We start from the raw sequence: 121,896 nt of genomic DNA, 5'->3' as shown, positions 1-121,896 counted from the left end.
AAGTTGGAAGGGAATGTGATCTGACTGGGAGTTTGACTTTATGGTCTACTGCTTTACTTTGCTTTCTTTAGTTTGTGTTTTGCTGTTTTTTTCCTGAAGGAACTCTTCTGAGACCCAGAGACATCTTTACATGTACTGTTTGGCCCACACAAGAGGATAACCATTGTCTAAAGTGCATGATAATCAAAATTTAATTGATAAAGCATTTTCTAAGATGGAAGCACACAGTGTTTTTCAAAGGTCTCTTAAGCCTTTTTGTTGCAAAATTTATTTCACAGACACATAAAGGGTCCTATCTTACACCTGGTGCAAAGCGGTACAAAGTGAAACCAAAGTGTCCTTGCAAGTATCAGACCAACACAGTTGTAATTTTATTGCTGAGCACCTACGTTGTTAGCAAATACAACCCTGTGAGCTCCCATGGGCATGTTGGTCTTAAAATGAGGTATGGTCATTGCTATCTTGATGCAGCAGAAACTGTTATCACTGTTATTTTAAGGGCGTATTATAACCTGCCGTGTACATTTGCTGGGACTATGTTCACTGGTCAGTAGAAATATTCATCAACTCATCAGGAGTATACTCTAAGTCTGTGTGAAACACTGCACCATTATAAAAGCAATCTGCCCAGGTGCAAGGGCACCTGGCTTTCAATGGGAATGGGGGATGACACTCTGATTGGCTTATTGCCATGTTATGCCCTAAACAACAAAATAGCAAAAGTGGATACGGACACACCCTAAATGCATTTGCACCATGCGCTTTAGACCATTTGCTTTGGACTGTAAAAATAGAGCCCAATATCTTTTTGACTTGCTGCATTGGTGCACTGAAGGACAATCCCACATCTAGAATCTGCAAGTCATCTCCCAAAAAACCCTGCTTTGACAATTTTGTGTAGCTATATGGTTAGAAATTCAAGCCCAGGAGAGGGACAATAACCAAAAATGCAAAAAGAATCATCAGTTTTGTTACTTCTTCCATTACAAATATTGATATTTTCCATATCACACAGCATCTACACTAAAATGTTTTCAACTCGTTTTTCAGTCACCCACCAGATGTCCACTTGACTTTTCCACTTAGGTATACGCACTCCATTTAAATCCTCTGGACATAGCCTCTCTGCTTGAAAAGCAGCATTTAAAACATATAATTGGTTGACCTCAGTCTTCCATTACTGTCCTGGAATACATTTTATTTTCCACACATGCCATTAACTTCCAAGAAAGAGCGAAAAGCTGCTGACCAAGAGACCTTTTTCTTTCCAACCCCCTTTACACCCGTCTCAAAATATACATTTTGATCAGTTGAGGCTTGGTGCTAAATAGTTGTACTTTGTTGAGCCTGCTGCCTATCAATATGTACTCAGGGATCACGAATGAGGAGGAGGTTTGTAGAAGGCTTTGTACACTTGTGAAAACAAAATCCATCTGAATGTGCAGATAAACTTTCATATCTAGTGTAGAAACTTTACACTCAACAACACAGCAATTTCAAAACAATAATCAGAAACAATGTTAAATACGATGGGATTATCTCCCTTTATCAAGTTTCATGTTTTGACAAGTTGATTTAAGTAGAATATGAGGAGAAACGGCTGCCTGGAAGGCAGAAGGTCATTTGAAAATGTTCACAGTTATTATGTTTGTCAGTACTGTGAAATAAATGCAACCATAGCAAACCAAAGTAATTTGTTCTCATACACCTCTCATGCAGTCATGTCTGACAGCTCATGTCATGTTGTCCTCTTGCTCTGCAGGAAATGCCTTCGTGGTGAGCCTGGCCCTTGCTGACTTGGTGGTCGCCATTTATCCCTACCCGCTGGTCCTGACCGCTATCTTCCACGATGGCTGGATCGCCGGCTACATCCACTGTCAGATCAGCGGCTTCCTGATGGGCCTCAGCGTCATTGGCTCCATCTTCAACATCACAGGCATCGCCATCAACCGCTACTGCTACATATGCCACAGCCTCAAATACGACAAACTCTTCTCCAACAGCAACACCATGTGCTACGTCGTGCTCGTGTGGGCACTCACCATCCTCGCCATCGTGCCAAACTGGTTCGTGGAGTCACTGCAGTATGACCCTCGAGTGTACTCATGCACCTTCGCCCAGTCAGTCAGCTCGCTGTACACCATCACAGTGGTTGTGGTGCATTTCATCCTGCCAATCGGCATCGTCACCTACTGCTACCTGCGAATCTGGATCCTCGTCATCCAGGTGAGGCGGAGGGTCAAGCCGGACTCGCGACCCAAAATCAAGCCGCATGACCTCCGCAACTTCCTCACCATGTTCGTGGTGTTCGTGCTCTTCGCTGTGTGTTGGGCTCCGCTGAACCTGATCGGCCTGGCGGTGGCACTGGACTCCAGGCTGAGCCGGGCCATACCGGAATGGTTGTTCACTGCCAGCTACTTCATGGCGTACTTCAACAGCTGCCTCAACGCCGTCGTTTATGGTGTCCTGAACCACAACTTCAGGAAGGAATACAAGAGGATCGTCCTGATCATCTTCAAATTTCACTGCTGAGACAATTCACCTAGGGGAGAGGCAACGAGCGGGGGCTATTTTTAACTTTTATGACAAGGCTATTAAAAAGCCATGAAAGAAAGAAAAAGAACTTGACCTTGAAAGAGAGAGGAAAACAGTAGTGATGAAAGGGAAACAAATGAAGGTAGGAAGAAGTAAGAAAAACACTTTGTATAAGAGAGAGAAACAGAAGAACTTTAATAGCTGGAGGAGGAGGGGTCGAGACAAAGTGAAATAAATGATCTGAGAGTTATCAGAGATGCCCTCAGGGAAAAGGAGAGACTTATAAAATACAGAGAGAGGGAAGCAGAGACCAGAGTTTGGGAGTATCTCTCAACTTAGTAATGTGTTTTCTCATGACTTTCATTGTTAATGAAGTCATGAATGACCATTTGAATTAAAATATGAGTTCTTAGTCATGTTTTTCTAACTTTAGTTTGATGTTGGATTATCCAAACACTTCTTCCCCCGATTAATTCTGATGCATGAAACACCTCTATAGTTTCATAATAGAAACTCTCCAATGCTGTAATTTGAAGGACAGAAGATTTAACACTGTTGCTGTCTCATGATTGGTCACAGAAAAGAAAGCTGGACTCATTTCAGAATGAGGAGAGGGGTTTTTACAAAAGTTATTTGTTGTTTAGAATACCAAACTGGTGCTCTTTTGGAATATTAAGTAGTGTAATGAACTTTTGAGCAGCACATGAATATTTAACATGAGCTCTGATAGAGGCTAATTAAGTAATTATTGTGGTATTTTAAATTTCACATTAATGGTGTTTGGAGGAATGAGCAAAACTCTTAATAGAGCAAAGGAAGAGAAAGAGCAAAGGATGGATGAATGGCAAGACATAGAGAGTCTTTGACTTGACTTTGACTTGACTTAGACTTAAGCCCTTTGTACTTGAAATGACTTGAGCCCAAGCCCCTGCCCGGTGATCTGAGAGGTTTTTGTTGACAATTTAATACTTTTTTTTCCCATTGAAAACTTGTCTTTCAATCCAAAAACTGATCTTAAAGAGTAACTTAACATCAGGCTGAAATGCATTGGTTTGCTGTTCCCTCTGGTTAAAAGCTTCAAGCCTGTTTCATTAAAGCTGGGGGTGGCTGGGTGTGGTCAGAAAATGTGCTCTGGTGCACCTGTAGCCACACCCTACAGTGATGTCATGAAGTCCTGTACTACACCTGTACATCACTACAGACAGGTGAGAAGTTAAAGCACTGGAGGTCAGTAAAGAGAAGATTTTCAGGGGGTGTTAAATTGGTCTTTAAAGGTGAAATAAATGAGCTCTCCATACACTACAAGATTTGGCAGCCTAGGCCTCTTGCCACTATAGCTAAATGCACTAATCCCTGCACTAAGGCTGCATTCAGACCAGCATTAGAACTGTCTCAGACAAATGCAGCCTTTTCTCAACGTCTCTTTATGATAGCAGTGTGTGGAAAGTCCCTTTTGGACCACAGGGGATTTTTTTTGTTGCAGCGCCTCCTCAAGGGCACATTGGCAGCAAAGTTGAGCCACCATGCCACATTCATATCTATTAGTAATTGATGCAGAAGCTTGGGCAAAAAAAAACAAACAAACAAACAAAAACAACAACATTGTAAATATGTGCAAATGCATATTTTCAGTAAATTACCTCTAATATGAATGATGCAGCATCTACCTTATAATCATCAAGACTGTGTAAACTTGTGTCTTACAGTCTGCTGCACCTCTTTGGTGTCTGTTACGGAGTCACCATTTTCTCAAGAAACATGGTAAAAGTAAAAGAAAAGAAGACAGACACATTTGACAGCTGGACAGTTGAAGAATTAAAAAGCTGGTGAAGAAAACAGCATCTGTTAGACTGTGATATTCCCATCACAGACCCATCATATCACACTGTCAAGCAGATGTACAGTACATCCTGAGAGCATAAGCACCAACAAAAAAATCTAAACTCAAAATGAACTACTTTCCACACAAAAGTCTATGATCTCAGTGTGCACCTCGTACACCTAAGCTGTACTGTAGAACCTGTCTAAATATAATACTATGAAGTGGTTAATTAATTATATTATTGGAATTACTTTATATTTATATTCATTTATAATATATTTACTGTATGATGAATCATTTTAAATTCTATTCTTGTAATTTAGAATTATTAATAACGAATAAATGAATTAATTAATACCTGTACAGATGGTCCTGGACACTCTTTTTGGTTGTAAGGTGATAAAAAATAGTTTTAATCTATTTTAGAAAACAGAAATAAACAATGGGATTTGGTAAGTTGTATGTCAGATCATGTCAACCTTATGTTTCAAACATGATACACTGTTGCAGCTGATCTCATCTCAAGTTTCGCGTTATTTCTCTTTAATACATCCATGGTTATGATGTGACCAAGTCGTCTGATGTGATGTGAAAATCACGGTCTGCTAGTCATTGTTTTCTTCACCACTTTTTTAATTTCTTAACCGTCCAACTGTCCTTGTCCTTGTCTCTCCGTTAGTCTCACTGTATCAGACGGCCAACTTTTGCTGTAATGTTCCTAAGTATCCTACAAATCATCCTGCAACCTACATAAAAATTGATGATGGCGACATTTGTGAAACACTTCACGGATACTACCGTATTGGCCTGACTACAAGACAATTTATTCTGGGAATAAGGTTTAAAAAAGTGTAGGGAATCTTCTATTAGAGGACTAGACTAATTACATCTTCACAACTTCAGAGTCCGTCAGTCCTAAAATTGTTATGTTAGCAGTCTTATCATCAAGGTCAACCTAAATTCGGGCCAATATGGTAATTATTTGTTTCCTGAAGACAATTCACTACTAAAGTCCCAGTGTCGGTTTCTCAGAGTCTGATGTGATACATTACTCTAACAGTTATAGTCTCTTCCTTTCAGGGAGGATAGAAGAGGATATGACTTGTTGACTTGCTAAGGACTAGAGAGTCACAAATAAGTTTAGGACTTGGATTCGACTTTTAATGTTAATATTTTGAGACTGAGACTTGTGGCTCGCAAAGCCTTTGTCTCGCCTCTGGGGCTTTTCCTCTGATGAAAGCTGTATTGGTGGTGTTGCTTTTCCCTGCTGACTGACTGTCTCACCTATTGACATTATCAGTTTCTACTACCAGGGACAGGAACTGTACAGGTGGGAGGCAATCTGCTCCTCCTGTGATAATCCACTCAGACAATATGAAGGTGTTTCCTCACACTCATGGGCCAAACATATTAAGACTAAAATGAACAAAACCAGAAGAAAAAACAAGACAAAAACACGGTGTCTCTGCGACTCAGAAGCAATACTGTGTGCACTTTTATGTCGAACTTGTCTAACTTATGTTGCACTTCTATTCCCTTGGACTGGAGCGTAACAGTCACTCATTAAAACTGTTCATTTCAGTTCACAAAACACACAAAAACACATTGGTGTTTCCACATCACACACCCTCCCATCAGTGAGTCAAAAAAAAAACAAAAACAAAAAAAAAGACGTAGAAATTAGTAATGAAGTTGTGGTTGTAATGAACAGTTCTGACCACATCACTGTGTTTCACACTCCTGGAAAGTGGAAGATGAATGTTGCATATGTATGAAGAAGCAGTTTGCTGCTGTGATAATCCATCTCTGCACCAGTCCCATTTTAAAGACCTCGATGTGTGTGTGTGCATGTGTGTTTGGATCACACTGTTCTGGGACCAGTTTTTTTCACAATTCAAAGGTCAAACAAGGACATTTAAATTGTGTCCAGCATGGGCCTTTAAATTGGCAACAGGGCCAGCTGTTGGAGGGAGAGTGTGTGTATGTGTGTATGTCTTTGTTTCATTTTTGTGCCAAAATGTTCTGGTTGCAAACACAGGGAAGGTCTTTAAGGGTAAATTCATAGCGAAATGCTTTTTTTAATTCCTCTGTACCAGTAGACTTGAACTGGATAATTTGCAGGGCAAGCAACTTCTCAACAACCAGTTACTTTTGGACATAACCAGGCCAGCTGTTTCCCCCTGTTTCCAGTCTTTATGCTAAACTGAGCTAACCAAACCAGCTGCTGGCTCCAGCTTCATGTACAACCATGAGAGTGGCATCAACTTTCCCATTTAATGCTTGATAGGAAAGTGAATAAGTACATTTCCCAAAATGTCAGACTGTTCCTTTATCTGATGGAGTAAGTGACTAATTAACATGGAAATTCAAACAAACTGGCAGGTGTGACATTACTTTAAATTAAAAGAATAGTTTTAAATTTTGAGAAAAAGTTTTTTTTCCATGGATCAAGACCACTTTCATGTCAGTACAGTATATATGAAATTACAGCCAGCATCAGGTTAGCTTAGCTTAGCATGCAGACTGAAAACAGAGATTAAAGAAAAAAAAAAAAAAAAAACACACATTCACAAACAGAAATGTAAAAATGTCAATTCGTGATTTGAGGAGGAGGTTTAGGAGTCAGGTGCAGCGGGGACGCTTGCTATCACAATAAAGCTGCTGGACAACCACTGGTTACAGCGCTGGTTTTTACATAGCTGACTGTACACGTTTGTTTACATGATATATAAAGTGATAATTGATGAGCTTTAGAGGTGCTGTTGAGTAACTCTGGACAGAGCCAGGCTAGCACATTTGCTTGCTTACATCTGCTTCCACTCTTTATGCAAAGCTTGGCTAACGGAGGTAGGCTAATGGACCTAGAATAACGAAGTCATGGCTCTAACTGAAAATAGAACTAAACTTTAAAAAAAGGAAACAAGTAAATATATTTCCCAAGTTTGTTTTTTTTTTGCTTTCTTTCGTTAAGTCATCTATTTCCTTATTTTTACATTAACCTTTCAATCTTTTTTGGGTAATAGTTCAATATACACAGTAGAGTTTGCTTTGCTTTTAACATATTCTGTATGTGATGATTTCAAATGCTTTCTATTTAAATAAGAGCACTCTACAGCACTCTTTGTCTGTAATGTATGCAACCTAGATGTCAAAAACATCCAAAACCTGCCCAGTTTTCACCTAGAAGAATTCCACCTGCAAATTACCCAAACCATGCCTACTGTGTAATGACAGTGCGATTCCACAGTTCCCAGAAGAAAATGGTGATACGGGTGGAAAATATGTTGAGGTTTTTTTTTTTTCAAACCAATTTTCCAGCTCAGTTTGCCCCAGTCCCAGTGCAGATAGATGTGAATTCACATTCATAGAAGGTTCAGTTAGTGAATAGACGCCAGGTGTGGGCTGGTTACAACAGCCTGGTGAGGACAGTAACAAATATAAGGCCCACTGAGAATTTAAAAAAAAAAACAAAAAAAAGAAACAGAACCTGACTTTTACCTGGAGTAGTGTAAACTGAAACATCTTTTCCTTTATTCTTCTTTTTAGCGCTAAAAAAAAATCAATGCAACTAACTGAGCTTGTTGTTGTTAGTGTTTTTGGAACAGTTAAAAAAAAAAAAAAAGAAAATATAAAAACAAAGCCATCCAGTCACATTGGAAGCCAACAGTAAATGAGAATGTACCTGCTTTCCTTTCATACACTGTTTTGCACATCGCCGTGGAGAATGTTTCCTCTGAATGTCTGTAATATTGATGAGGCAAAAGAAACCAACCGAGCCCTGGTAAACATGTCTTAATAAAGGAACGTACACTGTGAGCCGCCGCTCCTGTCTGTCACTTTATTTCACACACAATCACACTTTAATGGCGAGGCGTGACAGGAGAAAAACATGCTTTTACATGATCAATATTTAATGTGATATGGTGGAAAAGGGCAGAAACACATTTTTTTTCAGGCTCATTGTCAACATAGTGCAGACACTTTTCCTTGTAGTTGTTAAAGATACACTCACACATCTGGGTTTGCAAATCCCAGAAGACCTCTTCCTCACGGTGGGTGTTATTAAAGTCAACTCCAGTGAGTTTTATAACACCAACAGTCAGGTGGGAGACAATTTTGGGATTGTGTGGCAAATCGGATGCTACAGAGCTAAATCTGCAAATGCATGTGCACTCAGTTGGCAGTTCATGAGGTACACCTGGATAAAACTAATGCAGTCCTGCAGTCGGTCGTCCTTCATGAAGATTATAATATTCAGATTGTGTTGAAATTGTTTTGGAGCGGTGCTGATTCAACTTTATGATTACTGTTTTTACAAGATCCTTTTCACACTAAGATAAGATCATTTTCACGTTATTATGACATATGGAGATATTTGGACTCAAGCATGAACCGATTAGATTTTGGTGGTCAAAGTTCAAACGTCAGGGTGATCTCACACAACATGTTTTTGACCATAACTCACAAATTCATACGCTTATTATGACACAATTTAACTCAAATGTTTATAAGGATTCTCTTAAAAGTATGTAAGTCCAGATCATTGTGTTATGTATTTATCAATTGTGTTATATTATTGCTTTAGGCTACAGTGTTTCTTCAGGCAGTGATGGACCGTGTTCTTGTTATTACAACATACTAACTTATCATGTTAGAGTGAGAAAAGTTCGTTTTAATGATATAAACTGTGATCTAACCTATTCTAAGCTCACCTCATATGAAACTCATCTCCAAGCTCTTTCTCTGTCTCATTCCGTCTCAAATACACAAATCACTTCACTGTCCATCCACTGACAGAAACTCGAGTAAATCATCATATTTGATCCAATCAAAGCACCAGAGAAGGGCTCCATGAAAGCCGCCTCTCTCAGCACCACAAAGACGACAAGGAGCCAGAGAAAGACGCTGTTAATTTCAGTAATAACAGTCACTACACTTCATTGCTGATAGAGACGGAGAGAGGCCACATCAAATTTGCATAGGTATCAACACCAAACACTACAGTATACGGCCAACTAAAGCAGGGTATAGTATACTACATCCTAAGCTTTCACTCCAATCTTATCTAACAGCCATGTGTTTGGGGTCTGCCATTCTCTCCACTGCTGCCTGGTCCAGTTAGCCAGGAGGTGTGTGTGTGTGTGTGTGTGTGTGTGTGTGTGTGTGTGTGATGGGGGGCTGGGTTTGGGGGTTAGCAGCATCATCATCTGCCTCTTTCTCTGTTGAGCTGTTACCCCCATCCCCAACTTCCTCTGCTGGCTTGTCCTGTGTTGTCACGCCAGGCACTGGCACATTCATGGTAGAAGATGCCTCTGGGTCCAGAAACAACAATAATAATAATAATAATATAACTTTATTTATATAGCCCTTTTCTTAACAAACAAACAGAGTCAATGTGGGGCTGGAGCCAGTCCCAGCCGACACTGGGCAACGTCGGCTGGGTTTGGCCCCACAGAGTCAAGGAGAATCTCCTGAGGACAATCTCCTCAGAGATTTCTCCTCAGAGGCAATTGTCTTAGATTTTTTTGGTAATTCCAAAATTTCTGAATAAGCTTTCCGTTTAGTCATATCTGTATGCTCACTACAAAACAGAGAAACGAATGATGGCAATTCAGCGCGCAGGCTGAGTGGAAAAGTTTGTTGTTGTTCTTTTTTTTTTTTTCTTCTGATCTTTGAATTAAAGTCAGAGAAGTTTATCATATTGCCCCGCCACGCTTCGATGGTGATGGCAAGATAGTATGCATGTATCTGTGAAGTGAAGTTAGTTATGAATCACCCTCATTCATGAATCTTACATCAGTAATAGCCTCCTGGTAATTTTCCACATGATATAAGATGATGAAGATTCAGAAAAATAGAAATGCATGGCAAACTAAAAGAGAATTCAGAAAGAGCAGACCCCTGCCAAGGCTAATGCGTAACAACATAAAAGTCAGATTTCTGTTCACTGCCACAGTCTTAAACAAAGCTTAGTGCCACCGAAAAGCCTTTTTAAGGCAAATAAAGGACTTTGCTGCTGCAGCCAGCAGTGTGAGATGAAACACACAGCAGTGAAGACGTGAAAGCACAGAAGAAATGCAACCAAAACAGAAAACAAATACGAGCCGAGAGGAGTGATGAGGAGAGAGAAGATGGGCTGAGGAAATGAAAGAGGCAACTCCAACAGGAGAGAAGGCAGCAAGAGATACTGGGTGAGTAGAAAGGGAGGATGAAGTGTGTGAGACTGGAGGAGGAGAGGAGAAGAAGATGAATGAAATAAGAGAAGAGGAAAGAAACAGTGAGGTGTGGACTAATGTTGGGAAGTTCCAGTGTTATGCTGCTTTGGTATAAACTGGGTCTGGACTTAAGATGTTGTCTTCATTTTAGGTAACAAGAGCACCAGGGACACACATTAATATTGAGTCAACACTTTCTTCCTCGTTATCCTACCAAAATACATAGTTGCAGGCTACATTAATGTAACCTTACTAAGGGCTAAATGTAGTACAGGAACGTATATGGACTACAGTGTAATAGTTGATATCAATTAAGACTAATCTAAATGTATGAGCAGTATCTATTGGTAATGATGATGTTAGGTACACTCAGGGGGGATCAAAAAAACAAGGGAGAGGTTTATAACGACTCACCTTTCTTCGGAATCAATGCCTTCCATTCAATATAAATTGAATTTTACTCAACAGGAACGGTAAATATGTACACTTTAAAATCAAGAGTACTTGTATAGATGTGTCTGTGTTCAGTCAGTGTCGACCCGGGTAGTGTGATTTTGTTTTGCAAAGATCTTAGCTGAGTAGAAGAAGAGATGAGTGTCCACCTTTACCTGGACACAGGAAAGAGCAAAAGCTGCGACCTCACAACCGCCACACCTGCTGGCCTGCGCTCTACTGCTGGAGGCTCATAGGTTTTGGTTCTGGGTGGCCATATTGGAAAAACCAACCTGCATACAGCAGTAGTTGTGGCTGAATTAATATTTAAACCTCACTGTACAGTATGATAGCCTACTATTTATCTCTGCTTATGAAAATATGAATTCAATGACACCATAACAGAATGCATAAAGCTGGATAGATAGACACAGTAACTTTAGGCTCCATCTTATGGCTTTCAAGTACAACATTGCAACAATAGTTACTATATTTTCAAGAATAAATCATGAACTCACATATAATCACATACATTCAACCTGTCTCCAATTGTTTTTTAGAGTCTCTAACATACATACAAGGATGCATAATTCTGCAAAGATCCACAGAATATAAGTGTACTACAGAGTGACGTTAGCTAGTATCTAAGCTAGCATGAACAACATTTTATGAATGTAGGTATGAAACTCAGCGGAGATCTGCTCGATAAAATACAATGGAAGGGACGACGCTCGCAGGTCAAACTTCAGCCTTCAAGGGTAGGAGTGTTCTTAGTGCAAAATCCCAAAAATACTATTTGTTCATGAAGCACAGAGAAAGTTATAAACGCAGTAAAATCCCACAACGGATTATCTTTGCTCTTGTGTCCAGCATACATTAAGAGAGCGACCTGCAGCGCATATGCACACTCTGCTGGTGAGAACAGGGAACTACATGGAGTTTACACTAAGCTGGTATTCACTTAGCGCAACTAATGAGGGTCACATTAAGATGGTAAGTTAATGGAATAATGGAGTAGTTTTAACATTTTGAGTTTTTCCAGTTTTGGGTGCTGTACACATTTTCTGGCTGCAAGAGGAGCACACCAACATGAATTAAAACAACATGTCTCCGAAGCATTAAGCTGTAGACTGATGAAATCAAGAATTACTTTTACTTCATTTAATTTCTGTATACATAGAAAGAAATAAGGGAAGACCTGGGGACAATAAACATTTTTAAATCAAAATATAAAACCACTATTTACAGGAACAGAAACTAAAAGTTGTGTAATGTGGCTGAACTGCAGCAGTGAGTCTCCCCAAGGTGAACCTGCAGCAGCAACCAGGAGTAATATCCGCAGGTTAATGAGGACTGTCCACTGTGACTCTGATAAATGAATGAATCCGACAAGCCCTGAGGCTCCCGGGCGGTCTCTTTGGCATTCCTCTGCAGTGTCAGTGTAAACTGGATATGTATCAAACTCAAAAAATGCCAGTAGAAAATATTTCTTTGTTCATTTTTTTTTTTTTTTTTTTTTTTTAATTTAAACTGTAAAAAGTAAAGATTTGGTTGTGTAGTTTTTTCCAGCACTAATGTGGACAGAGGAGGACTATAAAAAAGAATTATTACTGTAAGAGTGGAGGTTTATGTGGAGGGGAGAGGGCAGGAGGGAAGAAGATGGGAAAGAAGATGGCAGTAATGAAAAGAAGAGGTTATGATGGAAAAAAGAGAAGAGACAAAGGATAAGAAATGAAAGAAAGAAAGGTAGAAAAGGGAAAGCAGAGTAGGTGATAGAAGATTAAAGGGGAAGAGGTGAGGCGTTATGGAGTGACAGGAAGGACGCAAAAATTCTCTGCCATTGAACAGAAGTTGAAATTCATTCATTTATTAAATTGAAAATAGATGGAACACGAGATACAGAAGATTACATCTGGCTTCTCTCCCTCTTTTTCTATGAATTCATCTCCTCAGTTTTCCTCCCACTTTCATCTCCTTTATGTCACTTCTCTCTCCCTCTGTATAAACAAGTATAAATCATCCAAGCTGCACTTTGCAAAGCAGTTGCTTTTTATACGTCAAAACAAGTTCAAAAATGCATGAAAAAAAATCCATTTCACTGCAATAAAATGAAAACAGCCTCTGTGCATGTTACATCTTTCAGGTGAACTTCTGCTCATATTATGATTATGCTGTCAGCCATGAGCTTCAATTTCAGTGTGGTCAAGGGTGAGAGATGACCCCTGGATGAAGAAAGCCCTGTTTAGGTCAGATCATTAATGGACTCATGTGAGACATCCATTGATTATTCCACACACGTGCAGCTTGAGAACCCTCCAACAAGAACTGAAGGGCCCTCAGATGATGTAAACGCTTACAAGAAAGTATGGATGCAATTATGGATGCCCAATTCCTAATAGCTATGCACCATTAGATGAACTGACAACTACCAATGAATTATGGTTTTCTGAGGAAAGTTCTGGAGTTTTTGATACAAATCGCAACTGATCATGCAGGGTTTCAAAGTTGCCTTAATTGCTTCAAGTGAACTCAGATATAATGCATTATTCTCAACTCACCATCTCTTCGACAGAAATTATTTCAGTTGGAACAATTACGTGTTAGCAAGGTGTTTATTAGTAAAAATAGTTTTAGGGGTTGAAGGTGGGTGAGGGTGGAGGTGAGATGGCTTCCAGCTGAAGACTGAGGTCTTAGGAAATGAGGAGGCAGCGTGGGCTAGAGTTGTGGTCTGGCATAAGAAATAACTGAGACACAGGAGAGAATCGGGTTAGCAAACAGCTGGAGGGAAAACTGAAGAGATATTCTCAAGTAAACACTGTTGTCTCAGTACATTCAATATAATGTCCATTTCCAAAGCAGGAATTCATCGGTACAGCAAGCAAACTATGCCATGGCTTTCGAGGGCTCTTTTTCTTTCTTTCCTTTTTTTTTTTCTGTCTTTTTCATGGTCAAAAACAACATACAACATTTATGAAGCACTTGATGTAGTCTTTATTCCTATGACTGAGAATATGACTAATAACAGACAAAAAGTAGCTGCTGCTGCTGCCTGCTCTGCGTCTTTCAGCAGCACAGAGGTGTGGCGAGGGAGACGCTGTTTATTTCAGTAACAGTTGTACACGTAATTGCTGATATATACAGAGCATTTTGCTAATGGCCGACACACTTCAATGGTGATGGCAAAAGAATATGCATGCTGGTATCTTTATTACAGTGAATCAGTGATGAATCACAATCATGCATGAATCATACATCAATAACAGCCTAATTTTCCACATGATCCATGATCATGGAGATAAAGAAAATAGAAATGCAAGGCAAATTTAAGATTTCGTCAATATTTGAGAGACATCCAAATATTTCACCAATCATGTTTTCAGGGGAGCTCAGGCTTGAAGTTTGTTGATGGTAGCTTCAGTATTTGCAATTATTTCACAGTTTGGAGTCTTCACATTCCCCCAAACAACTGCAGAAAGGTTCCCAGCTCTGGATTCAAGTGTTTTGGTCAGGCGTGAGAACAGCTTTAGTCACGGTTCAGAGTCAGAGCTATGTTCCAGCTCGGCTGAGAGGTCAAAGCTCACAATGCTGACAGGCAGGATTTCAGAGTAACTGTAAAAATATGGGTGATGAAAAAAAAAGTAGTGTGAAAAATGATGAGTCCATGTTCAGACTTTTGTATCTATCAAGGTCCCGAGTCAGGTCTGATTTAGATTGCAGGTCACTGGTCTGTGCCAAAATATTGACTGGACCCAACAGGACTTTTGGATTTGGACAAGGTCTGACTTGAACAAGTCTTGTTCATTTATTATTGCCTTTCCTACACAGATCTGATCAGCCATGCAAAGAATAAATATTGGATAAGTTCGGGTGACTAAAACTACTTGTGAAAGGCCCAGGATTGAGCCTCCAGGCCTTCAGCTTAAGGCCTCATTTCAAGTGTCCTATATTTGGATAAACTCTAGATGAGATTTAAGACACTTTTGTCTACATTTGCCACATTCATGTGTCTCTGTTGACAAGATCACAAATCTGATTGCAGTTCGTCTTTGTTTTCCAGGCTACATGTAAATCAAGGTCAGTCTTTAGTTCAGAAGGCGGTGGTGATACACCTGAAGCTGTAGCAGTTTAGTTACAACAATAACAGTTTCACTAATCAATAACCAGACATAAACACATAAATTCATCATATGGACGAACTACAAAGGAGACAAAATTTGTAAAGTGTATTTATTGTATTTGATGTTACACTATGGGAGGAGAAAATATTATCTACTTAAGTTTCTTGGAGACACAGATGCATTTATATTTTTTCAACATCTGGATGGAGAGTGTCTAAATGTCATCCAGTGGCGGTTTGAAAAATCAGATCTCAGTCCACCTTGAATGCTTCTCAGATACATTCACACTTGGATGTCTAACTGATTTGTCCACGATGCATGAAGTGACCAAGTGTGAAAAGTGTCTAAATGGCAAATCAGTCTCTCATTGCCATCCAAAACAACCAATAACAGTGTTTTCTGATGTGATGCTCCTATGAGTATTTTTCTGATCCACCACCTCTGTGATAAAACTGCCAAGAGCTGAATGCTTTGTACGCTTTGATGACATGAGCAATGCCTGCTGCATCTTTAGCCAACCAATCAAAAGAAATATTTGAATTTTGCTTTATTGTGCTAGTGTTAATCCCTTTTGCTTCATGGGTGCTGTATTTGAACCAGCAGGAAACCATCCAGGCAAATCTTTCTCCATTGAGTCAGTTTCACCATGGGCCTTTTAGATATTTGAGTTCAGTTTATGTGTGCCAGTACAACCAAAGGACACTAATATAGCACAGCACCAAAACAGAAATTCTGTACACTGAAGTTAAATGGGTAATGGATGTTTTTTCTGTTTTTCAAGAGTCCATTAAGTCCTGGGTCCAGCTGCTAATGGTTGTGTTCAGGTTCATAAGGGTCCATTTCAGGGTTCATACAAATTTAGGATTTGGACCCACGGAGCCAAAATGTCCAGTAGCAACTCAGTAGAAAAGAGACTAGTTCCACTGGGTAGTTTCAAGTATAGATATGTAGAATTTCATAAAGTATTTCTTGTAGTTTTACAAAATTAAAGGATTCAAGTAATCATTCAACCAGCAATTCATTATGGAAGCCATCACATTAAGAAATGCATTTTTTACATTAATCATCTTGCAACAGCAGTGAAATCATCAGCGCGTGGCTGCTGCTTTTCAATTAGAGCCATTTGCCATACTGCTCACAGCAAGACCTGATCATGTTCTTAAACAGAAAATACACATTATTCTCCTCTCAGCTCGCTCAGTTTTAAAATGGAAAACAGCTTTCCAATGATGTGAAGTAAGAGCAGAGTGTCCTTTAAGATGAGTCTCTACAGGGAAGCTTTTCCTTATCTCCCAGTTCTCATCGAAAGGTGGTGCAGCTGCATGTTCCTGACAGAGCTGAGAGAGTCGCCCAACCCCAAAACAAGACTTTAACAACAGTCTAAAGGAAACCGCAGGATCCACAATAAGCCCTTCACGCAAGCATCTGCTCAAATTTCTAAAAGCTTGAGGTACAGTGTCTGGTGAAACACCATGGCTTTGGTTGGACACGTCAGCGTTGCAGGATGATATTTTACATTTATTACAATTTCTGTCATTTCATAAAATATTCCTTGAAAACTATTTCTATAAATTAAGGTGAGTCAGTGAGCGAGTCAAGGAGTCATGGTTAGTTCAGACATGTTGGCTTGGCATCAGTGGGCAGAAATTCCATAATTGTCTGCACTTCCTTTCAGGCTTTAGAAAATCTGGCTGATGACGAGAGACTTTGGCCAATCACCGGTCTTCTCAGAGAGAGAGAGAGTTCCTATTGGCTGTTCTACAAATGCAGACACACGTGCACGTCCTTTCAGATGGATGTGTGTCAATATCAGTGACGTGTTTCAGAGATGGAGAGAACTTGCTGTTGTTCTCCTGGACAGGTAACAGGCTGCTATGCATTTTCCTGTGTTGTAGGGGTTGGTTGTGTAGGTAGATTTACCATGAAAGCAGGTGAAGCGTGGCTGTGTTGAATGTTGCCAATAGTTTAGCCTTCTGCTAACTGTAGCCAAAGGCTCACACCTGCAGCTGTGTTGCCTGCGTCCATAAATGGCATGCGTCCATGCCCATGCTCGTCAGGTTGGAGGGGTGGGAAGAGCTGCAGTTTTTTTCTGATTTACACCTACACCACCTTTAACTTTGTTGAACTATGGAAAGTAAACTCCAAAAAAGATATTTTAAATGACCTATTATTGACTATTATTCCTCACCTCTGACCTTATGTAAAATGACTTTGTAAACTTTATATGATTTGGTTCTATATTTTTAAATTTGTTAGCCCAGCCATCTATTTATTTTTTGCTGCTTATGTCTTGAAAAGTATTGAATTGAACTGGCAGAAACCCTGGTATTGTGCATTCTGTTAATTCACTCACCTGCAGATAAATCCACTGATGGTCTGTTTTGAGTGTGAAATACTCGCCTCATGTAGTCTTAGAAGTTTTTTATTTTGTTCCTTCCTTAAAAATAAAAGCTGTTATTAGTCTTGATAAGTACATGCTGTCTTTCTGACATGGGTCAAGCAAAACCCTTGACACAGATGAGAGGACAGTAAGAGGTGTGCACAAAAACATCAACTGACAGGTCAGGGTAAAAGCAAAGAAGTCCCCATCACTAATCACCTGCTGCACAAGGTAAGAGCAAACCAACGCTCTCATGCTGGTTACTATGTTCATAACATTAACATGTATGAAAATCCTGCTCTTTCCTCACAATATACTCTAATACCCTAATGCCAACACTCTCATTAGAGATGACTGCAGTGTAAACAGACAGAGCGTCCATCATGGCAAATTGTCAATACAGGATATAATCAGTGTTATTGATCAGCCACATAGGATCATGAAAACAGACTCGCCTTTATGCCTGTTTCATTTTTCCTCATAACAACAAGAGACAGTCTGCTCCTCCACTGTGGTGAAGACCCAGTTCCACCCCATTCATTTTCTCTGGGACGTGAGACATTGTTCACGTGGTGGAGGAATAGACGTTTGCCAAAAAACCCCACAACAACAAAGTACTGCAGCAGGGAGTCAGTAGGTTTACTGTGTACCAGCTGTGAATACATGTCTGTGGAGGAGAGGATCTTTGTACTTTCTGGGATCCCTCTTTTACTGTGCAAGTATGTTGTGCTCCTGAGGCCTTTGCGGTAGCTTAATGCTTAACATATGCCTCCATGATTTCAAGGAAAAAACAAAAACAAAGTGCCGCTCAGCACAGCGTCACATGAATTGTTGGAGAATGTGCGGGTTGCTCATTTACACTCATAGCTTCAGGAATATTCATTCAACAGTCTTGAACACACAGTAATAATGTTAGCGGCACCTCAAAACTGTCTCTTCCTGCAGTTAGTGTTGGTCTTTTTCTGCCTCCTCCCTTCGCTGCGTCTCACCGATGACGTCGTTCAGCCCCTGTCTATGGTGAGACACATTTCACTGCAGGGAAAAAAAGAGTAAAGGTAAATAAATGAATAATTAAATGAACACTTTCATAAAAACCGTTAAACCACCACTGCAGAACTGCCCTCAGTTTGTCCAGTTTGTGCAGTTTTATGGCCTCTGTGGTCCCAGATGGAGCGACAGGACATAGCTTTGCTATATCCACCATCGATGGAAAGCAAGTACATTTAATCAAATGCTGCACTTGAGCTCAATTTTAAATACTTTTTCATTTTTCACTCTACCCTACATCCTGCTTCTACTACACTACATTTATTTAATAGCTCATTGCTAATTTCTTTTCAGATTAACATTTTTTGACCAAATTCAAAAATAACTAAAAATATCTAATAATACAATTTACTATTAATGACTGTAAGATGGACCACAATTAGGGTTGGACAATACAGCGATAAAATGACTCACAGGCAGGTTTGGCATGTGTAACGGATGAGGCCTTTTATTCATCCATCTTCAGGAGCAAGCATCACCCAGCATCAGACCAGCAACACACAAGTTGTTAAAATGGTGCCTTTTGATACTGTGTATCAGCTAATGACCTCAGGAGACTCCACTCACAGGGATCCACTGCCTGCTCACCTTTTTTTCTTATAACTATACACACACACACACACACATCCTCACACCCTTATATACATATTCATTTCTTCACTACCAAATGAAACAAAACCTCACTAAACCACATTACATTTACCACAATAAAATACACATCTCTCAACCACCCCACACCAATTTACACTTGGTTACCCCCGGAACTATAAAACATGGGGTCCGTTGTCTGGGGAAGACTTTTGCCCAAACACCCTGAAGACAAAGAGACTGGTGAGTAGTTAACACACTTTATGCTCTCCCTCATTGCACCTTCATACACTTATCGAACACACACACATAACATCAACCATTACATCCTTTTGGCTTAACTCTAAGCTCATTGTTTTATCCCTTAAAACATGGCTGCACATTTACTCCCATGTCCCTCTCTTTCAGGTGGAGCTGCGTGGCCTACACAGCACCTGCCAGCCAATCAAAATTAAAAGGACAATAACTATGGAGACAAATATTTCATCCATCAATAGTGCAAAGTCTAACCATACAAATGTGCAAAATGGAATGTAATCAAATGGATTGTGCCAATCTTCAATAAAGTGCTGTTGCTCCTATTAAAGTGCTTGTGCAATTATTGAAGTGCATGTGTTTCCCTACCCTTACAGTCAAAAGTGCATGGTGCCATATTTACGAAGCGCTCTTCGTCACAATGACATAACACATAAAAATGACTGTTTCTGCATAATGATTCATTTTATTTTAAATTACATTTTGCACTTTTACTTGGAGGAGCTATTTGTAAGTTTTGCTATTGCTACATAGCTAATGTTAGCATTAACAGGTGTTTACTTACCCGTCCTAAAGAAACATTCAACATCAAACATCATTCCTTTACTCACCAAGTATCCAGTGGTAGAAAGAAATCTTGCTTCTGTTTCTGTCACCTCTTTTCTTTGACTTAAGTTAGCATGCTAACCAGGTAGCCCTGGCCCAGTTAGACTATCTCATCACTTTACAATACAGAGTCACTGTGGGGTTCCGGCTGCTCTGAAGACGTACCGCTGCTCAGAGGACATATTATAACCTCTCGTATTGTAAAGGCAACAATGGCTGAAGCTTTTGACAAGATTGATAAGTAAACAGAGGCCTGTGGTTTTTGCTGTGTAGCAATAGCAAAACTTACAAAAAGCTCCTTTAAATTTCTGCAAATACATCTTCCAAGACTGACATCCATTGTGGCAAAGCTGAAGGGATGGATGGATTAATTACCTTATAATACTACAGCTAACATGGTTCTACTACTACTGTAACTACCAATACTAGAATTATTAATATTAATATTAGAACAATAAATTGCTGCTGCTGCTGGATAAATGGGATCAAAATGTGACCTTTTTGATTCAACACAGGAACACAATTACACAAACTGAGTCTTTCAATGTCACGTGTCAGGTCTGTGTGTTTTTCACAGTGAATTGGGCTTAGTTTACAGCGATTTTGGAAGTGCTGAATAGGTGTAATCAAAGAGCGTTCTCTGTCCTCTTCAGGCAGACGGTAATAAGCGAAAAAGAGAAGTCATTTCAGCAGGAAGAAGAGGAGGAGAGCCGAGGAACTATTTGTCCTCACAGCAGGGGGCGACAGATGAAGAAAGGGGGGGGTCCAGAAGAAAGTGAGATTTAACGCTGACAAATGTAAAACTGTCAGTTATAAACTGAAAAACTCATGCAGCAAGAACTCAGAATTCAGCAAGAACGCAGGCATGTGTACAGTCTATAATGACCAGCTCATCTAAAATGTATGGTGCTGTTGTCTGAATACATCGGCCTACATTAAAGACTCCCCTGCTCCCACACGGGTTAATGAAATTCCATCTCTGGCTGACCGTAAGTGCAGCTTTGCGAAGGAAAATTAACCCCAACAGACATTTTTCTGTCCTTCCCAATCCAATCGACCTCACTCTCATTTGTATCATTTAGGCGGTGAGCGAGATTACCCCGACTGCTTATGCGGCGAATGTCGAAAAGCGTTTATACTTCAGGGATCGGGAGAAGAAGAACACAAACCAAGGAGACATGGTCAAAAAAACAGCACTCAGCCCTCAGAGCTCCAAGGTCCTTTATCTTTTGCTTGGATTTACATTTTGCAGAGCGCTGACACAAAGATTACATCCACATTTTCATTTAAAATGCATCCCCTGTGCTACTCCAGAGTTTTCGAGCCCCTAAAACAAAGACTTTTGAAAATGCTGGCCCCGTTTTAATTTGAAAACTCTGAGACTGTGTTTTAGTCTGGACAGGGAGAAATGCAGACTTTTGTAAAGTCTCATTTCGGTTTGGCCGTCTTTGTCTACAATGGCTACGTGGGGGCAATACTTCCGTAGACTGCGTTCTCCGAAGGATGCGGCCCCTGAATTGGACCACAGTTTATATCAGGAGTAGTAACTGATTTCAGTCACAGCCTGGAAGTATCCTTCCCTGATTTGAATGCTCCTATCACGTGACCCTGCCCAAATGAAAGCAACAATCCCCAGTCTATGTTTTCCGCCACCATGACCACCTTGTACTCCACCTCATTGTCAGTCTGAGCAAGGAAAACTCTGCTCTTACATCTCAGCCATTGCTGGTCCTCATTTGTAGTATTTTCTGTAACTGCAGAGTAGAGAACCTGCTTCCTGTTTACACTGGGATGCACAAGCCCAATGTACGTGAATGGTCATGTGAAATGTTTACAGGAATGTTAATATGTACAGAGATTATTTCTGATACTTTTTCATTTTAAAACGCCGTTTAAAAATGAAAATGTAGTAGTGTGAACGTACCCAAAGACTAAAAACACTGACAGCAAGGGCTGATAATAGTTTGCCCTTTTGTGGTCACAGCAATACAAATATATAAGTACACAACAAAACTGAGCACACCCCTGTTAAATGTACGGCTGTGTGTACAACCTCAATGCAACAAGCGACTATAGTGCGCTGTGAGTGGAAGCTCAAGGCTGAAATCATATAGTGTGAACTTAACATGGAGACACGGAATGAGATGTGGAGGGAGTGTCAGGTTGCTGTGGCAGTTGTGACAGACTATACACCGCTGATACAGGGCTGCATTGGAGCAAAAGGTGTGTGTGTGTGTGTGTGTGTGTGTGTGTGTGTGTGTGTGTGTGTGTGTGTGTGTGGGGGGGGGGGGGGGGGGGGGGGGGGGGGGGGGTGATTATAGACGGCACGACAAATGCAAGTGTGTACCCAACACTGAATGAAAAGATGTCTCCCAGTCTCAAGACGCCCAAACACACTGTCAAAACCACACAAAAGAGTAAGTGAAGAAACAAAAAGTGAAAACTGTCCCCTGACTTGAAGCCAATAGAACGACTTCAGAGTATTTTAAAGTAGAAGGTAGAGCAACAGGCCCCCCTCTAGCAAAGAGCAGCTGAAAAGAATCATCTCTGAAGACTGACACAACATCTCTGCACAGGTTTGTGTAAGACTGACATCATCCCTGCCCGGGAGGATCCAATCTGTCACCTGAAATAAAAGCAGACATATAAAATATTACAAAAATAAAAGAATGAAAGAATAGAAAGGAGAACTGACAATAGCCGCAGTTCTTTAAATATGGATCATTTTAGATGAATCAAACATTTCTGTTTTTGAAATGTCTTCATTCTTCTCAGATATATTTGTATCACATGAATCACCATTTTTAACATTGATACACTGACCAGGAGTGTACACAGTTGTGTTGTATACCGTACATACACATGTCTGATATTTATACAAGTAATTAAATAACAATCAAACCACCAAAGTTGCATTTACAGATTTACAAATTTCATCAACATGTGAAAGTTTGGTAACATTTTATAATACAGCCTGTGCTTGTTTTCCTATTTCTTGTAAAACTCGGGCTGCATTATAAACTCTTACCTTGAAGTTTTGTCAATAACATTCATAACACACACTTGTGAGCATGTTCTGTAAACAAAGACATCAAGTCTGGAATGATCAGTGGTTTTCTGAAAGAAAATCAATTACATGTCTGCGACTGGTTAAAATGATTAGAAAAAAAAATGAAGTCAGCAACAACCATTTAAGTCACAGTGGCCTTCCTCCAGTCTATTAACAAGTGTATTAACCTCTGAGATATGATTGTGCGGCCACTGCCATGAGAGTGTCCTCATGCATTTATGCTGCTGCATTAGGACTGGAAACATCTCAGTGAATGACAGGGTGTTTATTAAAACATGAATCTAGTTTTCAACAAACTGTCTGACAGACGGTTGTTTCACTTTCACCAGGTATAAAACAACTCATACTGCGTGTGTTTGTGTCCATTTTTCACTCAAGTCAAGGAGGAGTGTTTTTTTTTTTCTTTTTCACCTTCGAATTACCGTCATTTCTGGAAAATCCTTTAATTACCAAAATAAAGGGATAATAAGTCAATACAAAACCGGGTAAGATGCATGTAAAATCTGGTGTTGTAAACTGATTTCAGGAGCACATCAGTGCTGTTTTTAATATTTAAATGCTGCTACATCAGAGTTCAGAGAATTTGTAGGAATAAAAAGTTTGATTTGATTTGAAAATGCGTAAAATACCTACAGCTGTGGGAAATTTCAATCACCATTTTCCACTATTTAATGGACAAAACAATGAATTAATCGAGAAAATATTTGGCAGAATAAATGAAAATGAAAATAATCATTAATCTGCAGTATGTTTCAAGGTAATCATACCACCATGTTAATGAAATCTAATTCAGGTCAGTGACCTTAAGATGTGAAATTTTCATTCTTTTATTTATTCATTTTTTTGTCAAACTTTGTGAAAGGGTAGCTGTTTTATAATTAGCATTTTATTATGGAAGAGACATCGTTCTGCTCTTCCAAAGTTTTCTTGAATGACTCGATCGTAAAATACAATCTGTTTTATATTTCCTGCCATTGTTACCATCAAACCAAACTGAAGGCATGAACAACTGCGAGAGGAGTAAGCTCAGCTGTTGAGCTGTAACGATGAACAACTGTCTGTTTTGTCTGTTTTGAACTCCCTTTAAATTGAATTTGTGGACAGTTTCAACTCTGGTCTTCTGTTTCATCGGTACAATCAAAATCACAGTTACAATAAAGAAAAAATACAAAAGAAGTCTTTGGATGATGTTACTCTCACAAGATCAGATATAAGCTGTTTGCACATCTTTTATCCTAAAGCTGACAAAGTGGAATACTTTCATCTCAGGTATAATAAACTCAAATGACATTTGGTTTTGATGGTGATCAGTTATCAGCCTTTGTATGTTAAGCCGAGCTACTGGACTCAGTGCTCTGTTGATCTCAATCATATAAAGAGAGGAGGTATATGTTTATTGGAATACAGCTGAACGATTTGTTGGTGGCACCTGAAAAGTGGTGCAAATTAAAAGAGCTGGCCCAAAACAATAAAGACTGTCCAGTATGGCTACACTGTTTCTGGGTATATTTCTGTTGATAGTTGTGACCTCTGATGTGTAAAAAAAGAAATAAAAGAATTTGTTATTGCTGAGTGTGGAGAAAAAGCTCTGCACAGTCCAGTGACTTGAAGGAAATTGTGCAGCCAGCGCTGAGATGAATGAATGTTTCTTGTGTTTCACTTTAACCCTCAGAGGAACCAATAATAATTGTTTTGGTATATGCCTGAAAAAGACAGTAAAACACATGAGGACACTTTGAATGTTATTTATTCTGAGCAGGGAATAAAGAAAGCAAAGAGTGCTTAGTTCTTAGTTTTTTGTTTTTTTTGATGAACTAAATGGTTGTTTAATTGGAATAATGAACTAAATTAGTCTTCTTTGGGCAGCTGCACATCATCATCATCAATATCATCACCATCATCATCATCATCATCATCATCAACTTAAAAGTGTCCAGTTACAAATTTTGAGAAAATCTCATTAAAACAGTTTTAGCACATGAATCCACCCACAGGTGACGGAGAATAATTATTTAAAATAAGATGAAACATTTTGAGGCTGTTTCCATGTGCAACACAAAAACAAGTTCGGCTGTGGTGATGCAAAGCAACAGCTGTTACAAATCCTTTACACATAAGGCTCCGACTGTCACATCAACACTGGAGACATTGAACAGTACAGAAGCTTCATGATGAACTTACAGTACATGTGTTAACCTGTGTCTGGGTTTATCGTACAAATCTCATAATACCTACAGCTTAGTACTTCAATCATGTTTTATTTTACATACATATTACATGCAGAGTCTCTCTGTAATTAAACTGAAATAAAAGTTAGTGAGAGTTAGTTGTAACTCTTCAAATGCATGCTGTCTTAATTAAAAAAAAAAAATATTCAAAAAATACAGAATCATTAATTTAGTAAATACATTAAAACATAAAAACACATAAAAAAAAAAAAGTTTTAAAGACAGGAACAAACAGAAGAGGTCCCACATAAACACTGAAGAACTAAGTTTGTAAAAATCTTGTGTATGTTTGTTTTGCTCAGAAAATGGTTTGGGTATCAGTTAAGATTTGATTGATTCTCATTGTGCCTCTCAATTTGGGTTTTTTATCAAAGCCAGTTTCTTGTTTGAAACCAAAACGTGCAACAGTAAAAAAAAAGAACACTTTTATAACTTAATAATATCAAAATAAAATGTTCTTCATCGTGTCATGAATAAGTTAAATGTTGTTTATTTTCCTTTTGATTTTACTTGAGTTGTTTGAGAAATAGATAAGACAACAAAAACTCCTCCCTTTTGTTTTGTTATTTCGTTGCTTAGTTTGTACGAGTTCACGAGTAAAATTTAATTAATCAGAATGATCTCGCTGAGTATCTCATAATTACAAGGTCCATCGCTCATAATTATGAGAAATCTGGATCTCAAAAAGAAAAGGAACAGCTCTGGTTTGTGAGTCAGTGTTAGACTAATAAGGTAAAAATGAAGTGACAGGCCAGTCTGATTATCAGGCTGCTCAGGCTTCCTAAACTGTTGGTAATGTTCAGGCACAAACAAACATACGAAGCACATCTGATCTACTTTATGTCTGATGTTTTTAGTCCACCTGTCCAGAACTGATCAAGTTTGTTAAACAGACGCCTTAACTTTATAAATTGTTGTTTCCACGTTTTCTGGCAGCAAGAAATGTTGGACTCAAGCTGTTTCCATAGTAATCCAATCCAAGAAAACTGCAGTATTATGATTGGTCACTTCATGTTAATAAAGATAAAGACGCTGTGTTCCCTTTTTTCATATAAGCTGCTAATTCTGCAGCTAAAGTGACAGTAATGTAACGATAAAGTAATAAGATTTGTGTATTTGTGATTCTAAGATGAAGCTCTCGTTGTTGTGAAATACATGATAGAGGCTCTTCTGTATTAGATGCTCCGACACATGTAACTGCTGATGTAGACAGGGGGGCAGCAGGTGCTGACCTCACTGTCGGGATTTGATAAAGCGAAATCGAAAAGCACAAAGTGGCTCTCATTCGTTTGGAACTGGTTCCAAGGCTGAACCAATGTGATACCCAACCCTGTTTAAAAAAAAAAAAAAATCTCTGTTGTCTTTTGCAACATTGATTTTTAAGTTACTGTTACTTGATATAACGTTAATAAGTTGTCTAAAACTACTGTCAAAGTAGTGTGCTGTCTCACGGAATAAGGCATAAATCAAAGTGCAACAAAATATGTATATTTTTTTTCTTTTTTTTTTTTAAATGAGGTGATGAAGAAGTCTAAAAGAACTGTTGTTTGGGCTGAGGGTTAGAAGTCTGCACAATTTCTGAATCAGTGTCTAATCTGGATGTTAGAAAAGTTTTAAAAGACCAAATTGATACCAGGTTGTGAGGTAGTTTGATTTCTTCGACAGAAACATTAAAATCATTAATATATTCAGGCTGTCAATATGAATACAGACCTCTGAAAACCCTTGATTCTGAAAATCATTTAAAGGCGTCTCCTACTTGAAAGAATTATTCAGCTTTTACCATAACTATGTTATCGTTCGATTGCAAGTGGCTGGATTTGATCAGATGTGAGTACTACAGGACGTAGTGACATAATGAAACACAACATCAAGCACCACCAATCCTTACACCCTCATACTGCTTCAGCAATTTTATAGATTATCCCTAAAATGGCTGCCATGTCCAACAGCAGCGAATCAAAGAAGACAAAATTCAAATGTGCCCTAAAATGGTTTCTAGATGTCCTGGGTGGGTTACCTCCACCTGCCAAGAGTCACTTCACTCCCTCACTGGACCATGTAAGAGGAGAACGTCTCTTCGTGTTTCTGTGCGTTACGCCCGATGATTTCCTCAATGGCGATGTAAGTTCCTGTGAGGAAGCCGACCAGCCCCACCAGGCTGATGACGACGTTCTTGACGGCCACCAGTGGCGACAGGCCCTCCGTGTGAAAAGCTATGATCTGGAGGATGGGAGGGAAGATCAGAGCCAGGAAGCTGCTGCTGACCGAGCCGACCAGCGAGATGACGAGGTCCAGCTCTGGGATCAGGATGGCAAGAGCACCTGGAGGAGGACAGACAGAGGGACAGGATGAGGAGGAGCTTCTTCCAGACCTCAGCTGAGAGGCAAAGAATGAGAGGTTGGCAAAAGCACAGAATAAAATTAATATATCATACATTAATATATATTATATGTAACCTTGTTGTATTTATTATTATGGGTTCATTATGAGATAGTGCAAATGATTGGCATAAAGGAAATGAATATTAGTTTCAGATCTGAACAACCATAAACTGCAGAAATGTCTTTTATTTTGGAGGGAACACAAACAGTCCAAAGTCCAAAGGTACCATATGCCTGACTATGATTAGTGCAATTTTAATATTATACACACCTTGTAAAGCCCTTTATAGACTTAGACTTTAGAATTAAAATGAAGAACAACACTTGTATTTGGTCTATTAAACGTAAATACCAAGTCCCTAAACGTTGTTCGTCATAAATGATTTTCAGATTTTGTATCACATTGCCAACTGCTCTTGAGGATTTACTGCACTGTAAATTGTCCAGTTCTTTTTGATATGAGCTTCCAGCATAAGGAGGCACATCGTGGTAAGTAAGTCTGAATCAGCTTGTGAGACTCCACTGGCTCTTCACATTTTGTTTTCTTATGAGGAGTGAAAGAATCGTTACTTAAAATCTAAGGCATTTTATTTTGTAGGGGAAGACTTCCGCCAAAAATAAACAAAAAAAAAAAACGCAATCTCACAGGAAACATTACAGTCTCAGTGTTAAGTGTGTACCAAGCAGACTTTGTTCCTTAACACAGTGAGCTTTGGCCTCTTTATGTTGGCGAAGTAGGAATTCAATCATATTCTACCATTTCTCCATATCCCTGTTATACAAGAATCATCATGTGTCATAGAAGAGCCTAGTGAGGAAATGAGTCCACTGTAAAAGAGACAGAAAGGACAATTTCTTCATTTTCATCTTCTCTGCTGTGCAAGTGTGGTAGATAACAGGGCAGAGAAGGTTTAAAAGACAGGAAAGAAAAAAAGGGCTGGATGAGAAATGAGGTGTAGCATACTTGGGAATAGAGAGAAGATGAGAGAAGAGGGGTCAAAATGATGGATGAAGCCGGAAAGACGACAACACGATGGGAAGAGGGGCGAGAAAACGAGAAATTGTGACAGAGAGGGTAGAGAGTCCGGCTGTGAGGAAACAAAGCTACGATTGTTTTTCACGTGTTGGATTGTGGTGACCATGCTGCTATAGTGACAGGGGACCCGAGTCACCTTCGCCCGTTGTCGTGGAGACAGGCATAAACAGTGCCGGGCAGGCATGATCCAACAAAACAAGTGCCCGCTCTAATGCCGCGACGCATTGTCGCAACCGAGGTGTGTGTTTTCCTTCCTGCTGACACACAAGCTTACATCTTGAAATGCCTGCACGTGGGCAATTGTTACACGCATGGACACACCTGAAATGAAAGCGGCTTGCTTTGCTGCACACACACAAACACACACCCTTCATCTCTCGCTCTGTCCGTTACCATCTTCTCCCACAGTGAATGGAGAGGACGAGTCAGGTGCTGTTGTTCTCCCTGTACGTTGGATGCCCATTACCAGCGGCTGATAAAAGACTCTTTGAACCATAATCAATGGCTTGCTGCTGCGTGTTCACAAAGTCTGTCAAATTAACCTACGGGGCGACGGCAAGGTCGAGCTTTCATGTGACAAGTAGGGCGAAAGCACCTCGCCGCCACATGCTCCCGGGGAGTAAACCTGTCACTTCCAGGGAGAGGCCGTTGCCGTTGAAGGGTGCTCTTCAAACCACATTTGAAGCTTTCCGAGCCATCAAACGAGGCAGGCGAGGCCGTGAAGGAGGATGGAGATGGAGGAAGAGCAGGGCCTTCAGAGCAAATAAAGGCTATAGCTAAAAAGCCTGGCTGCTGTCCTCTGAGAGAGAGAGGCAGAATGTGGATCATCAGGCAGCTTCAAAGGGCTGAAGAGGGAACGCTTCAAGCACACTAATTTGGCCTAACAATCTCTGATATTACAGAAACAAAGAAAATACTCCACTTTCTTCCCTTCAGCCTGCGGGGCTTTGGCATGCCAGAGAGCACTCCACACAGTGAGAACCTCCTTCAGAGAATGACAAAGGCGTCGCAGAGGGACAAAACGTGATGGTGATGTTGATGGTTTTATGTTCTTGGGTAATGTTTAAAGTGTTTGATGAATGAACGCTGTGCTGTAAAGGTCGGGCGTCACATCTGCCGAGTTTAAAGAGTTTGTGAGGTGACAAACGCCATGAAAACAAACTCATTTAAATCAAATTATCAGCGACTGGTCTTTTTAATAACTGCTTGACTGCAGATGAACAATAATTAAAGAAGTAAATTGAATCAAAATGAAAAGTTGCACAAACTACACACTTAAACCAGATAGAAATTACAACATCTCCTCTCTCAGCTTCTCTCTGGAGCTCTAGTAACAACTGGTTGACTGTCTTCCGAGTGATCGAATAAAAACAGCACAGATTTCAGGAAAACACTCAAACAAACCAAATTCTCCAAAGATGGATGGTGTGTTCAGATGGGCTTTGAATATTTGTGCCAAAGACAACCTGAAAACATAATGCCTCCAGCCCTGGTTGTCGCTGGAGTGGAGGCATAAAAATGGAGCATTTTCTTCTTCTCCATTGGCACATTTTCAAATTCAGAGAACACAATGGACTACACAATATCAAGGCTTAACACAATCCCAGTTCAGCAATGATGATTGATTCAAGAGTAGTGCAGCTTCTGAATGAATGCATAATTGAAATAATTCAGTAAACACTTGAATATGTGCTCTACACTGACTGAGCCATTAGTAACTTGGATCAATAAAAAAAAAAGAAAAGAAAAAGTGCATCTGAGCTCCTGCAGGCTACAACCAATGTGGCAGGTGTTGTTCATTTGTGACAGAGGGAGTAATACAAATCTGCAGGGCATCAGACACAATGTCCTGTCACCCAAAGAAGTCTGAGTTAGGAATACAACTCATTAGCGCTGATATGGAAATTTACAAGCCACAAGACATCATAAACCTCTACGTCTTTTAAAGACTAGAGGTCCCTTTCATCCAAAATGGATCTGTGAAAAACCAACCCAAACCCGATGAGTTTTCTAATCAAAAGAGACCCGATCCAAAGAGACCCCTGAAAAATCAGACCCGATTCAAAATGCATCCCCAGACCTGATCTGTCTTGCATCAAAACATCTTTCTCTTAAGATGATTATAATACAATACATAATCAGAGCTCGTACAGAGTCAGTAAAACCAAGATCAACAGCAATATAACAGGACCCTATCTGACTCAGTTAGACTGGCTTGGGTCTTGGATACTCTAGTCTACACATCTAGGATAAAGTTTTAAGTCTTAAGTTAAGCCATTTCCATATAACTATCTTCAACAGCATGTTAATGACATTTCTGTATTGAGTAGCAGTTACCTACATTCTGATATACAGTAATTGAAATGCAGCTGAAGCAATGGTTATGTCCAAAAAAAGCTTCCATTTTTAGGTAGAAAAAGCCATGAGCCAGTCGTGGAGTGCTCAACAGGAACTAAAATGCTTGGAGCCTCACTGAGTCAAAACAGCCAGAGTCCCAGACAGAATGCAGGGTTTGGTATAAATACAATATCTAGTATGTATATGTATTTAAACTGCAATTTAGTCATTTTAATTTTATTTCCCGGGTCACAAACAGCGACCAAATGCGAATCAGTGCAGAAATATGTTAATTAAAATCCAGAACGTCTGCACTATGCAGGAGTTGTTGTTATCATTTAGGATAACATGCCATCGAACAACTACAAACTCTTTTATCTTTGCACCAACCAACATCAGCAGAGAGAGCAGGGGGGTGGGCAGGCCAGTTCAAATAAGCAGCCGAAAGAAAAAAATAAAGGATGGACTCAGAGGGTATGAGGAAAGTGGGGGTCTGGCTGCCATCAAACTGTCAGCAGGCAGTTTCTCACCCGAGCCCACAACTCTCAAATCCACTAGAAGAAACAGCTCCTCAGCCAGGTGGAGTCAATTACCTCCAGAGCTATGACATGCAGTAGGGGATGCTCCAAAGTGAGATCAAAGATTGGTAGGGAGGGTCTTACTTTCCCTTTCTCCACAGTCAACCAAGATGTACGAGATGACGTCCTACTGTCTCATTTATTCACCTTGCCAGCAGCAAACACCACACAGGAAGGCTGCCTCCAGCTCAGGCAGCCAGGAGCCCACTTTCATCTGCTACACCCAGAGCTGGCTGATGTGCTGCTCAGTGGACTGTAGCTCATTAAAGATGGAGGGGAGCTCAGTCTCCCCAGCAGCCTCACAGGGCATTTTCACTGAGACCAACAGCAAGGGAACAGTCAAGGCCTACAAATATGCTGAAGTTAATGAGCTAGGAGTGGATCTGCTCAGCATGGAGCCACGAGCAGCAGCGGACGGACTAAACTTCTTTGACACTCCGGAAAAAAAACAAATCTCAAATCAAATCAAAGTAAAAACAGCAGCCAGTAATGAATTAATATCTAATTTCTCCTCAATTCTCCAGTCACAGTGGAGCAAGTGCTCGAACAACTCCAGACACCTTCCCTTAAGGAGATGGAGCCTCAATGCCTCAACATGGAGGTGGTCAGCCTCCTGGAGCCCAATGTAACATGTCTCATTTAATAAATAAGGGTTTTAATTTCAGCAGATGCTAGACTGATGTGATCTCAAGCTCAACACAGGGACTAACTGTCCGTTTTAGAGGTTGGTTGACTATGACATAATACAAGAAGGTATCATGATACGATACAAGAAGGTTGTTGTGAGCAATGGTTAATGGTTTTAGGGCCTAAATACATTCATGATCTGCTGCTCCAATACGGACCATCCAGACTTCTGAGTTGGTCTGGGACAGGTCTGCTTACTGTCCCAAGTCAGCATTCAGTTTTCATGCTTCATATATCTGAACAAACTCACAGAAAAACTTAAAATGTGTTCCGTCTTTGTTCTTTTAAATCAGAGCTTTAGACTTTTCTTCTTGCCACTGCCATTTATGAAATTTAATTTGTTGACAGTCATTTATTCTTATCTTGCACTGCAGCTGCACTATAAGGACAGGAACACACTGGATGCATGGTGTGTGCATGGCAGCTGTAATTGTTGATCCAGCGTTGAACCTATTGTATTTGGTTATTCTTATCTTCTGTTATGTCTTTTTATGTTGCTTTGTGCTTCTTTTATATCTCGTCTTAATGCTTTTTATGTCTTACATAAAGCACTTTTTATTGCTTTGTTGTTGAAACCTGCTGCACCTTACAGCTTTTAATAGCTGTGATGGAAGATGGCAATAACTAACTAAAAGCAACGTTAATCTATGTTATCATCCTCTGACTGAATGCATACAGAGCTGCTTCCTGTTTTTTTATACAGCAGCATTACTTTACCTTAAGATAACTTTCTACAGCGTTGCAAATTGCAAGATGCTCTGCAGAATGGTTGGTGACATGTTACTTTAACTAGGTGGGAGGGAGCTTAGGAATGGTCAACTGGAGCCTGCGATTTTCTCACCCCTGGACAGTTTATTTGTCAGACTGACCCAGTCAATGACAAATCTATAAAGCATGATGCCGTAAAGCAGAAGACAAAGTAATAAACCTCTTAAATAAGCTGATTTGCATTTTAACTGACAGTGTCATCATTGCCAGCAAAGTATATCATTTAGCTAAACAGCCCTGAACCCTAATGATCATTAAGTTGGCATCAAACACATCTCCTCTGCCAGTTTGTCTGAGTAATTCCTCTCCCTCCATCCCTCCTTATTGCCCTCCATTTCTCTATCAACATAACCTCTGGCTCACTTCCCTTTCTCCCACCACTTCATCACCACGTCGAGTCAGCAATCAGGGTTTCTCTACGCCCTGATGAGCCGACAGAGGTAGAAAAACTCAACTCACTTCAAGCAGACACTGCTCTGGATTCATCACTTTCTGTAATGTTGTTGCTTTAAATAGCGATGTTTCAGATGCACTCTGCCATCTTCTGTCCCACGAAATGACAATAAGGATGAAACTCTACTTATTCTGTTGACTGATGGGAAATTAACTGCCAATTTAGATTAAATGTTTAATTATCGTGATTTATCAAAAGATCAGCTTCTGTCTGCAGTATGCCCATGGATGTACAGACAGCCGTCACGGGATTACTGTGATACTGAGGAAAACTTAAAACCCTGATGATTCTCAATCAAATTCTGAAGTGACTTTTTTTAGAACTTCTAAGTGGATTTGTGTACAGCGGCCCTGAGAGCCAGGTTCATCACTTTTTTGTGTCCTTGTGAACACTTCTGTTGTCGGCTGTGTTACTTGCAGTGCATGTGTGTATTTGGTTGAGTTGTAAGCAATTGCAGCACATGTGTTGTACAACTGATGGCGTTTTGCTTATTTGCATTTTGCGTGTTTTGCTTATTTGCATGTGTTTTCTTAGGTTGTAGTGCATTGAGCTCTCAGGGCCACCGTATTTAAAAATATGTATCCCTGATGAACATCACAGATAATGACATCCTCAGAGTTATGACTAAATTTCACCTTTGCCTCAAATCTCTCCCTCTGATAAATGGAGTATAACATATTGTGATGTAGTTATTAGCAGATATTAGGATGCTTTAAGTGTTCATTAATATACAGTATTTTTTCTAACTTCTCCTATGAAGGTGAATGTTTAAAGGTTTGATTACAATGCATAAAACTGGTCATACATAATTTGCATGTTTCCAATAATAAGAAAGGCAGAAAAATGTGCTTGAAAATAATACAAGCTAGAACTGACAAACTCTTGTCCAATATTCCCAAGTATGATAAGGAAGGAGGACAACTATGGAGGCAGTTCGACAAAGTGTATTTGTATTTAGCTGTTACAGAGGAAAGTGGTGCTGTGGAATGTGCCTTAATTTTTAGACCAGTCCTTTGTATGTACCTCCAGCCAATATGAGTCACTGTGGCACAAAATAAAAAGTATTTTCACTTGACTAAGAAACATTATATATGGGCCAGAGGAAGGGGTCTATCTGCTAGGGGCTTGTAAAAAAAAGTACAAACATATCCCTGCTATGCAATTACAAACTTTTGTTGGAGGGGGTGTCTGTCCTCACTACACTCATCCTTCTAGATCCTTTACAAATGGCCAGAATTTCTTGGAAAATTAAATTGATTATTCCAGCCCCTGGGATACATTGTGAGAGTAATCAAAACCTTTGGCCAAGTGGAAACAAGATGTACACTAATCAAAGTTGCCAATTCAATTTATAGTGGCTCGTGGTTGTTTAAAATTACAAAAAAGTGCGAGGTAGCAGAAGCTGTCATTATAACACTTCCCTACAAGTGTGCATGAGGATTCATTTAATCAGGAGGTGACAGTATGCTGGAGGGGATGTAATCAATTTAGACTGTGATGATTAGCTTTTTAATTTTCATGTGACCTTTATTTAACCAGGAAAGACTCAATGAGATCTAAAATCTGTTGTTAAGCAGCAACATCACTGAGTTACAAAAAATACACACAGATAATACACTTCTGTGTATTAATATATATTTGTGATTAGTTATTGTAGTATTGTAGTAATTGTAGTATTGTAGTGATTTTGATTCAAAATCGATTCTTGATTCAAAAACAATGGTAATAGGTCATATAGTATATGATGCTATATATTTCATCTGTATATACAGTTGAAACCAGAAGTTTACATACACTATATAAAAAGGCACATAACCTTTCTTTTCTCACCGTCTAACATTAAATCAGATTAAACTTTTCCTGTTTTTGGTCAATTAGGATTACCAAAATTATTTCTATTTGCTAAATGCCAGAATAATGACAGAGATAATTTTTTAGACAATTTTCTATTACTTTCTTGAGAGTCAGAAGTTTACATACATTTCATTAGTATTTGGTAGCATTGCCTTTAAACTGTATGACTTGGGTCAAACGTTTTGGATATGCTTCCACAAGCTTCTCACAATAGTTTGCAGGAATTTTGGCCCATTCCTCCTGACAGAACTGGTGTAACTGAGCCAAGTTTGTAGGCCGCCTTGCTCGCACATGCCTTTTCAGCTCTGCCCATAAATTTTCAATAGGATTGAGATCAGGGCTTTGTGATGGCCACTCCAAAACATTGACTTTGTTATACTTAAGCCACTTTGTAACCAGTTTGGCAGTATGCTAAGGGTCATGGTCCATTTGGAAAACCCATTTGCGCCCAAGCTTTAACTTCCTGGCTGATGTCTTGAGATGTCGCTTCAGTATTTCCACATAATGTTCTTTCCTCATGATGCCATCTATTTTGTGAAGTGCACCAGTCCCTCCTGCAGCGAAACAACCCCACAACATGACGCTGCCACCCCCATATTTCACAGTTGGGATGGTGTTCTCAGGCTTGCAAGCTTCCCCCTTTTTCCTCCAAATGTAACAATGGTCATTATGGCCAAAAAGTTCAATTTTAGTTTAGTTTCGTCAGACCACAGGACATGTCTCCAAAAATTAAGGTCTTTGTCCCTGTGTGCATTTGCAAACTGTAATCTGGCTTTTTTATGTTTCTTTTGGAGTAATGGCTTCTTCCTGGGAGAGTGGCCTTTCAGCCCGTGTCGGTACAGGACTCGTTTCACTGTTGATAATGACACACTCTTACCAGCTTCAGCCAGCATCTTCACAATGTCTTTTGCTTTTGTTCTTGGGTTGATACGCACATTTCAGACCAAAGCACGTTCATCTCTGGGACACAGAACCTGTCTCCTTCCTGAGCGGTATGATGGCTGGACATTCCCATGGTGTTTATACTTGCGTATAATTGTTTGAACAGATGAACGTGGCACCTTCAGGCATCTGGAAATTGCACCCAAGGATGAACCAGACTTCTGCAAGTCCACAATTCTCTTCCTGATATCTTGGCTGATTTCTTTTGATTTTCCCATGATGTTACACAAAGAAGCAGTGTGTTTCAGGTGTGCCTTAAAATAGACCCACAGGTGTGCCTCTAATTAACTCAAATGTTGTCAATAAACCTATCAGAGGCTTCCAAAGACATGACATCATCATCTGGGCTTTCCCAAATTGTTTGTGTAAACTTCTGACTTTGAAGAAAGTAATAAAAATTGTCTAAAAAAATCATTTTCTCATTATTCTGGCATTTAGCAAATAGAAATAATTTTGGTAATCCTAATTGACCAAAAACAGGAAAAGTTTAATCTGATTTAATGTTAGACAGTGACAGTGTAATTTATGAATCAATTCTGAATCGGTAGAGACAGAATAGCGATTCTAATGTTGCACCTCACAACTTTTAAAACAAAACATAAAACTCATCATTTCAAAACTGCTTTGACCTACAAACTATTACTATTCTATCCTCTGTATTAATTATCATTTCATTTACTATTCATTTCATTCATGTTCAAATCTCTTTGTTTTCTTTTATAAAATATCCTCTCTGCTATGTTTTAATGTTCCTGCTTCTTGCATCTGCCTTTATGTGTTATGTGTTTAAGAGCACATTGTGCTGTAGCTTTTATTTATTTTATATGTACTGTCACACTTCTGTTTCTTTTCATACTTTCAGATATAAATCCTTTCACTGTTCATTGCCTTCCAGGCAAGTGCTCCACAGTGACTCCAGGAAAAGTGATTACTTGCCTTTGGCAAACAACAATTGCCTTTGTCCTTTCTTTATCCTTTGTTGCGTCACTGTATATGATTTTGCTCCTTTATGTATTTGATTATTTGTGCCCTTTCTACCTTGATTTTCATTTATGTGTCAGCAGAGGGACACCTTTTATGATGTGTGTGATTTTAATAAATTTTTCTATCCCTTCCTTACGGGATGATTGAGAGCCATGTTCGTTTTCAGCGTCACTTTACAAGACGCTGCTGATTCAATAGACACCGAGTGACAGGAGAATGTCCCTTCTTCTTTACCTTTCTCAGCCTTTCTCTTTCTACAACTTTCAGTTTACTCTTATCCTCAAGTCCACTATTGCCCACTCATGCATGTGACCAGTTTGCCCTCACAATCTGACATGAACTCTTCCATCTTAGACAGGAAACGTGATTGCTTGCTCTGTGGCCTGCTTTCTATTTTGCTCCAGACGAACGTTATTTATTTCAAAATGATAGTTTCAGGAGATTGATATGGATTCATTCATGAAGCAATGCTCTAAACGAGCCGTAAACATCCTTATTTATCATACTTTTCCTCACAGTTTACTGCTGCTTCACAAAAAGCGTTCCATAGACAACCAGAGCGAGACTTTTCTAGCTGAGATGAGCTTAGCTGGTGATGCTATTCTTCCAAAGACATGGATATATTTGGTGCTATTAGATCAGTAATAGCAACAAAGTAGAAAACCATTCGCACCATGCCAGCAATGCTTGAATCATCACGACTGCTCCTATAAAATTGTATCTTTAAAGGTCCCATATTTTACACTTTTACAGTGTTTTAATTTTAAGTGTTGATATCCCTAAGAAGATATGTTTTTGGTTTTAAGAACCAATAACCATCTCAGTGTAATTCTATATGTCCTCTCTCAGGCTTCTCTCTGGAGCTCTAGTAACAACATGTCAGTGGGCCGATCAGAACAAAGGCTCTGAGCCTCTCTTCTGATTGGCTGACTGTCTTCTGAGTGGTTGAATAAAAATATAGTAGATTTCAGGTAAACACTCAGAGAAACCAAATCATGCAAGGGTGGGTGGTGGGTCCAAGTGCTCCAGGCTTGGGGCATGACTGAGAGCAATGACTGTTTTGTTGTGACATCACAAAGTTACAGAAGTCCTGACGGCTTGTTTTAAGGCTCGGTTTCTGAACACAGGCTGTGTGCATTTCTCTGTGGACTGAGCACTTTGATACTTTCACAGTAATAATATAGAACCTTAGACCTGCTTTATAATCAAAAAAGACATGGAAGCCTTACTTTATAGATTATGGGACCTTTAATAATAGATACCTACTTCTAGCACTCATTTTATTCTCAGATTTACAAGCAGTAGTAAGTTTTTTGCTATTAAGTGTTGTCCTCTCTGTATTTCAATTTCTTATTTTCAGCCTGAGGTTTCAAGTTTTTAGATCAAACAGCATCGATCTCACCTGACAAAAACAAACAATCTATGGGCATCTCTATCAACTAGGCAGCTTCAAAAGGGGATAAAAAGCATTGAGAGGTTGATGGATTAAGTAAAACAGCCAGAGCTGCTCACAGACTTTCTTGCCTGCTCAAACGAATAAGTCAGCTCATTTAAAAAACACAAAACAAAAAAAAAAAATGATGAAAAGCTGAGTGGTTTTCTGAAGAGTTGTACTGATTTTAACTTCATGTGCATAAAAACTGCACAACTACACAACAACCCCATGGTAACGATCCCTGACGCACTAATTGATACAAGGTGTAACCAAACCATTCAAAGCATGCTGTGTGTGAATGCATGTTACTTCACTGTTGCACTCATTGTAAGCCACTGTACAAATGCCAAATGATAGCACAAAGGTACGAACACCACATGGAACAAAAGCTCACATTAAATGTCAAATTAAAAACAAGGACACACTACATTACAGCCTTCTAACAGTCTACGAAGACTGAATTACCCAGGCATATGAAAACACACCTCCCAGTGTTGAACTTAAATAACAGAGATTTAGCTTTGAACAGCCGCCTGGCTTTTATGCCCGAGCAGGGAAATGAGAGCCAGCAGAGAGCGAGTGGAGTGAAGAAGGCACAGTGTGGCCTTCAGGGTGGAATTACAATGAATGCAACTGTTTACCTTCTGAGCCAAAGCTGACAATTGTGAAAACTGATTGCTCTTAATTGTGTGGCTACGAGGGAAAGTATGATAAATAAGGATGTCTGCTGCTTGTTTAGAGTGTGGCTTCATGAATAAATCCATATCAATCTCTTCTAAAACTATCATTTTGACATTATTACGTACGTCATGAGCAAAATAGAAAGCAGAACGCAGAGTGAGCAATCATGTTTCCTGTTTAAGATGGAAAAGTCCATATCAGATTATGAAGACAAACATGGGGAGTGGGGGATTTTGTAACATTATTATATTTTATGGTTCAGATATAAGCAAAGACATTAGGCAGCAGTTGAAAGTTTTATTTTTCACGTGCCATGGTAAAACGTATCAATGAAATTTTTTGGGGATGATCTTGAGGTTGACAGGAGTAAGTTGAAATTTGTAGAAACAGAAAATCTGAGTATGATAAAAAAAGAAATAACAACATTCTCCTGTGACACAGGAACTAACCTAGAGATGTCCAATGCATCAGCTATATCTTGTAAAGGGATTCTGAAATCAAACATGGCTCTCAATCATCCCAATAGCAAGGTATGAAAAAATAAAACCAAATCACATGTCGTAAAAAAATGCTCTCTGCTGACACAAAACAGATACAGCGAATGAATGTAAAGGTAGAAAGGGCATTAACAATCAAATAAGTGAAGGGGAAAAAATTACATACAGTGATGATTTTGATACACAACGCAAAACTACACACCACAGCATGATGAGCTGCCAGTCTTTCTTTGTGGCGCATTGCGCAGCATCAAAATGTCATAAAGAAATCTTTCAAGCCCGCCATGTCGTTTGCGGGAAATGTAACATTTCATTGTGTGATACCTGTCAGACGTCCCCAAAAATGAAACAAACACAAAAAGACATGCAGGAGTCATTCAAACGATGACAAAACTAAACATCTAAAGCCCCTGGAGGCTGCCATGTTTATTAGTCCCTTAATTTATTTTGACTGAACAAACATGAGGAAAGGCAATAAACAGGTTTATCCTCTAGGGTGCATAAATGCTCTCAGCATGTTATCAGACAAACTAGTTATTAGATATCTAGGTAATCGACTTTTTCATTTTAATTTTTACCTGTGAATGGTGCTACAGAAAACTCTTACAGTTACCAAAAAATTTCCCATGCCTAAGTGGAAATGTTGGCCTGACAGGGGTGCTAGAGAAAAGGGTCGACATTAAAGGACAACATGAAACATTATGATTCATCCTCAGGGCACAACAAATATCCTTATATAACATCATGGGAGTTTTCTCAGTAATTGTTACGATATATGACTCTGGACCCAAGTGTTGTACAGATGGAGGATCCCAGTGGACTCTTCACTTTATCTCCTCATCAAAAGAGGCTGAAGATAAATAACAGGAAAAAACAATGGGATCAGAGAGAGTGACTGTTGTCCTTGATTTGATATCATGCCAACCTGTCTATAAGAGCTCTCAGGTGCTACACCAGGATTTTGAGGTGCAAGACAGGCTTTAATGACGACAGCAATTTCAAACAGCCAGGACCTGCATGTCCTGCTCTTTTTTCCTGTTTTGTGCCAAAAAAGACACTTCAGAAATACAGACTGCAGAAAGGAGTTTGAGATTGAGAAAGTTCTTCACACAAGTCCTGGTGTCATAGAACAAGGATGAAGAAAACTGGCCAGGGTCAGAGTGTTCTGTTTGGTCCTGTTTGACATTTTGCTGACTCTCCTGTGTATAAAGCGGCACTACTGCTGCTATGCAGTTCTCTTGCTGGGAATGTGCAAACTCTCAAAACTTGAAAACTCAAAAGCCCTGTCATGTCACGATGCTAAGCTAGACACACCATGCTCATATTACCCAGCTCAGCCAGTCTGTGATTCTTTATACCAGAGGATAGCAAGAGGATGAGAGTCAAAGATCAAATGTTGCTGACTTAAGCTTTCTTTTTTCTGGACAGAACATTGATTTTCTAATGTAGGGAAGTTGTGTTTCTTTTATGTGGTTCAATTTCTTGATTTCTGTTCTCAGAGAGGGTTTACCACCATTGAAGAAAATCTTAATTTTCCAAATAAGAGGCTTCAGGACAAATTTCAAAATTACACCTCATTGTGATTTAGACCCATATCCCACCGTGTGGAGCTTATTGGGGTCTTAGGTGATACTCAGAGTGATATTAGGACTGTGCGTAAAAACACAGCCACTTCATTAATTTCAATGAGAGCACTGCGTTGGTAGTGGTCTGTTAGCAGGGATGTCATCATCACAAAGGAAGATATGAACATCATATGGCCAATCTGATATATCCCTCTGATATTCCACTTCTGTTTATAAAAAATACATCAAATATGTTTTTAACATATCACATTTTAAATACAATGCATTTTGAGTTGCTGCTATGAACTGAAAATAAAATAAAAGAACTTGCCATGCTCCAAGGTAAGGGTTACAGATTCCTATACCCACTGGCGTCGTTACAATTTTTAGGGCCTAAAACTTAGGTCACAGGCCAGAACATGTTGAGCTTCCATTATCTGGAAGCTGACAATCAGAAAACACAGAGGCTGAGAATAGAGAGAAAACAGAGGAAGAGTGAAAGTGAGGGAAGATGGAGTTGGAGGGAGAGGCTGACCTTCCCCACCCAGCAGGAGGTCCATGCTAAAGACAGAAATCCTCAGGCTGACCTGTCTGCTCAGAGTCCGGCTACACTCGCCGTGCTTCTTTTAGCTCGGCTGACACACTAAGTGCGGTGGTTTGGATGTTTGCGGACAGAGCTTGTCATTCAAAGATAAGGCCAGTTTAAAAACGTGACTTGCACATTCAGACGCTGTGTTCTGATTTGTTTCTCAGATGTGACCTTTAGGGCTGACTGTTCTTCCTGTCATCTCCAAATGATCAGACTCACGCAAGAACTGTTACCTTACTTTACAATGGGTGCTGTTGTAATGACAAGGACTTGAATGTCTGTGTGTGCTAACAGGTGGAAAAGAATAGAAAAAAGGGATGTAACCTCTCACTATTGAGACCACACCAGTGTTCAACTGTTGTGTTGAATTACACAGTATCACAAACAGCGGCCTAATCCAAAGAACCTGTTCCTTCTCTTTACCATTAAACCAAGTTTACTTTCTTTTGAGTTTATATAAACTTTATGGCCAAATGTTTGTGGACACACTCGTCCACTGGGCTTGACCTCTTAGTTCCAATAAAGGGAAATCTTAATGGTAGATCATATATTATGCTTTGTCTCAATTGTCATGACCCATTAAGATTCATCCTACAACACTTTGTGGGGGCCGTGGCGCTAAGACTGGAAATACCTTTGGGAACACTGACTGTGAATTAGATCTTATCATACAGCATCAGTGCTGGATCTCACTGATGCTTTTGTGGCTGAATGTGAGCAAATCCCTGCAGCTATGTTCAATATCAGGTGGAAAGCCTGAAACCACAAGAGTGGAGGTTGTTATGGAAGCAGAGTGATGCCCATAGAGTCTGACTCAAGTTCAACAATCAAATATGGGTGCTATGTTTGGATGTGAGCATACTTATGACCACGTGGGGTACCTAATTTATTTTGTTTAATTAAGTTGAGACAGATTTTCTTATAACTTGAAAGTAACAGACAAATTACACAGAAAAAGTGCTTAAAATTATTTCATTTTAAGATAATTTAGCCAAATAAATGAGCAAATTGTGCAGAAAAAATAAGTCCAAATTTCCCCATAATTCACTGCTGGACTGCTTTTCTCTCTCTATTCATGTAATTCATTGTCGCTTCTTAGATATTATTACATTGCCTTTCAGAAGGTGCTTTCTAAAATAGATGTTTAGACCTACAGTGGGTTCATTACATCACATCTAATCTTTGATCCAGTGCCTCTCACAGACACAAGGTAGTTTAGACAAGCTGAAACAGGCACAGAGAGCAAAGGCCAAACAACAGAGATGAATCAGCTCCACAAGAAGTAAAGGTGAATGTGTGCACACATCATGTTTCTGAAAGGGTAAAAAATATGACAGCACTATAGTCCGAAAACATGCAGCATGCATCCCCAGTGGCATGCCACCTTTGTGCCACAGTGCTCCAGGATGAAGAACAAAAAAAAAAAAGCAGAAAGAAGAAGAGAAGGCTCACGCGACATCCTCACGTCCTCTCTTGTTCCCATCAACAGCTTAACAACACACGCTAGCTGCTCAACTCAAGCCTGTGGCAAAGTGACTCAGACAAAGGAAGCAGTTTCAAAGAGAAAATGAAATGACCAGTGCAGCCAATGTAGTTGCTACACAGACAGGAGCAAATCACTGAATTTGTTTTTTCTTATTTCTCAGTAAGCATGGGTACATGGGTGAATATGACTTATTATGGAAAGCAGGAGCTGTCTAGACTTGGGTTGGATTTCCTATTAAAGTTGTTATTGTGTGGAGAATATTTGTGTCATTACAGCATACTTCAAATTATTCTGATGGCAAAGCTTTGTATTTGCAGAAAACTGGATAATGTGGCGAAAATTGGCGCTGTCTGTGTGTTGTTTACGACCCAGTCATCTGAGTCCTCAGTTCACACCCGAGGGGTGAAGATGTTTGGCGGGCGGTTTTGGGGTGAATTGCTCCCTACCACTGGGAGTTGTCAAAGCCAGAACTCTTCAAATCATACATATATAAACATCATGACACACAGATTTCTCACAACCTTGGTTGGGTAAGAGATAAAGAGGGGATTTTTATGCTGATATTGTGGTAGATAGGCTGTTGGCTGGGATGACGCAGAGTTCAGCCTTCGAGAGGTTTAGCTGAAGGTGGCGTTCCTCCACCCATGTGGATATGTCTTAGAGAAAAACAGAGATCCATGCTGAGACTGTGGGGTCATCTAGCAGGAATGACGTGATTAATGCAGCCTTAATATTTATGTAACGTTGTAGTAAATGCTACCTCGCTATCAACTGCAATTTTATAGGTTGATATAGTATATCAAGGTCCATTCCTGTGTGGTTGTTTCAGAAATCTATATCTACTACTGTTGGTCAAGATTCAACTTCACCAAAGGGTTTAACGGTAAGAATTTACTCTGAGTGCTCATTTGAGAATTATTAACTGATCAAACAGCAATAGAAGGACTCAGCCTTCAGGCAATCCTTGTCAGACCCCGTAATATAATGCTATCATGGCAAGTACAACTACAAGAAACAAGGCAAATCCATGTAGCATTCCTACAACTGCTACTCAGAGACTCTCTGATCCAAAACAACAGTAACAGCAACACTAAGCTCCTCCATCCCTCGGCTTATCTCTAGTGAATTAGAAGAGAGAGTTCACTTCAAAAGAAATCTCCCTGCATTGAAATGAACTGACCTTTCGAGAGAGAGTATAAGTCACAGCGCAGCTCAGCAGAGAGAGGGAGAGTTTGCTCAAGGCTGTCCTCTCTTTTAACTCTTATCTGACTGCTCAAGCTCAAACTGAGAGAAATGGCGGGGAAAGACAAGGGTTTGTTGTTGTAGCAACTGGGAAAACTGAGTAGCATCAAGGTTCATTTTGCAGTTCTGCCACTTAAAGGCCCTCCTAGGTAAAATCAGGAAAAATGAGAAAAAATTGGTCAATATTGCAGTTTCTGTGACATTTTCCACCATCATTTGAAAGACATTTTGACATTGCAGATGGTCTGTCAGCCAACTGATCTCACATTAAGTAAAAACATTTGAAAATGTTAACCAAGTGGGCAAATATGCTCCACACGTCCAGACAGGACATGAAAATAGTACAATTCTCCCTCACTGTTAAGATTGAGACATTCAAATCTTAACAACTTCATCAGTTAAACTTCTAACATGAAATATCCTTTAGGGCTAACGTTAGGGCTCCACTACTTTTCTAAACACTCACAGAAGTCTCTCTGGATATTACTGTTGGAGTTTAGTGTCTATGTGATGACGTTTCATCGTGAGTTTTATACGCATTTTACATTTTTAAACATTCAGAACAACATTAAAAACCAAAACCTGCTCTATGTAAAGCTGTCAAAGGTTTAGCTTCTTTGTATGCTGTCAGGCTGTCTTTCGCTGCACACTCAGATCATTTTTTAACCACAGACCAAGAGAGGAAAACTCACATTGGTCAAATACGGCAGCCGTAGTGTAGCAAAGACAAAAGCTTCTCCCTCCTGACAGACAAGAACCCACATTATTCAAAGACTCTCAGAGGCACTCTCTTCAAGATTTACTCTACTCATACGCAGACGATGATGCTAAGCTTCAATCTCATTTTGTATTCGGATTCAAAACCAAAAGCAATCTCCTGCTCCTAGATGTGCATGTAGAAGCAACTCCATTCCCCCTCCATTCCCCTGCCCCTTGCCTCCTTCATTCAAGTATGCATCAGTGGGATCTCACTGAACGCAAGTCTTTTTCTTGCTGCCGCACCATCTCCACATTCACAACACACACTCTGCTCAGTGCCAATGAAACCACAGGCGGCCTCGCAAATGACCTGCAGACATGAAGTGGCACATGTATGCATTTATTCCCTTTTATTAGCTTATCAACATGCATGTGCAGAAACCTGTGCAGCGTGGCAAATGTCATCTGCATAATTCTCTATAGGTTCCAATCACAGCTAATAAAGGAAATGAAGATCCTGGGGCTAATAAGCGCTGTGGTTCTGTAACTCAATAACTCTGCCGTGACTTGAGCTTTTATTCCATGTGAAGTGCAGTGAGGAGCGAATGGCAATGAACTGAAGCTGGCCACTTCTTGGTGGGAATGAGATTTGCCATTTGTAACTGTTTATCCGTCAAATTATGTCGAGGATAAAACCAGCTCTAGATTCACAATAGATCATACATAGAACGTACATAGAACATGATGCCTACCCACAAAGTAAAACCTTTTGTATATTGTCAGCTGCATTGGTTACATATCTCACTATACACATGGGGCTATGTATGACAAATACAGTAGACATAATTAAAGACAGAAGAAAACTTAAAACCACCAAAATTTATTGCAGAAAAATGAGCCTGATACTCTGAGTCTGATAGGAGGTAGTTTTACAATACATCTGGTAAATTGACCTTTGAGTTGAGATTACTTTGTCTGAGAGCTCATTTTAGTAGGAATAAAATAATCATAGATAGTACAGTGTTTCCATCCACCTGTCTTTATGCGCATTTTCAATTTGTACAGACAAAACAATTTGGGAGGAGGAAAATAAAATCTTGAAAGGTAAAAGGGAAAAGTTGAAGTCAAAATGTGCCTTTTACATTCCTTAAATTAAAACATGAAACAAACATAAATGCTGTTTAAGATTTGACTGTTTTCATTTCAGCATTTTGTTCTTCACTCTTCTGCAATAGTTTAATGTCAGCGGACTACAAATTAGTACCACCAGCTGTTTCTCTTGATGACCCAGCTTTAAATATTCGCATATATATGTTAATCTTCAGCAAACTGCAATTTGGAGCAAAGGATAAAAGGATCAGTTCAACACACCACTATGCTACTGATCTGATAATCAGTCTACAAATATGTATTCTTTGTAAACACAATGTGGACGTGAGCTTCCATCCTCCTCGTTACTTGTAGACTGGCCATCGATTTCAGTGTGCCTGCTCCAACACGATTACCTCTTCAATTCCTTGTTCTTGAAAAAATAACATGTTTTGAAGGCCTCATTTAACATTTTTTGTTCTTTAAACAGCATCTACAACAGTGACCGTGGCTCAATTTAGAATGAGTTACGGGATAGTGTCATCCATCCAAAATTTTATTTGTGCCATCAATCACATTTTGCTAGAATGTAATCAAAGCAAAAATCATGCTCACTGGAAAGATCAATGGAACTCCTCTTGAACTAGTTTGTTGACTGTGCTGACTGGATTCAACCATTTAACAGCTGCTTAAGAAGCACTCTGTATCTATCCATTCATCCATTCATTTTCCACCACTTTCCATAAGTTTTTTTATCCAGGTCTGGGTTTTTTTCTTGTAGAAGGTAGCCCAAATGTCTTCATCTGCAACAACGTCCTCTGGCTCTTTCTGGTGGATGGTGAGGTGATCCCAGGCAAGGTGGGATCCAAAGTGTGTTTTGGGTTTGACCTGTAATTTCCTACCAATCAGCATGACCACTATACCTCCAGAGGGAACCCCCATGACAACCTCAACTGACTCTTTTCAATACTTGTGACTAATCAGACCTGCCTCCAGATGTTCAGATGACTACTCCAGATGACTACTCAGACCTGCCTCCAGATGTTTAAGCTTCTCATTCTGTATGTAGGAGAGAGCCAAGACATCATTGTATCCGTTATCTCATTCTTTCAGCTGCTCTCAAAAGCTCACAAAGGACAGGTGAGGGCTGGAATCTAGAATGATCTGTAGATGGAGAATTTAAGCTTTATACTCAGCGTCTTCTTAACTGTGACCATCTGTACCAGATGGCCTCACTATCACTGCAGATGCTGCACCAGCCATCCCTTTAATATTCAGTCTTGCCTTCACTTTTGAACAAGACTTCAAGACAGGGGGGGGCGACCAGTTTTTTCAGAAGAGTAACAATGGCCTCAAACTTGGAGCTGCTGTTCTCATCAAACAGCAACTTGCTAGAAATTGAGCAAAGGGGAATTAAATGAGTGTCCCAACTGAACATCCTGTCATTCAGTGTTCATGCACTGATTGATATTATAAAACAGGCAGCAGTATTACTGAAATAGACATTAAATTACAAAACTGATGTGAAAATGAACTCAGCATGAGAAGAGCAAAATAGCAAAATAAGTTGTAAAATCCATCAGTGGTGCAGCCTGTGAGAGAAAAGGATACACTCTTGTTCCATCCTAACTAGGGCTGTCAATCGATTAAAATATTTCATCACAATTAATCGCTGTCCATAGACTGTCCATAGTTAACTCGCGATTAATCGCAAATTAATCACACATTTTTACATCTGTTCCAAATGTAGTTTAATGGGATATTTTTCAAGTTTTTATTATTCTTATCATTATGGGAGTGGACAAATATGCAAATGTATGTTTATTATTATAGCAAAAGTCCAAAACAATGACAAATTCTGTCCAGAATATTCTCCAGAATAACCTCAAAGGTGCCGCATGCTCAAAAAATAAGCTGAAAGCCTAAAATGGTGCACTCATTCCCTAGATTCTGCACACTTAAAGTAAATACTCACACACAATGTAACTGTGTATACACACATCCCTCACATGAGGGAAAAATAGGGCTCACAAAAACAAAACTCCCTTCTACTAAGTGAGATCAAAACAGGGAGATACAAAAAAGAAATGAACTTAACTTCAAAAAGACCCTTTTCTTTATCCATTTGAGAAGGTTTGTTTCTGCCTGCCTTCCACAACATTACTGTTGAGTTGCTTCCTGACTTCCCAAACTATGGGGGCCGGCCAAAGGTCATAATCACAGAACGTGCATGCATTAATGGAGCGTCAAAAAAATGAGTGGTGTTAAAAGGAATTTGCGTTAACTTTGACAGCCCTAGTCCTAATATCTATAACTGTTGTTTTGTCGGAATGATTAAAATCTTTTTAACAGATAGATGAAGTCAGCAAGGTTATGTGTTCCATATCTAAAAAAAGGGCTTAGGTCATGCTAGAGGTCACAGTCTGATGAAGCCTAAAGAACTACATCATCAGCAAAATCCAGGATGCGATCTTGAGGTCACCATACTGGACACACTCCGCTCCTAAGGTGCATTTAGAGTTTCTGTTCATGAATAATTGGTCATAAAGACTGAACCTGGCAGAGTCCAGTACCCACCAGAAATGTGCTTGACCTCTTGCCAAGAATTTACACATTCACTCCATTTATACAAGGAGTGGATGGCTAGCAGCCCCAGCACACCATATTCCTTATACCATACACAAAGCACAATCATCACAAGACCAGGTAGACTGGATAGGAAAACTACTTTAGTAAGAGTAAAGAGCTGCTCCATGATTACACAGATCTGAGGCTCAGAAATTGCCTTTGCCTCCTGAGCAGGCTTAGCAGTGTGATGCCCTGATAAATGTAGCACATCTTCTAGTTCCCCTTTTAAAAGTGGGAAAAAAAATGCCACCTGCACCTGCCAGTCCGCTGGGACTGTCCTGACCTGTTTTTGTAGGTGTATTATACCTTATATTTACACATTTCTGTGTTTGCACAATGGTCTTCAAAAGATGCAACTGCTGGTGGGTACCTCCAGTTGAAGTGTTTTAAGGAGAAATCAAAACAAAGCTGAAGTGTCCTGGTAATTAAAGGGTAATCAAAATAGGAAAGTATGCTTCCATTGCCTTACAGTGTAAGCAGATTATTTAGTTGGTATAACTTTGATAACAGCTCATGAGCTCTGTAAAAATCATACTAAACAAAATCTAGCCTGACTTTTAACTGCATTTGTTTAATTGGGGGAGTGGAAATCTCAACCCTGGGAGCTTTAATGTGAATATAATGATCGGTGAATGAGAAGAAGTCTGCCCCCTACTGACCTCAACGTGCCTCAGCACTTCCACACTGAATCACAGCGGTATAGACCGGGGACGCTCTAGACAACAACAGAGTTAAAGCATCAGCATTCCTGGCTGAATGGGAATCAATAGCAATTGGAGGATTAATGCTGCTATGAATAGCCCAGCAGAGCTATTACAGGGAACTGTTTGCTGCTGCATGAAAGCAGGAATGGAGGGGGGGGTGTGAGTTAACGACACACATCGCTGTTAAGTTGCAAGGTTTCATTTTCATTCACATGACACCTACTCCATCATAGAGAGAGGCCAGGGAGCAAGTGTCACACACATACATGTCCGCGTGAACATGCATTCAACTGCAGATGCACACAAACACTTTCAGAAATACACACACATTCCTTGAGATACACAGGCAATCAACTGTTAGCCTACAGAAACACACACCTGAAGAAATTCTAACCTGAGCATCCTCCCAACTATGACGAGTACACACACTCACAAACACACAAAACTGCATTGTGGTGGTGTAGAAAAAGAAAAAGAAATAATCATAAAACACTCAACTGACTGCTTACTTTAGAGACTGGCACTCTGGAGTTTATAGCATTTTTTAATACGTTACAGGACTAATTTGCCTAATCTTCACAGTTCCTCAGATGCGGTGGAAACTCTAACAGGAAAGCACAAAGGGGACCTTTAGTTACTTGTTTAGTTCCTGCTACTCCATAGTACCTGGAAATAATTGGTTGCAAAGGGCTAGTAGTTGTAGCAGTTCAGTAATTCCTCAGGGACTGACTCCCACCACTCACTTTAACTGATCGAGCAAATCAGCTGAAACTACTGTAACTGAGGGATAAAAGGCATCTAAGCCAATCAAAGATTCAAACCCGCAACACTCTGAGAATCTGCTTCTCTGATCTCAAGGTTTCCGGGATGAGCACAAACGTGGTTGCAATTATTCAATTTTCTCTGGTAAATTACTTCATCTTCCATTTTTTACCTCTGTATGATTTTTTTTTTTTTTAGACAAAGGCGAATACAAGAAGAGAAGGAAGACTTTGGGATGACAGTTAGTGGCTGGACAAATCTCCTTCGCCTCAGCCTATATTTTTAAGATAAGAAACCTTGTCAGGCAGACAGGCTAATTTTTTCCACTTTAATGTGAGGGCTGAGACGGACACCTGTACTGGAGTGCCTGGGTAACACGGTGAAAAGAAGAGGCAGCTTGTAGATGTGGTCCACTCTCACATTTTGAGCTACTTTATATTTTGTTTGCATCACAGATCGAAGTTCAAAAGCTTTACAGCAGCAGCAGACGCACAAAAGAGACACCAGTCTCTTGTTTCTGCGCAGGACTGAATTTAAGGTGTTGCACTGAACTTTCTGCATACGACTGTAGCAGAACATACAATGAATGGAACAAAAAAGTCACTGAGCTGGTTTGAAGGCTGGAGAATGCTTCTTGGAAAGCAAGGATGATCACAGACCATTCTGCATTTATGCACTGTGGCTGAACTTATAGTACAGGTGGAGGAGCCCTGGTTTATTTACTGACACTACAATCTCTGAGTCTTTCCTGCCAAACCAGTGGATTTTGGGTAGGCAAGTTGAGAACATCTCTTCCAAACAGAAAATTAAAACGCTACCATGTACACACCTCCATCAATCAGACACATCACACAGAAGACATTTGGAAGATGTCCTGTAGAGTACACTTGTTAAAAACAAAGTTTCTTTTCTGATAAAACATCTGCAAAGCTGATTGAAACCATTGGCACTTAGGTTTATGTTCATGTCACCTGTCACCTGTGTGCCCATGCACGTGACTGTGCATCCTTGTGCATGTGCACAGGAGCAAAGAGGGGACCCTCTACCAAAAACATGTCTCCATAGTTGCTAAATGTGGCTCAGGTGGTTTAGTCACTGACTAAAGAAATTTCATATTAATTCATTTAAAATGAGCAATACAAAATACACAGATGAGCACAGATATTATGATCACTCACAGATAAATCAAGTAACAACTCACAACTCATATCTCATAACAACAGCACAAGTTCCGGGTCAGTTCTCATAGTCATTGTGCTGGATGAGGGAGAAATAGGCAGGTGTAAAAACCTGAGCCTCCCACAGATTATTCCCCTTTTTCTTTTGAAATGTAAGCAGAATTTCTCTCCTTGTTTCCTGCTGCACTACTTTGAGTACAAATCAAACAATGCAGGTTTGACTTGCGCAAAGAAGAATTTCAAAATACTTTGATACCACATTTGGCAAGAGATTTTTTTTTTTATCTCTTACTGCATCCACTAAGGTGATTGATCCCACTACATGGTATCCAGCACTTCTTTGTTGACCGGTTTATACTTACATGTGAAGACGACCAAGACCGTGCGAAGCAGAAGGTCGACAGCTGTCTCCCATCTCTGTGACACTCGGGCCACTACTGGTGGTATCAAGATCTCTGCTGGAACGTAGAACTGCAGGGCGAAGGTGATGAAAATACCAAAGCAGTACAGAAGCTTCACAGCCTGGTAAGTCCTGGAAACAATGACAGAGGAAGGAGGGGGAATTGACAGAAAGAAAGAGAGATGTGAGAAAGGGACAAAAGAAACAGACTTAAAATAGAGAAAACTAGATTAACCGCCTTGCAGTTGTTTGCCTCCACCAACCAGTCAAGTTGCAGGAAATATGTTCACAAATTGCCCTCCCTGAGTCACAGCATTGAATAATAGCCAGAGGTGTTTGTTGCAGAACATTATGAAGTCACAGTGAAGTTGCCCTTTGACCACCAGATTCTCATCAGTTCATCTTTGAGTCCAAGTGAAAGTTTCCCTCAAGGTGGTCTTGTGAGATCACAAGGGCAAAACCGTGCTCTGTGTGGTCATAGTGACCTTGTCCTTTGACCTTTGACTAACAATATCTATTCAGTTCATCCTCGAGTCCAAGTGGACATGTGTGCCAAACTTGAAGAAATTCCCTCAAGGGGCTGGTTCGAAACTATAATTTAACTATAGTTTAAATATATAACTATAAGGCATTGTAGTAAAAGTACTATAGTGAAGTATACACATTATAGTATACAAAAAAAGTGTTGTGTCGCAAAGTTAGAGCCGAAAAACACATGTCATGTCATGTTTAAATTAGTTTAGTGCACGGAAATGAATCTAATCAAAAACCTATCATAACACACAAAACAAGCATCAGTGCTAGGATCCATCAAAAACATATTACAGGATGAAGAGGAATCAGTTGGTAGCCCTTGTAAAACACATAATAAACGCTGACTGTCTACTGCTCACTTTTTTCAAATACCGATACTGGCAATTACAGTGTTTCGGTTTTCAACCTCATTAAACAGCTTATTTGTTCCACTGATTAGCGACATCGGTCCAGTCATATGGGAGGCATTTCAAAAGACGTCGGTCTACTGCAGCTGTGATGATGGTAACAAGTAATGGGCAAACAAATCTAATTGGCGTCTTTGGTTCTACTAACTTTATTATCTCTGAAAAAGAAAAGGAAATGAGCTCGCAGAAGGAATAAAATGAGGACACATCATGGTTGGGCTTTTTCATCAGAGGGATGAAGATGAACGGTGATAATAACAGCGGCTGTGAACCAGACCAGATGACACACACCACAAATTTGTCTAAGATGTTAGTTTGCTCTGTGTACGTAGGCAAAGATTATTTTCCTAACCTACTTTTTATGTGTAATGCCTGGAGATTTATTAGCTTTCAGTCTGCATGTGCTGGGCTCTGCAGAGATGACACTGCCTATTAAATAGAAGTAATAATTGAAAAAGTTTCCCTATCCATGGCACAATGATACAATAACATACCTATTTTACAGACTAATTCTCAACTTGCTGATGGGTCCTGGGACAAAAGTGAGCAACTAGGCCCCTGTTAACCCCCGTTAACTTCATCTGTAGTTTCTGCGTCTGTGTGTCCGCAACATTTATGACTGTGTTGACTGGACACACGGAGTGTATGTGCACCTTTTTTAAACTAAAGATTAGGCCTCAAATTAATGGCCAGGAAAGTTTAAAAGCCTTTTGCTCTACATGTTGAAACATAGATAAGTTAAATCGTAACTGAACTGGAGAGAGTTAGAAAAGAGCAGCAAACTGTCCAGCATCAAGTCCTGCTAATCAGGGGCTCAAATGCTGCAAATCAGACACCTACATCTATTTGGGGAATGTTGATGTTATCTTACCAGCAGTTTGGAAGGTTGAGAGTTATGCTCCCTCCTATGTGCTCTCCAAAGCACAGATATCCTATAGTGCCGAGGCTGATGTAGAGGCAGGTGACGATGCCCATCCCCAGATACAGAACCAGTGTGAAGCTCTGAGGCCTCTGCATCTTGTTCTCCAGGGGAAGAACCTGCCAACCCACAGAGACAAAGACACAAGCAGACCGTTAACAGGACGATGGGATGAAATGCTTCAATGACATTTGAACAACGTTAGAGGTAACAGTCCAAAGAAGTGAAACATGCCTTCTCGGTGTTTCTGTGAGTTTTTTCATTTTAAAATGCCACTTCCTCTCAGGCTGTGATGTCCTGATTTAGGTTGATGGACGTTATAATGAAAGCTGAATTTGTTGTGACATTTCAGCAAAGGACTGAGTCTCTTTTGCATTGCACTCAATATGTGCAAGTGCAAGAAAAGTGTTATTTTCACTCTCCAGCACACTGAATGGTATTAATTGAATAACAATGAAGAGTTTGCGTCTAGCTACAGCCTCTGCAGGGCTTTCTGCTCAGTGCATCTTAAATTGCGCAATGAAACAAAAGCAACATGTACCATTCAAATTTTAATTTATGTGAAGCCTGAGTACAGTTTCATGCATGCTAATGCCCACTTTGGACACACATGACTATTCATGCATTTCATTTGCTGCTCAGGCTCGTGCAAAATGTTTCTTGCAACAAAATGTCAACATGCTGCAGCTTAATAATTCCTTCACAATAACATGGCTGCTTCACATAATAGTCGAGGGGGTAAACCCCCATTTAGTAGTTGAACTTTACTCTCCTCTAAGGTCTGAATTTATTCGATACATCCAAGCTTCAAGTTCCACCCTGATGTGAGTGATCTGAACACGTGGATTCTTATATTAAGCAAAAACAACATGAATTAAACATGATCAAGCTACTATAAATTCATACTTTGATTTCAGATGACGTTCCACTCTTAACAGCCAAAAGAACCATGAGATATAATGTTGAATATCTGCAGGCGGTATAAACATGCCATCTGTACCTGAATATTTTATCTGGATTGGGACAAACACATTTTAATGCAGGTTGTAGACAGAGCGCATTGTGATTAGAATTGGGATCACAGCCTGGCTATGATTATTGTTAGATCCAGATTAGGTGTAGGTAACATCTCTACAGTTTGGCCTTCTCTTTTTTTTTTTTTGCAAAATTTGAAAAATTTGCTATACAAGTTTAAAAGTCACCTAACTGTGTGTCTTGCTGCTGTCTTAAGCTGCCTTGTAAAAAACTAACAATGATCTGTTCCTCTGTAACTCTGTAAAAGGAAGAAAAATAAGTAGAAACCACACAGGAACATCGCTTCTCTTAACTTCTCTTAAGAATGCTTTATGGCTTACTACCATCAATGATATATTGTGTTCAATCATTTTGACTGTAACTACTACATCTTTGCACTTATTACATAGATGTAATACTTAATACTTACAAGGGTTTGTACTGCACTGAAGCTTTACTGATCTCCTTCACTTTTAAGTTGGTTTGGATAAAAGCGTCTGCCAAATGAGTAAATTTAAGTGTGTGAAAGCTTTACAACTACCATTTTTCTCAGTGTTTAGACATCGAAATATATCAGTGTATTCACTGAAAAGACCCAGAGGGTTAACCTGGGAATCTCAATATTTTTTGTCAAGTACATCAACTCTTCCTACCTAATTTGTATATTAAAAATACAGTTATTATGGAAGTAATGAGAACAGTTATAATACCAGGTATAAATGCAAAGACCCCTGACCAGATGTCATAATCCAGGTAATGTATCCAGATACATATTTCATGTTACCAGCTGTAAATGGGTTTTAAGTGTATAAATGTTAATGTGTTTGACCCTTGATTTATTCAGCGTCATGCAGCTATCATCAGTTGGTTACGTACAACTCCTATCCCTTCAAAGGCAAAGATGGCCGTCCCAAAGAAGAGAGGGTAGTCTTTAGCTCTGCCCACTTTTGGTAGGTTGATGGGGTATTTGATGTTCTGGAGGGAAAACAGAGAAAACATGAAGTAAACATTAATATTCGGTAAAAATTATGTCATCTTATTTGATATTATAATCCAAGACTTTGTTGAATGCTCCATTCTGACTGGCTGGTTTGTTATTTCTCAATGACAGACAAGAGATCCTCCTGTGTATAGTAAGTAATCTCATTAAGTAGCAATGCCATTGTGCCAAGAGAACAACTCTGCTTGGTCCTGTTGGACTCATCTGTTGCCCTGTGCTTACAAAGTACATTAGCTTGTAACAGAAGCATTCACGACAATGAGGGTCTTTGATAAGTAATTGTGGAATATAAATATAGAATAATATAAATAATTGTGGAATGCTGCCTAGCAACAACACGTAACTCTTTTTCACAAACACTTTTAAGGCCCTTGGTTTTAACAGTTGTATTCGCTGTTGAACTAAGCTGAAACTAAATAATTAAAAGTGTAATCCTTAGTCTCTCTGTCGGTGGTCTTTGTACCCATATTATTTTTATATCAATGAATCTTGGGATACGATGGGAGAAAAGGGTCACAAAGGAAAAGAAGGCTGCATTTCTCGAGATTGGTCGCACCACTGTGAAGGATGCAGCCTCTGAATTGGGACACAGCTAATTTCTTTCCTATTATGGGAAAATGTCCTTGTGATTTCACTTTGTATGATTATATTTCACATTACTCTTAAAATAAAGATAAACAAAATGAGCCAAACCTTAAAATGTGAAGTCATTAAAAATGAAACTGAAGCAAGAATACAAGAGCCACATTAATGCTATTATGCATTCTGGGGTGAAATGCAGAGCTACAATAGGGATTCCACACTCTTTTTGAAATATTTGGAGCCTTTATGGTCTAGTTTTCCCAAAATTCTTTGCTGAGGTGATTCATCAGCCATAGAAACACCTTACGGGCCACGTGTATCTCTTAGTGCTGAATCTTTGTAAGGTTTCTGATGCAAGACATTGCTGTTTTTTTTAAAGGCAAGGTTGTTTCTCAGAGACTGTTATGTCTCTGTAATGTCTCTGCTTGATGAAAAACTCCACAGTGGGAAAACAGGTAATCTGGAGGCTCTGTCACTACCAGTTGTCCTGTTATCCATAACAACCCCAGAGAGCAATCAGCAGAGCAGAAACAGAGACAGGGCAGAACAAGCAGAAAAAAAGTTGAGAGTTAAAGGTGGGTAATTGAAAACCTTAAGGAAGAGATTGCATTAGTTTATTGTCTTTATCAGGTTTCTGTTGGAGAAACCTCAATTTTTCACTGGTAAATTTGTGTTTCTTAAGAGTATTGACATGTGAGCATGTGCATGACAGAGACACAGATCAGTGTAAAAAACAGATATCCAAGATTTAATATCTCGATACAGACCAACCCAAATATCATGATACAATATTATCATAATAATAACTATTTTATTATTATATTGTTGTATTTCATGTGTCAGGTATTTTTTATAATATGTAATTAGATTATTAGATTAGAAAGTCTTTCTTTTCACTGAGGACATATATTATTGTATTTTATTTTTCAGATATAAGCGATGCTGCCATTGAAATACAGTAGGCCAAGCAGTGAAAAGACGGTTGGACTTGCAGGGGCTCGGACTGGCAGCAGGGCAGAAAATATCGTATGTGGCGGGAAATATGGCAAAATTTGATATTATCAAATTTTATCGAGGTCCGTCATTCCTGCACTAGATTCAACCATTTACCGTGAGAGAGTAGACGTAGATGAGGACCAAGCTGGCAGTCATGACCAGGTTAGCCACCAGAGACAGAGGAGCCAGGAATTTCAGGTTGGGGGTGAAAACCAGCAGGATGACGGCGGGCAGGAAGCAGAGCATGTAGAGACGGGAGTTGAAGCTCGGCACCAGAACCTCTGTCTGGTTGGTGTGGTTCACGTGGCAGTTGAAAGTGGTGGCGTTGGCTGCTTCTACCACCTGGTGAAGGCAGAAAGGAGGAGAGGAGAACATTTCATCTTCTTTTTATTTCGTGTGTGCAGTCATCTCAAATTGTTGGCTACTGTCCAGATTTGTTCTGTTTTATTATCAGCTTGTCAATCATTTGTGTTTACTTATTTATGGCAATTATTTATCTGCGTATTTTTCTGTTTACAAAAATAAAATATGTATGTATGTTGGCAATCTTTTTTCTTTACTCTCCTTTCATTTGTTATTATTGTTTGTTTATCTGTGTAGATACTGCAGTTAGGAAGATAATGGGTGCTCAAAAGTAAAAAAAAGTGTTTATATCTCTACCATGATAGACTGCTTGATACAAAATTATTAAAAGAAACCCTCAATACTCAGTATTGGATTGCTTGATATAGTTTTGGGCCAGCTGAGGCAGGAGCACCACAGCAGACAGACGCCACCATCTAGTGGTAAGAAATTGTATTACACAAGTTAGTAAATGTCCATGCCCAATAAAAGTCTGTTCGGGGCTATACATATTATTTTACTAAAAGGCAGGTAAAAAAAAAAAATCACAGGTGTGAACAGTTAACTGAGAGCCATTCAACCAGTGTGACTTTCCACATCTTCAACCACAACAAGGGGTCAGTTGGTGGTAAAGAGGTCAGGGGTCAAAGGTCACAGCAATCATGGACAAGGCAAAAATTCCTGTGGCCCCCACAACAAACATAATGAGGATGATTGTGCGTGGTTGGACCAAAACATAGAAAAGAGAACTTGGTTGATAATGTTCTGATTTTCTAATCAGAATCAGAATCAGAATCAGAATCAGTTTTATTGCCAAGTATGTTTTCACATACAAGGAATTTTTTCTGGTGATTGGTGCAATTGAGGATCAGGGGGATCAGCAACAGATTAATCTTAATAATTAAGTGTGTTTAACTGGGTTTTGTTGTTTGAATATTTTGTTTTTTAGTCACATGCTTTTGCCCGGAGAATCTAAACTTGGCCACCTCAAATTTAAGACATGTCAAAGTTTTCTCATGTAGGAGAGATTCAGTTTGTTCATAAGTTCCTCCAAATCCCGTAAAGCTGAATATAATCTTTCTATTTCCACTACATGTACAAGAAACTCATTTGCAGCTTTACTAGTGCATGCTGGTACATTTACAACAATTGTTAGATGTGGTTTGGGGTTATTTTAATTTGTTCTGTTGACACTGCTGCATGTAAATCTTCCCCCTCTGGCGTTATGGAAATCACTGCTAGTGATCTATTTCTTTGTATCTAGTCTGGTATGTGTAAACTTTGAACGCACACTGAAAGACACTCGCTCGCTCAGCGAGCACATGTACATACATGGGCAACACTCTTGCATAACTTTGGAAACTGCCATACAAACTAAAATAACCTTCATGTGACCACGCTAACGGAGGCAAGGCTGCAAGACAACAATCAGAGTAAACAGACACTGGTTCACACACTGCGACTCAATCTCTCCATTTACTGGGTCATGTTAACACTACAGATTTACTGTGACCTGTGCAGGTGAAATACACAGTAAGCTGTATGTAATAATAACACAGCAAACAGTCGCACATGGAGCAACATGTTAACATGACACCAAGAAATCATGAAAGAGCCCACTGTGTAAATAAAGGTCTAGTTAATGGCTTTTAAGTCACATGAGGTGTGTATGTGTGTGCGATCTAACCTGCTTGACATTGTCACTGAGGAAGACAAAGTAGACGCAGCAGAAGCCCAGCTGGGTGATGATGAGAAACAAGTTCACCGTCCGTCTGAGCAACACAAAGAGTCACAGAGGAAGAAGACAAGAGGTCAGACAGAGGGTAAGAATCCTTATACAGTAAATACCGGGACGAGTACGTTCATGAACCAACACACCAATTAGGAAGACGGCTTTCTGAGGGGAAACACTGATATTTGCAGTATTTTGTGCTTTTAGTATATTGAGCGAGGGAATAGTTCCAAGTTTTGGGGAAGATGCTTTAATTAGTGAGCTTTAGCGGCTGGTAGGTGTATTTATTTTTACCACTCGACAGACGCAGGTTAGCTGCTTCCAGCCTTGGTACTAAGCTAATCTAACCTCTTGCTGGCAGTAGCTTCCTGTTTACTGCACAGAGAGTGGTATCAATCTCATTACCAAGATGTTGAATTATTCCTTTAATTTTGGTTATTTTCATGCCAAAGGTTTTTATTTATGCTTTATTTTACAAGCCTGTTTAATTCTGAAAAAAATCCATGCTATTATCTAACAATGTTCCTGATAATAAGCTTCTTGGTACCACTTAGAAAAACAGGAATTTCCTTGAAAGTGTTCTATTTCAACAACTCACTGTTGAGGTGGAGCTGAGACCACTGTGTTAACAACAGCGATTTAAAAACAAAAATAAGAAAAGTACATTCATTGAAAGTGTCCCAATTAAACAGTTTGAATTTCCCCTACAAGTACCATCAAATTACCTCCACCTTTCCAGGAAACATCTTAGAAATTCTAAGAAAATCTTTCAAAATATACAGACAAGGGAAATAAAGAGTTACTAACTTTTTCTTAACAAAATAAAGCATTGGGTATTTTCTCTCTAAGCATCTGTGATACAGTTGTAGGTTTTAAAAATATTTGTCTTACTTTCCCCATTGTGAATGTCTCCTCAGCCATGAAACGTTTTCCATCCCATACTGCACCGCTTCACCATAGGTCAGAGACGGCCTGTTCACCCTGGATGAGGAACACATCAACATCCTTTAACTGCCATTGTTTTCATCTGTTTGGATGCAATTACTGTACTGTTTAGTACTGTTTAGATATTAGATATATGTTCTTAATGTCTATTTATCCATGTTCACCATCATACTTTGCAGTCACAGACATTGAGGGTTGCTTAGTGCAACCACAAGAAGCCTTAAATGAAAATGCAAGTTGTAGAAAAACCCTCTGCAGTGAAGATCAGATATGCATGACATTACATAACAATGCACAGTTAAGTGTAAAATGACTCATTACAGCTACTAAGAATAACAGACATATTTTTGGGAAGAAAGATTAAAACAGCTGATAAAGTGTAGAGGTGGAAAAAAGTGTTTTCATCCATACGTGGGCATATAACTGTGTATATGTAGTTATAGCGTTTACTAAATGTGACCTGTGGCTCCTGCATGTGAACAAGGGAAAAGGAGGAAGTGATGATTCTGACTCTGCAGTAAAGGGACCTCAGAAAAAGGAAGAGCTGCATTTTCCCATGAGCATTTCTCGTCTGCATTTCATTAATTAATTCATTAATGGGTGAATTTTCTGTGTGGAAGATATTTCTGACTGAGGCTCGTTGTAGAAGCTGTTCATTCATGCTCTCGATCTGCTTAATCCTCTTTAGCGTGGCAGGACGGGCCTGCCGTATATCCCCGTCTTAACTGGGCAAAGGTCGGGAGACACCGTGGAAGGGCAAGTTCACTGTCACAGGCAGCATCAACTGCAACACACACTAATGGGATCCTGATAACGGGTGTGTTAATCACCTCAGTTGTAATTCTGTATACTGGATCATACATCTTTTATGGTCTCAGTGGTTCAATTATAATCAAATGGTTTGAAATTGGACAGCTGATAACATTTACTGCAGCACCACTTCTGCTTGGTGGAGCTGATGACAGATCCCAGTTACATTAGGTCGTGTTTGTGGAGCGGATGACAGCGTCAGTGGGTGAAATGCAGAACTGCCCATATGCCACTGATTACACAGTAGAAAAAGGTGGAGACACACTAAAACGGGGTGTAACTGGTCAGCCAGTGGCAACAAAAAAAGTCACTGTTGGCACAGTGGACTGCTGTGTAAACAAATGACAACGAAGGCAGAGCAGAAGTAGTGGTTTCACAGCACATACAGAGTTGGATTATTTTGCAGAAACAAGCCACAGTGGACCTGCAGTGTGCAACTGGAGGTAGCGACAAAAAATTATCATGGGGCTGTGTTTTGGAAACAAACAATTTCAGTCGCATCTACAGGGAAAGACAAACTAATAGACCCTCATGGAAAAGGACTTTAAATTGAACCTAATTTATCTCGACTTGACTTATCTCTGTGTAGCTTGGTAAAAAAAAAAATCCTATATTTCCCAAAAACAAACCTGTTGCCCTCAGAGAAGAGAAATTAACTTTTTCATTAAGAGGTGGGTTTAGAGTTAGTGTTCTGACAGTATACAGAGGTTTTTCTGCTTTGTTTATCCAGTGGTGACTAAAAAGGTTCCTCATTAGAATTTCCAAGTAATATACTACTTTCATGATACATACAGATACACACGATCGACCTTTCAGAGAGCTGAAATCTTTTCTGTTATTTAACATGACAGAAATGGGTTTTCAAGTCTTAAGACTCTCTGAGGTGTGTTACTTACTTTGCACTGAGGTGGTGGGAACATTTGACCAGCAGCCTCATACAGTGGACTGCGATGATACCCATACACAGCAGACTGACTGGGCCGAGCTAGACAGAGAAACAGAGAGAGACAGACAACGTTACAACCTAACACTGAAACATGCTGAGGTTGTCCTGTGAGCTGAAATGAAGGGTGTCAAGTGTCATTATGTGTCCAAATAAGTACATTAATTAAAGGTTCACTAATATGGCCTAAGAGGCTGCTGTCTAGAGCTGCAGCAGCTAATGGACTAGAACTTGCTGAATTTCTTGGCCTTACATTTTGATAAATTGAAAGTTATGGGGTTTTGGACTATTCTACTATATTGTGATGGTGATTTTCCATGATTTCTAATGGTTTACAGACCAAATGATTCATTGATTCATTGTGAAAATAATTGGTAGATTAATCAATAACTGTAAATAATTGTTAACTGCAGCACTGCTGCTGTTTATATTCAATATCTTGTCTCAGCCCGTGGTGAACAAATTCTTTACGTTACAGGGAAATTGACTATTCTAAAGGGAAGGAGGTGTGAAGATGTTGTCTTAAACACTTGTTCCATGAACATGTTACTGACAACTTAACATGTGTTGTTGAGACATATTCATTCATGAATACAACTCATTTTTCTTGATAATACTCCCTCACTGGATATATTCCGCATCAAATTCAAACTTCAGTACAAGCCTGACTTTGTCTGTATTGACTGTCTGAATGGTGACCAGACCTGCTCTGTGACCTGCTGTGATTAGCTGATAAACTCTGCGTACTTACCACCAGACCTGCATTCTTGACAGCCAGAGGCAGACCCAGCAGCCCCGTACCAATGTTCCCCTTCAACAGGTGGATAAGAGTCTGACAAAAACTGGAGGAGGAAAAAAACAGTCACACCTGCCATCACAGCCAGACAAACCTCACTTTATTACGTTCTCACTGTTGGACACTGGTGTTACTGACTGTTGGTGGTTAACCGCACATTAGATTTATAACACTTACGAAGTTCCCGTTTGCCCTCCAATCCTCTCATAGTTACGCTGGGGTCTGGATGGTCCAGGAGGAGAGGGACACAGAGCGTCCATTTCTGATGGATTCTGGTCAGAAAACAAAGAACCTACAACAAGGAGAAGAAAGACAGAAAATGCCACTGATTAGATACTATACACACACCTGACAAAGGTAATGGATTATCCTAAAACCTCTGCATTTGATAGGCTTGGTGTGGTTACAGCAGACTAAATTAGTAATATGGAAAACAACATGAGCCTTTGCCACTTTCTGATTTAAAAAAGCCCTTTTCAGTTCACATGTTTTTCTCCACTCCTGTCTGCATTCGACTATTTCCTCCATTTATTTCAGAACGGGGCAAACAGTAATTTAGAAATACTGCAGCAAAACCAAGTTACACTACATGAACTACACTGCTAAGTTTGAAGGTTAGACAGCTAATTACCTGTTCAGCTGCGGCACATTAAACATCAAGTAAACGTTCCTGCAAATGTCACTTGGGTGCAGTTTGACAGAGTGTTTGGCACATGAAGTATAGCGACAGTTTTGTTTACTTTGTCTCCCTCCACATCCTTGTTCCTATGGCAAAGCATAGCAAGCCGTTGCCTGTTTACACATCTGACACACATCCCTTGAGTACTGCCCAGTTACTTGGTCAAGTGCTGCTGAGAAACATCTAAAAAATACTTGGAACACAGCAGCCAGATCACCATTGTTCTTTTCATGCTGTATGTGTAAGATGCATAAATAACTATCATGGCTGACGGAGGAGGAAAAATTTAAATCTGGTCCTCCGTTATTCACACGAAATGTTCTGTGGAATAATACACAACACTTTTTTGTGGAAAACATAGTAAATACAGGTTCTTGCTGTGGGTGTGGTCATCTGTGGGTGCCGAGTCCATGAACAAATTGTATGATGAGAACTGTCCTTTGCAGGACTGCACTGCTTGGAATCTGCTCCCGTCTACATTAGACAGACTTCAAAAGGTTACCAAAACTAAATTTGATGAATCTGATTTAGATGTTTTCATTTTCTTTTTGTTATTGTGTGTTTGTGACTATCTTGTTTTTGTTTTCATTGTAAGTTACTACTGTTTTATATGTTATTCAAATTATTTTCTGCGTTTTGGTTTGTTTTGTTTTTTTCTGCTTTATTGATATAGTTAATTTTAATACTTCTTTCTTTTATTTGTTGTTTTTGTGTGTGGACCCCAGAAAGACTAGCAACCACTGTGTGGAAACTAATGGGGATCAAAATAAAGAAAGAAAGAAATGAAGAAACAACAGATCCACAGCAACATTATTATTCTTTTGGAGTCATGTTTGTGTCCTCTTAATGAATCTAAATCCAATATTCATTCCCCTTTAAGCAAACATCTTTCTCTTTAGCTGCTACATGCTGTGATGAGGAGCTGGGCTGGGAGACCACAGTGGGTCTAGAGCCTTTTTTTTCTCAGAAAACAAACAGCAGATGATATAAAGCTCCACAGACTTAAGGAAAACTTGAGAGATAAGCTGCAGTTAAATTTTTTAATTGGGCTCTTTCCACAGACACAGGAACACTTCGATGGTATTAAAATCACTCTGCACCAGGCTCACGGCACGTGAGCAATTCTCATGACTTTTAAAGTCACAGTGTCCTAATTTGATGGAGATATTTCTACAAAGTTCTCCTGTGAACCAGCTGACTATAATCAACACATGACAACAATCAGCAGTGAAATATCTTCTCTTGTGACTTTTATTACCCTTTTAAGCAGAGAAGCACTGTCGGGCAATATTCTCAGTGTTGGAGGGGTGAAGAGCGTAATATTCATTTTTGCATCAGCAGGCAGAATGTCTTCTCCCAGTGTGAAAACCAATACTAAAGTGAAACTGAAAACATCTTTAAAAGCCACAGCTTCATGCTCCAAAACCTCTCAGCTAGACATCTGTTTCACTTAACAACGGCCTTGATGCCACCTGATACTACCCGACAAATACTGATGATGGTCATGTTTTTTAAGCATTTAAGTCCAACTGAAATAACACTGAGTTCTCTGTCTGCTACAGGATCCATACTGTATTTGCTGTAATTCACCAGTCCTGTGTTTCTCTTTGAGAAAAAAAAATCTGAAACCATAAGGGAGATATTTCTATTTTATATTCTGCGGTTTCCTGATGGCGCCCTCTTCTTTTGCATTAATGCAAATCATTCTGGTATCTGTCTACATAGATGGAGACCTTATTTCAATACAGCCAATCAACTCTTGCATATAGCAGTAATGTCACCGTTTCTATAATCTGAAGAGCAGACGGTCGCACTGAACCAAGCAGCTCAAACACAAAGCCACAGACTCCAAACAACCCGCTTTTCCTGATAAAGTCTCCTTCATAGCTAAAAAACTAAAACACATGCCCTGTCCTGCACTTTAGCTTGATGAGTGCACTGCTAAGATCAGTTCACATGGTAGATAGCTAAGCAGCTGCATCACATTAAATCGCATTTAAACATACCTGCAAATGTCACCTGGGTCTGGTTAGTTGCTGCTGCACTCCTCACTCCCCAGTACCACAAGCAACACACTATTTGCACATGCCACGTAGCTACAGCGCAGGTTTGTTTATGTCTTCTTCCGCACTGGCACTTTGCTAACCTACTAGCTGCTGTCAATCAAACAGCAGCTGGCCTGCATATAAATAAACACACTGACATTATTTTAGACTGCAAAAACTGATAACTGGACTTTAAGGTTTACTTTAGTTCAGTAGAGCTTGTCCTTAAATGTCCTTTAATGGGCAAAAGATGGAGGGAAAAAAAGGGTCAAATGGTTGCTTCAGTGTATTCCATAACCATGCACAAAACATAAATACAACACATAAAAATTGTTATTAGAAAGAAAAGTGTAAATATAATATTCACATAATTCAAGATGAATCAGAGACCCTTTAAAGTCGTTCTGCACATCATAAAAAACAGCCACTTTATGTTCTTTTAAAGACTAGATCACCACATAGTGAACATCTACTTTGTTAGTGGGACCTCCTGCCAAACAAGGCACCAGAGGGTGTCATCTTAGATGATTCAGTGTCTACCTGCAAGGCTTGGGTGATATCCAAAATTAATAATCTCAATTGCGGCCAGCCTGAATATCGGCCCAAGACTACTGCCTGTCAACTGGGATTACACATAACCGCTCTGCATCCATCGATCTGCATTGTACTACATCTACACTATTATTCCCACAGCCTTTCACTTTTTAAGATTGTGACAACAACTGAATGTAATCAGCAAAAACAGTGCACTTGATTTTAATACCTTCACCTCGGATGTCTACATCACTTGAAGCCATCATGTTGGGTCGGGTGGTTTTGTGGAGGGATGGGTGTTCCCTCTCCCAGCCTTGTATATCCTAATGCTGGGAGATCAGAGAGACCAGCATTGACAGCTTCCTACAACAGAAGAGACAAAATAATTCAGTTAAATCTGGCAGCAGCAGCAGCAGGGAAACGAGATCACGGCCTTCACAATAAGAGCAAGCCATAGTGATCTTTAAATGACATCTTGCCCCTTTAATTCATGACATGTATTTTTGTACTGCAATATTGATACGATATTGCAAAATATCATATCAATATTGATAATATGATGTGATAATATGATGTGATGAACTTGCTGAGAATAAACAAAAAAAACAAAAACATCACTTCAGGAACAGGCAAATTCAATACCTGGCAAATCTTCACATTATTTAAAAATCACATAAAAACAATCCAACATTGTCATAGAGTAGTCCTGTTCCTGTATTTATAACTTTCCACAGTGAACTAATATAACCAGTCATAATGAAGTGATTAATACTACAGAGTAAATGGTTTGGCAAAGAAAGTTGACAAATTTAACTCTGTCACTATCACAATATCAATATAACATATAAGAAAGTTCTGCTTGTTTGTGCGTTGATGTGTGTTAATTCTGTCTGTTTTGTTACATATTCATGCTCTGAAAAGAGAATTTAAAAAGCTATGACAGCAGAAATTAACCTTTGACACCATGTTTCCAACGAAATGTTCTGTCAACTTAAAGGTTAAACATACAATTGCTGAATGTATAAAAAGTAAGCTTATTGTATCTATATTTACAGTTTTTAAGGATTAAATCAAGACGTGAAAAAAAATCTCTGATTTGAATGATAATAAATTTGTGTCTGATAAGGTTTTTCCACAATTAAAGTTGTATCATCCATTTCAAAATTCTTAAAATTGCATCTACTCCCTCTTACTCATTGGATGTACAAATATTTTTAATAAAAAAAAATTTAAAAAAAAGATGTGACGGAAAAGTCTATTCTACGTGTGTGTGTTCACCATTTTGCATAGTGAGGCTCAAATATCCAAGTAAAGTAACATTAAACAAAACACATTTTTGAGTGCTGATCAAACGCCCTCTGATACATATTGTCATTCTGTGATTATGAGATAAACTTTATTGCTAGAGAAAATTATTATATCAATATTGGTCTATCAACAGAAAATTAATCTGGAACTATTTTGATGATCAAATAACCTGCAGTTTCTCTGATGTAATAATTTGCTATTGCTCTATTTGTCAGTCGGTCAAAATAAGCTATTTGATTACATCACATTGGACTCTGTGAAATTATAATCGGCATCCTTCGCTTTTTTCCTACATTTGAAAGACAATATAATTATTTGAGTAAATAATAAGAAGATTCATTGATACAGAAAAGGACTGGCAGTTTCAGCCTCAGTCAACTCTTACAGCTTGAAATCAGATCTGTTCAAAATATTCTCTGCTGTTTCTCTACAACATTGTCTGCTCAAAGCTTTGGACTGACACGCCAGTGTGTTGGACAGTTCTTGAGCAAGGCACTTAACCCCAACCCACTTCAGTCATGATGTTATGTAAGAGCAGTATAAGGGCTGTCAGTTCAAACAGGGCATGTGAGAACATCGTTACGACCTGCTGTGTGTTGCTGCTGTTTCTAATCACAGACGGATTTGTACAAAGACTTTGCTGTCCACCCGCTGATTCGATGCTTTTAAGGCGACAGAGAAAGTTTGGACTGTGCAGAAATTTTAAGGAACCAAAATGGTTCGGTTTGCTTTTCAGAAGTCTCAGATCGAATGGGCCCACTTCCTTAATCTTCATGTCACAGCATAAGGAGTTCAGAACACCATGTGAAACTGGATATCTGTTTTTAAAGGAAAAATCACACCTTGGACTTCTATCCAAATAAATCCAAATAAGTGCAAAACAAATATATGCTTTTAAAGCCATCATAGAATTCCCCCTTCAGGTATTTATCCTGCATCTATCTCACATTAACACTGTAAAGCACTGATTCTTGAATGTAAAACTAAATAGGGATATATTAAAGAACCATTGTCCACACAGAGTGAAACTTTGTGTCTCCTGGCAGTTCCTTCTTGGGATTAGACGTTGTTCAGCAGTGGTTTGGTGAGCATGCAGAAAAGACTTGTGATTTCCACAACTACAGTGTAAATGTGTGCTCTGTCAATTATGAGCTACTCAGCCATTCCCTTAATGTGCCATGACATGAGAGAACTAAACCAAGCACCATAGAAATGCAAATAGCATGGTGTGGAATTTCTGAATAACATGAATAATACTGTCACTTTAAAAGTGACAAAAGGAGACATGGAGACCTTCCAGGTCAGGCAACAAAAAATAGTGACCTTTACCTTCAGAGCTCTGAAAGTCAGCATTAAAGCTGATACTGGGTACAGTGTCCAGCGTTTAATCAGGGCGCGGCCAAACTAAGTCAGCTGTTTGTTCATCTTCATTTGTTCTGTAATGTTTTCAAATGCTTGGTGTTGTCCTTTCATGACAGAACACAAATACACACTGAGGACCGACCAGATCGACCCGATAATCCCATTATTTTTAAACTAATCTTTGGCCAAGAGACGTGTGAGTGTCTCTGTCGCCTCAATGGACGCGGTGATGAGGCAATCAACCGGGACAAACATCACTGATGGGATCTGGCCAGGAAACTACACCATCAGACGAGCTTATGATTAATTGTACTGTGTTAAGAAAGCAGATAAATAGAGCCGTGCACGAACGGTTTAGTTGCCGTTTGCTTCCGAGAAAGACACGCACAGAGAAGGGACTGAAATAGAAAGAAAGGAAGACGGCGGCTAAAATGGGAACAGCTATACACTGGTAATAGCCTGTTACCTGTTTGTAACGCTTCGGCTCGACGAGAACATTAAAGCTAGCTCGCCCTCCGTCATGTTTGATAAAAACAAGGGTTAGCCAACGTTAGCTGTATGCCCCGATGCCATATTTGTGTCCGTAAACACCCACCAACACGGCTCTCCACGTACACCAACTTACCTCGGAGCAACCTTGTCCTCCCTTCCCGGTCCTGGCTGGCTCGACCAGAGGCTAACTTCGCCGCAGACCTCTAATTTTCATATCGTAAACATGTCTGGTGATTGAACGCAGCGCGACTGTGACACTGCACCGATTGAACAGTTGGTGGTTGCTCGGCTCTCAGCGTCAGGGAGCCAGCGGGGTGGTCACATGACCCGGCCGGGCGAGGACGTAGTGCAGTCGTGGTCATACAGGCTCGAGGGCGGCGGTGGAGGTGTTTCCACGTACTGTTGCCATGGGGACGGACTGCAGTAGACAAAGCTAGCGTTAGCATGTTTAAAAGCTCATATTTAGGGTACGGTCTGTGGGATGAAGCCGACATGTCTCAGCTCTACTTCCTCTATTAAACCCCCTTACTCTTGTCGGGAAGATTGAATTAAATTCTGGCATGGTCCTATTACATATTGAGATTTATGAGATCCACTGCTCATTGCGGAACTGGATTTGCCTTTATCACTTGGATCAGTCATGAGACCACTCTGGACAACTCTGTTCACTAACAGGTTTTTATCACCCTTATTAACATGGCTGGATATACCTCCAAATGGGCCCTGGGGGGCAAATATTTGTTGTTGGACCCCTGGGGGTAGGATGGAGGACTCAGCGTAGTTGATATTGTACTTCACTAATGCAAATGTGCAGCACATTTGTGATTAATCAAATGACATAAAGGCAAATTATGTGGAGTAAACCCAGAGCTCTATAAGAATTCAGAAATGCAGAGGTAGGAAAAAAAAAAAGGAAAACGATGTTTGCCTTATACAAGTCCACCTAAAGCCAAAGAAGTGAGCTTTAAAATATTGAATAACATCCACCCATCTATTGATTTCTTGCATATAATCAAAATATCATCTCCAGTAGATTCTGTCAAGACTGTCGAACATATTTTCTTCCAGTCTGAATGCAGGACTGCATGAATCTTTATATATATAAGGAAAAAACTGGACTTTATGGTAAATAATTAGATTTTGTTGGCTAAACAGTTTACTCATAAATGTAAGTATTATTTAAAGGGTTTAACCCTGAAAGAACAATTGTAAGAAATAATAAAAAGAAACAAAATGTACTTGCAAAATATCTCTAATGTATAGGACAGAGAAACTCTATTCTTTGTCCTGTTTATGTTGGTTGAATACGACACTCACTCGTCTTTTCCGCTACTGATCGGACTTTTATTTTGGAAAGAATGTAATAGAAGCGTTAGTTTGGGAAACTACACTGAGGCTACGTTTTGAAGTTCACTGCGCAGTTTGTTTTTCATTTATTCTCTCCTCATCTCATATAAGTTGCTCAAAAACCAAGTGCAAAGAAACCTAAGGTTTTAGAAATCAGCAGAAAGCGAAACAAAATGAGAAACACCCATGCAAGATGAGCATTTTCTGTATGTCAAGGTAGCTAAAATAACAGTGGAAGTGAAACACTTTTTTTTCTCTAAAACTTTATTCAAAAAGTAGACAAAACATGGAGTGTGGTGAGCCAGTACCTCAGGGGATAATAAACAAAAGATGGTGAAGCCAATAAAACGGACACCACAATTTTCCTAACTTTACATAATGACAGATTTCTTTAAATAATGAATGACTCCTGTTCCTTCAAACAAAACTGAATAGCAAATCCTGTATATTTTACAGGCCTTTTTGTTTACAGTCAAAAATAACATGCAGGCACAAGTTTATTCTTTATATATAAATATACACTTTAAAAATGTTTATACCCGATTCAAAAACAATGCAAAATAAAAAAAATATGTGAATCTATCAAGAATGCATCTCTCTTAATTTGTCACACCGGAAATCGTGCTGGTGATGAAAGTTACCTTGACGCGAACCGGTTAAACCGGCAGTGAACGTTTCTGGAGGTTTTCGCAGTATTTGCAGCAGTTGCAAGACAGCCAGAGGCGAAAGTCCACAGCTGAGCCGACAGCAGTTTGAGACACATCACTTTAAACATGACCGTGAGTTGTTGCGATCCTTATTTTGTTTGTTATGGAGTTTAGCTTGAAGTAAGATAGCATTTCCTCTACGGAATGCTAAGTAGCCTGCAAGCTAGCTGTCAAAACTGCTTTAGCTCATTTATAAGTTACGGATCGCGTCTATTGATCCAAACCACGGTTTGTTCGAGGCCAAAACTTTAGTAAGCTACAGCGTGAATTCAACAGCACATTGCGTTAGCATCATTAACTCACAGTACACAAGTTTAGTTTACTGTTGAGGTATTGTAGTTTGTGCACTGCAGTAATTAATCGACCAATCTTTTAGCTCTAAAACAGAATATGTCACACACCAGCATGATCGATAGTTGATTGACTGAATAATTATTGGCAGCTATTTTGATCATAGTCGTTTTAGTCAGTTTCAGTTTTTGTAACTTTAATTGGAGCAAAACAATGTTGTATGATAAATCGTTAAACAAAACAAATATCAGCAGATTAACTGTTGTTGATTATAGGATTGATGATTATAGTGATACTGAATCTCATGACAGAGATGATAAAACTAATCACACAGAGAGATGAACGGAAATGCTTGAATCTGTCTCTACCAGAAGCACGAGTTTGAGGTGGCGATGACCTGTGAGGGATGCTCAGGAGCTGTTACCAGAGTCCTCAACAAACTGGGAGGTAAGGCTCTTCTTCCCCTTCAGACTATATGATCTGAAAATCTTTTGCAACTTATTTGACACCTCTCTGCATTGCCATTGTTAAATAATATGAAAAGTTCAATTAATTTATAGCATCAACTTAAAAGAGCCCACACAGCTCTCTCCTCTGTGCTCTCATAGAATTCAGTAAGAGTTAAAGTGCAGTTACATTTTTTAAAGGCACCTTGCATCACACCAACCTCATGACTTCTTGGCTCTGAATGTTGAGTCAGCCAATGAGTCGCCTGATGCAGTGGTACTGTTTAAACTTATATTTGCCTCAGTCATTAAAATGCTGTGTGCCAAAGTGACACTACGTACCAGTCCCAGTCCCACACTAGAAATCTGTTTTGTTAAAACCACACCTCACAGGGTGATATTTTCCTTCAAATCCTCTTAGACTGTTAGATCTCACAAATCCATGACGTTAGAGTGGTGAAAAGATTTACTTTGTCGGAGTGCTGCTGCATTTTTAACATATAACCAACATCAGAATTTAAGTGGCTTATGGTGAATCTTTTCTTTATACAGTTCAGTGCATGTAAGTGCAGTCATGCAAGGGTCTGAGGGGTATCCATGGTGCTTTTGGTTCCTGGAGTTAAACAGAGTGCCTCTTTGTTTTCTCTGCTGTTAGATGTGAAGTTTGAGATCGACCTGCCTAAGAAACTGGTTTGGATTGAGTCTGACAAAGACGTGGAGGTTCTCACGGAGACACTGAAGAAGTGCGGGAAGGAGGTCAAGTACAACGGCACTAAATGAAGGAGTCTGCTTCTGCTCATGTAGAACAGGTGACATGATGGAGTAAAAGTGTTGAAGTCAATTTTTTTCCCTGCCAGCTGAGCTCATAGATTTATATTTCTTTTCCCACAGGTTTATGTTCATGACACCATAAACTAACTGTAAATCTGTAGACTTTTCTGACCCCCAGAAATTATGGAGAATTGTAAGTTGTAATTATTAATTTTATTTTAATTATTGTGTTTTAGAAACACTAATGTCCGAATAAGGTGAACATAAACAAAAAAAAAAAAAACGAACATCATTGATCTCTCTCTTCAATGATAAATTTAATCACAATTCACATAGAACATATTTGTCCTTCATGTCACAACTACTTTCAGTATCAGTTCATCTGATATGGATTTCTAAATGTAATGCTATCAGTTGACTTATTTTCTTCCATCTGTGTGTTTTCTTTAGGAAATGATTGCTGCTGGTGCAAGGTGAACATTTATACTGGAATTCAAGTTCTTTGCCTGTCAGGAAGAGTCTGATGCCACCCCCCCACACCCCCACCCCACCCCACCACACAACCCCCCACACTCCCCCACACCCCCTACCCTGTGCCAACCCTCCTGCAGCTTACACGCACAAAAATCCCCTTGGATGCGGATCTTCTTTCAGTGTTTTGATTTACAAGGCCAGAGCTGCTGAATGCATTTGGGGAATCATAACAAAAACCAAAATTCATGATGCTACGCCAGTTTGTTTGTGTTCCACGTCGTTTCTTCTTCAACACAGTGGCCTGGCCTAAATAATCTCTACAAGTATTCTTCCAACATACCTCTGGCTGTAATCAAAGCCGTCCTGCTTCTCGTCCTGTATAGTATGAAAGTTATGTTCGTACCCGTCTGTCCTGCTTGTATAAGAGTTCACTCAAAAACAGAAAAAAAACAAGGCACTAACAAACTTCCTTTGACAAATTTGAAGTACATTCCCTGAATTGTAAAAAATATGGCAAACTGTAGACAATATTTGTCCAAAGGTTCACACAGTATTGTTTTTGTTGGAATTTAAACTTTTCCTTAGAAGCCACATGTATGTAGATGTTTGTAGATCTGCACCAAGGAGGAAATCAGTCTCTTCCCTTCTTGACCCTCTGCTGGACTTAAATTTGTAAAACTGCTTCCTCTTTGCTTTGTCACAGTTTACACTACAATGATTGACTAACACCACAAGTGAAGTAAATCATGTTCATTGAGATTTTAATTCTCTCTGTTGTTCTTTTACTTTGAGAAAAAGACAACCATCTTCTCCTGGGCTTTTTGTAACCGTCCATCTTTCTATATATTGTGTGCAAACGGGAAATAAAATGAAATCAGTTCTGTGTCATTTTGTCACAGTTTGCTGTTTTATTCCTTTACACAGATCACTTAATGGAGAGGAATACTGAAACTAAGAATGGTTTAAGAACAGTGTTTCATCATGGCAAAAACATTGGTCTCGTCTGTGCACTGGAGGAGGTGGAACATCCGCATCACAGATAGGATTGTGTGCCTGATATGGATATACATCACATTTGATAAGATCTGATTACTTTGCATATCCAAGTTTGCTTAATCAAGATCATACACACTACCAGTGCCCGCATGTTCAAGAAAACTTTCTTCCACAGTATCACTTGAATCAATTCTATAAAATGTGTGAAAAAAGGTGAATTAAAAGATGGTAACTGGTCAAGTAAAAGGAAATTGGTAGTTATGATAATTGGACTTTTATAAGATACTCTGCTGATCGTGTTTCATGAGTGGCAGGTCAGACTGATACTGATCCTCACTGGAGTCTTGACTTAAAACCTGAATGTGTTACAATGCAACTTCAATATTTAATATTAAAATGGCAACAAGGTTGTGGATTCAAACCTCCTGGCCTTTCTTTGTGGAGTCTGCATGTTCTTCTCCGTCTGTGGTACATATATATATGCTAACACCAGTCAGTCCAGCCCACCCCCACACCCCACTTCCCAATTGCTTTTAACAAACAGATAAAAAAGTCTATATGTCTACACACACACACACACACACACAGGCCACCTACACCTATACACATTTATACTAAAAAAAAAAAATGGAGAATGAATGAATGAAGAATGTCTCACAGTAATCAGCGTTGGAGGTACGGTGGAAAGAGGGACCAGGTGTTAATATGTCAAGCTTGGCGTTATGTTCCATATTTTGTAATATAGTTGGCTATTGTAAGCCAAATAGTCATTTTGTACACCAAAAAGGCATTGCACTAATATTTTATGGTGTCACAGTGTCAGATCCCCATTCATTGTTATGAAGCAAACTGGAGAGATTCTACCTGTTTACAGATCTTGACCAAACTGCTCGGGGGCACAGCAATATGAAAATGTGAAATCTTGCAAAGGGTTGAATTATCCTTTAAACGCACAATCCATGATTATACTATAGTGATTCATTCTCAAAGCATCTGATGAAAAGAAAAAAAACAAAAAAAAAACAGACAAAAATTATAAAGATTAAAGTCATCATGGAAGCTTATAGGAGGGCTTTATTTAAATGATTTAAATTATTTAATTTCTCAAATTGAAAATGAAAAAATGTAATTCCACGAAATAAATAAAATATAAGACAGTAGCGAACATGTGACATGTGAGTCGGCGGTCATGTGACCGACTGGGCCGGTGCGGTAGTAAACACGGAAGTAACCGATCCACCGCGGAGAGAAGCAGTCAGTCCTCGCTGGGTTTCGCCAACGGTGTTTTTAAGCTGCTCAGAACGGTGTCGGCAGTCTGCGCTGCGGGGGAACAGGATGGACCGGTCGGTGATGTTGGCGGTAACAGTGAGTCTGGTTGTAGCCGGTGTTGTCACCCAGGTGAGCTGCAGGAGAGTCACCAACGCAAAGGTGAGTCACAACCATGGGTCACAACATCAACGCAGTCTGTTCCCTGTGAATATGCATGCCCCCCTAACGGTGACGTGTGAACTCCTAACCACTGTTCACATTGCAAACTAAGCAGTAACAATAAAGTGTGAATATTTATCAATATAAAAGAACAATTAGAAACAAATTCAGTGTATAAAATGTTGTGCAGGAGAAAATTAAAAATCGTATCTCCACACTGTGTGGAAATGTTTGTGGTTTCAAGTCTGGAGGAGTTGATTTCTCACAGAGTAAGAAAATGAATCAATCTCTGTGTGGAAGTTTGTAAAAACACTGGTGAGCTGGTACAGATATATGACATGGTTTGTATTAAATGCACAAAAATGTGAAAATGCTGGTCTGTGTTGTGTTTGTTGCGTACAGGTTTTGGGTTTTGACTGGAAGAACTGCGGCCAGCCCGATGCTCCTGCTGTACTGAAAACTCTGGCCTTGTCTCCAGACCCCATCACCATCCCAGGAGACCTGACAGCCTCCGCCTCAGGAACCACATCTGTCGAACTCGCTGCTCCGCTGGCTGTGAGTACACCAACACCGCCCTTTATGTACAGGAGAGTGTACACACTTCCTTTGTTGTCGTTTTTTTTTTTTTAATGTCAGGACACATGTGAGTGCATCGGAGCGTAAAAATACTCCACACTTCAGCACATCAGTGTTGCGGCCTGTTTTTGCCGCTGGATCATAAACACAGTGCCACTTAAGACAAGTTCAACTGTCTCGTGCAATGTCCTGTTCTCTTTTCAGAGAACCCAGGCGTGTCTGAACCTGATGCTGATCCTGTTAGTTTCCTGTGAGCAGAACAGGGTGCGAACACTGTGATTAAAAGAAAATAGATAAATAAATGAGGAAAGGAAGAAAGAAAAATTTAGCTTTTGCAGTTTTTTCAGTGAATTTACTATCATGTGAAACTGAGGAACTCAGAAGCTGAGAAACTATTCAGTATTCCATAAAGTCACTGGGAGCTTGCAAAGCTGTGTTTTCGAAGTTCATGTCTTGAATTCAGAAATCTTTTGGGTTTTTTTTTGGTGCACGGTTAAAATCTGTTTTTATTTTCCACTCCGTCTGTTATTAAAAAAGATTTCTGACTTCAGTCCCAGAGAGACTGAGAGCAGCTCTTTTCTTCTCCCACCATGAACACTAAGACGCTAAGATGCTTCACCAGGTCCTGTGTGTTTTCCAATCGGGAAACAGAAGAAATAGGTTTACGAGCCAGTTTTTGACAGTAAGTCTGCATCATGTGTGAAACCAGCAGAAATAAGAAACTTAATGACTCAGCAGGCTGCGTACATGGCAGTAATTTGTCTTTGATCACACGAACGACATCAGAAAAAAAATGGAACTATGTAAACCTCACTTGAAATGAATCCTCTGAGCCTCCACTGCAGCACAAACCTGAGGTTCACAACACAAAGAAGAGGAGCGTAGGCACAGCAGTGATCATACTGATTGACTCAGATCAGAATTGGTGAAGGTCATGAAATCGTTTCACTTTCTCCTCAGTGCTGCCAGTTAACAGCCTCAGGTTTGAGCAGGCGCTGCTCTTGTGTTGTGGATATGAATCTCTGATATTTATTTTATGGTGTTTACTTTAGACCACAGAGCAGGAGGCAATGAGGGTTGCTTTAACTAGGTTAACAAGAGGAAAATATGACTGATAAACCAAGTTAGAGCTGCGCTCTGGATAACGCTGTAAGGCCCCATCAGCAGCCAGCAGTGTCAACAAACAGCACTGTGTCTGCAATTAGACCGGATCAGGCTGAGCTGCTGCTCAAACACATTTAACTGTGCTCAAAAGTGACAGTTTTACAGGGTTTGATTGTTGTGATCAGATTCATTCAACATGATGGTATCAATTAGAAAAACGAGACCTGGGTATTTTTAATACTGGGTAATGATTAAAAGCACATCATACATTTAAAGTATTTGGAGATGACTTGTGTACAGCGGTGGCTCAGCTCTGTGTGGTTTATCAGTGTCTAATGGAGGGTAAACGGTTTTATTTATTCTGATGTCACTTGTTACCGTGTGCACCTTCATGGAAAGCACAATGAGTTTGCCTATAATAAATGTGCTATACAAATAAAATAGTCTTGCATTGCCTTTAAAAGGGGAGAAGGTTTGCAAAAAGCTCATTTCAAGGGGTTGGAGGAGCAAAACGTTTTTCCCCCTGACGGTATGACTGGGTTAGAAAAAAAACTGTCCTCCCTATATTTTACATTTTCATTAATACCAACTGTTTTGCTGTTCACTTGAACATATAACAACTTTTATGAAAACAGCCTTTCTGGTAACTTGAAGGATGAAAGTGAAAATGCGTCAGTGGATTATTGTGTGAAGAGCGAGCGAGCTTCCCTCAGGCTCACAATGGTCATTAAGGCTTCAACAAACAAACTCTGTCTTCTTCTCAGAGGAATGAGTCTCTTTCTTAAATTTGATTTGATCAGTCAGTTTAGATGGAAAAGCTTTTGTTTTTTGTTTTTTTTCCTGCTGTTTGCAAGTGATATGAAGTTACACTGTTGTTTCCTCATCATCAGGACCTGCGGTGTAAAAGGTTATCAGGTCTCTAATCACTCAGTGGACCATGATATCGCCTTTCTCATGTGACTTTCTCAAAGCTCCGCTCCACATTTCCCCTTTTATTTTCACACTTTACTGTTTCATCTCTTACACATCTCTTTTTTTTTATGTTCCTGTTGTTCCACTTCTTTTATTGGACTTCAATGTTAAGTGCACCTTGTTTTTCATTCCTCTGTGTTTCCATCTTTTAGGTCACACAAGAGATACTCACCTTTTTCGCACCATAGATCAGATGTAATACAATTTTAAACTCATTTTAGCTTGGTATTTGAGGAATGCTGCACCGAGCATCTGTGTGTCGTTGGATTTTGGTCATCTGTTTTATCTGTATTTCCTTCTTTCATCCCACCATCTACTGTAGCCGGGATCTTTGAGACAGATTCGACAGATTCTGGGTGATGATTTCACGGGATCAGACTTGTAGTATCTCCTCCCATCACGTCATTTTATTTCTCATTTTTCAAAGGTAAATCTGAGGTAACAGGATCTGAAATCACTGCACAGATTTGTGAAACATCCTGTCTGTCATCTTTCCCCCCCTTTTTTTTCCCCCCTCTTTTTATTAATTTGAGCAGAGGTCGCAGGATTTTGGAAGAAGATCTCGTCAAAACGCTTTAAGATCCTCAGACTGTCTCTTTGTTGTCTCTTTATCAGGTGAATGTGACCCTGGAGAAGGAGGTGGCAGGTTTCTGGGTGAAGGTCCCCTGTGTGGAGGAGCTGGGCAGTTGCCACTATGAGGACGCTTGTGAAATTCTGAACCAGCTGATCCCTCCTGGTCAGGACTGTCCTGAACCACTGCACAGCTACGGACTGCCCTGCCGCTGCCCCTTCAAAGCTGTGAGTCTGCTTCGCTAACACCTCCCAACAGTAGATTGATATCTGACTGGTGACCCCTCAGGTTAATGTTAACACCTCTGAACTTTATTTTGTTTGTGTTTATTGTTAATTAGCAATTGTCACCATGATAACGCAGGAAACTGTGACTGTAAACATACAAAATGTTACCCCTGCTAAACATTAGCATGCTAACATTGTCCAGACCTGCTAGCGTGGCTGTGGGCTCTACATGCTAGCTGTCGTTTTCACTGTAGCAGCTGTGGCGACCAGCTGCCTGTCTGATGCGGCTTCTTTGAATATGTTGACCTGATCAGCTGGAGCAGAGGAACATTCACGGCTCTGTCGGTCTTTCGAACGTCAATAACACACACTTTATTTTCCATCAAATAACAGCCAGAACCCCCTAAGGACACACTGGTTTGTATAGATGTGCAAAAGTTAAAGTCAGACACATGACCACTAAGTCAGGGTCATTCAGGCCCTGTTCAGACCTGGTATAAACATCCGTCTCAGGTGATCCGATCACAGGTGGCCAGCTCTAAGTACAGGTGTGAATGCACACAGGACGCATTGAGGACGTATTTGAGATCCACATTCGGACTTGGTCTGGGCCACATGTGGCCAAATTCTTCTAGCAGTGTGAATGAAAATGTGCGTCCTGGCCACATTGAAGGACCATCTACTCTACTGACGTCTACTGTTTCAAATGGATAAAAACCGGATTTCACCCAACACCCCCACCGGACCTGTCTGTGGGATTGGCTAAAAACAACAGCTCATCTCTGTTTATTTGCATATGAAGCAGTGAAGTGAGATCCAATCGCAGGTGGTCACTCGTGACGCATGTGGAGACGCATTTTAAAGCCAGGTGTGAGATGTCATATTTAAAGCTGACCACTTGTGATCGGATCACTGAAGAGGCACATTAATACCAGGTCTGAACAGGACCTTAGATCAGTCACAATGCTGTACCACCATTTACTAGCTAACTGCCATCACAGTGTGCAGTCGCTACTAGATTTGGAAGACATATGCATAGTGTGGTCTGTAGCATGCATGAGAATTGGCTATAAAATCTTTTATGGAATATCAATGAACAAATGAGTCATTTTTGTGTCATGTCAAACCTGAAAAAGTCCCACATCCCAGAATCTGGTGCCAGGTTGGGAATTGGTAGAAAACGATAACTGACCCAGCTTGTATCAGTGATTTCCTTTCTGTATAAACAAAGTCTGACCTGAACCTCCTCTCTGTCCTCAGGGCTCGTACTCCCTCCCTCAGTCAGACTTCTACCTGCCCAACATGGATCTGCCCTACTGGCTGACCAATGGGAACTACCGGGTCCAGGGAGTCCTGGGCAGCCAGGGCAAAGAGCTGGGCTGCCTCAAAGTGGCTCTGTCTCTTCACTCGGACTAAACAACACCAGAAACAGTCAGGAGGTTTTGAGGGCTTGTGTTTATTTGCACGTACAAATGATTGAAAACTGGAAGATGAAATTAGAACTTGGACAAAGTCGTGAGACTGATAAACCTCAGAGGGATGTGAGAGCAACAAGATGACAGACATGTTAAACATTAACTTGCAGGCGAAACTAATAACAGACCAAACAGCACATTTCATTTTAACAGAGTCGTTTAAAGATCAAAACAAATGTGGAACAATACATGAACTCCTGTCTCTGCACACACACAAAAACTTAGTATGACGATTGCTTTGCATGAAAATGAAGCTTTTCCTTGTCTGTTAAAATCCATCTGAGCCACCGAGCATTTTTTTATTTACAATGACTGCTTCATTTTATCTGCTACAGACAGTCCTGCTGCTGTTTTAAATAATGAGATAATAAGTGGCAAAGATGTTTCAAGAGCTGAGATTTTATTTTAATTTTATTTACTCATAGTTTTGAGTTAAAGAGCAAAAACAATCCCTTTTTTCAGACATCTGACTGTAATCTCAAAATAGTTCTTTGCATGATCCTCAGCATCTTTTCCTTTAAGTTAAACACATATTTAAATCAAAATCATAAGGGATTTTAACAAAATCCCTTCTTTATTTTCCAAATATGGCAGAGTGTATTTATAGTGCGTTCAGGAAGTGTTCAGACCCCTTTCAGGTTTCCATGTTTTATGTACAGTCTTACGCCACAGAAATCTTTATGCATTGTGAGAAAGGTGTGTGCCTTTCCAAATAATGTCCAATCAGCTGATACAATCACAGGTGGACTCCAGTCCATGCATAGAAACATCTCAAAGAGGATCAAGAGAAATGGAGGAACCTGAGCAGAATTTCAAGTGCCAGAGCAAAGTGTCTGAACATTATTTTAGCTTTTCCTATTTAAATGCACATTATTGACTAAAATTCTTCATCTGGTTAAAATATACAGTTGAAAATGACCAAGGTATAAAACTTGTATGTTAAAAATATGACTTAAAACTGGATAAAAGTCAGTTTTCAGCTTCAACCACAACACTGACATATGGAGAAGGGGGATATGACGTTGACCCATTGACTGCCGACCAAATGTGGTTTGAGAATTGATGGAAACATTTGGGATAATGTAAGAACACGACTCAAAACCATATAAAATAGGTCTAGGTATTTTCAGACATTTTGATGTGGAAAAGTGACACATCATAACTTTAATGCGTTTGCAAAAATGCCCACAATTCTGTTGTGACATAAAATGTTAAAAGAGTGATGGTCTGAATACTTCTGAATGCACTGTATACATAATGTACATATGAACACTTGCCACTTGATTTGCAGAGTTTTGGATTAAGCATTATCTAGATAAATGTGAAGCAATCAACAAGAAGCTGAAGAGGAAACTGATCCTGTCACCAGCAGCACATCACTCTGAACACAGAGAGAGAGAGAGTATGTGAGAGTGAGTGAGTGTGTCTCTGCTCTGCCTCACAAAGATTTATAAGATAATTTTTGATGATTAGAATTAAAAAAAAGTAAACAGAAATGATCAAGAAAATGAAAGTGACAATAATAGAAAGGACAAGTGGAGAATAAGTTCAGTCTGTGCACTAAGAATCAAAGGGACAAAAAAAGAAAAGAACAGGCAGCTGTTCACATCTGCAGCCGGTTTGATGAATCTGTGCACAAACGTGTTAAATATGTTGACACTGAATCGTTCCCCCTTCTTAATGTTTCTGAACACTGAGTTAGTTCCAGGAAATTCGTTTTTCTGCTGTTTCTGTGGATTCGTCATTATACAGCATGAAACATATGCATTTTATTTTAAAAAACATAAAAGAAATTGTACATTGTCATATAACATACATCCCATAAAATTCAGCTTATCTGTGAAACAGAAAAACCAAGGTATTTATATGTAAGGATTTTAAATTAGTGCCCTCTAGTGGACCTAAAAAGCCACAGCTGTCAGATCCACACGATGCCTGTTAAAAATGGTTTGATATTTTTTCCTTTGTTGAGTTTGATTCTTTTATAGTGAAAATTAATGGAGTTTCTAGTCTTTTTTTTTTTTTTGACTGCAGTAACATGAGCAGGACTAACATGAGAAGATGAGATATTACAGAACCACCAGGAGAGGGTGGGGCTCTCCATGTGCCTTGCTGCTGCATTGCATTCTGGTCTATTCTTCATCCACAGAAATGATAAATAATAATAAACCTGAATAAACCTGAAGAAGCTCCTCACGTCAGACAAACGTACGAGTCAGATCAGAGTCGAAGGCTTTGAATTTAGTGGTTTCTCTTTTTTTTTATCATTTGGTTTCTTTCCATTTAATCTAATGTAGCATCTGGTAACAGTTCTGTCTTTTTTGTGATGAAATGCTCTTTAATTTTTTAAAATAATGATGATAATAATAATGATAATAATGACAACACCCTTTGTACATCATTTTACATTCTTTTGCATTGTTTTAAGAAAAGTGCTTTTGGTTTGATCATTTCATCTGTAACATTTATTTTCTTTTTTCTATTTTTAATGGGGAGAGGTTTTTCACTATTGAGTGGAGGCTCTGCTGGGAAGTATGATACTTTGATGAATTTGATTTTTTATTTTTTATTTTTTTTTTTACTCATTAGATCTTTAGGAAAAAATTACTTCATAGAATCTACAAGTTGCAATTAAGTGAACAAGAGACGAAACTAAATCATTAAACACAAAGAGAGAGAGCTGAGCAGTTTGATCTTAGTTTAATTAGTTATTTTAATTTGCCATGAAGAATTAATTTGTTTTCTACTGAGCTGATGAGAAATGATTATAAAGTCATGCTTGTGATTCATTTCATACTGTGTACATTTTTGAAAAAAAAAAAAAAAAACTTTATTCCTTAAATTGTGTGTTTTTTTTTTTATTTGTAACTGACCTCACACAACATGTGAACTCACTCAAATTCACACACTAATGACACATGATTATATCAGTCATAATGCTCTGCAAAAACACTTGTGGCCATTATTCATTATTCCTGCAACTTGCCTGGTTAGAGGAGGCGAACAACTGCAAGTCCTCATCATTAAAACTAAACAGTTCTCACATGAAGCCAGAGAAGATTCTGCCTTGGTAAGAAAAAAATGTATTTAGTCAAGTTCAGTGAATAGAACTGATTTTATGCATTAAAGATGGTAAATAGATTACAGACATTTAAAATAGAGACATTCTACATGAATAGCCTACTTTCTTTTGAGAAATCAGATAAAATATGTTGTCAGAATTATTTACCATCAAGGCCTGATCATGAACAGTCTGTCTACTGTTCGTCAATTCTGTAATTCTCAATATGTAACCAAGGGAGCTCTAATGATCATTATCGATGTGATGTTCGTATAAGCGGAACAGCCTTAATCACAGTGAAGCTGCAGTTTCATGTTTTTACCACAAGGCGGCATCATATCATCTGAAATCAGTTTACACTGAACCGTTGGCTGTGATAAGTAACAGCGCAGCTACCTCTGCTACTGCTGCTGCCAGAACTATCACTACATGAAACCAGTGTAAACCATGAGAGCAGCATCAGACCTAACTACACAAAAGCTCTACAGTATAAAAGTTTTATTCCTTTGGGATTTATTAAACTTCTGTAACAACAATAAACCAAATACAAAGAAAAAAAACCCAAAAAATAACTAACAACTGACAAAGACACTTGAGTGTAAAATCAGAGTTTGGGTGGTCGCAGCAGTGAATGCTCACAGGAAGCTGCAAAGAAAACAGAAAACAAAAGGAGGAAAGAGAAGAATTACACATGAAGGAGTAAACACATCAAACATGAAGTGACTGAACGGCAGAACCAAGTGGACACTGATTCTGCTTCAATCATTCTGCCACTGAACAAGTGCAGTGTGTGTGTGTGACCACTTATTTCAACACCGATGACTTGAGTAGTTCTACCTCTGTGTCAAACATGAATGACAGAATCCTGATCTGCAAAAAAAAGAAGAAGAAAAAAAAAAGGTTTAATCAGAAACAGAACCGATACAGAAGCAATAAACACAGTTGGCTCGTGTGTTTTCAGCTGCATGTGTCTCCCTGACTTTGAAGCCGGTGGGATGCTGATGAAAATCAGCTTTCAGAGTCTGGAAACATTCATTAAGTGGATCTGGTTCCTTGTGGTTTCACCAGAGATGAAAGCGCGACTGCGAGTTCAGATCACACAGATCAAGAGCGGAGACTGAACTGCTGATCACTTATGTCCTGCCTCTTAAAAACTAATGACCATGACCTTTTTTTCTATAACATCGATATTAGTGCTTGAACCAGCAGCTGCACAGCATGTGGCTTTCATTTGGACACCATGTCCTGTATGACTACTGTGAATGTGAAATCTATTTCTGCATGAAAATATGCATATATTTATGTGAGGCACACATTATGCAAAAAATGAAACACACTGTGACCGTGAGGGGAGGGGCTCTGTGTCACCACCACCTGTGATCTGACTACAACATCTTTTTTTAATATCCGTTCCCCTCTGTTCGCTCTGCTGCCATTTCAACAAAACCAAGTGATGTTTTTAGAGACTTGTTCGTACTGCAGTCCTCACAGATGATGGTTGGATTGAGGTTAAACATACAGGTTGGGTTTGAGGTTTGACTGATCACCAGAAGTCAGACTTTGAGCTTTTCTGATGAAACTAATTTATTATTTACATGCGGCACGGCTGATGTGCCTGACATGATGAGGCCTCGGGTATCTGCAACCTGTTGGATGTTTCTCTGAAATGTTGAAAAGTTGTCTTGTTTTCTCCAAAACACTGGAGATGACAATTAATCAGACTCGAATTGTCTAGCACTCCGACCATCAAGGCAAAAAGCTTCAGAAAAACTACTTGTGAAAAACGGACTTGGGCCAGAGGACCCGAGGAGTCCTACTGGTTCACAAGCATGTGTTCATTACTGTGTGAGAAGGGTGTAACATAATCTTGATCTCATGATGTTTCGTTTGAGACATGCCAGACAGTGTGATGAACGCCCGCTGATGCAAGGACAAACACATCACAGACACAAAGCAGAGGCAAGAAAAATCTCCAGTGCTAACTGCTAAATGCTAACTGCTGCTATAATGCCGTGTTTTTACATTTTTATTTCTCCACTCGTTCAATAAACCAGATAAACATGTAAATTAGACTTGTTGTGTATCTGAAGAACGGAGCACAGGAACACACTTGGTGTTTAATCAGTCAAACCCAAAGGGAATTTCCTCCCAATTACTGGCTGCATGTGTGTGGTTCAAATTTCCATCAAAGCACCTTAAAATGTGTGTGTGTGTGTGTGTTGAGAGACAGATGCTGACCACTTGTTCCTTCAGACAGGAAGAACACTGCTTTGTTAGCTGCGGCATTTTAAGAAACGAGAGGTTAATGTGGTTTCACTTAAAGAGCAACCACAACACCTGCCCACCAGACACACATCTGCATATCGAATAATACACTTTATCGGTTTAATTTCTCATGCTTGCAGTGTCTGATTTTGGCAAATAGGGGACAGAAAAAAAAAGTCACGTCTGAAAGAAACAGATCAACATGTTGGAAACATCCTCACTGTGTTTTCGCTAGCATTTCAATGTGACCTCAACTGGAAATAAGATCAAAGTAAGTATTTTTAGTAGATAGCCTTTTGGACGTTTTGAAATTAGGAAATGAATTGAAGTGGAATGTGCAGAAATGAGCAGAATGTGCTGCTGACGCTGTAAGACTTTAAACTGCTTTCTTTCCTCCGCTCTGAGTTAAGTTTATCAAGATCCAGTAGAATTAAATCATAACAGAGACTCACAGCATCTGTGTGGACTAAGAGATGATACCAACCTGAACGGTGGACCAGACTGACAGAGAAGAAATGATCATTTCTATTATTTTCATACAACTTAGTTCCAACTAGTTCTTAGCTCTTGAGTGAAGTAACTCAGGTGAGCACCAGGTGGACAATTGTTGCTGAGGTTTCAGTCACCACCTGGTTCACACTGCTGCAAATCGGGAGAACCAAAATAGTATTTGTTGAATCAGATTATGTCCAAACATTAAATTCCAAGGTACAAATAAGCTGGAATCTGGCAGATCAGCGGCGTTTATAATGTCTGTGTGAATGAGACCTGTCAGCGCACTGCACACTGGCGCTCAGCAGACCAGAGGAGACGTGAAGGAGACACGCAGGCGATCTTATGTAAGCTGTGACACAATTCAGGGACCACATCCTTCGGAGGCTGCAACTGAAGACTGATTGTGTCACAGCGGCACACCTAGGCTGTCCTATTTCAAAGGGTTCTTAAAATTTGGTTTTCTTTTCCTGGGCAACGGAAGCTCCAACAGGTGGCTCCTTCATGGCCCAGCCTTAAGTATCTATGGATGAACGCTAATGTTAGCTAGTTTGCAACTTTAGCCTTACAGGTTTTTTTTTTATTGTAGTTTTTGTGAAAGGTGTGGGATGGGGCGGTGATGAGGGTGAGGGGGCTGTAGGCAGGCTGGCAGAATAATGGCGAAGATGCGCACACAGACAGGAGTCCGCAGAGCAGGGCAGACAGATGAATTGAACAAACAGGAGTCCACTGAGCTGAGCAGGCAAACAAAATCCAAACTGGCAAGAGAGACAGGAGCTGAGCACGGCAGGATAGCAGGAGTATGAATCTCAAGCACAGGAATAACTGGATTACAAAAAATGGAAAAAAAAAAAAAAAAGACAAACTGAGCTTGGCCGTAGTGTTAGTACCACACAAAGAGACAGATCGAATGGTGAGTTGAACCGGTCCTTTATACCACAGTTATTTGTGGAGTAGATTGCATGATGAGAAGCAGACACAAACACACACACACACACACACACGCACACACAAATACAGACACAGAACAAAATGGGGGCAAACAAACACATGAAAGAGGGGTAAACAGCAGAGCACAAGAGGGAAAGGAGAGGACCACCAAATCCTAACACTAACTGGATGATGAGTACACAACAAAGCACTTTACAATGTATCCATTGAAAACAGTGAAAACTAATTTATTTAATGTTTATTTGTATAGGGAGAAGTATGTAGAACCTCACTCACTCACACACACACACACACACACACACACACACACACACACACCAGGAACAGATTCAAGGCATTGCTCAAGGACACACCCCCTTGACTCAAAGCAGGCATAAAACCTACAAGCAATGTGATTAATGGATGAGCTGCTGCTCTACCGCTCGGGCTCCACAAAACTATTTTTATATTCAAATCAGTTTATAATGTTATTCCCTCATTCCAACACTGAAAACAGGCCCTGATCTGAGAAATTCTCCTGTAAATCTAATAACAACACAATCATCAAGATCACAAGACGAAAACTTGAAGAGTAGTAAATGTAATTTTCTTTTGAAATGCCATGTAATGAAATATCACACTGTCTGTGCACAGAAGCTTCCTCACTGTGTTTTCTGCAGCAGCAAATTTAAATCCAAGTCCATCACTTTTCTCTTCTTCAGCTCCTTTTTCAGATTTGGACCTTGAGAATTGAATTAACCTTTACTGTATTTGAGTTCACTGATGCTGTCAGAGTGTGACCGAGATTAAACCGGTTTTATCTAAATGCTTCTCTCTCAGCTCTTTGTGCAATTTATTAAGATATAGTAGAATTAAATTATAACAGGGAGAAAGGGAAGATGAGCCAGATTTATGGAGAAGATCAATGCTGTTATTTTTTATATGGTGACTAACATTTTATTCTAATTCATTTCACTGCATGACTCTAACTCTATTATAGTTTCAGATTCTATTTGTGAAAGTCATCTGATAATAATAATAAGGATAAGGACATTGTGAGGACCCTGAACCAGCATTTGCACATAATGAAGATGCAGTTTTGTTCTGTGTTTTCCATGGATAAAGTTTTTGTTTAGTTTGCATAGCAAATATTGTCAACTGGCAGATTGCTATCAAATGTCTTACAGTGTATAAGTATCACACGTTGGGTTTTGGGTTTTTGTTCTCTGTCTAAGGATCCAACCTCCCTTGGCTCTGTGAAGTGAAGCTGTCGTGGACTGCAAAGGCAGAACCAAAATGAAGTGGCCTGCCCTGCAAATTTTCACCAGCTGTGCCCACCCTTACTGATGCGTCACAAAGCACGGCTCCTGCGCAATGAATCTTGGGATAGATTGGGCCACACAGGAACCACCTGTTGGAGCCTTTGCTACCCAGGAAAAGAAGTACACATTCCTTGGCCATGTTTGAAGGAGCCTTCATTGAACAGCTTAGTCATGCCACTGTGATGCGATCAGAATCCGAAGGATGTGGCCTCTGAATTGAGACACAGCTACTGTGTGCTGTGAAGGAGACAGGTCTGAAAATTTACTCATTGAGCAGTTGAAGCAGTGGTTGTGATGCAAAGCACACAGAGGCTGTTAAGGTCCTTTGAAACCACTTTGTTCCCAAGTGCAAGTCCCCCCTCAGCTTAGAAACCATAAAAAAAAGCTGCATCAAGAATCGTCACACTTTTAAGTTTTATTCAGTGTCACAGTAATCCAGTGATAGTTGTCTGTACATCCATGGGTAAACTGCAAACAGGAGCAGGTAATAGTTAATTTGGTGTCTCAAAGCATTATGGGAACTATAGTTACAAAACTGAGAGCGCAGTTATCTACCAAATAAAAGCCAAACAAAGAATAAAACAGGAGTGGCATCACTATGGCATGTTCAAAAGACAGGGGTGGGTGATCAGTCCTGACCTGACCCCAGTCTCAAGCCTTCAGTCTCAACAGTGACTGAGCCAAAAGGAACAATTCTTAATTTGGTTTTTGCCTGTTTTGCCATTTTGCCTGTTAAAGGTCCCATATAGTATAAAGGTAGAAGTCCATGTCTTTTTTAATTATAAAGCAGGTCTAGGTTCTATATTAATATTGTGAAAGTATCAAAGTGATCAGCCAACAGAGAAATGCACACAGCCTGTATTCAGAAACTGAGCCTTAAAACAAGCAAGGACTTTTGTAACTTTGTGATGTCACTACAAAGCAGTCACCGCCCTTAGCCATGCCCCAAGCCCCGCCCACCTGGACCCAACATCCAACCTTGCAGGATTTGGTTTCTCAAAGTGTTTACCTGAAATCAGCTGTGTTTTTATTCAATCACTGAGAAAACAGTGAGCCAATCGGAAGAGAGGCTCAAAACTCACAAATGGATGTTCTTATGGATATCAACACTTCAAATAAAACACTGGAGCAGTGTAAAAAAGACCTAGATTATATGGTGATATTTGAGGAGACAAAAAAAAAAAAACAAAAACACACACTGGAGAAAAAGGAGATAGGTGATATTTGAGGAGAAAAAAAAAACACTGCCAATCTAAAGGTGCAAACACAACTGTCTCTGTCCTCTGACCAGCTCCAATATGTCTGAATGTCTGACCACTGAGGTTTTTACTGTTATTGCAGGTTGTGGCAGGATCTCCAGAGAAAAACCAGGACCTTAATTCCTGGTGTTCAATCCTGACACAGTTATATACACACACTGTTCCTGATGCAGAGATATTCTACTGACACACATCGGAACATTCACAGATGTCCATGTGCGCTGTGATATTTATTGAATGTGAAAGCTAAGTTGTGTGTGTTTGTTTGGGTGTGTGTTTGTGTATGTGTGCGGTGGAGGTCAGTGGGTCAAGATGACGCGGAGGAAGATCCACAATCACAGGAAGAAACAATTAACCCAGCAGACATATGTGAACTAAACACTAAAACACACACACAAGTGTTCTGACGCTGATGTTTCCTCTGTTTGCAGCTCAGTGCGTCGCCTTTATTTTATCAGCCCAATGATATAACAATTAAATAATACATACACGGTGTATATCCTCACGTCACCTTGCACATATCTTTTAAAAGTGACTTGATATGCTGATCTAAAAATTAGGATAAGTCAAATTCACCCGCTTCACTGTTCAGCACCAGTTGCTGTGGTGGTTCTTCATCCAGTTGTAATTCTGTTTATTCCAGCAAACAAACAGGAAACGTGAAGTGCATCATAACCTCCTCCACAGGAAAAACACCTGAGACCTGAGATTAATTTCATGAATGAGAGGAAACAAACAAGATTGTATATGAGAAACATCTGCGCTAATTTAAGATGGTGGTAAAGCTACAGAGAGGAGCAGTCAACCTGAGGTGAGCAAGGCTGAAGGATCCAACTGATTAGATTTGCTCTGTATGCGATGAGAGAGTTGCAGGATTAACTTTATTCTCACCTCTCCTCTCTTCTCCTCTGTGGGACATCCTGTTTCTGGCCCTCCACCATCAGACTGTTTCCTGCAACAGGAAGCTTGTTCCCAGATGCGGGAGAGGAGGCGAGGGAGGAGGAGAGGAGGCAGGATGGAGAGGAGGAGGAGGAGGAGAAAAGAGGAGTCTGCAGAAATGTTTAAGGAGAAGAAAGAAGGGTGGAGACGTGAAGGAGCTAGGCAAAGGGGAGGCGAGGAGGAGAAGGAGGAGGAGGGAGGTCAGAGGTCGACACGTAAACAAACAAATCAGCAGTTCAGTGGGACAATAGAAGTGGAGGTGAACGGGTTCAGCTTGGCCACTGATTGGATGTCAACAGACCCGTGTCATCACCTGTTGTCATGTGGGATTAACCAATAGGACAATGGCTCTGACAGACAGAACTGAAGGTTAACTATGGTCCATTTTAGTTATAGTTTTATATTTATACCTTTCATTAACTTTTGACAAAGTCCTTATTCTAATGTTTATTTATTAATACAAACTTCTGGGTATAATTGGGTGTAATATCGTAATAGCTTCAAATGGTTTGTAGATGCAACTGTTAAAACCAAGGGCTTTAAAACCTCAAAAAAGTCCCTGACAGACCGGACCATCTCATTTCACACCGCCACACCTTCGTGAGCAACATTCCCTGAAGGATGTGGCCCCTGAATTGGGACACAGCTTGCATTTGGTCAGCAGTAAACATGCTGGCAGATTAGCTCACTACCTTTTAAAGGCTCAACTTATTCTTTACTTTATTTTTCTTTTTGTCAATGAATCTCATGTAAAGACCAAAACCAACAGTGTCGGTCCATCCCTCAGTACTTCCTGTCTTCCCTCCTCTGTCTGTGGGACTCAGCTCCAAGCACATTCGTTTCTACTGAAGATGTTAATCTTTACATCAGGGTTCATTTATATTTTATTGTAACAGCTGTCCGCTGTAGTGTTTTTCAAACATCACTCAAACAGGAGGGAACTGTGCTTTTGTTGTGGAGAGCTTTCAGCGGCCAGTGTGTGTATGTGTGTGTGTGTGTGTAGGAGTCACTAAAGAATGAGATGTAGGAGGCTTTGGATACACAGACAATACATAATAGGCACGGTGAAAAATACAGAATACCTCCAAACATATCCTTTTAATTACAGATAAGTGAAGAGAGTGATGGAGGGAAATGTAAGTTTATGTTGACTGTGACAAAGTCAGCTGTTAATTCTGTAAATTAGATTTGATGAAAACATTCATTCAGGTCACACACAACAAAACTAATGTAGAAAATGAATGGAATCACACACACACACACACACACACACACACACACACACACACACACATTGCATCCTCTCACTGGAGAGTGTGGTATTTGTCTTCTTCCACTCTGATCCTTATCTGGCAACATGTGGGTCAGCAGATCAGCTACATCCTGCTTTTAACACACACACACACACACACACACACACACACACACACACACACACACACACACACACACACACACACACACACACACGCACACACACAGTCTGTTGGTGGAGGGGTTTTTAGCTGCTTTCAGGCTTCAGGCCAAACAAAAGGTGAATTTTCTGTCAACTGCACCACTAATGGCTGCTAATGGGGTCAAATACAATCACTCACACACAAACACAAACACACACACACACACACACACACACACTCACCTTTATAACTAGTTGATAACTAGTTGAATCTTAGTAATTGCGTCAACCTGGGATGTAAAAAAACAAAAGAATCTCAGAGCAACTGAGCTGTTTCAAAGTCTTTAAATCTGTGGAGAAGCAGTTTCATGGAGGCTCAGCAGATGAAGAAACGTGTCTTCAGATCTATAACTATGTATGTGATGTAAATGAACGTTGAGCACGTAGGCTGTGTGTTTATACTTTGTAGCCGTTGTAGACAATGAAAACCGAACCAAAATGAGACGGTCTGGCCTACGGAGGATTTTCACTTTGCGTCACCAGCTGTTCCAACCCTAACTGTTGCCTTGCAGAGCATGGCACCTGTTGCCTAGTAACCTTGACAACATGTAACTTTCTTTTCACAAAAACTTGAGGTTTTAAGGCCCTTGGTTTTACCAGTTGTACTGTTAGCTGTTGAACTGAGCTGAAACCCAATACTTAAAGTTAAAAGTGTAATCCTCTGTTCTCTCTCGGTGTTGTTTGCTTTCATTACCGGCGTGCAATGAATCTTGGGATAGGTTGGGCCACAGAGGATCTACCTGTTGGAACCTCCAGGAAAAGACGGAGCCTTAGAAATAGGACATCTTAGCTGTGACGCAGTCAGTCTTCAAATGCAGCCCCTGAACTGGGATACAGCCTTTGTGTCTATGTGCGTTGCTCCTGACAGGCTACACACACACACATACATACACTTCGCATACATACACAACTTCAGCCTCTGCATGAAAGTTATCAGAGGACTCAGATGAGTGTGTGTATGTGTGTGTGTGTGTGTGTGTGTCTGTGTGTGTGTGAGATAAACCAGCATGCTGTGATCTGTCATCTTGCTTATCTAGCCATGCTTCGGGAGAGAGGGGTGAAGAGCATTTACTCACAGGTTACACTGTGAAAAATATTTACCTAAATCACCACAGCTGTTGCAGATGTTCTTCATTCAGTGGTTTGGTTTTTATTCCTTCCTGTTGAAAACTGTCCAATCAGAGGCACAGTGACGTCTCATCCAGACGTTTCCAGCTGCTGAAGAAAAAAAAACAATATTTTCTCAGATTGAAAATGAATGAAAACAAATGACAAAACAGTGAAAGGGTTAAAGTTTAAAAGCTTTAACTGAGTCCTGAAGTTTCACTACACACAGGAAGACTGATGGTCTGGAACGGCTTGACCACACACACACACACACACACACACACACACACACACACACACACACACACACACACACACATACGCACACACACACGCACACACTCATACAGGTGGTAAATGAATTGGAAGCAGACGTTTGCATGTGTGTGTCTGCAAAAGCATTTTTCTTATATAACTTACTGAACGCACACACACACACACACACACACACACACAAAGAGTGCCAACTGATTGGCTGCAGACAGGAGGTTGATGGTGTTTGTTTTGCTGATAATCTAATCTGATTGGCTGACCTCTGCTCTGCCTGGATCAGGTTTGTGTCGCCCTAACAGACGAGCGCAGACAGCACGTGAAGTTAAAGGTCATTTTGAAATATTTCTGTAGGATTTAGTTTGTTTTCTATTTTCATGTATAATTGTTGTGTTGTTTTTGCAGCTTTTCTCGGTACTGGTTTCTTTTGGCCACCAAAACAACAATCTGTTGCCTTTACAATGGTTTTATTTTACTCATAAGTTAACTGAATTCAAACTGAACAATGATGACACCAGATCACAGGACTGCTTCACTGCGAAGATGGGATGACTGGTTTCTAGTACTCCTGGAATGAACTGAAACACAAACTCTCATTCACTCTAACTTAAAAAGTCCAGTGTTTTAATAACCACATCTGGAAAAGTGCTTTTTCTAACTGAACTTTTTCTTTGTGATGATTTCATACATTTACAATGCACTGATAAACAGTGTATTTTGTCAGATGGTGTAAAGGCTTTGTGCATCTCTGGTGGAACAATGAAACCAATTTAAATGTTATTCACAGAAGCTCCAGGACAAAGTTTTCTCATCTTTTCAGTTAAGTAGTTTGAAACGGCAAATATGAAGGAAATGAAATAGTGACTGCATTAAGCTTTCTGTTAACATAATGAAGGAATGTTAATTTACTCATAGCAAGTTGTAAAACTGTTTTTGCAACTTGCTATATGTCACTTCATTGTATTTTACTGAATCAGTTTTCTGTGACATTGTCCCTTGCCTCACTGTTTGCTTTTTGGCTGCTTCATTGGATTTTTCCTTTAAATTTTTTAGCGTATTACCTATTGCTGTTGATTCACATTTCATCACTTTATAGATGATACATGGCTCACTGTAATGCAGTTGTCTGCAATTAGGCTTTGAGTTTTGCTTTGATCACAAATAAGTGACACTGAGTCCTGTATTTCCTCTTTTATATATTAATGAGACACCCCACCCCCCCTCGCCACCAAACCCCAAGGTGAGACGAAAGTGATACTCTTGAACGTTCTTCAGCCTGATTCTCTCTCAGCCTGCAGGATATTCTGGGGACCAAATGAAAAATAAGCTCTTAGCATGCTGGGAAAACATTTAGCTTTTGTCAGTGGATCTGCAGCTGTGAGCGCCAACTGGTTTCTAAACAGAGACTGAAATACTGTCCGCTGTACTGTATCACAGTGTATGTTTCACACACCTCTGTCATGTCTACTGAGTGAATCACAGCCCAGATTAAAGCTCAGAACAATATCTTACAGTTTCACTCAAGTATGAAACTTCTTATGTACAAGACTCTTTTTTAAATTCAAATCTTTAATGCAATTAACTTTTAAATCCACACGAGTCAGGATTTAATTTGATACCTGATTCAAAACTCAGATCTTTTCACTAATGAACAAACATTCAACTGCAAAGAAATGACTGAAATTAGCTCCTGTCGTGATTTACTGGAAATGTTTTGACCTCTGTGGCCTGTGGTTGAAGATGAAGGCTCTGACTCCTCATAATTATATTTGGGAAAAAAAGTGTGTGGAATGTGGGTTTTGTCGCATTGAGGACAGGCTGCTGAATTTTGAGCATTCATGTCATAGCTGGTTGAATCTTCAAGGACTGTTTTCCCTCCTGGGAACAACAATATCATCTTCTTCATTTCCAAGGACACACAACAAAACGCTGTCATGTTGGACATCCTCAACATCAGATTTTAGGTTTAAAGAATACACAACAATAATTTACTCTTAGTACTTTGAACAAAAAGCCAAAAGCTTAGAAAATGATTTCAATGCAAAGCAGAGTGTTACTGAGGACTGACAGCTCTAAAGCTGTTGCTGTATTTATGGTGATGGCCAATCTTCATATCTTCATATGTTTGTGTTTTGGCTGTCATTGCCCCAGACCGTACGTCATCGTGATGGAGCTCACTTATATGTCTTGCTGTGGCCCTTATTCCCACTGGGATATATGGGGGGGGGGGGGGGGGGGGGCTGTAAGTGACAGAGAGGTGGTGTCATATTTCTTTAAAAGCACTCTAGAGTTATGCTGAGTATCCTCAGGGCAGGACGGCTTTTCTTTGTGTTGAGTCTGGCTTTATTTGCATACAACCCTCCTCCTGCCTTCGGATTGGCTGGGGCTCCACTAGCATGTGGAAATCCAAATCCAAACTTTCTCAGTTGGAGTTGAACTGTCCTGAGTAGAGGAGATGAACTGGGAGGCTGGACGCCAGCAGCATGAGTGAGTAACAGCAATAGGCAGAGGCTCAGTGTACGAGGAAAGAGAGGGTGATATCTTAATTATAGGCTTCTATAATTATATCCTGAACAAACCGAGTGTTTCTTTTTCTAGGTATTTGCTTTACAAACAGTTTTCTTTACTAGTTTGCTTGTGGTTGTTTTTTTTTTTTTTTGGTTCTTTTTTATTTTATGGAGAAACTATATTATTTTGAAGAAAAACTGGATTTGATCATCATTTTATCTGATGTTTGGAACAGACAGACTTAATATTTTTTATTTCAAAAGGACAGTTTGAAGTTATTTTAAATTTTAAAGTTATAAAATTGTTTTAATAGCTTTATTTATAGTACTGAACAGCGATTTTTAGAAATGTCAGTTTAGTCAGTAAGAGATTGTTTACCTCACATCATTATGCTGCTGGCTCTGCTTCTGGTTCTGAGTCTTTGCTCTGAGGCTCGATCCTCGGAACCATCATCAATAACTGTCCAGTATCGGGTTTGGGAGGAGCAGTCACCGGGAACCCAGGTCGGCCGGCTGGCAGACGACCTCCGGCAGAGGGATGAAGGTGGTCCTCTGGAGGATTTCCAGGTGGTGGAACACGGAAAGGCCCTTCCCTTCTCTGTCAGCACTCGAAACGGGGTTGTCTCCACCCAAGGCCGGCTGGACAGGGAGGAGCTGTGCCGGGGGTTGGACTTGTGTGAGGTGGCCTTCAGTGTCCTTTACAGGAAAAGCGGTGCTGTGAACTGCCTGAGGGTTCGTGTGGAGGTGATGGACCTGAACGACCACAGTCCCAGCTTCCCAAGTCCTCTGCAGGAGGTTGAGATCTCAGAGACAGCCAGTCTTAGAATGCGAATCCCTCTAGACAGGGCGGTGGATCCTGATGCAGGGCCCAACAGCCTTCAGACTTACTCGCTGTCTGTCAATCAACACTTTGCTCTTGATGTAACTGTCGGTCCAGATGGCACAAAACAGGCAGAGCTGGTGGTCATTAAAGAACTTGATAGGGAGCTTCAGACCTCCTTTGACCTCACCCTGGTGGCATGGGATAAAGGGAACCCCCCCAGATCTGGGAGCACATCAGTCAGAGTTAATATTCTGGACTCAAATGACAACAGCCCAACGTTTGAGGACAGCACTCCAACTGTGGAGCTACCTGAAGATACAGCCCGTGGGACAACCATCATCAACCTCAAGGCCACTGATCCAGACCAGGGTGCCAATGGGGAGGTGGAGTATTCGCTCAGTAAGCACACACGTCCAGAGGTTCAGAGGCTCTTCTATGTTGATCCACAAAATGGAGCTGTGAGTCTCAGAGCACCCCTGGACTATGAGGCACAGCCTTCTTATGAAGTGATCATCCAGGCCCGCGATCGTGGGCCCAATGCTATCCCCTCGCACTGCAAAGTGCATGTCAAGCTTAAGGATGTTAATGATAACGCACCAAGGATACACATGACCTGGACTCCACCCAACTCACCTGTGGCGACTGTGCTAGAAGGAGCGCAAGAGGACACCTTTCTTGCTCTCGTGATGGTCTCTGATGCAGATTCAGGAGAAAATGGCAAAGTGAGAGCACATATTCAGCACGGATCTGGTCCTTTCCGCCTTAAACGGATTCATGGTGACAATTACATGATTGTGACAAATGGCAGCCTGGATAGAGAGAAGGTTATGAATTATAACATCACGCTCCTTGCCCAGGATTATGGAGATCCTCCACTGTCTTGTATTAAACACCTGCCTGTCCATGTTCTGGATGAGAATGACAATGCTCCAGTGTTTTCCACCCCCCTCTACAAAGCCTCCTTCAAGGAGAACAATGTTGCAGGCTACCATGCTCTCAAAGTTGAAGCACACGATGTTGACCTGGAGCTCAGTGGAAGAGTTTCCTACTTCATTCCCAACTCAAATGATGTGGAAAGTCCCACACAGTCTTTCTCAATCCACCCAACTAGTGGTGTCATAAGCATCCAGCGCCCTCTGGACTATGAGGAATCCCACACCTACTCCTTCATTGTGGAGGCCGTTGACCACGGTCATCCGCCTCTCACCAGCACTGCAACTGTCCAGGTTGACATTGAGGATGTAAATGACAACTACCCAGTCATCAAGGAGCCAAAACCCAGAAAGGGTGTGGCCTCTTTGAGTGTACCTGTCAATGCAGATAAGGGGGAGATAGTGACTGAGTTGGGGAATGACATGGAGGAGGCATCGACTGCTTTTCCAATTAATCACCCAGTCAGAGAGGGACTTGTTGGATTTTTTGCATCCACCATAAAGGCTGAAGACCCAGACTCAGGGTTAAATGGAGAACTCCAGTACCTCATTACTGATGGAAACCCCTATGGACTATTTTGGTTGGATGAAGCTACAGGCCAGCTGTTTGTTAACACCACCAATGCCACTGAGCTCATTGGGAAAACCTTTAAGGTAGACATAGCTGTATCAGACATGGGCACTCCCAGTCTGGCCACCAAGGTAACTCTGGAGGTGAGCTTTATCAACCTCAAGGACCATCTGAAGAACTCATCACCTGGTAATCGTGGACAGCTAAGCTTCACCATGATGATGGCTATCTGCCTGGGTGCTACATGCCTGCTACTTCTGTTGGCCATTGCTTTGGTGACGACATTCTGCCGTCCCGAGAAACGAGACAACCGAGCTTACAACTGCAGGCAGGCTGAATCAACCTACACCCGCCATCCTCGGCGCCCGCAGAAAAACATCAGAAAGTCTGACATTCAACTAATTCCCGTCATCCGGGGGCGAAAGGAGGAGCATCCTGAAGACGACAGTGAAGCCCAGCCACTGGCTCCATCTCCAGTGATGCCAGAGGATCTACAAACTGAGAGACAATTCACCTTAACACAATCAGTCATGAACACAAGCTTCCATTCCCAAGGCTATCCAGAAGGGGATGCCTCTCAACCTGTCACCCATCACTGCAAAACCCTACGAAAACCTGGAATCATTGAACTTGATGGCACTTTGCCTCTGACGCCCGCAACCTCATACCGGACTCTTCGGAAAGCCAGGAACCCGTCATCATCCTCTTCAGTTTCGCATTCAAGTACCTTAAAGCGCCAGACTCACCCAGAAAGGGAGGAAGCAGAGCCGGCATGTTCAGGGTCCCAGGCGACTCTTAGGAGGCCAAAGACCTTGGAGGGACGAGGGGGGCATGATGCAGACCACCGGCAGATGCTTCGAAACCTGGTTCGACTGTCCATGGCTGCGTTTGGAGACTCCATTGAACTTTCCTCAGCTTCCCCAGAGGTGCAGGTGAGTTGTGGTATTTTACTTCCAGCAGTCACAGCGATCAACATTATTTTGTCTTCCCTGGTACCTTTAAATTGTTAGTAACTTGCAACCAGTTCATTGATGTAGTTCAATATTCAATCTAGTCATTTACATTTGCTTCCAGTTAAGCATTCAGGGTGTGGGGGTCAGTTGTTCTTTCATCAAATACATTTTAATGTCTTCTTGTTTAATGCTTCATTTGTATTAAAGAAAAACCTAAGCCTCATCTCTAAAAATGCAAAAAAAAAAAAGTCCCATCATTTAAGTGTATTCACAAGAGAAGAAAAAGGAGTTTCTGATGAGTACATTTAGAAAACCGAAATACAATGCATGCTGGGAAGCATGCTAACAAGTTGACAGTGTCTTTTATAACAAACTTAAAATTGAATTCACTCAGCTCAGCATTCATTAAAACTCATTAAATTTACACCGCAAGACTTAAACTCATGACTGAAGTTGTGAAGTTGTGTTCACAGCAGCTAATGATAATTTTACTGCAAGTTGAACTGACAAATGTATCCATTTACATAGCATTAATGATTTCTCTAAATCTGCTTGATGAATTTTTAATGTCTTCTTATTTACATTTTCCACTATAGCGTGAATATTAAGGCTAATGCACTGCTGCTGGCTCTCATTTAAATCTAATTTACTTCCATCTCAAAACGTGTGATCACATTTATTTCAACATGTGCTTACAGTTAGTACTGGAGTAATTAAGTCTCCCCCCTGCAGGCTTTCAGATTAATCTGAAGTGAAGTCCATTAGAGAGTAAGAACCCCCCCCCCCCCACACACACACACACACACACACACATACACACACACACAGACACACACACAGACATACACACACACACACACACACACACACACACACACACACACACATTTTCCCAACAGCCTCTTTGCTTTTTCAGCCTCCTGTGTGATAACTTAGACAGTTGGGTGAAGGTGTGTGTGTGTGTGGATGGATTGGGGTGGCGGGGGGGGTGGGTGGGTGGGTGGGTGGGGGGGGGGTGTATAACTAGCTGATGGATGACTGTGAAGCCAAAAAGCAGCAAGTTTATTCAGGTGCTCATGTGTCACAGACAGTAATCCCCCCAGTCTGGCTTTTCTTTACAAAATATCACATATCAGATTCATATTGAAACCAGGAGAGTAGGCGCAAGTGGACTTTTCTTGTGCTCTGTGGGAAGGGGGGTCTGGGGAGGGTGGTTGGGGGTTGGGGGCAAGGAGATGAGGCAGGCCAAAGTGAGCTGTGATGTGTTTGTAGTGTAAGCTAACACCATCCTGACACACTGCTCTGTCACTTACAAATGACCCGAAAATCACTTTTACTGAGCTGAGGAAAGAAAAACAGCTTGGACTAAAAACAGCAACTCAGAGTGCAGAGCAGGATACTGAACCAGGACACACTCTGTCAGCTTCAAATACTGCATGTACACAGATTTAACCATTAGTTCATTGTTAACAACTCCCACTTTTGTGTGTGTATCCAAAGCTTGATATACTTTCTTCCTCTTCCATAGAGCTCGATTGTTTCCAAAAACTATTAAAACACATCAGTGAGCGACACTGTTGTGCTGGGTGACATGTTCCTTCATTACCATGAACACACACACGCCATCCTGCTGCCCCAAATACTCACAAGAACACCATACGTGGATTGATCCGCCACTGAAAATAGTCCCTTGCTAGTGACTAACTAGTTTTTCGAAAAATTAAACTATATAATTATATTTTTCAAGACGTAGTATGAACTAATGGACTTGAGGGAAATTAGAAAGTATTTGGAGGTGAACTAACACATTGTTAGTTTTGGTTTGAACAGGTTTTGTCACAATAAGAAAATTAGACTAGAAATGTCCTTTAAAAATCAAATCTCTCAATTGAGGAGGTGAAATGTGACTCATTCATCTAATCTGATTGTTTGAGACAATATGGACAGAATCACTGATACTTTGGTCACATTAAACATTGAAATGACAGTATATTGGATGAGTAATATAGAGGGGAATGAATGAAGTACTGTATGAATGTTTTTAGATGAGCTGCTGAAAGAATGGTTATTAATTCTCTATATTAGTCTTCTAGATGTATTTATTCAAGCCAATTTATACAAAAATCCCTTTAAATTCATCCCCACATATATGGTATCTTGAGTCTCTAAATTTAAAATAAAGTTCTGTGGGTTTGAACAATGTTGGACCAGAACTTGAGTTTGTACAGTTTACAAGAGGAAGAAAACCGACTTAGAACCTCACAACTGTCAAATATTTTATAATTATAATATTAATAACACACTGACATACAAGTAACCGCTTTCTTAGGAGCTCAGTCAGTTAGTTGGAGTCATGAATGTGGCCCAGAGCTTCAGAAACAACAGTTTTAATAGGGTTGAGCTGGAGAAATGCTGCACTGGTTGAAACACAAACCAGCGTTATCAAGGGCGAAAGTTGCTGCCAGTGCCCTGTAGACAGAGAACAAAGAGCTCGGCCAGGTCCAACATCCTCACGTGAATCCCATCAAAGAAAGGAAGAGGCCTTTTTCTTTTTACCCAGAATCCCCCTCTTCCAGTCGGCCCAGTTGGCACTTCAGAAGTTTCTCTCCCCTCGAGATTGTAGAGGAAGAGGCCTGCTGGACGCCTGGGAGGAGAGGGGGATTTACTGTTCACCTCCACCTCAACACACACGCACACGCACACACACACACACACACACACACACACACACACACACACCCTCCACTTGTCCAAATTTCAGAGTCCATCCTGGAAGGAAACTGGCCAGAGAAGAATAGGCTTTTACGTAGAGGCTGTTTCCTGTCGCTGCAGCAGCGTGCACGTGCAAAAACACACAAAACGCACAAATGTCATGGCTAAAACAAAGTCATAAATTAGCATGCGAACACACACACACATACACACACAGACAGACACGTACACCTTCCCCAATGTGTGTGTTTCCTCCCTGGTGTGCAGTGTGTATCCGCTGTATAACAGAGCTGTCAGCAGAAAGCTGTGAGCAGTGAGACGGACGCAGCCGCTCGGTTCTCACACTGTTAAACTCACTGAAAACAAAAAAAAAAAAGAAAATATTTATTCACTTTTACCTGAGTGTTGCTGAAATCAGCTGCACTGATTTTTCAGTCAGCCAAACCAACAGGGAGATACTCCCACTGCTCCTGGGAGGGAGTTTGTCTCCCCTTAGGTTCAGATTTCAACAACAAACTAAAGTTTAAAACAACTAAAACACAGAGGATTAATTTGAGATATGTATCAGCCTTTTGTTGAGGAGGCAGACACACTGCAGTTTTTAATAACAATGCATTAGAGATGACTCATTATTCTTTGGTGAGTACAGACACTGGTTCACAGAGAGTGATTAAAGCAAAAAGTCAGTTTAAAGTCAGAGGTTTAATTTTTGTCCTTGTCAAGTTCCATCCATCCATCAGCTTTTTCCTCTCGAGGGTTGCAGGTCATCACATGGCTGACATATCGAGACAAACACCCATTCACACTCACATTCACACCTATGGACTGTTTAAAGTGTCCGCACCTGAAATAACTGGCCACTGATGACGTTGGTCATTTTAAACGACAAAGCCAACAGGCTGAGCAGGTAGAGCTTGTCGCCCGCTCCTCCTGTCTACATGTTGACCTGACCCATGCGCAATTTTCATGGAGTGCATATATTGAATTTGAAATATATATAAAATAAAAACATATATATGGTATCAATTACAAATTGGAACAATTTGATATATAATGACATACACTGTATGTTTATCTTATACAAATATGTATGTTTATGTATGTATGTTTATATTGTAGACATATGTGATATAGCCACCTATATCTTGTCAAAATATGTTGATATAATATACAATGGCTTCTTAGACCACTTTTCCAGAATGGGAAGATAGACATCTTTAAAACCGATGGGAAATTAATTAGAAAAACATATATAAGTATATAGAATTTTAAATATATATCATTAACGCAACATGTTATAGCATACAAAAATCACATAATTTTACTACAGGTATTTCTTTTATGTTATAAACACATATCTCCATGTATCCAGAGGATGTATAAATGTGATATATATGACAACATCACTCTGTAAAAGCTCCACATAGATGCATTATTGACCATATAGAGGTGTCAGATGTAAAAGTGCTGGCTGTGAAGACGCTTTAGAACGAGTGTCAGGTAATAGGTCTTTAGCAGAATGTGTAAAGTCATTACAATTGCTAACCATTGTTTCACCTTCATCCCTCCTCTTTTCCCTCCTTCTCCTCTTCCTCCCTGCAGCAGATATCCCAGCTCCTCTCCCTCCTCCGGCAGGGTCAGCTGCAGCCGAGGCCAAACTTCAGGGGGAACAAATATTCTCATCGCAGGTCAGTCTGACTCCTCCTCATCTTCCTCGTCTATCCTTCCTCCTCCTTCTCCCTCTTGTCCTCCTCCATCGTAGCCTCAGAGAGACCACAACAAAGGCAAAAAAAAAAAAAAAAACCCAGTGAGTTCCTACTGCTTTTTTTATGTTTCATTTAAACATAATGAAGTTTTTTTTTATGACTTTACCCTATTACTGACATTGTAACAACATGTGTTTACTGCATTTAAACATTTGGTTTGATCTCAGAGAATCTTTGTAATTCTTGTTTGTGAAAATGTATGAAAATTGTATGTCACAAAAGTTGTACGGAGTTAAAACAAACAAAACATAACCTTTAACTAAAAATAAAATATGTGCTGATTATTAATCCTAACAGGTGGTGTAGTTATGTAATGTAGTTATGTGACAAATTTGTAGTTTTTTGTGGTATGATAACAAAGTCACTTTTTTTGTTATGATTGAAAAGTGTATCTGGTAACAGTTAACAGTTAACTTTCTCTGTCTCATGGTTTTCACTCTGAGGGTTTCAAAATGAACCTGATAAAAAACAGAGAAGCTGGGTTTAGTTTTCTGTTTTCACCACCAACGCACAACATCAAGTAGATATAAACGTGTCAGACTCCATTTTTTTAACTTGAAAATTAAAACTATAATATAATATAGTATTTGTGGCCCTATTGCAAATTTTAACTGAATGGGCAAATCCTCGACCTGCAGTTGTCACTGGGTAACAAAGATGGGCTTTTCCTCCTTTCCTTCATCGCTCTCTTCATCATCAGAGGTTTGTTTCAGAGCCAGCTGGCTGCAGGTCTCACACTGTGATCACCGCTGTGCCCTCTGATCAAACCAGGCTGCCTCCGATAGCAGGACAGGCGGACATTAAAGCGGAATGCCACTCATTTTAAGAACTCACAGATGTTCCTCCTCAACCTGAATATTTCTGTTTGTTTGTGAAAGTGTAAAGATCCTCTCTAGAGCCTGGGTTTTCAGCCTGCAGCTACTTTTTTGTTTTATAAAAATGTTTTTTGTGTGATAATGTGGGCAGGTTCAACAAATTAAAAGTTATAGGCCACGTTTAAATAAAGCTGGCCCTCTTCTATAATTATTGTAGGGGTCGACAGGCACAGCATCACTGTGCCCAGATGCATATCAAGCTGCTTGGGTGTGTGCTATTTCAACAAAATACCATCATTTCCCACTTCAGACTTTATTTTTTTGCTAGGATAAATAAACCTTTCCATTCCTAAGCAAAAGACTGGTCTACTTTTATGACAACTTCAGAGGTAGAAGCTCAGATTGGACCATTTGGTATCGAACACTGATTTCACACTGAAAAGACCAAACAATCATATCAGTGTATAGACAAAACCATTTGAAGGATAAGTAGACCTCTGCAACTCACAAACAGCAATCACAGATCCAAAGTCGATGAAATGGGATCCAGTCGTCCTTTTCCCGCCTCTTATTCACAGTATGATCCTGACTGAAGAGACAGTTGCAGTACTGTATCAAAACTACCACATTCAGCACACATGCAGACGTTTAGACAGGATTTTATAAAGAGTAGAGATTTCTGGCACAACCTCTACTTACATAGAGAAGGTGAAAGTCTGAAAACTCAAATAGTATTAAGAGCAATTCTATTATTGGACTAATGTAAAGATAAGATGAATCTGTTTTCATCTGATTTGTTAAAACAGTTTTTCTTTTCTGGGTAAAACAAGCGTTGATGCTGTGCAGAACGTTTTCTCTGTGTGCGGCTGAACAGTGTCAGTTGTCAGTTAGATTAAATATCAGTCTTACAAAGGAGACTTTTGCTTCTAGTTGATGTGTGAAAGCTGATAAATGTGTTTCTGACCAACTGACCTGCTGTGACTGAAATAACAGCAGCAGACAAACAGGACACGGAGTCAAACACTCAATGTCACAGGAAGAGTGTCTCACAACCCCCATGGGTGTTTAAGTATGTGTGCGTGCGGGCAGGTTATAGCAGCTCTGTCTGACTGATTCACAGGAAGAAGCTACCTCAGCGCCGCCGTGGCGATGAGATTAGATCTGACTTCACCTTGATACACACTGAGGACTTTTGACAATGTACACAGTGATAGCAGACCAACAAACAGTCATATGAATCATTCTGTCACTGGTGAAGATTTCGGAGGTGATGACAAACTTTGTTGAAAGCTGGTTCATGTGGAAGTAGCTGTTTATGATGTGTCTATTAACCATGACTGTTCGACAAAGTTAACCATAGGTCCCATCAACAGATTTTTAGGAGGTTATTTTAGCCATGGCTGTGTTATCAGAAAAGGTTTGTATATGTTGTTTTGGACGTCAGCGTGGTTTAGGCCCGAGGACTGGTTGTACTTTTATTTAAATGCTTGTCATGTTGTGTTAAATGCTGGTCTTCACTAAATCCACAAAAAAACTGTTAAGTAACTTGTATTTAAACAAGTAGCATTACCTCATCTGATAAGATTTTAATCTTCAGTACCTGAATAAAACGATAAAATGAGGCTGAGTTTACTCTTGAGTGACTAACTCATCTGTGAGTTCACCTTTGTCTGACTGGCACTTCCTGTCTGAGCCTGCCTGCAGCCATATGCTCTGATACTGCAGAGGTTTGGAGGTGTGTGCGTGTGTGTGTGTGTGTGTATGTGGTTGTTTGGTTATCACAGGATTTGTTACATAAAACCTCAGGAATTTTATCACCATTTTATCTCTCTACACCAAACCTCTGGCTCCATATCATAGATGAAGACTGGAGCTCTGTCTGGTTATTATCGGGGCTTATGTTCTTCGTTTCTCTGTGAAAAAGAAAAATACAAATCTTTGATAAGCACAACTGGAGGGCTGACCACGAAATGTGCAATTATTGACATTTTCTTCATGTTTTGTGTGTGTGTGCAGATATGGAGGCCAGGATTGTTCTGATTGGCAGAGCACCAAAGACAGTGGACACGGTGAAAGCGAGGCTGGAGATGTGGACTGGGAACCAGGAAGAGACTCCCCCATAGACCCACAGCTGGAAGAGGGGCTCAACAACCTGCTCAACAATGCTGGTACACACACACACACACACACACAGACATACACACATGCACAAGCAGTATACACGCGATGGCAGTGACTTGTTTGAGGCTATCTGCTAATTGATGTTAACAGTGTGTGCGGTGCTGCAGCATTAAAATCCTCCATCAAATCACTGTTTTATACTGATGCAATGCCATGACAACAGACACATAATGTTAATGGCACCAAACCATGAAAGGCTCAATGAAAGCTCCCTTTCAAGACCTAAGAGGAAGAACAGCAGCCATGTTTGTGAAAGGCTGACCAATACAGCATAGGCTGCAGACTGGGAGATCCATAGAGATCAATATCTATAGTGATGACAGTTAATGATAGATAATAGATAATGATAAAGCCATTACTACATCTCAAATTGTTCTGTGAGACCAGTAAAGCTTCAAGGTAAGTGCCATTACTCTTCCAAAATAAAAAAAAAGTTATGTAAGCAGCACAAATTTGATAACTCATGAAACTTTGTGCACTTTGTGTTAACTGTTGTATGAAATTGATGCATGAAAAGAAACTTCTTACGGTAATATGTGCTAATATTAGCAAGCGAGGGAAACGACAAAAACTCCCAAATGTAAAATAATCTAAAATGGACTCTTGTGCACTCTGTTGGAGGCTCAGCTGTCACTGTGTCGACGTTGGAAACACCCACTCAAAAGCTGTGAGCCACAAATATGTCCACAAAATATTTGGACCTCCTTAAAAAAATCAAAAACAGTGCCCGTACATATCTGTAGTATTGTTATACCGTGGTGTTTTCTTTCACAAAGCGAGGTGAACCAAAGTTTCAGTTTTTGTCTTTGATGTCGTATTTCATGTGACTCTGCTGTACTTTCCTATTTAAGCGAGACAAATACAAACAAGAGACAAATAAACTAAACTGTTGTCACCGAGCTCAGCGGTGACCTCCTGCTGAAACTCTCTGATCCACGAGGACAAAAGCAGCTGCACTGTGACCCCTGATGAATATACAGACTCGTCACATACAATGGACACACACTGGCAAAAGTAGAAAACAGGATGACAGCAGGAAATAACACAGTGGCAGGTTATACATCCACATCCACCCACGCGGTCCACTCATCTAAGATTCAGATAAGCTTATGAATATGTTTTTCTTTGTCTTCAAATGTGTTTTTCTGCGTTCTCATGGTGGAAAATTTTCTCCAGCCTGATAAAAAATGTCTCATTAGAATAAATTCAGGTTTCCTTTAAACAATCAAACACCGACAACAACACTGACACTTGTCAGTCCAACATAAACTATTAGCTTGTTCGAGTTATTGTGATAATATTCATGATGTCATTAGCATGTGAGGGTCATTGTGTTATTAGCATGTTAGTCTTACTATAGGGTGTTAGCATGCTATAGTGATATTACTTTGAGTTTAATGAGCATGTTAGTGTCATTAGCATTATAATGTTTATGATAATGTCATCAGCATGTGATGATCATTAGCTTGTTGGTGCTAATAGCATTTTAGTGTTGTTAGCAGGATGGCTTTATTAGTATGGTAGTTGCACAAGCATGATGTTTGCGAGCATGTTTGTTTTAGCTTGATAGTGATAGAGTTAGTTTAACAAACTGAGTTAGAAGCTTGACAGTGTTAGCATTAATGTTATTTCTGATATTAGTGTGTCTTAGGTCACTGGATGGGTCCATGACATCCAGCTTCATGTCCTCGTTTTTGTTATGAAACCATGGCCGCCACCTTTCCTGAAGTTTTACCAAGATATTTTCACTCAAACACACAAACTTCAGACTTATTGTTTAGCTGGGAATTCCACAGTAGTATGTAGGCCAGCACTCGGTTTGTACAATGTGTGAGTGTGTACAGTCGGTGTGTGTGTGTGTGTGTGTGTGTGTGTTAAACAGTTTCTTCCTGGTATTGTGGTGGTCAGAGCCCTGGGGCGAGCAGAGGGGTTTACCGCCTGATGATGATCGGGCGAGGTCTGCTTCATGACAGGAGAGAGAGAAACAAAAGTGTGAGTGGGAGTGTGTTGTGTTATGTGTGAGGTGCTTGACTCACCTTCTACCCTGCAGGCTCTATTATCACTGTAACTCACACCAGAGTACTATGACAACTAACTGTGTGTGTGTGTGTGTGAGTGTGTGAGTGTGCTTTGATGAAGCCGTCAGCGCAACACATAAATCTTGTCTTCTTTTATTTTTCTGACCTGCACCTTCTTCTTCTTCTGTCTGTCATTATGAATCATACTGACACATACCTGTCCCTTTGTTCATGTCTGAAGATGATACAAATGGTGTTGAGAGTGTGTATGAGTGTGTGTTTCCTTCTTAATCTGTTGGGACTATGATTGTGTTCTCAGGCTTTCTGTTGTTCAGTATAATCTTATCAAACTGTGTGTCATGTTATACCATATCTGTAGCTCCCTCCAGAAAACAACAGGAGGCATAAGGTCATGGTTAAACTGTGAGAACTGTGTTGAAACCGTAAAGTAATGTACAATAGTAACAATACACTCAACAAAATGCATGTATGTATATCTTGTATTTAAAGTTCATTCATTCATTCATTCAACAATAAGAAAAACAGGGAGGCTGGTTGTTTAATGTCCTGTATTTCTGCTTTGCTCCTGTTTAACAATGAACCTTGTGTTTCTATACAAATCAAAACAACTTATTTATTCATCTTATTCACATGGGGTTTCATTTTCCAGTTTAAACACATAGACAGACATTATTGGTAGTTTTAAACAGCCGACTTCTTATCTGAGAAGAATCTGCTGGAACCCGACGCGCTTAGTAATTTAAAGAGGATTTTGTGTTTGGAGGATCTGTGGTGAAATCCTGCCAAAACAAAGGGAGGAAAGGAGGGTTGGAGCAGGGGGTTAACTCTGGGGGCGGTCTCTGCCGAACTAGGTGTATGTTTTAGACTGTGTGTGTGTGTGTCTGTGTGTTAGTCTCTGTGTGTGTTGGTAAGTTAATTCCCTACATCTGGTTGTGGTTAGATGAAGGAGACCACAGCTCTGTAGCTGATTAGTCTGAGCTGATGCAGTTTTTACTGCTCTATATTCATCCGACGCCTGGAGATGAAGAGATAAATATCACACTGTGAATTACAGCAATGCACTCATAGCTCAGTGTGTTTCAAACACCTTGTCACAAATACATCTACATCCATTTCTTTGTGTATGGCTGAATCAAAATAGCACCAATTGTGGCCAGACTGTCTCCATACAGACAGAGCTAGAAACTGAATCGAGCTGTGTCACACTATTTTGGCCCCTGTGCTCCTCATCCTCTTTCACTTAAAGGTGTTTCCTTGGGGGCTCCTTGGTGGCTCACCTGGTAGAGAGTATACCATTAAGGCTTTGTCCCAACAGTGGCACAGAGTTCGAATCTGACTTGTGGCCCTTTACTGCATGTCTCTCTCTCACTATACCTATTTAATAAAGGCATTAAAAGCCCCAAAAATAACTTAAAAAAAACCCCCAAAAAACCATGTTTCCTTGGATGACAACTTGTCACGCTGTTTCTCTCATCTCACCTTTCATCTTTCATGGTCTGCAGACTAAATTAGATCAGATGAAACTGAAATAACTCTGATGGGAAATCAAGTTGCAACAACCGGAGAGAACAGGACGTAAACAGGATATAATGAGGATAAGAACTGAGAAAATGAGGGTGTTAAACATCTTTTTCACATTTATATCCAGCGGACAGATTGTTTTACAGTAACTGAGTAATTGAAATGAGACGAATAATCATCTGGGTTTGTTTGTGAGATTGGTTTGTGTGTCTTCGCTCATACACAGGCGTTTACGCCTCTGACACTGACACTGGAATAATGAGACCGGAGGCGAGCGAGCTGGCCAGCGGCGGTGTGAACGTGATGTTAGCGTACGTTCGAAGCATGCTGGACGCCATGGATGGCAGGAAAGGCCTTTTGACAGCAGCCAGATAAAACCACTGTGTCATTTCCTTCTTTTCCTGCCTCGGTCTTGTCCAGCAGTCAGACAAAGACTAACAGGGAACATTAAACTTGATCTGTAATCTGCGCTGGAGAGGTGGATCACAACAGGGAAAGTCTGGGGATATCGGACAAGTCCTTGAATGAATCTCTCTGAGGGGGTTTTGTGTTACGTTCGTTGCATCAGGCAGATTTCACACTGACAGAAAGACAAAACTTAATGAAAGAACAGATTTAAAATTTTACAAATTGGGAAAAAAATAATAACATATCACCTTTTTACAAACACACATGCAAAGACAAATGGCTGCATAGTTTTATACTTCTACTCCACCACATTTCACACAAATATTCCTACTTTTACTGCATTTATTTGACAGCTTTAGTTACAAGTTACTTTACAGATACTGATTGATACAGAATATAACCACAAATAAATTATGATGTATGATGTATATATTGTAGAGGGCTGAATTATTATAAATTTATTTTCTGTCAGTTCACGATCACTACACTCATAATTTCTGTGCTAGATTCATCTTCACAGGACAATAATCAGATAAAAACATGCAGTTCAAACATCTTATGTGGATCTCTCTCTTTCTGCAGATGATGTCTTCTCAGAGGTCAACGACCCGGCCTGGATGGCTAGACTCTCTCTTCCGCTCACCGGAGATTACCATGACAACGTTTTTGTTCCCAATGGGCCTCCGTCCCCTGAGAGTGAGCTCCTCCCCCGGGACGCCCTGGACTCCTCGTCCTTCTCCACCTTTGGTAAAAAACACTGTCACTACTTTAAAAAAAATCTGAGAAGTTAAATCTACATAATTACTTGATATAAACAAAGTTGGTATAAATAAATAATAGCAAATCTTTTGTGCATACTTTTTTAAAGTATGATCAGGTTCCACCTTTTTTTTTAGTTTATTTAAATAAATACTCCAGACAGAATTTCTGTTTTCAGTTCCCAGAAATAACAGCAGAGTGACACCTCCTTGTCTTCTTCCTCCTCTTAGGTAAAACTCCAGAGAAGGACGACTCACTGGGTGGGACCCTCCTGTCTGAGGTCAGCACGCTGTTTGAGATGCTGATGACGCAGAAGGCCGACGCCCATCCCGGCCCTCGACCGGACGTCCTGTACCGACTTTCTGCAGCGTACCGGCGCTCGCTGGGCCTGGACGGCACCACCACACCTGCAGCATGCAACGCGCCGAGGAGCTCTGGAAGCACTGAGAAGAGGTCGGGCCTGGCTGCACCATCAGGACTTTATCAATAAATCTGTACACTGAAAACTGGAAAAGACTGAGAGCTGACTCACACAGCTCAGAACAGGAAGTTAACTCTTGGAAACTGTTTTCCAAGTTTCTATGATTGATTGAAGTATGATGGGATTTTTGAGGCATTAACTGATACAATTCTTAAGAGATTTAAATGACTGGAACTGTAAATAATGCCATCATTGTACAATCAGAACTTAAACTTACAGGATGTGTCACTTTCAACACTTCTTGTGTCAATACAGTGACAAGACACGTGGCCTCACTTGTGGCTCAAAAACAGGACTTAAATGGAGCTGGAGTGGAGATTAAAAGCTGTTTATATGGTTGGTTTTCAGAGCAAAGGGTAGTGAGACACAGCCAGTCAACAAAGGAGGTAGGCAGGTAGACAGACAGGCAACTAGGGCTCGATGGCTAAAGCTACAGAGCAGAACAGACAATGCTAACCCGAATGGAGGAAAAGGAGTTAGTTTATACACTGAGTGGCTTATGAGGGAATGAGGAGCAGGTGCACAGGTGGGTGTGGGGATCAGGTGACCGTAGTTTGTGGAGAAGGTCAGTAGGGGTTAGTGACAGACAGGGAGTGGATATGCAGAATGACTTCATGTGAGGAGTTGGTGATATAACAGAGGGAATGTAAAGCTTTAACCACTCTTCCTACCTACAGACTCAAAGACTGTGGTTGTTGAGATATTTTGCTTTGGACCAGCACCATCCTTACATTGATTAATGAATCTACTGTGTCGAAAATGACAGATCCTGTTAAAATGGTGCTACAACAGTTGTTGCATTTTTAAAGCATCAGGCGTTTCAATTCAGGTTTAATTAATAGAAAATGAAAGGAAGTGAGCGGTGGAAGGAGCAGTCTGTAGACTGAAAGAGAAACTGGAATGAATATGCAGACATATTTGGCTCCAGGATATTGACTCTGAAAAACAGGATGGTTTGACAAAAAATAGACCACGATTTGATAGAAAAAAGGAAATAAGCAGGAACTTCAATGACAAAAAGAATTAATCTTAAACAGTGAATTTGAGATCGGAAAATGTTTCTGGTTTCCTTGTTAAACTGAACCACTGAACCTTAATTTCCACATTTCCTATTAACTCGGTTACATAATGCAGGAACAGCGAGGAGTTTTGTCTGTTAGGGTGTTATAAACCTTGTTGTTGTTCAGACTTTGGCTGGCAGTGACCAGGAAGAAATTTTGCATTGTCTTTTTTGTTTTTATCCTCAAGACTAAACAACAACAATGAGCTGAATGAAGGGAAAAAAAACTGTTTATTGTCAGCTGAGCAGCTCAGTCTGAACTTCCTATGTTCAACAACTCTGAAGTCCACCGCCTGAAAGTAAGACATTCTAATATTAGTAGGTATGTTTTTACAGGATGGCCCTAAAATATTAACTGTTGAATTACTGGTTGATGTAACCATCAGTTGGTCTCTTAAATTATTGGTTTGACTTCCATCCAGGGTTTTCTTAGTTGTAGTTTTTATACTGTTATTTTGCAAACAGGATGAACAGCACTTTGTACATAGTCTTTTGTCAAACTTTAAAAAAAAATTTTGTATCAAGATTTTTGTGTCATTGAAAGAAAGATTTGTAACTTTTTTCAATAAAATGTGTATCATGTTTAAACTCAAGTCTAACAGGGTCAAAAAATGTTAACACAAATAGCATTCAGAACTTCATTGGAAAAACATCAAATTTTGTTAAGTTTTGCCTGTAGAAGAATTTGGGTGTGAGTGGGTGTGTGAGTGTCTGAACAAACATTTGCTGACATTTAGGGAAGACTCACCTTTGGTTAAAGTCTGAATTAACTAATAAAGAGTAATAAATTGTAGGACAACACAGTGTTGTCACAGGAGCCAAAGTGTGCGTGGATGTTGACTGCGGAGATGTTTCCCTTTGTGCACAGCACCCTCTGGAGTTTAAAGGATACAGACACAGATACAGAGAGGGTGAGATTGCAGAACCCTTCACCAGATTAACAACAATTAGCTCCATCTGGTGGCAGCTAAGAGCAGCTCTGCATCTGGAGACTGAAAAAGGAAGAGTGAGATGGACAGCAAGAACAGTCAACCTAAAACCCTGTCAGCCACTAAACAGAGACCTGAGACAAAAGATGCTGAAACACTGAGAGAATAAAAAACATCATAATCAGAAAAGAAAAGAAATTAAGAGTCCATTGATCAAAATCAGTTTTTGGAGAGATGGAACAACTTGTACAACAGGACATACAACCTGGCCCTGCAACATGGCAATACACCGCGACAAAACCCAAAAACCTGGGGATAATCCTTTTTAGGTGCTTGCAAGAATAAAGATTATATCTGGAGCATATCTGGAGATTTTTTTGCTATGATATCTTACAATACTGTGATTGGAGAATGTCCAGTCCAGATTTCATGATATATGGGTCATACTTTGAAAAATCCAAGCCAGTACATCTCCAGATTCTGGGGTATTTTGCGCAGTTTGGAAAACTACATGAGCAAATTTCACCAAACTCAAACTCAGGAAAAGCTGACAATCCTCGGATCAACAATCAAAAATAAAAAAGATTAAAACCTGGTGACGCTTGTGGAGTTGATGCTGAAACACATCAGCCCTGAGCCAAGACAGGCCCTGCTTCAGGTGTTCAGTCTCATTCTTCAGTCAGGTTGTTTTCCTTGAATCAGGTGGAAAGAGTGGAAATAAATTAGACCCTAACAACCACTGAGGAATCTCTGTGAGCAGTAATCTGCTGAAGGTATTTTTGCAGCTGGGATGTTGGATTTTCTTATGGAACACAAGGTCCGGAGTACACTCTCTAATTGAAAAAACAAACCAAAAAAAAAAAAACAAAAAAAAAAAACAAGGTGAATATCTTGGATGTTTCATTGAATTTGATTTGTAATTTCTCTTTATATTTGGCATTGTGTAGGTTACTCGGGGTAGGGGCTAAACTTTATGACATTTTTAAGTCAGTGTATGTCAGTAATAAATGTGGAGAAAAACTGGTAACAAAAGCACAGATCTCAGCCAACATGTACTAGTAATGCCAACATGTCTTCTCAATGCGAAAAAGTCCTCACTATGCCAAAATGTCCTCACAATGCCAACATGTCCTCATAATACCAACATGTCCTTATAATACCAAAATGTCTTCATAACAATAGCTTCAAACAAAAATTTGCCCACACAACAATAGAAAGACATGCACACACACATACGCAAAACACCATTTTGCCATTTTCTTGTTTTTTGTATCTATTTATTTTATTTTACTCAATTAAGGGTTTTTTTTCATCTTATTATTGAGCTGTATTATCCTTAATGCTTTGGCAATATTGTTAACCTGACATTCATGCCAACTAAACACAATGACTTGAACTGAACTGAATTTAAATTGAATTGAATCTGCAGGAGTTCACTTCCTTCCTTAGCCAGTGAAAATCCAACAAGTGCAGGAGGTGTCCAATGAGCTCCGATCATCTATAATGAGCTCAGCTTGCAGATGAAATATTTATTTTAAAGACAAACTGGTCCAGTTTAGATTTAGTGAGTGACAAAAAGAGCAAAGCAAACACTTTTTGTCCCCCACAGATGGAAAATAATCAGGTAGGGAGCAGAAAGGGAGCAACAGCCCTGTGGCAGGAAATAGATCTGGAAGCTGCTAATGCACAGTCTACTATTAAATGTGCCACCTGTGAGTTACTGAATGCGAGACAAACCAGAAATCTAATAAAAACTCGATTAAAACAACACTAGTATTTTATTTGTAAACCCCAATAATACAAGCGCTGCAGTATAAACTCATTTCTGGCAGAAATGTGAGGATATTTGGGCTGGAGAGTGAATCCCAGGAGGTGCTGATGTGGAGGAGGAAAAGTAGATTCACCTGCTGCAGAATAAAACACCGCCGGGCCTCGATGGGAATATGTAAAGAAACAATAAATAAAAGCAGAAGCAGTGTTAGAACAACAGGTGTTTAATTTTACTCTAGTCATCTCAGATGATGAAAGAGCTGGAATATCATTTAAGGCTGTGGAAATAAACTGTTGTTTGTATTACAAAGGAAAAGAAAGAGGAAAAAAAACAAGTGGACTTCTGTTTGTGATTAAATTACGCACTAATAGAAGTTTTCTGATGGAAGAGAACTTGGATTCATCAATACCTGCTGATTTTAGTTGTTTCTTAACAAGGATTTCAACTTTGCTACCCCAACTGTGTAATTTTAAATAATTAGTGCCCATTCAGCTATTATGGTTACTCTTGTTAACGCTGTCGTTCAGTCAGAGAAACCTCTAAGGCTACTTCCACACTAAAAATAGCATTTTAAAATGAAAACGATCTGTGTCCAGACGAGTGTTTTAGCTGCGTATCAGGAATAATCGCCCTCCATACTAACACATCTGAAAACACAGGGCATGTGGGTAAATAGGAAGCAGATTGTCTGAAATATTGTCAGAGATATAGATGTAGACAAAATATGTTTACTTTATACTTCTACTCCACTGCAATTTAGAGGGAAATACTTTAACTTTTAACTACACTATATATATCCAACAACTGAAGTTACTAGTTACATTATTGATTAATAATTTTAGGGTCCTTTTTCTCATGTTTCAGATATCTTCTCCATTGGCTTCATTTAAACAATCTGTTTGTTTTGTGTAATATTGGATAATTTGACCTCAAAGCAAAAATTTTGAAAGAAATAAACATTTCTGTCTTTCCTCTCCCATTAATCATCTGACGATCCCTCTGTTGACCCTTTGGAGGGTCCCGATCCCCAGGTTGGAAGACACTGGACTAAGCTAGCTAATGTTATATTGAATACTTCACACTGGCTCCACCTTGAGCAGCGACAACAGTGAATCGGCACCTATACAGTGATGACTCAGTTTATTTACTATGTAATCATATAACATGAAGGAAACAAATAATTTTACATTGATACTTAAAGTACATTTTACTGAAGTGGGCTTTTCATGCAGGACTTGTGAAAATAATTGAATATTTTTGCAAGTTGCATTAGTACATTTACTATAGTAAGGGATCTGAATTCTGATGGCAAACTAATATTCGCTGAGCATTGCACTACTCATCTTCCGCTCTGACTACTATAAAACCCTTTTCATCACTCTCTTCTGATTCCCTGTTGCTGCTATCATTAAATTCAAGTCACCATGCGCCACACATGCACGGCGCCCAGGATGGCTAAAAGCTACATATATGAGTGTAGACTTTGAGGAGTAAAAGTTTTTCAGCAAAGCCGTAGGTGTAGACTGGCACAAAGTGTGTCAGAGTGATCGTTTTGCTTGTATTGCTGCCTAATACTTTTGGCTTAAAAAAATCTGGGATGATAAAACACTGACAGAACAAACTTTATATGTTTATTTAGCGTGTTTTTTTCTCTCTCTGCATTTCAGGCCACAGAAATGATTCTGTCCTTCAGTCCAAAGTTTGTAACCTGCTACTTGTACATGAAAAAGGCTAAACTGTGTTGTTTTCATTGAAAATTGGTGATGGCAGACATCAGGAAATTAGCTTTTAAAGCCTTAAATGACTTAAATGAACAATTTCTTTCTTTGATAATCAGAATAACTTTAGTGATGGGAGGGAAAGTGAGGGAAACTGCTTTGTTACAACGACTCAACAAAGTTAGGAAAGAGGAAGTAAATAAGTAAAAAAAGAGCATAATAATAATAATAATCTTTGTTATCTGTTCAGGCCTGATAACAATTATAAAACATGTTCATTTCTTCAGCATGTGCTCAGTGTTTTACCTCTTTCAGGAGCAATTTTTCCTCAATATAACTGAAAATCAGTGCTCATCAAATTTCCACTAAGCAAACTCAAACATATAAATAACTGCCAGCGGCGTGTTGAGATTTTCCCTGATGCTGCCAGAGTGTATGGTTCCTGTCCAACACATCTCAGTGCAGCATCAGACACATTCAGCTTCATAAAAAATACAGAAGCTACTCGATGTACTTTTTAAAAAACATCTCTATGTGAGGACGATCAGTTTGTCCATTACTACAGTACATTAACATCTGCTGCTTTGACACAACTTATGTAAACACCACTATATAACACTGTAAAAATATTTTGTATTATCTTGCTCCTCTACAGTGTTAAACCACTGGTGGTTACTTTTGGCCCCCAGGCTTGCCGTAGGCTGCTTCTTTGAGCTATGTTTTGCTGTTTTGACTTCACACACAACTCCTCCAAAACTACTTACTTCTCCGAAGCTCAGGCTGCAGTTATTGATTGTTTTGGCAAAATTCCTGCCAAGTGGTGGACGAAAGGAGAGCAAAGAAAAAGCCTCTTTTTGGGCTGTTTTTCCCCTGTTAGTTGTAATTCACCTGAAGTTTACAACCTCCGCTTCTGACCATGGCTGCAGGAATCATTTTATGTATTTTATTTTCAATTTTTTATTTATTTTTATTTTATTTTGCATACATTTTATAAGCTCATGAGAGGGACAGGCTGACCACTGAGTTTTTGAACTTTATTTAACTTTTTCTTCTTCCCAAGTTTATTGATGTTAACTCTTAACTTTTATATATCACCAAATTACGATGAAGCTGTTGAAGGTTTATTTTCATCAGGAATATTTTAACAGTACTTTATGACTGTTGTGGCTCTATTTTCAATTTTCAAAACCTGCAAAATGAAAATAAATGAAATGAGATGCTGTATCATGCACCAGTGTTATTTGATAATAGTCATCATCAAATAACAGAGAATGCAATAGTAAAGGATAACATAAGAAAATACCATTGAGAAACTTATTGCAACAGATAAGCATTTAAATGAAAGAATTTCTCAAGGATAATTATTATCAATACAGTTAATTATTACTACAAATATAGATGTTCGGATGGTGTGGTTGTCGCTGGGTCATTGGATCAATTTCACTCTAAAAGACATAATTTCATTGACAGTAACAGAAAATCTATTTTTTACAGTATTTTGACAGAAAAAGAAATATTTGCAATCACATTTTGAACAGATTAGCAGATCTACGTGGCTAATAAAAAAAAAATTGAAGTCTGCTAATTTTAGGCAGGCTGTATTCTGAGGACTGAGGACTGTTTGCCTAGTGGTTAAGACTCATACCATACAACAGCAACATTCCTGGTTTGAGACCAGGTATTTCACGATGACTCGATGGACATGAGGACACTCTGTCAGTGCAGCAGAGAGATGCTGCTTTGTGTTGATCTGTGCAATGCTGCAGCCCCAGGAAACACTGGAGGGCAGCAGCAGCCTATCGAAGAACAGCTGCGGTTTCAAAACCTGAGACTTAAATCAACAAGAGCCAGGTCAAATATTTTGTCCACAGCTTCTACTGACACAACCTGACTTCAGGATTTCACAGGGAACAAGGCTCCTTTACAGATGACTGGTTAATAATCAATCAGACAACAAAATGATGCATCAAAAATATATAAACATTCATGACATATTGGACAGACAGAGTGAAGGGCGGAGTATTTTTGTTTTGAAACTGGCCAATCAACACAGTAGCTGCAGAGCTGTCACTATTAAAACAACTAGAGGCAGCAGCTACAGCCCTGCACCAAACTCTGTTCAAAAATTGCATTTTTAATAACATCTTTTCAGATGTTACTGTCAGCTCCCTGCTGAGGACCTCAGGCAAGACAGGACTGTTTACAACTGTTACTATAGCAACAACACATATGTGGGAATGCTGTAAACCTGAGTGGAGTGGAGTGGTTGTTGAGGCAATGGTTGGCACATGCAACCAGTAACAGGAATATGTTCATTTTAAAGCAACATTAAACAAGTGTTTGGAAGATTCAGGTACAACACATGGGATTGACACAGCTGATGTTATTCTTTGATCAAAGACCGATATCAACATTTCTCAACCCTCTGTTTTCCCCACTGTCTGCGGCTCTCAGCCCCAACAACTATTTTCTGCTGAAACTGGTCACTTCAGCTTTTAACCGTACATAGTGCATTTGTTAGGGACTATCTTCTGCTGCAGATTAATACACATTTGCAACATTACTGTCAAATTGGTATTATATTTTAACCTGAATCCACTAAAGCTATTCAAACAGTTTTCAATGAGAGAAATTTTGTTAATGAACATATAACCACAAATAATGAATGAATAAATAAAACATTATTTTATCCCATATGGATGTGAGACATGATGGGACAAACGATGGGACAAACAACAATGGTGTGGTTTATCTTGTGATTAATGGCTCAGTCTGATGGTGAAGATATTAACAGTCTGCAGAATTGACTGGATTTCTAAAAAACAGAGCAAGTCAGTATTTTTGTCAGCTGCAACAATGTGGCTGGTATTATTTTCACCTTGGTTTTGACTACTTTGGCAGGTGTTTATGTCTTTCTGTCACTGCGACAATTGAGATAAAAATGAAAGCAAAAAGGTCCAAGGCTGTGTACAAAACAGGTTTTTGAGAAAATCCAGACAGCATCGCTGTAAGAAACCTCAGATGTGTTACCTCCTGCCCACTGTTAGGATCGTAGCACTTCTTTTTAGCCTTCCAGTCTTTTTAGCCTGGCTTGTAAATTAGCTCATAACTAGCTTTTGTCCAGAATACCCTGCTTAAGGGAATGATGAGCTGTTGAAGTAAAATTCAGAATAACTTTATTCCCTTGCTGGCAACTAACACGATTCCTGGCCTTTCTACACTTTTAACCTGCTATCCTAAAGTTTTCTAGACACTTTTTACCTGTAGCATGTAATTTTACTGAAGCTGCAACAGCACACAGTACCTTCTTACTCATGGACACAAGAGAGAGGTCCATATACTGCAATGCAGACAACTCCTATGTTTCTGTGTTTAGGAACATTGAGGTTCTCCTTCAAACTTTCAAATAAAATGTTATAAATGAAAAAAGTATGTGACCTTCCACAGTGAGAAAAAGGACAAGGCACGGACTGGTGTCGGCTTGGCCGGCGGTGACGTTCACCGGCAGGTAAAATCACTGCGTGTGACAGGTGGCTGAGATACAGAACAGACAAACAAACAAACTAATGAACAGCCAACCACACAAACACACACACAGAGCCGAGAAGACTGTCCAACTGCAACGACAGATGTAAACGGCTGGCTGGAACAGCGTCGATGCTAGCGGCTTCTATGCTGTTAGCTCCTGTGTTGTCCTGAAATCGCCAGCGCACCTGCAGAAAGACGAACTTCAGCCAGAGGGACAGACG

The 121,896-nt window shown here is 39.9% G+C and overlaps 5 protein-coding genes across 8 annotated transcripts; 4 read left to right on the top strand and 1 right to left on the bottom strand.

Annotated features, from left to right (window-relative positions):
- Positions 1–207: 207 nt before the first annotated feature.
- mtnr1al (melatonin receptor type 1A like) lies at positions 208–6,495 on the top strand. The gene has a single exon (XM_071458182.1). The coding sequence runs from the start codon at positions 1,714–1,716 to the stop codon at positions 2,530–2,532; it is 819 nt and encodes a 272-aa protein (XP_071314283.1). The 5' UTR covers positions 208–1,713; the 3' UTR covers positions 2,533–6,495.
- An 18,302-nt stretch (positions 6,496–24,797) lies between these two features.
- On the bottom strand, positions 24,798–70,012 carry slc36a1 (solute carrier family 36 member 1). 3 transcript variants are annotated; one of them, XM_071506978.1, is made up of 12 exons: positions 69,849–70,012; positions 66,783–66,916; positions 63,473–63,587; positions 63,251–63,341; positions 62,453–62,541; positions 60,693–60,782; positions 59,757–59,841; positions 57,842–58,069; positions 56,026–56,124; positions 54,088–54,254; positions 52,238–52,407; positions 24,798–27,620 (listed from the first exon to the last, which is right to left on the bottom strand). In XM_071506978.1, the coding sequence occupies exons 2-12, from the start codon at positions 66,817–66,819 to the stop codon at positions 27,346–27,348; spliced, it is 1,446 nt and encodes a 481-aa protein (XP_071363079.1). In that variant the 5' UTR covers positions 66,820–66,916; positions 69,849–70,012; the 3' UTR covers positions 24,798–27,345. The 3 variants fall into 3 exon arrangements, with proteins under 3 accessions (XP_071363079.1, XP_071363081.1, XP_071363082.1); XM_071506980.1 differs by having other exon boundaries at positions 26,815–27,620; positions 66,789–66,916; positions 69,849–69,991; XM_071506981.1 differs by lacking the exon at positions 24,798–27,620 and adding an exon at positions 40,663–40,783.
- Positions 70,013–71,698: 1,686 nt separating this feature from the next.
- On the top strand, positions 71,699–74,636 carry atox1 (antioxidant 1 copper chaperone). The gene is made up of 4 exons (XM_071506982.1): positions 71,699–71,841; positions 72,432–72,507; positions 73,162–73,315; positions 73,728–74,636. Exons 1-3 carry the CDS (start codon positions 71,836–71,838, stop codon positions 73,284–73,286), a joined length of 207 nt encoding a protein of 68 aa, XP_071363083.1. The 5' UTR covers positions 71,699–71,835; the 3' UTR covers positions 73,287–73,315; positions 73,728–74,636.
- A 1,314-nt stretch (positions 74,637–75,950) lies between these two features.
- gm2a (ganglioside GM2 activator) lies at positions 75,951–83,894 on the top strand. The gene is made up of 4 exons (XM_071457764.1): positions 75,951–76,175; positions 76,578–76,730; positions 79,443–79,625; positions 80,886–83,894. Exons 1-4 carry the CDS (start codon positions 76,083–76,085, stop codon positions 81,039–81,041), a joined length of 585 nt encoding a protein of 194 aa, XP_071313865.1. The 5' UTR covers positions 75,951–76,082; the 3' UTR covers positions 81,042–83,894.
- Positions 83,895–96,625: 12,731 nt separating this feature from the next.
- pcdh12 (protocadherin 12) lies at positions 96,626–114,322 on the top strand. Of its 2 annotated transcripts, none has more exons than XM_071457552.1 (5): positions 96,626–99,966; positions 104,302–104,387; positions 107,297–107,448; positions 112,012–112,176; positions 112,419–114,322. In XM_071457552.1, the coding sequence occupies exons 1-5, from the start codon at positions 97,099–97,101 to the stop codon at positions 112,676–112,678; spliced, it is 3,531 nt and encodes a 1,176-aa protein (XP_071313653.1). In that variant the 5' UTR covers positions 96,626–97,098; the 3' UTR covers positions 112,679–114,322. The 2 variants fall into 2 exon arrangements, with proteins under 2 accessions (XP_071313653.1, XP_071313654.1); XM_071457553.1 differs by having other exon boundaries at positions 96,640–99,966; positions 104,305–104,387.
- Positions 114,323–121,896: the final 7,574 nt, after the last annotated feature.

The sequence above is a fragment of the Trachinotus anak genome, unplaced genomic scaffold (assembly GCF_046630095.1).
Source record: "Trachinotus anak isolate AG129_WGS33_773 ecotype Australia unplaced genomic scaffold, CSIRO_AGI_Tana_v1 ptg000021l, whole genome shotgun sequence".
Classification (NCBI taxonomy): domain Eukaryota; kingdom Metazoa; phylum Chordata; class Actinopteri; order Carangiformes; family Carangidae; genus Trachinotus; species Trachinotus anak.
This window is presented reverse-complemented; position numbering and strand designations above follow the sequence as displayed.

Bases quoted from the DNA above. Each gene is read 5' to 3' on its own strand.
- pcdh12 (XM_071457552.1), top strand. From the start codon at position 97,099: ATGCTGCTGGCTCTGCTTCTGGTTCTGAGTCTTTGCTCTGAGGCTCGA. The intron at 104,388-107,296 runs GTCAGTCTGACT...GTGTGTGTGCAG, and splicing joins AACAAATATTCTCATCGCAG to ATATGGAGGCCAGGATTGTT. The intron at 112,177-112,418 runs GTAAAAAACACT...TCCTCCTCTTAG, and splicing joins CTCGTCCTTCTCCACCTTTG to GTAAAACTCCAGAGAAGGAC.
- slc36a1 (XM_071506978.1), bottom strand. From the start codon at position 66,819: ATGATGGCTTCAAGTGATGTAGACATCCGAGGTGAAG. The intron at 63,342-63,472 runs GTAAGTGTTATA...TTCCTCCTCCAG, and splicing joins GGAGGGCAAACGGGAACTTC to TTTTTGTCAGACTCTTATCC. The intron at 59,842-60,692 runs GTAAGACAAATA...TGTGTTGCTCAG, and splicing joins AGACATTCACAATGGGGAAA to ACGGACGGTGAACTTGTTTC.
- mtnr1al (XM_071458182.1), top strand. From the start codon at position 1,714: ATGCAGTCATGTCTGACAGCTCATGTCATGTTGTCCTCTTGCTCTGCA.
- gm2a (XM_071457764.1), top strand. From the start codon at position 76,083: ATGGACCGGTCGGTGATGTTGGCGGTAACAGTGAGTCTGGTTGTAGCC. The intron at 76,176-76,577 runs GTGAGTCACAAC...TGTTGCGTACAG, and splicing joins GGAGAGTCACCAACGCAAAG to GTTTTGGGTTTTGACTGGAA. The intron at 79,626-80,885 runs GTGAGTCTGCTT...CTCTGTCCTCAG, and splicing joins GCCGCTGCCCCTTCAAAGCT to GGCTCGTACTCCCTCCCTCA.
- atox1 (XM_071506982.1), top strand. The intron at 72,508-73,161 runs GTAAGGCTCTTC...CTCTGCTGTTAG, and splicing joins AGTCCTCAACAAACTGGGAG to ATGTGAAGTTTGAGATCGAC.